General features: G+C 41.2%; 3 protein-coding genes across 5 annotated transcripts in view; 2 read left to right on the forward strand and 1 right to left on the reverse strand.

Annotated features, from left to right (window-relative positions):
• The first annotated feature begins 1,913 nt into the window (after positions 1-1,913).
• On the forward strand, positions 1,914-45,236 carry SLC22A3 (solute carrier family 22 member 3). The gene is made up of 11 exons (XM_070733805.1): positions 1,914-2,539; positions 10,163-10,266; positions 12,160-12,314; positions 13,844-14,012; positions 17,293-17,410; positions 23,572-23,669; positions 23,772-23,986; positions 37,403-37,511; positions 40,894-41,006; positions 43,097-43,196; positions 44,931-45,236. Exons 1-11 carry the CDS (start codon positions 2,135-2,137, stop codon positions 44,983-44,985), a joined length of 1,641 nt encoding a protein of 546 aa, XP_070589906.1. The 5' UTR covers positions 1,914-2,134; the 3' UTR covers positions 44,986-45,236.
• Positions 45,237-48,607: 3,371 nt separating this feature from the next.
• On the reverse strand, positions 48,608-96,636 carry PLG (plasminogen). Its single transcript, XM_070733806.1, has 19 exons — positions 96,498-96,636; positions 91,655-91,790; positions 88,289-88,395; positions 86,171-86,285; positions 83,015-83,154; positions 79,406-79,526; positions 77,375-77,493; positions 75,859-76,018; positions 75,196-75,320; positions 74,419-74,629; positions 71,621-71,760; positions 67,801-67,949; positions 66,293-66,386; positions 64,441-64,561; positions 62,389-62,466; positions 59,211-59,351; positions 56,767-56,873; positions 52,769-52,914; positions 48,608-48,887 (listed from the first exon to the last, which is right to left on the reverse strand). Exons 1-19 carry the CDS (start codon positions 96,544-96,546, stop codon positions 48,726-48,728), a joined length of 2,421 nt encoding a protein of 806 aa, XP_070589907.1. The 5' UTR covers positions 96,547-96,636; the 3' UTR covers positions 48,608-48,725.
• Positions 96,637-143,390: 46,754 nt separating this feature from the next.
• MAP3K4 (mitogen-activated protein kinase kinase kinase 4) overlaps positions 143,391-144,179 on the forward strand; it is an 84,163-nt gene continuing 83,374 nt past the window's right edge. For all 3 annotated transcript variants that reach the window (XM_070733807.1, XM_070733809.1, XM_070733808.1), the window contains exon 1: positions 143,391-143,556. In XM_070733807.1, the coding sequence (XP_070589908.1) occupies positions 143,474-143,556 (83 nt within the window). In that variant the 5' untranslated portion in view covers positions 143,391-143,473. The remainder of the gene's footprint in view (positions 143,557-144,179) is intronic.

The raw sequence follows: 144,179 nt of genomic DNA on the forward strand, positions 1-144,179 counted from the left end.
AGTGATGAACTGTAAAATAAGCAGTCACATTTTTATAATTTTACTTTTTGTTTATTAAATTTTATGCCATCGATCTCTCCTTTTTAATTTTTTTTCATAAACAATAATTACCATTGTTGTACATACTCTTGATCAGTTGGAGGATGATGAAGATATTGAGGATTCAGATTCAGATAGTGTTTATGAAGTAGTGGGGCCCCCGGGCTTACAGGTGGGAGGCCAGCCACAGGATGGGGCTATGAGTTCAGGATCTAGCGAGGGAAAATCAGACGCTCGCTGGGTTAACCCTAAATTCAGAAGGATTCAGAAACGTAGAGAGCAAAGGTCTGGAAGAAGATATTAAGGAGAGGAATGGGTTAAATATTGTAATGAGGTATTTGGCACGTCAGGGGGCTAGTGGAGAAGAAGGGTGGAGTTGCTGAAAAGAAATATGGAGGGGGGTTTTTCCGCAAATAATTTTTTTTCTAATTATTTGCTCTTGCTTGTCTTCCAAATTTAACTTTCCACAATCTGTTGTAATATTTTCTTTGGACCAGCAGATGGCATTGTAGTTTCCCAAAACAGCTCTTTTTTAAAAATAAGAAACCCTGCATTTTAAATCCACTTGTGACTAATAAAATATTTCCTTCAAATTCGTATTCTTTTTCAATCTCTTTAACTCCCACCAAATCCAATTATAAAAATATCCTCAAGTTTGGGCTTTTAAACTTGTTCCTTTGAATCTCTCTATGGTATTTCCAATTGCTAGATAGCCGTTCAGTCAATTTTGAAGCCTTTTAGTTCCTTACAAGTTTTAATTTTTTTTCTTTATTGTTAAATCGGCCAAACACTCACCCAGCTCAGTTCTTCTTCCCTCTCTCCAGTACAAATGCTTAGATGCTGTCATCCCAGCAATCCACAATCTCTCCAATCAATCTGATCATGACTGTCCCAGAGTCATTCTGTCAGCTGATAGCCAAGAGGCTGTTGATGGTTCTCTGGGGGATTTTCAAGGCCCCCAGACCCCTGACTGGTGCCTCTCTTCTCCACTGCTCCTCCAGGGCAAATCTGTACTGGTTCCAGTTTAGTTCTGGGAGTCCTAAGAGCTGAGGTTCGGGGTTCCTTGCGGAGCATGAGAGACACCTATATTGCTGGGATGTTGGCCATTCTCCTATAGTGTGACTCTGGGTGGCTTACAAGTTATGTAAGTTCATTAAGGCTATGTTTCTTAACTTTATTTGAATTCCATTTTGTTGTTACATGTTGTTTCATTATTGTTGTTAGCCGCCCCGAGTCTACGGAGAGGGGCGGCATACAAATCTAATAAATAAACAAATAAAAATAAATAAAATTGTCTATTTAAGGGGTGAACATGACAATTGATTACTGATCAATAATTCATAGCTTTATGTAGGTGTACCTGGGTAAATTAGTAGAAAAATCTAATTAATTTCCCCTCCCAAAGAAAGAATATTATTCTGGGCATCTCTCCTTCTCTTAAAACCATCACCCCTTCATTGTCTTTAAATGCAGGGAAGGAAGAAATGTTGATTTGTATAGATTTTTAATAGATTTCTATGGATTCATTTCATAATTTTTGTAGTAGCATATGACATATTGACATTGCCCTTTTGAGCATATTTACTGGATCTTCAGTTCTGCTTTAAATCCCGTTTGCTAATTGTTGGTCACTAAAGTGTTAAGGGTTTTTAATACATACTTTCTGCAGGAAAACATGTAAGAAATACGTAAACGCAGTCCTCTTTGGGGTTGTAGGTGTGCCAAATTCATCGTGCAATCCTAAATTGTGCTGTGTACACATTGTGCCAAAGTAACGTAATAGCTGCGTGTGCACATGTGTGTGAGCCTTTCAGAATGAAAGAGGAAAAAAAAAAGAGGAGGGAATGAAACTTTGATCTGTCCCAGCTTTGCTTATATTACTTCGTGACATTTGTGAGGGAGGCAGAATGAGAGGGAGGGAGGGAGAGAGGGGGAAAGCAAGAGAGAGAAAGAGAATGTATGAGTTATAGGAAATACTCATTATATAGTCACGAAGTTGGAAAAAAGTTACCACCACTATCATTTGGATTCATCCAACTTAGTGCCGGCGTTTGTGTGTGTATGTGTGTGTGTTTGTAAGCAACTAGAATTTACAATGCCGTCTTTTGATGAGGTTTTAAAACAGGCTGGAGAGTTTGGGAAATTTCAAAAGAAGATCTTCTTCCTCCTGTGTCAGACTGGCGTTACTTTCTCCTTTCTATTTGTTGGGATTGTATTTTTGGGACGAGACCCCGATCAGTATTGGTGCAGGAACCCTTATGTATCTGAACTGAAGAAGCAGTGTGAATGGACACTTGAAGAGGAATACAACATCACCATTCAAGCCTCAAGCCTGGTGAACTCTTCGCAATGTGAGAGGCATGACATAAAGTGGAATAACACCAGGCATAATTGTACGGATCCCCTGGCTCATCTTACCAACAACTTTTCTGGCGAGTCATTTACTACATGTCAGACCGGCTGGTTATTCAAAAACCCTCACTCAACTATTGCCAGTGAGGTAAGTAAAGGCAACGTTATCCAGGAAAATAGGTTTATTTGCATAAAGAAAATTAAACAAATGTTTATTATTAATGCAGGTCAATAAATTGTATACATATTTGGCATATAAGGTAACACATTGTGCAGTATAAAAATAGATTTGGTATTTGGATTAAACAGTGTTCATTTCCTATTTTCTACACAGTGTAAAAGCGTCATGGATAATATTATAGCTTTGTTTCATTGCCGTTTAGAAATAAGTTATAGCTGGAGAGAAAAAAGACAGAGAAGGATGGAGGAATGCTATTATAGATGTTGGTTTGAATATAGGAATGAGAACAACTTTGAAAATTGAACATATTTGCACGAATAGACAATACTGTCTCAGTTACAGAGTTCTGCCTTTGTCCTCCAGATGAATCAGATGTAATTTCTCATTTGAATACATTTTTTTTTTAAAAAAAATAGGTTATTAGTCAAACAGGTCAAAGGCAATAAATTATTTCCCCAACATCTCCCTTTCAGGAGGTTCGTATAACATGACAGCTGAGATCTCTTTCTTTGAGTCCTGGAAGAACTGCTATCATTTATAGAACATACTGATTGAGCTAAATGGGAAGCTAGCCTCAGCTAAAGTTAAACCATTTTGTTTCAGTTTTTAAATTCCCACCAAATTTCAGGACAGTTCAGTACCGTTTATTTTAGTGCAACCTCGGCAAAAATATGAGACTGGAAAGAAAGGAGGAAACAATAGCTAGTCTCTCAATCAACACATTTTCAAGACGTAACTAGTGTGCAAAGCATAAACTATGATACCTCTTACTAGTATCATGTTTATAAATAATGTTATATCTTTGTATACCACCAATACATACTTGACAAAACAAAGAAATAAAATAAATAAATAAAAATAAATAAATAAATATTACTTAAAACTACCTAGGCAGTTTAGACAAAATGAATTTTACAGCACCAGTTCAGTTGTTTGACATGGGCTGCAAGTCAACAAATTGCGAAACAGCTTTCAAGGGTCAGGAAATACACAATTGGATGTTAAATGGCTGGAGGGGCTGGAGGAAAAGTAAGAAAAGAGAAAAGGGGATGTACTCATGTGAGCTATGATGGAAGCTCATTTGCCGTTTATGGATGGTCATTAATTCAGGAGATTCCCAGACTACTAAAATTGCAGCCCTGAGTTCAATTAACTAGGGAAGAGCCTTCAGATTATATCGTAAGGCTGCAACCTTATGTTGGCCTTATGGGTAGGAATCACAGCCAGATAAGCTAATTCTTTTTTTATTTAAAGCTGCATTGATGAATCTTCTTGCAAGCCTGAAAGTACAATCCTCTCATTTGTCTCCTTTACAGCCTGAGTGGGAGGGACTCTTCCCCTTGCCCCAGCCACTCTACAAATGTTGGGCTAGGCTGTCTCTTATCTGACCGTTCCTTTGGCAGCATTTCTTGGCCCAGTTTTTCAAGGTCTTTCCCACATACTGTTGCACTCTGTGACCTCAAAAGTAAGTCTAACTGAATGCATTGGGGTTTACTTTTAAGTAGGCTTGTATCAGATTGCACAGAATATTGGGCTACACGTCAACCCACACAGTGATTTATTTAAAAAGAAAGCAACGACTCTCACATTTGTTTAAAGTTAGAAATTTATTTATTTATTATTTATTTATTTAGAAATAGTAGCTATTGGCCTCCCCAGTTATGACTGGTGCTTATAGGATTCTCATGAGAGGCAAGAAGAAACCACAGCAATCCATACACTATTTACTGCAATTTCCCCTTAGGCAGGGACTTCACAAAATGTCTAAAAACATAATGGACTAATAGAATAATAAAAAGAAATGACTTATAAACAACCAAAATAAACCCTATCAGCACCATACAAAACCAAAAACCAATGCAGTCATAAAAGAAATAGTAAGTAGAAAGAAAATTGCAGAAAGCTATTGTGTAAAATATGCATTTCCACCAATGCATAGTGGAAAGTTTGAAAGAAGGAACCTGGAGCATACCTTGACAATGGAACAGGCATATGTTCTTGGAAAGGCAGCCTTTCAATTACTTATGCACCCATAACTACTCACATCCTGCCTTCGGGACCTACTAAAGCTTCCAGATGGCCTTTAGGAGTAGCCCCAAGTACATGGGGCAATAATCCAGTCAGGAGATGAGAAAGTCATGACTGACCATAAACAGAGCCTCCCAGGCTCAAAATGAGCACAACTGTTACACAACAAGTAATTGGGCAAAGCCACTCCTCCCCAACCCATCATAGATGTAACCTACTCTTCAAGCATGAATCATGAATCCGGCATGAGTCCAAATTATGCATCAAACTTCAATGGAGCACTGTCCATTCAGAACCGAAAGTGAGAACACTTTAGATTCCAAATCCAGAGTATTCATAAACATTCCCTGTTGGCCAGGTTGAACCATAGCGAGAGGTGGGCTGCTAAGGTGGAACGGTGATGTGTGCTCGCCCCTGTGGCTCTGAGCGCTAGTGAAGTCCAGCGCAATTATGCTACTGCACCTGGGCAGGTAGTGAAATCACACGCAGACACACAGGTGCACCACAGGCACACCTGCGTGTCCATGCACAATTTTGCTACCTGCCTAGGTGCAGTAGCATAATTGGCTGGACTCTGCTAGCACTCAGAGCCACGGGGGCGAGCAAACGTCACCGTTCCACCTTAATAGCCCACCTCTGACCAAAGCCTCTTCTTCCCTATCCAGACTCTTACAGTCCTCAGATACTGTGACAGTGTCAGACCTGTCCCAGCCTGGTCTCTTAGGAAAGAAAAACCCTCAATTCCATTCATAGTGAAAATGTTATTTTTATTTAAAGCCAAGTGTAACCAGTAGCAAAGTCGGATCTAAAAGTTTGCAGGCAAGGCGACACTTGAGAAAACAGGAAATGAAGCAAGAGGAACCCACCGATTGGTTTTCTTAACTTGTTGCACATTAAAATGGACAGGACAGTCCTATTCAGGAGGCTTACCCCTAATAAATAATAATAATAATAATAATAATAATAATAATAATAATAATAATAATATCCCACGAATCCCAGCCACCGATTAGGTTCCACAGAGTTGGCCATCTCCCGGTCCCGTCGACCAAACAATGTCGTTTGGTGGGTCCCAGGGGAAGAGCCTTCTCTGTGGTGGCCCCGACCCTCTGGAACCAGCTGCCCCCTGAGATTAGAACAGCCCCCACCCTCCTTGCCTTTCGCAAACTCCTTAAGACCCACCTCTGTCATCAGGCATGGGGGAACTGAAATATCTTCCCCAGGCTTATACTGTTTATGTATGGTATGTTGTGTAAATGTTTTTTTAAAATTATAGGTTTTTAGCTTTCTAATTATTGAATTTGTATTTTACACTGTTTTTCTGTTGCTGTTGTGAGCTGCCCCGAGTCTGCGGAGAGGGGCGGCATACAAATTTAATAAATAAATAATAAATTAATTAATAATAATAATAATAATAATAATAATAATAATAATAATAATAATAATAATAATTTATTAGATTTGTATGCCACCCCTCTCCGAAGACTCGGGGCAGCTCACAACAACTCGGGGTGGCTCACAACCTACCTTACCCCTGAAGCACTAGTTAACTTTCCTTTCTCCATTCCAACCCCCTGTTATCTTTGCAATATCTAGTCATATTTGAAGATGTTTTGGGAACTGTCCCTGCAACGGTTAGGTAAATGGATAGGCATTGCGATCCATTCCCAGGTCTGTGGCCTTGGGATATCTCGGGACGACACAAATATCACTTTCGGTTTCCCCAGCGTTTTCCCATAGCTCCCTCCCCACATGGCAGAGGCAGATCTAGCAAAGCATACATGCAAGTGATGGATGACAGCTCTGACAGACAGAATAAGAGTAATGGAATATTAAGAGCCTCAGTGGTGCACTGGTTAGAGTTCAGTACTGCAAGCTACTTCTGCTGATCACTGGCTGCCATCAGTTTGGCAGATTGAATCTCAGTAGGCTCAAGGTTGACTCAGCTTTCCATCCTTCCAAGGTCGGTAAAATGAGGACCCAGATTGTTGGGGGCAATATGCTGACTCTGTAAACTGCTTAGAGAGGACTGTAAAGCACTGTGAAGCGGTACATAAGTCTAAATGCTAAATGCTAAAATAGTTAAACACAATTGTTTCTGAGTCAAACGCTTCTTACTTAAAAATAAATTTAACTGATCATGTATACATTCAACAGAAAGCATTCAGTACCAATCCTATCACATTACATTTGTGGCTGGTTACTGGCCTAAAGATCATTTGGAGGCTGTGATTTCAGGAAAGCTGTTCTATCAGCATTAGAAAGATCAGCCACCTTAATTTAAACCAGATCATTCGTTTATTTAGCTCTGTATTATTTTAGAAAATTGTAAGTGGGCAACTTTCTCCGCAATTCCTGGAAAACAAAAGGAACTGAACTGGTCTTTCATGCACCTGGGCTCAGGGACTTGGCTTTTGCCAGCAACTCTGACCTAAATAAACATCTCTAGTAAGGCAATGGGTCCATTGTTATCCATCAATGGGATTTCTTTTTTTTAAATAAATACTTTATTAATTTTCATAAAAATGACAAACAGACATACATACATTTAACATACAGTTGGGGTTATAATTATCCCACTTATCTTAGAAATCTATTTTAATACAGAAAAAGAATATACTAATAATTCATAAAATCAACATACTAATTTAAATGAAAAGAAGAATTTTGTTTTATATAATTCAAATGTTATAATAAAAAGAGAAAAAATAGTTCTAATATATTTACACCTTTCCATATCATTTAAATTTTATTTTTCTTTTTGTTTATCCATATATAAACTTTGTTCCAAATAATATAAAATTCTGATTCTTCTTGATTGTTCAGCCGTCTTGTCATCATATCCATTTCTGCACAATCTAAGATTTTCTTTATTACCTCGTCTTCCTTGGGAGTATCTTCTTTATGAGTCTTTTTTTTAAAAAAATCAGTTTAGCCCATGCAATCAAAGTCCATCTAAATAGTGATTTTTAAATGGCATAAACCAGTGATGGTGAACCTTTTCGGCACTGAGTGCCCAAACTGGAACACACTTGCATGTATGCGCACCAGAGTGCCAAAAACCAGCTGGCCGATGTGTTTTGCAGGCTATTTCCAGCTCTCCAGTGCCCATGATGACCAGCTGGCAAAAGGGCTCTGAGTGCCACCTCTGGCACATGTACCATAGATTTGGCACCATGGGCATAAACCCTCAGCTGGGAGGATTCAAAAACTGTCATCATAATTCCACATTGTCTCAATTTTGGTCCTTTTCTCAGTGATTTATGGCTACTGGTATTCATACTAGAGAAAAGAGGAAGAAAGCCTGCTTAAGTTTAAGAAAATCAAATTATGAAGTAAATCTAGTGATGTGGTCAATGATCAATACATTCTGCTCTTCTTCTTTTTTTTGCTACTTTATTTTAGGGAATTCTCGTTACATACACCTTACATTAAAATATAAAACACAGAGCACATTCACACCACCAGGTTCTTAATGCCGGCAATGCAGATCGTTGTAATTAATTCAATTCAATTCAATTTATTAGATTTGTATGCCGCTCCTCTCCGAAGACTTGGGGAGGCTCACAACAGCAATAAAAAACAGTATAACAATGGAACAAATCTAATAATAAAAATTATATAAAAACCCCAACAATTAAAACCATACAACACATACATACCAAACATAAAACATAAGAAAGCCTGGGGGAGATATCCTAGTTTCCCCATGCCTGGTGATATAGGTGGGTCTTGAATAACTTGCGAAAGACAAGGAGGGTGGGGGCCATTCTAATCTCCAGGGAGAGTTGATTCCAGAGGGCCGGGGCCGCCACAGAGAAGGCTCTTCCCCTGGGGCCCGCCAAACGACATTGTTTGGTCGACGGGACCCGGAGAAGGCCAACTCTGTGAGACCTTATCAGCCGCTGGGATTTGTGCGGTAGAAGGCGGTTCCAGAGGTATTCTGGTCCAATGCCATGAAGGGCTTTAAAGGTCATTACCAACACTTTAAATTTAAATTAATTTGCATTATATGCTGGACATTATTCATTTTGCTTTCCTGTCAAAATGCTATTATAAATGTTTTATGACTTCATAATGATTCATCAACACTATTCCACTACCCTATTCTATTAACATTCATTGAAAAATCAGACAGCTAGGTGACTTTATAAAATAAAACAACATAAAAATCCCGAATATTTTGTCAGGACATAACTTTCCCAGGTAGGGGTGAGTTCTATTTACCTTTGCTACTGGTTTGGGGTCACACAGGAAGTGCACATTTTGTGTGTGCGCATTCACACGCCCCTGTCGCCCCGGTCGATGGATTTCAAGATGGAGGACCAGTTTGGTTGGGTGTTCAGCTGCCATTGCTTCCAGTTTGGTTAGCGGGGGAAAATTCCCACTACCAATTCTAGAGAATTGGTCCGAATAAGCAGGAACCCACCACTGCTCCCAGGATATTGCATCAAATCCTGAGCTAAGATCCTGCCTCCTGGAATACGAGTTGTTTCCTCATTTTTCCAAATGAAAGGCAAGAAACATTCGTAGGAAAAGAGGAATTAATGCAACACATATTCTTGGCTTGTCGACTACATCATCTGTTTTCCTTAATGCAGCTTTCCTATCATTCCATATCATAAAGGTAAACAAGGTACAGCTTACAGGTGATCTTCTATCCCCACTTGTTCACCCTTGGATTGAGCTGCCCATTATTGACACTAGCAGAAATGTTGATTTTGAGCTCTCCAATTTTGTATATTTGGAGAGACCCAAATAAGCATATGATGATGGTGCACATCTTCTTTTGGTCTGCAGTACATTGATCTGGCAAAATTGTTAGTTTAATTTTAACGCAATGAAAAATTATGTCATCTCAAATGCACTGAGATTACTGCACAGAGGTTTTTTGAGTGTGAAGGTTTGTGTAGATGGACACAGATATGTGACAGCCATGAATATGCACAGCCCTTGATGTCCCTGCCCATACATCAATCATCAATGACTCTGGAATGACTTTAATAGACCAGGGAAGTTTGTGTTTTTGGGGTGGGGAGATCCTTTTTGGATGTAAATTTGAACTGGATATTATCACTGGTGGTGCATTCTTAATTATCTTTTTTAATTTACTTACTTCCCTCTCTCATATAATAATAGTACTTAGACTTATATATCGCTTCACAGTGCTTTATAGCCCTCTCTAAGTAGTTTACAGAGTCAGCATATTGCTCCCAACAATCTGGTTCCTCAGATTGTTGGGTCCTGAGCCTGGTGAGATTCGAACTGCTAAATTGCAAACAGCCGGCAGTCAGCAGAAATAGCCTGCAGTATTGCGTTCTAACCACTGCGCCACCAATATATTGGAAAATTGGAATATCACTTTATAAACCAATGCATGCATTGAAGCACAAGGGTCTAGTATGATGACTGGATGACAAGCTGCACATCTCTAAGAAAGAAGAGAGTGGAAAAAGGAAGATAGGACCATTAAAACAACAGTAACACTATTATTTTTTTCAAGGCCTAAAGCCAACTGTTCCTCTACTGAAACTTACTGTACTTTTACACTTCCTTCTGCAGTATGACCTTGTCTGTGAGAACAAGTGGATAATAGACATGACTCAGTCTATACTCAATATGGGATTTCTGGTAGGAGGGTTTGTTCTGGGATACGCTGCGGACAGGTAACCATGCCTTTTGAACACTTATTTATGGATTGCATTATCTCCCATGACAAAAAAGGCTATGTTGTGCATTATGTAGATGGAGGGGGAAATACTTTACAGGTAGTCTTCGATTTGTGACCACAACTGAGCCCTAAAATGTTTACTAAGTGGGACAGTTCTTAAGTGAGTTTTGCCCCATTTTATGACCTTTCTTGCCACAGTTGCTAAGTGAACCATGCAGTTGTTAAGTTAGTGGCATCGTTGTTATGTGAAACTGGCTTCCCCTTTGACTTTGCTTGTCAGAAGGTCATAGAAAATGATCCTGGACACTGCTGTTGTCATAAATATTACCAAACATCGAAATTTTGATTACATGTCCATGGGGATGCTGTGATTGTTGTAAGTGTGATAAAACAGCCATAATTCACTTATTTTCAGTGCCATTATAACTTTGAACACTCGCGAAATGAATGGTTGTAAATCAAGAGATATCTGTATGTACTGCACGCCCCTTTCTCACCCTGCCTCACGCTCAAATTTGAAGGAAATTTGCATTCATGTTTTGCAACAAAAATACTTTTTTAAAGTGTTCAAATATGGGGAGGTGTGATATCTCTTGTTGTAATTTGCTAACAAATCAAAGTATCAAAGTACTATATTAATCAAGGGTAGGCAACTAGGGCCCTTTAACATCTGGTTGGATATATTCAGGGTTATTCAAAGAGAATGAACCAATTTCATGATGCAATATTTTAGAGCCAGAGTGATGCAGTGGTTACAGTGCAGTACTGCGGGCTACTCCAGCTAACTGCTAGCTGTAGTTCAGCAGTTCAAATCTCACCGCCGGTTCAAGGTTGACTCAGACTTCCATCCTTCCGAGATGAGTAAAATGAAGACCCAGATTGTTGTGGACAATATGCTGAGAGAGGGCTGTAAAAGTCCTATTGCTATATGCTGTATGCTATTGCTATACAGTAACAAGAACAGTAATACAAACCTCTAGCTAAGTCACAAGTATTCTACTCACAATCATTTTTTATTTTCTGCTGTTCAATGTGGTCTTCATAACTTAGATAGCTCCTCTTTCAAATGGTCACTGATTCATTACATGACAATGCCTGAGAACTGAAGCAATGCATCATGAAATCGGTTCATTCTTTTTGAATAACCCTGTATATATAGTATGTGGAAGGAAAGAAGATGGGAAGGAAGCAGGGGTGAAATCCAGGAGGTTCTAACAGATTCGGGAGAACCGGTAGCAGAAATTTTGAGTAGTTCAGAGAACCGGCAAATACCATCTCTGGCTGGCCCCAGAGTAGGGAGGGAATGGGGATTTTGCAAGATCCTTCCTCTGCCATGCCCAAGCCATGCCTATCAACAGTGAAGGGTTACCAAAATTTTTACTATCACACTGTGAGCGGGGCTTATGCAGGACACCCTGCATTTTGTTTCAACATCTTTCAGTGCAAATTAGGTGCTCTGGGGTGGAGCTCCATTTTCACTACCCAACTGCATTCCCCATAGTCCAGGCAGTAGCCCACCCCTGCCTATTAAGCCACACCACAGAACCAATAGTAAAAAAAAAATTGTATTTCATGGAAGAAAGAAAAGAAGGAAGGAAGGAAGGAGGGAGGGAGGGTGGGAGATGGGAATGAGAAGGAGGAAGGGAGGGAAGCTGGCCATGCCATGCTAGTGACACCCATCCAACCACATCCACCGCGCCCATGCCACCCCGGCCCTTCAAAGTCAAGCAGAACCCTGATGCAGCCCTGGATGGAATCGAATCTGACACCACTGGTCTATAATCTGGGAAAAGAAGAGAAATTTCACTAGAGCTTTACAAAGTTATCTTTTCCTCCTCTTGGCTCCATTTCTTCTTTATTTATCCATTCATTTTGCTTCCCTTGACAGATTTGGCAGAATCACCATTTATCTCTTTTCTTGCTTTGGGGCAGGACTATGTGGCCTAATAGTGGCTTTCGCACCAAACATTATTGTATTTTCAATATTTCGCTTTCTACAAGGACTCTTTGGAAAGGGAACCTGGATGACAAGTTTTGTACTGGGTAAGGCATGGTGGGCTTTCAGTTCTTTCCCCATAACAGCTGGGGCAACATAGAGAAGATGAATAGTTTTATTGAAGGAGCTTTGTAGAATTAGATTTTATTGTAAAATTTGCCACGGCATCATTCTGATGAAGGATGGTTTGTTATTTTTTTCTGCTGGAAGCAGTTGACTTGTGCAAAGGGCAGGCAGGCAGCATTGGGTTCCTACCGGTACAGATAAGGATGCCACACCAGTAGCAAAACTGGAGCTGTGCATGCAGCTTCAGGTCTCTGGCATGCACATACATGAATCCCAGTGACATTTTGCTTCTGTGCATGTGCAGGAAGCAAAAATCTCATGCGGGGACATGTGCGCCTGTGAGGTTTTGGTGGTTTGTTTGCTCCTGTGCATGCAAAATATCGCTGGGATGTGCACACAATCATTCCAGACACCTGAAGCTGCACGCACAGTGCACCAGTATTAGCAGTAGTGGCAACCCTGCCTGCAGGCAGGCATATGCGGGTGAGGGCCAGCCCACCGCTTGCAGGCCAGTTCCCCCCCTCCATCCCCCTCCGGGCCAGAAAAGGTTGGGGACCACTCAGTAATGGGCAGCCCAATTTTTTACTGCCACGCTATGGGTGTGGCATATTTTGTGGGTGTGACTTGATGGTCATGTGACTGAGTAGGAGTGGCTTGCCAGCTATGTGACCAGGTGGGAGTGGCTTGAATGATCATCATCATTCAAGTGAACTGTTAAGTCCTCAACTTACAACCTCACCAGTGTCGCTCACTGGGGTGACAATTTGCTTCCTGTTTCCCGTGCTCTACTTCCTGAGTCGCCCCCTCACCTCAGGCTGGGTAGCTAGGCGAATGGGTGCTGATCACCTGTTGAGAAAAGATGAGGGACCCCTCACAACTCCTGCCGGTGCTGGTCTCCCTGCCGCTTTCCAAGGAGGAGGATAGGAAGGGGGATTTAAAAATATTGGAAAGCTGAGGGAAAGTCACAAGGTTATTATTGCTGCACGATGCCTTTTCATCTCAGCTGCGGGTGGAGTGAGGGCTTCACAAGGAGAAAAAGACTGCAGCCCAGACTGCTTTGGCGCGGCCTGGCTCGACCTTCCTTTTTCCCCCCGCTGCTGCTGCTGTGCACTCCTCGCTTTTTTCCTCTTTCCTCCTTCCTGGCCTCAGGAAGTGGCTGCGTGAGGCTGGAAGGGAGCCGGGCAGGAGAGAGGGAAGCTTGGCCGATGCCAGGAAGGAGGAAAGAGGAAAAAAGCGAGGTGCGCGCGCAGCAGCAGGAGGGGAAAAAGAGAGAGCCGAGCCGAGATTGGTAATCCAGGAAGTGACTGCCACCGGTCAGCTGGAGCTAAGCACGCTGCTTCATTTCCACCGATGGAACTTCATTCCACCCCGTCCTGCCTGGCTGTCCACCCCTGGGACCACTGGCATAAAACACTGGGAGAATGGGCTATTGCTTCAGCTAGGCTTTTTATAATGGATCTCTTGTTATCTTTCACCAAGGTTTTTTTTGTTTATCTTTTTGTCAATTCAGTAACAGAGCTGGTTGGTTCGGAACACCGACGGGTCGTTGGAATTGTAATACAGATGTTCTTCACACTCGGAGTTGTGATTCTTCCCGGAATTGCTTATGTGATTCCCACATGGCAGGGGATTCAACTGGTTACCACACTCCCCAACTTTCTTTTCCTGTTATATTACTGGTAACTCTGCCATTACTTTCCTTTTTTCCTTCTCACCCCCAAAATTACCTTCTGATGCATTCATGAATACTTTTTGCAGTATGTAGTTTCTAGAACTGTTAGGTTTATAGTCAGGGCTGTCCAGATGAGAACACATTTTATAGAACATATTGGGGTGGCATGCAAAGGAGATGAATTCACTTAAGAATATTTTATACCAGTATCTTACATTTGTTTTAATGTAAACCTTTGCATGAGTTATATTTTCATGTTTTACTACTTAATTTTAGCTTATTATACTGCATTCTAACTCATTTATTTAAATTCCCTTTATTTTATTTTATTTTATTTTAACCAGTTTACACTATTGTATAGTGTTTATGATGAGTCGCAGTTTTATGATGACCCATGTGCTCGCTATTTTTGCTTTGATATGGTCAATTGACTAATCAAATAAAATTGAATATATATTTAATACAAATAGCAGCTGTTTCTTGCCAAAGAGCCTTTCCCAAGTTTGTCTTTTCTTGAAGTTGGACTCTCGGTTTACCTTCAGAGAAGCACGTCCCAAAATTAGGAATACTATGAGTCCAACACTTAATTAATGGCACTAGATGGAGGAAAGCTAAAATGAGTTATTGTAATAAGCTGAGAATCATTCTTGTGTTTAAGACAACTTCTCTGTCTGAATCTCAGTCATTATTTAAAGCTGAACTTTGATAAGCTCTTATGACCATGATAGTGAACCTATGGCACGCGTGCCACAGGCGACACATGGAGCCCTATCTGAGGGCACGTAAGGCATTGTCCTATGTCAGTTCCAGCATACATGTGTACACTGTCCATCTGATTTTTGGCCTTCCAAAGGATGGGGGAGGGCGTTTTTGTCCTCCCCAGGCTTCAGGAAAGCCTCTGGAGCTGTGGATGGGAAAGAACAGACCCAACAGGCCTACCAGAAGTTTGGAAAGGAACTAAACACAGTCTATTTTTCATCCTACCCAGGCTTCAGGAAAGCCTCCGAGGAGGGTGAAAAACAGCCTGCATGTGGAATCAAAAAACCACGCGGAAACACGGGTGCAGTAGCAAAATTGCACTGGACTCTGCTAGCACTCAGAGCCACGGGGGCAAGCACACGTCACCGTTCCACTTTAGCAGCCCACCTCTGGTATTTGGGTACCCTCCTGAGCATAGCACAGCCAAGATCAACCAATAAATCGACCCAGGATTTCACTTAAGGCATAAATGACCAGGCTTAAATGATCAAACCTCAGACACCTTATGCAAAGACCTGACACTATAGAGAAAGTTCTAATATTGGAAAAGGTACAAAGAAAGAGAAAATTAAGATGCAGATCAGCAGCACGGAAGATGTATTCAATTACAGTGACCATAGGTGAAGTGTTGGGAGACTTGAAGGACCAGGCTAGGAACAAATTGTCCTAGAGAAACTACAGGCGGTGGACTAAAGAATGGAAACACCTTGAAAAATCATCAACATATCTTTCAATATGATGTTGCTCCACCTTTTGCGGCAAATACAGCCTCAATTCTCCAAGATATTGATTCATACAAATTGTGAATTGTTTCCAAAGGAATTTTAGCCCATTCTTCAGTTAAAACACCCTCCAGTTCTTTTAGAGACGATGGTGGTGGAAATCGACTTCTTACTTGGATCTCTAAAATCGACCACAAATGCCCAATAATGTTGAGGTCTGGTGATTGTGGTGGCCAGATGAGATGCTGAACTTCATTAGAATGTTCCTTGTGCCATTCTTTAACACTTCTTGCTCTATGAATTGGTGCATTGTCATCTTGAAAGATGGCATCCCCCTCTGGAAACAGTTCTTGAACCATATGATGAATTTGGTCGGCCAAAATTCTTAAATAGTGATGGCTGTTAATTCTTCCATGAAAGGAAATCATTGACCCAGCGGATTTCCAAGAAATAGCACCCCAGATCATCACTGAACCCCCCCTCCTCGCCATGTTTGACAGTTGGGAGAAGGCAGTCTGGATGAAATGATTCTTTTGGATGTCTCCAGACGTAAACACAGCCAGAGGTCAGAAAAAGGGTAAATGATGATTCGTCAGAGAAAATCACATTTTGCCACTGCTCGAGAGACCATTTCTGGTGGTTTCTACACCACTCTAAATGCTTTGAAACATTTGTCTTTGAGAGCAGAGGTTTTCTAATTGCAGCTCTTCCGTGCAATCCAGATTTGTGAAGCTCCCTTTGAACAGTTTTTGTGGAAACTGGGTTCTGTGTGTGTCTATTGAGCTCTGCAGTGATTTTAGGAGCTGTGGTCTTGCGATCCGCTCTAACAGTTCGCTTTATAGTCCAATGGTTTCTCTCAGACAACTTTGACTTTCGACCAGACCTGTGCTTGGCTGAGGACATTTTCCCTTCTCTTTCAAAAGCAGTCATTACTTTTGAGACATTACCCCTTGAAATGCCAAACATTCAGGCACTTTCTGTTACACTAGCCATTCGAACACCAACAATTTGGCCTCTTTGAAAGTCTGAGAGGTCTGCCATTTCTAGAAGGTTATAACCAATTTCCTTAAATTTCTGTTAAAAAAAAGGTAGTTTTAAAAAACATATCAAATAACAGAATTAAAAACAAAACAAAACATTAAAATATGTCACGTTTTGATTGATTTGAACATGTCAAGTGTTTTCCATTTTTTTGTCCACCCCCTGTATCTATATGATCACAAGGAGTTAACAACAACCTGATTGCATATAATAAAACTTATTGATTATAAAGGATTTGTCAGCCCTAGATAGAATTTCAGAGTCATCAAATTATGGGTATGAGTCACTTAATAATCAGTGTGAACTTCTAGATTACTGTTGGCATATTAGATTCATCAGTTCAAATTAGTTCATTAGTTCAAATGCGCTGGATCTCTGGTTTTCTTCACCATATATGCAATACCATTTATTGGGTCATGAAAAGAAACAGTAGCTATGTTGTTGTCTCAGGAAAGCAGGGTGGAGGAATCCACAATATAATTAACAATCTCAACCAAACTAACACGCAAAAGTATGAAAACTTTAGGAAGGATATTCCCCCCCAAAAAACAGAAGAAGGGACCAAAGGGGCCAGGTTTGTAACAGTCATTTTCACCCACAAAAGAAGTTTTCAGGAGGGAGAAAGCAACTGTGAGTGCCAGGAAAGAACTGAAAGGCTTAAGAACTCATTAAGATGCTGATGAGGTTTTGGCATTCTTGCAGGCAATACATCTAGTCTGCTGACAGCTGCTGACTCTTCCTCATTGGTCTCCCTTTTTTTGGCAGGCTGGTCCCTGAATCTCCACGGTGGCTGATCACTCGCAAAAAAGCCAAGAAGGCCCTGAAGATTATGCAGTCCGTTGCCAAGGAAAATGGACAAAGCCTTCCAGTGCATTTTTCGGAGGTACGGACTTTAATTTAATTTGTAAAGTGTAATGTTATTACATTACAACCCTAGGTGGTGTACGTTACGCTAAATTTAAAGTAAACCAACCCATGCAATAGAAAAAAAAGGGTGTCTAGAGGAAACAAGCCATCATCTCACAAACCGAGCAACCCTCCAGAGGCCCACCACCCACTCCAGCCCAAGGTCTGGGAAAAGAGCCAGAGCTTAAGGGCTCATCTAAATATGGTCAAAGTGGGAGCCAAACAGATCTCAAGGGAGCAATGTTATTCCAGAGGGCAAGTGCTATAACTGCAAACAATGGCGACATTTTTAGTGCTGTATCTTAAAGAAAGGATTCTGTAAAAATAACTCTTGCTGTTTATTTAGACAAAGTCTTCATATAAAGCCAGGGGTGGGCTGCTTGGGTTTCACAGGGGCTCAGGAGAACCACTAGCTAAGATTGTGTGCAGTTCAGAGAACCCCCAAATCCCACTCCTGGCTGGTCTTACTCATCCTACCCCACCCCTCCCAGGAGGGCTGTTTTGGATGCAGGTAAGTGCAGAGTGCATGCAGAGGCTCGGGGAGGGTGAAAAAGGTCGCCTAGGTTGGAAGGTTGGAAACAGGCCAATATCTGACCTTCCCGAACCTCTGGAGTTCAGGAAGGCTGAAAATTTTCAAACTTTCAGAACTTCTGGTAGACTCACTTTCGGGGCCATTTCCAGCCTCCAGAGGGCCTTCAGAGCCTGGTGAGGCCATTTTCATCTTCCAACAAGCTTGAGGAAAGCTTCCAGAGCCCAGGGAGGGCAAAAATGCACCCTTCTGCCATAGTGCAGGAGGCTGACTAGGCCACGCCCGCCATGGCTACACGCACCAAGCAACCGGGCAGAGAACCCATTGCTAAAACTTTTGAGGCCACCCCTTCACAGGCTAAGCCCTAAGGGGAGTGTTTTCAACAACTGCTTCTGTTTTTGCTAACGTGGATGTCATTGCCGAAAAGTTGATGGATTTATTAAACTTTTCAGCAAAACATAGACAGAGGAAATCCTTTTCCAAGGAAATGGAACCTATCCATTTTCCGAGAAGAAGGCACAGGGATTTAAAATTCTGTTGTTGCTTTTTAAGGAAAAGATTGTTTTAGACAAATTTAATGATTTTTGGATAAATCCCAGCAGACTTTAGGCCACAAAGGAGTCTTGACAGATTGTGGAGGAAGCGTTTGCCAGTAACTCCTCACCAACAATCCTTCCTCAACAATTCTTGAACAATATTTACAAAAATAATAAGCATTCTACAGGCATCACTTGTCTCCTGAGGGGGAAAAACCCTTGTAAATTATACTTAGTTAATTCTAACTATAATTTCTAACTTAGTTCTAACTTCTATAGTTAGACGTTTATAATAAAGTTTGAGCAAGCCACCATCAAAGTAAAGTTTTGGGTTTTCCCCATTCGTAATAGTTGCATGTGTACTAAATTTCAAAAGGATAGGGTTTACGAGCCCACATTGTCTCTGATTATATCTTAGTTTATCTTGTACAGAGCACTTAATTCCTTGCTTGGAAAATGTTGTTAGTAAACTAAACTATTTTTGTCTGAAAGAGAAATGGAATGGAAAAGTAGTTATTTTTCCAATCTCTTAAAACAGCAGAATTTTTCAATCTCCAGCAGAATTAAGATTCAGTGTGGGCTATCCCACATTTCCAAGAAGAATGTATTAAAACTTCATAAATCACTTACAAAAAGATTTCACAACTTTTCATAACACTTGAACATTGCTACATGAAAGAGTCCCTTCTTATAAAAGTATTGTGTATAAATAAATATATTTGTATAAGAATCAGATTAAAAATAGTGAACAAAAATTGATGCATCAATCAGTTTATACTAAATTCAATTTGTTCGACCACAATATTTTTAGAACTTTAACCTTGGCTTCCAGATTATATTACTATTCCTGCGTCATTTTAAAAAATTTAGTCTAACGTTTCTGAGCTAGTGTTCTCAGACACACTCCTAATTTATTGACAGCTGCAACTGGTTAGTTTTCAGTCATATCTACATATCTAAAGTGAACTTTGGCTCTTTCCCAAAGTCCTTTTGGATACACAAGTCCAGTCATTCTTGACTCTGTGCCCAGCAAAGAGCACAATGTTTCCGGAAATGCTAGTAGGAGAACATCAAACACATTTTACATTCTGTACTCTCAGTGGAGTTTCTCTCTAAGTTATGTAGCTCCAGTTTCCAAAAGGAAGATTGCAGTTGGGGCGGCAGTTACCTCCGAACAACTAGGTATAGCAAAAACCTTCTAGTGCCAGGCTTGTAATAGCATAACAACAGAAAAGGTTTGTGTTATTAAACACCATAGCATTGGTAGAAATAAATTGATACCATCCTTTTGAGAAAAAATGATTTGAAAATATATTGCCAAAAAGCATAACTTAGATGGAAACCCTCCTATGTAAGACTTAGAAGAACAGAGCAGTATAGGAGATGCCAAGTTTTTCACTCCTTGGTCAAAGGTTACTGTTATGTACATAGCACAGATTAGAATAATCTTGCAGTGGAAGAAATAAACTGCTGCCAGTGGCCATCTAGGCTACAGGGAGCCTATAAAAGAGGCCTCCCTGCAGCCTGCTGGCAGTTCATATTACTAACACCTCGGGGAATAATAGGTGCTGAACTATTTCTACGTCTGTCTCCTTCTTTCACACCCACACCAATGACGAAAGTGGCATTTTGAAGAAGGACAAGTAGACAAAGGCACCTTGTGGCATCCATGGCCATTTTTGAAGCAAGGACCATCTGTTCTGGCAAACTTGAAGATGGCTACTCAAACCTCCCCCACTCCAGTGATCTTTGATCCAAAGACAGTGGAAAGGCACACTTATATGAGCCGATTCCGCATCTTACTAGAAGCCAACAATTTCCGGGACCTACCTGACAAGAGGGCCCTGTTCCCCACATACCATGGCACCATGATCTACAAAATGACACAGACCGTTGTAGCACGAGCAGACATTGAGTCCATTTCACAGATGACACTGTAGACCTCCCTGGAGGACCACTACACACCAATTGCAACCCCCAGGGTAAGCCGCAATGAGTTTTACCATCACCACCAATGTGAGGACAAAACTATCAAATTATCAATTATCAATTATCAAAACTATCAAACCATGGCCTAGATGATTGAGAATCTCCATAGACAGACAATAGGTGCTGAAACTCAATAACACCTATTAATTTAGTGCCAGGAACAGTGTTCCCTCTAATTTTTTGGGGGGTGGGCGGAAAAGTATAGTGTCTGAGTGGCAGTCCCTTTGGGACTGGGCAGCACAGAAATAATAAATAAATAAATAAATAAACAAACAAACAAATAAAAAACCCACCCTGTTTTGCCTCAGAGAATTTCAAAATAAAATACTGTACTGTGTGTCTACAACAGTGAGCTCATAATAGGGCAACTCTTATCAATATCAAAATGCTACTTAAATAGTTGAGTTAGTTTCAAACTAGATTTTGATTTTCTTTCTCTCTTCCTTACTCCCATTCTTTTTCTTTCTCTTTTCCTTCCTCTCTTTTTTCTATCTGTTTCTCTCTCTTCCTCTCTTCCTCTCTCTCTCCTTCCCTCTCACTCTTTCGCTCTCGGCTTCTGGGCAGGTTTGGAAAACTCTGAGTTGATGATGATTTTTAAGTGAGCGATTGCTCACTGCTCAGCTTAGAGGGAACTATGGCCAGGAAGAAATAGTGACACAGTGGTATGATGCCTCCATGATGTCTCCAATTGAGCAGGGAGAAATGTGGAAATTGCTATTTGTTGTCTATATAAAAAAGAGATGAAATAATTCTTAAGGACAAGTGCTACTCAACTTTGTGAGTTCATTTGTTGAAATCCACACATTTTCTAGTTGGGAAACATTGCTTTGGAGTATAGCTTTTAAGTGGATCTAAGTGTTTATAAGCATCATACACTGATTGGAATATAAAGAATAGAAAGTTAGAAATTAAATATCTGTCTACTTTTTCTAAGTCACTCATTTTTAAAAAACTTCTGTAACATTAATAAAAAGTACAGTGAAGACTTAGTATTAAGACCAAAGATCAAAACTAATTCAGTGCAGCTTGCAACTGTTTATCAACGCCGTGCTTAGCATTTGCACAGTTTAAGCAATCGTGTGTTCATGACATTTTAAAAGCCACATTTAACCTTGACACAATTTTCCCCCTCTCTTCTTTAAGATTTAATTTATTGAACTCACCATGATGTTAAGAATTACTATTTGTTATTGTATAAACAATGATGTATAAAATGTAGCTGGCTAGTTTGTTTTCAGTATTTTCTGCAAAATTCATAAAGTATTAAGGAAAATTCATTCCCACCTGGTAATTGTTAGCTGTAAACTAAAAATAAGAATCACTTTGGAATGTGGGATGGGTGGGTGGCATATACATTTAAATAATAATAGAATAGTATGGAATGGGATGGGATAGAATAATGCCGTTTGGCGGGACCCAGGGGAAGAGCCTTCTCTGTGGCGGCCCCGACCCTCTGGAACCAGCTCCCCCCAGAGATTAGAACTGCCCCCACCCTCCTCGCCTTTCGTAAACTCCTTAAAACCCACCTTTGCCATCAGGCATGGGGGAATTGAAACATCTCCCCCGGGCCTATGCAGTTTATGTATGGTATGCTTGTGTATATGTTTGCTTTTAATAATGGGGCTTTTAGTGTTTCTTTTAAATTATTAGATTTGTTATCTATTGTTTATTATTGCTGTGAGCCGCCCCGAGTCTACGGAGAGGGGGCGGCACACAAATCGAATGAATGAATGAATGAATGAATGAGTGAATAAATAAATAAATAAATAAATAAATAAATAACAGAACAGAACAGAACAGAACAGAACAGAACAGAACAGAATAGATTGTAGTGGGCTGAACATTTGTGTGGGTATATCCAGCTATACTTTGTTCATATAGTTTAGGGAAGACACAAATACAGTGGAACCCCGACATAAGAGCTGCTCTACTTAAGAGCAACTCGAGATAAGAGCTGGGAGGGGAGAGATATTTTTGTTCTACTTACAAGCCCAAATTCGAGATACAAGCGCCAAGGAGCTGTCTCCTGAAGCCAAACGCTAACTTCCGCGTTCGGCTTCAGGAGACAGCTGCGAAGCGGCGCGCGTGTTTTAAAAGGTTGCAGCCGGCCTGGGGGGCTCGGGGGGTGCTTGCAGCTTTCTTTCTTGCTCTTTTTCTTTCTCTCTTTTACCTTCCCTTCCTCTATTTCTTCTTTTCTTTCTCCTTCCCACCTTCTTCCCTCCCTCCCTCCCTTCACTCATTCCTCTCTTACTCTCCCCTTTCATAAGTTTCCTTGCTTCCTTCCTCTGTTCCTGTCCCTTCCCCCTTTCTTTCTTTCTTTCTTTCTTTCTCTTTCTTTCTTTCTTTCTTGCTTTTTTTCTTTCTCTCTTTTACCTTCCCTTCCTCTATTTCTTCTTTTCTTTCTCCTTCCCACCTTCTTCCCTCCCTCCCTCCCTTCACTCATTCCTCTCTTACTCTCCCCTTTCATAAGTTTCCTTGCTTCCTTCCTCTGTTCCTGTCCCTTCCCTCTTTCCTTCCTTCCTTCCCACCCTCCGTCCATTCATTCACCCATTCCTCTCTTGATCGCTTAAAGCCGGTCCCTGGTGCAAAAAGGGTTGGGGACCTCTGTCCTACAGGATTGGGTGGCAGAGAAGTTGAACATATGTAAATTTAAAAGTTTAAGAAAGTTTACAAGTTAAGTGAAAGAAACTTCATTATTCATTTATATGTACATGTACATTTCTTCATTAAAAACATGTCTTTCTGCATAATTTAGACTAACTTTGTGAGTTTTTTGAGGGCTGGAACCAATTAAAATTATTTACATTAATTCCTATGGGGAAAAGTCGTTCGAGATAAGAGCTGCTCGACTTAAGAGCCCAGGTCCGGAACGAATTAAACTCGTATCTCGAGGTACCACTGTACCATAATCAGGAGAAAATATTAGGTTGAAATGTGTTGGCTTATTAACAATTCTTTGGTCATCCCCCTTGCCAATTTGCATTTTGTTTTTTAAAAATAAAACAAGTGCATTTCAAGACTGGAACACAAAACCGTGTCATTCCTGGTTTTGGGAGTATGAACTCTGCCTCTCTTACTCCTTAGATCACGGTCTCTGATGAAGAAGTGAGCAACCCTTCTCTGCTCGATCTGGTGAGAACTCCACAGATGAGGAAATTCACTTTTATCCTCATGTATGCCTGGTAAGTATCTCGCAGCTCAACTGCTGCTACGCCTGTCATGTTTGATATTTCCCAGCCAATCCTGGAGGCCCCACTGTTTCTTCTGTTGTCTTGCTCTCCAAGGTTCACCAGCGCAGTAGTTTACCAAGGGCTCGTGTTGCGCCTGGGACTCATAGAAGGGAACCTGTTTTTGGAGTTCTTCATCTCTGCCATAATAGAATTGCCTTCAGCTTTAGTCATCTTAGCCACCATTGACCGACTTGGTCGCCGTCCTCTCTTTGCCTCAGGAACCCTCGTGGCTGGAGCTGCTTGCTTAATCACAGCGTTTTTACCAAAAGGTAACTAGACGGCTTTGTTTTTATTTTTATTATTGATTTATTTATTTTACTTACTTACTTACTTACTTAATTGTTTATATGCCGCTCATTCCGAAACGGACTCAGAGCAGCTGACAACAGTTATAAATACAATAGTAAAAAAACAGTAAAAAATACAACAATTAAATCAGCAGTATGATAAAAGCAATAATATCATTAAAAAATCACGCATACATTACAATCACTTTGGTTCTAATTCCAGGCCTGCTGGAAGAGTCAGGTCGTAACAGATTTCTGGTCGGGAGGAGATAGTGCAGATCTCTGGGGGCAGTTGATTCCACAGGGGCGGAGCTGCCACAAAGAAGGCTCTTCCCCAAGGTCCCACCAAACGACATTGTTTGGCGGACACGACCTGGAGAAAGCTGACTCTGTGGGCCCTTACTGGCCACAGCAATGTATGATGAGGACAGAGGTGGTACCGTACATAGCCTGGCCCTGAGTTATCCCTGCGTTGTCTCACTTGTCTCTCAAAGCATCTAATTTAAGTACAAAAACTGCTTTTTAACAGCAGGTTCAAATACTTCAGCTGGGTTGAAATAAGATTGTGATACTCTTTCAAAAGAAATGCCCTCTTTTTTGGGAACATGATGGAAAATACAGGTGGTCCTCATGTTATGTCCACAATTGAGCCCAAAATGTATGTTGTTAAGTGAAAAATTTGTTGTGAGTTTTGCCCCATTTTACAACTTTTCTTGCTACATTTGTTAAGTGAATCGCTGCAGTTGTTACATGGTTGTTAAGTGAATTTGACTTCCCCGTCGACTTTGCTTGCAAGAGGTGATTTCTGCAACCATCATAAATATTAGTCAGTTTCCAAGTGCCTGAACTTTCATCATATGACCCAGGGGTGAGTTCCACTTACTTTCGCCACCGTTTCAGATCGCTATGCTTGTGCGCATCCCCTTGTGTATTCTCAGTAGCTATAATGAGCCCGAAACACAGCTGAGGAGCTGATCAGCTGTGCTTTGGGTGAAGGAATAAAGGTAAGTATAAACCTGGGGGTGGGAGTGCCCCTTTTCAAGCAGCATTAGAGGAAAAAACTTCCAAACAGTAAAAAATTAGGGGGGAAATCCCCAAAAAAGTTGGCGGTGCCCATGGATCGGCACCAACCGAACCAGATCCATTGTGACATCACCAGTGGCTTGCCATCATGATGCTATCATGGTGTCGCCAGTGGTTCACTACCGGTTCGGGCGATCCAATCCAAACCAGGAGAAACCCACTCCTGATGTGACCATGGGGATGCTGCAATAGTGTGGGAAATGATCACAAGTTCCTTTTTTCACTGCCATGGTAACTTTCAAACGGTCACTAAGCGAACTATTATAAGTTGAGGACCACCTGTAATAGAAGAGATTACAGCATTCAGCAGTAACACGTAAGGCTCCTCCACATCCAGCATGTATGCCAATCTAGCCTTGAGGCCTGTTATTTGTCCAGCTGAGTTGATTTTCCTCTAGATTGTCTGTGGCCATAAAATTCTCCTTTTGCACTTTGTGATTCATATTGAACTTACAATTAGAGTTAGAATAACTTTATTGTCACTTTGAATGGCATATATTAAAATGAAATTGGCATATATTAAAATGATTTTTGTTGCATATAGCTTTCAAATAGCACCAGATTATCTCAGGGACCACCTTCTGCTGCACGAATCCCAGCGACCGGTTAGGTCCCACAGAGTGGGTCTTCTCTGGGTTCCGTCAACTAAACAATGTCACTTGACGGGACCCAGGGGAAGAGCCTTCTCTGTGGCGGTCCCGGCCCTCTGGAACCAACTCCCCCCAGAGATTAGAATTGCCCCCAACCTCCTTGCCTTTCGTAAGCTACTTAAAACCCACCTCTGCCGCCAGGCATGGGGGAATTGAGATGCTCTTTCCCCCTGGGCCTTTACAATTTCATGTATGGTATGTCTGTATGTATGTTTGGTTTCTTATATTAATGGGTTTTTAATCATTTTTAGTATTTATTGGATTATTATTGTATATTGTTTTATTATTGCTGTTAGCCGCCCCGAGTCTCCAGAGAGGGACGGCATACAAATCCAATAAATAAATAAATAGATAGATAGATAGATAGATAGATAGATAGATAGATAGATAGATAGATAGACAGACAGACAGACAGACAGACAGACAGACAGACAGACAGACAGACAGACAGACAGACAGACAGACAGAAAGACAGGCAAACAAACAAACAAATAGCATTTAGACTTATATACCCCTTCACAGTGCTTTACAGCCCTCTCTAAGAGGTTTACAGAGAGTAAACATATTGCCCCCAAACAATCTGGGTCCTCACTTTACCAACCTTGAAAGGATGGGAGGCTGATTCAATCTCCAATATACATTACATAAACATGACAAAATAAATAAGTAAATAAATACAAAATTATGCACATACCCAATATATAATATGACACGGAGAAACAACACAGTCTAGTTCAGATGTATACATGTACATGATGAAAAAACCGAATTTTGTGAGTTTACTGATACGGTAGTTCTGCTAGAAATACTTCAACACTTCCTCCCAGAGGGGAGCAACCGAAGTAGACCGTGAAGTTGGTGTATGGAGTCTCTAACAATGCTTTGAGCTCCATAGTGTCATCCCCAAACCCCCAAAACTTTACCCTTAGATTATCTACGGTTGACCTATCCAGATTCCTAAGAGGTCAGTAAGGGGCGAGTACAAGTGCACTAGAGTGCCTTCCGTCCCCTGTCCTATTGCTCTCCTATATCTCCTATACCTTTCTTCTATTCCTATATCTCTTCTTCTATTCTTTCATTGATATGTTCTATTACTTTATCTTCTTTTCTATTATTTCTTAGATATATTTTACTATGAGTATCTCCTCTATAATCTTCATCATGTATTTTACTATGTGTATATAGATATATACCCACTAAAACCCTCATTGTGTATTGGACAAAATAAATAAATAAATAAATAAACACATGGAGCTTATAAGCACTCTTGGAAACTATGACATTTCTGCTGGTTGGCATTGGGTCGCCCTACCTCTAAGGTCATTTGAAGTTAACACATGGAGCTTATAAGCAATATCCTGAATAACAAGATAATAACGCTTCCTATAATCCTATAATTGTTGGTTAGCTGGAGAATGTATAGTGTCCTTACCACTCTCTGTATGGACTTTCTATCTGAGGCACTGCAGCCACCAAACCAAACAGTGATGCAATTTGTTAAAACACTCTCAATAACACTCTCCTTTTGCACGTTGTGATTCATATTGGAGTTATTGGGGGTTGTTTGCTGAGGTCAGCTGGTGGAAAACTAATGAAGGCTTACTTCAAAAGACCTTAGAGGTAGATAGATCCAATGCCAACAAGTAAAAATGTCATAGTTTCCACAAGGGCCTGATTGCAGGCCTTGATATTCTTATTTGTTGTATAATCAATAACAAGAGTACATGTTTTAGTGATAACAGTACTGTGAAACACTGCAACATAAAATAATGAGAAATCAATGAAGGCCACAGGACTTGTTTCCCAAGTTTCTCACAGTTTCCCAAGACTTTTGCTTCAGTCTTATCCAGAGTCAGCTTTCATTAATTCATCATTTATCTAAGCATGCATAAGCAGGGAAAGATATGATTTGCCGGTTATTTAAAGTCTGAGTTCTCAACTCAGGCTTATCAGGTGATTCATCATCAACTTGTGAGCCTGATCAAAGTTCAGGTAGCCCTGGACTTACAGCAGTTCACAGCAGTTCACTTAGTGTCTGTTCAACGTTACAACGGCACTGAAAAAAATGACATATGACCATTTTTCACACTTATGGTATCCCTATGGTCATATGATTTATATTGGGATGCTTGACAACTGATTCACATTTATGATGGTTGCAGTGTCCTGGAGTCACGTGATCCCCTTGTGCAACCTTCTGGCAAGCAAAGTCAGTGGGGAAGCTGGATTCACTTACAACCTATACAATCCTACATGGCTTAGGATCAGATTATTTACGTCTCTACCGTCTTCTGCTTCACATGGCCCAGTGACCAATTAGATCCCACAGAGTTGGCCTTCTCTGAGTCCTGTCAGTCAAGCCGGGGTGGTGCAGCATGTAGAGTGCTGTACTGCAGGCCACTGAAGCTGACTGTAGATCTGTAGGTCAGTGGTTCAAATCTCATCACCGGCTCAAGGTTGACTCAGCCTTCCATTCTTCCGAGGTGGATAAAATGAGAACCTGGACTGTGGGGGCAAAAGGCTGGCTCTGTTGAAAAGTGCTATTGCTAACATTTTGTAAGACGCCCTGAGTCTAAGGAGAAGGGTGGCATTTAAAAAAAATGAATAAATAAATAAACTCTGGACATTTTCAAGAGGAGATTGGACTGCCATCTGTCTGGGGAGGTGTAGGATTTCCTGCTTGAGCAGGGGGTTGGGCTTGATGACCTGCAAGGTCCCTTTCAACTCTAATAAAATAAAATAAAATAAAAAAAGACTAACTACATGTCCTTCTTGGTTCTTGGAGCCTGACATATCTCATTTTGGAAAAATGAGGTTTGTTGGTTAGCTGGAGAATGTATAGTGGTCTGTCCTACCAGGATTGGATGTAATTGGTGAGCTATGCAGTTGAGTGTTAGTTTACCATGTGGTTGACATATTATTTGGTTTTTGTAAGCTGCCCTGAGTCTAAGGAGAAGGGCGGCATAAAAATCGAATAAATAAAAAAAAATCAAATAAATAAATAAATAAATACTGACTGGCAGGACTACAAGGAAGCTGCGGCAGCTCTGGTGCTTTGGAATCAACTCCCCCCAGAGATTCACACAGACCCCACCCTCCCGGCCTCCCAAAAGGCTTTGAAAACACAGCTTTGCCAGCAGGCCTGGAACCATTGAGTCACAACATTCTGCTCTGGCCAGTACTAACGAATGATAGATCAGCGTTTCCCAACTGGTGTGCCGCGGCACACTAGTGTGCCGCGAGACATGGCCAGGTGTGCCGCCAATGGAGCTCTCCTTCTTCCTGCCTTCCTTCTTTGGGGCCCAGCAGGAGAGCGCCGAAAACCGCAGCATCGAGCAGGAGCCGGGGGACAGCTGCGAGCGGGAGCCCCAGGACGGAAGTACCGGCAGCGCCCCGCCCAGCTGGAGCTTCTCTGGTGTCGACGGCAAGTGTCCTTTGTGGCCCGGCGGGAGGGCACTGGTGATGGGAGTGGGGGGGGGGGTGGCCGCAGCGGCCGCAGGCAGTCGCGGGGAGATGGCGGCGAGAGGGAGCGCTCTCTCTCTCTCTCTCAGCTGACTGCAAGCGGGAGCCCTGACGGTGGCGGTTGGACATGCTGCTGGCGCTGTGGGCCTGGCATATACGGTGTCCAGCAGCACGTCCAGCTGCCGCCGTCAGGGCTCCCGCTTGCAGTCAGCTGAGAGAGAGAGAGAAAGAAAGAGAGACATATAAGAGAGGCAGAGAGAGAGAAAAAGAGAGACATAGCAAGAGAGGCAGAGAAAGAGAGACAGAGCAAGAAAGAGAGGCAGAGAAAGAGAGATAGAGAAAGAGAGAGAGAAAGAGAGACATAGCAAGAGAGGCAGAGAGAGAGAAAAAGAAAGAGAGACATATCAAGAGAAAAAGAGAGACTTAGCAAGAGAGGCACAGAGAGAGAAAGAGAGAGAAAGAAAGCGAGATAGCAAGAGAGGCAAAGAGAAAGAAAGAGACATATAGCAAGACAGTGAAAGAGAGAGAGCAAGAGAGAGAGAGAAAAGCAAGAAAGAGATAGCAAGAGAGACAGAGAGAGAGAGCAAGGGAGAGAGAAAGACATAGAGGAAGGGAAGGAGGGAGAGAGAAAGAGAGCAAAAAAGAGAGGAAGAAAGAAAGAAAGGGATGGAGAGAGAGAAAGAAGGGAAGGAAGGAAAAGAGAGAAAGAGGGAGAAATAGAGCGAAAAGGAAGAAGAGAGAGGGTTTTTTTGTCCAAACTTTTCTTTAGCCCGCCCCCCCTTCCCCCCCCCTTTCAGTGTTCCCCAGGATTTTGAAAATATGAATAATGTGCCGCGGCTCAAAAAAATGTTGGGAAACACTGTGATAGATGGATAGATGGTTTTTAAATATTGGGGTTTTATACTTTGTAATTCTGTTTTATTCTTGTACGCCATCCTGAATGCATAAGGAGATGGGCAGCCTATAAATTGAAGCAAATGATTTAGATTTGTATGCTGCCCCTCTCCGGAGATTCGGGGGATTTTGCAATATCCTTTCCTCAGGAGTGAGGAGTGAAAGGGGATTTCGCAGTATCTTATCACCTGTCATGCCCACCAATCCATGCCACCAAGTCACACCACACAACACCCACCAAGCCACGCCCATAGAATCGGTACTAAAAAAATTGATTTTACCACTGGGAAGGGAGCCTAAAAGAATAGGCCCATAGTTGTATAAATGTTCATAGATGTTTAGGTGCCTTAGACACTAGATCAGTGTTTCCCAACCTTGGCAACTTGAAGATATTTGGACTTCAACTCCCAGAATTCCCCAGCCAGCAAATGCTGGCTGGGGAATTCTGGGAATTGAAGTCCAGATATGTTCAAGTTGCCAAGGTTGGGAAACACTGCACTAGATAATGGGTGCCAAGGATACACCTTTCAAATATAATCCATCCATTGGTTATTTCTCTTCCCTTGTTCACCCAATCCCATTGCTCCCAGGTCAGGAGTCCAAGCCATGCAATCATTGCATTACTAAAGTTTGAGATCAATAATGGTAAAGGATAGACGAACTAAGAAGTTTTTTCCCCCTGGGTTTTTATTTGCTGATCTCACAATACACTAGAACTTAGGCAAGTTTTTCCATTCTGCACCTTTTAATGAGATGCTTGGGCCCAAGGGCTTTGGTAAACAGTTGGCAAATAATTCATCTTATCAGGGGGTTTTAGAGTTTAGAATTTCTCCACTGGGCAAAAAGAAGCATTGCTTTCCAATCCCGCAATCACACACGCACACCTTGTCCATGATCACACACGCTGCGGAATAATTCCCTAATTACTTATTTATTTATTAGATTTGTATGCCGCCCCTCCCCGTAGACTCGGAGACTTAATAGGAAGGATGGCCACATGATGTTATCGTGCTGCCTTATTGGCACCCAAATTAATTCAAAATGGATAGGCTGAAATATATTCACTGATATTTCTGTAATCCTCCAAGAGAGATAGTCCCAGAGGTGCTTTTTTCAAGAGACAACTGGACTTTCTAGTTTTTATTTGAAGACGTTTCGCTTCTCAGTCTTCAAAGAAAAACCAGAAAGTCCAGTTGCCTCTTGAAAAAAGCACTTTTGGGACAACCATGACCCAAATGACTGAGAATCTCCATAGACATCTAAGAGTGATCCATTATCGTTTCTACTTGAGGGAATACAGAGCAAATATCAAGGGTAGGAGTATCAAACTCAAGGCCCACAGGCCGAATCCAGGCTGCGAAGTGCTTAGATCTGGCCGGGGCTGCCCTGAAAACAGTGAGGCCTCTGCCAGCTCAATATTATTTGTGTCAGGGGCATTCCTCCCAAGCTCTGTTTTCGGCTGCAATGGCCTCCTGCCAGTGAAAACAGGGCTTGGGAGGGCCACACACAGCCTTCCCAAGCTCTGTTTCCACAGGCGGAGTTCTGCAGGAGGCTGTCTCAACTGAAAATGGAGTCAGGGAGGGATTGCCCCCGATATGAGTGATGTCAAGCTGGCCACACCAGTCCCCCTGAGGTCAAACATAATCCTGATGCGGCTCTCAATGTAATAAAATTTTATGCCCCTAGCCTAGGGCAAAATGGCCTATTTCAGTGGTTCTCAACCTTTCCAATGCCATGACCCCTTAATATAGTTACTCATGTTGTGTTGACCCCCAACCATAAGTCTAGCGCCATTCTCTCAACAGAGCTTTAAGCTGATTGACAGGAAGGTCAGTGGGACACCCCCAGAGTAAACACCTGATTGGTTGGATTGTAAAAGTATGTTCCAAGGCGCCAGAATGGAAGCTTTAGTTCCTAACAACATGGGGATTTTTCTTTTCCTATGGTCTTAGTTGACCCCTGTGAAATGGTCATTCGACCCCCAAAGGGGTCCCAACCCCCAGGTTGAGAACCACTGGTCTATTTTATTTATTTTATTTTTTATTTGTCAAGCATATACAGTATAAGGCAACAGATGTAAATATAAACACAATTATGAATACAGGAAATGGATACGGATAAATGGGGACAGTAAGACAGAGATGGTAGACACGTTGGTGTGCTTATGCACTCCCCTTACTGATCTCTTAGGAATGGGGTGAGGTCAGCACTAAACAGTCTAAGATTAAAGTTATGGGGGTTAGAGGATGGAACCACAGAGTCAGGCAATGCATTCCAAAGACATCTTTTTTCCCCCCTGCAATGACCAGAAAGATCAAAAGCAACATGAGAAAATATTATTTTACTGAGAGTAGTAGATCCTTGGAACAAACTTCAAGCAGACTTGGTTGGTAAATCCACAGTAACTGAATTTAAACAGGCCTAGGATAAATATATATCCATCCTAAGATAAAAATACAGGAAATAGTATAAGGGCAGAGTAGATGGACCATGAGGTCTTTTTCTGCCGTCAGTCTTTTATGTTTCTATGAAAGTTTCAAATACTTCCAGAGACCTGTTGATTAAATCCAAAAGCAACAGTTGCTGGGCAATGCATTCAAGTGAAGCTTAACTCCTGCTGATTGCTTTTATTCCGTTTCCTTGACAGTGTTATGGGAGTAGCTTGCTACTGTCATTTTGCAATACTGTATTTCTTTTTTCCTAATTCTCAGTCAAACCAACAGCTTGAGATCAACTGCAGGAGGCACAGTGCTGCCACCTGCTGCAATAAAGTGGCAGTCACAAATGGGAGGGATTTAGATCTGTCCCTAATGAAATCAGGAAATAAAGGGCCCTATAAAAACCTTGAAGTGAATTCCGGTAGGCTGGTCATTTTTTTGCCCTCCCCAGGCTACGGAGGCTTTCCTGAAGCCTGGGGATGGTGAAAAGGGCCTCCCACTGCCCTCCAGAAGGCCAAAAATCAGCTGGCCAGCGCACACATCATGCTGGAGCTGACACAGGGCAATGCCTCATGTGCCCTCAGATATGGCTCTTCATGTCACCTGTGGCATTCATGGCCCTATGCTTTTCCAGACATAGAGATGTCTCTTCTTAAAAACTTCCAGTGTTGGAGCATCCACAATTTCTGGAGGCAAGCTGTTCTCCTGGTTAATTGTTCTAGCTTTAGGTAACCAGACATCCTGCTTTTGGCGGGACAGTCCCAATTTTGCATAATTTGTTCCGTGTCGTTTTTAAAAAGTCCAATTTTTTTTAAAAAAAGAATGAACGACAAGCTAGGGAACTTCTCCCACCACCAGGAGAAAGGAAGCACTTTATTTGCTCTGGGCAGTCCTTTCTTTGGGCGCTGGGAGAGGGAATAAACTTCTTCCACCACCGACACCTCCCACCGCTTTATTCCCTCTGGATGGCTCAAGAATCAAGAAACCCAACCCTCACCCCCACCCCATCAATGGTGTCCCACTTTAGCAATTTTAAAATCTGGTCACCCTATTCTAGCTCTCAGGACATTTCTCTTTAGTTCTAGGATAGTTCTCTCTTTTATTAGTTTCTAGCCATTGCTTCTTGTTCTGCCCTCAGGTGCATTATACCCTAGATTGAACCCCTCTCTGTGTGGCAGAAGAGCCTTGAAAGTGGTGGGTTTTTGCTATTTTTGGGCCATGAGAGGCAGGTGGTCAGCAGGCGGCTAAAAAAGTAGCTTAATAGGTGGTTTGTAGGAAACTTCGCCTTGCCGGAGGGAAAGTTTTTTAGTAAAAATTGCGTTGTCGCCACTTGTGTCCGAAACCCAGAAATAACAAGGCGGGGCGAGGTGAGTGTCATTTAACTTGAAGCCTTTAATGATGGCTCGAATGAAGAACAGCACAACAGAAACCTAAACAAAGCCGCTCAGAACAGAATCACCTCAGCCGTGTCTGATAGCGCAATTTATATACAGCTGTCAACACGGCAGCCAATGAGAGACCAAAGTTTTCCCGCTCAGCAACTGAGTTGGTTCTAACCAATCAGCAGCTATAGCGGCAGCTAGCAACGTCTTGAAGGGGCATAATAGGTTGTACTTGTAAGTCACTTTTTTCAAGGCCATCTTTACTTCAAGCCATCATAAAACAAACAGCCGTAAGTCAAGGACCACCTGTTTACCTGTGATCTTAAGGATAAATCTAAACTTCTTAAATATTCAATGTTTCTGTTCAGAATGGCAGAATATTTTTACTATGAACACTAACCCTCATGAAAACTCTTTCTTAGTAAAACTGTCTACTTAGAAATTGTGAGGATTAAAGCAGCAGATGAATTGTAGCAATACATTAAATTAATATTAAAAAATAATTAATTACAAAAGAAATTTTGTAAATCATGATAAGAGGTTCTGCGATTGTAGCTGAGAGCTTTTTTTTTAAAGAAGCAGGCACATAATACATCGGGGGCAATAGAAAGAGATGGTTTTAGGTTGTCTAGTGTCTTTTCAACAGCATCTTCTGTAAAATCAACAGGTAAGAAGATCATTGCAATTAGTTCTGGTATGATTGGGAAATGTGGGGCATGAGCTATTGTTGTTTACAAAGACTTAACTGAAGAACGTGTTGAAGAGATTGGCCTTAATGTTTTCATCATTACAGTCTTTCCCATTTGGCCCTTTTAATAGTTGGGCGGATCTTGAATCCTTAAGTTTACAAAATTATAGAAGGCTGGAATGGATTGCATACATAGTAGGTTTTCCTCTTGTTTGCTCTGATAATTGATGCATTCTGCCTTTATTTGTCAGCATAAGGTTTGGAGCGACTTTTGAAGTTAGCTACATAGCCGGTTTTGCTTTTGTGACAAAGAGGCTTGGGGGTTTTTTTGGACTGCAACATATAGTTTGATGACTCTTTTGACTTTGCTATAATGGTCTTCAGCAAACGCCAGTGAACAGAGTTTGCCAATCAAGAGATGAAAGTCATGAGGTCATAGTTGGCTTTTCTAAAGTTATACTCTGGAATTCCGTCATTATGATCGTCTTTGTAAGGACATAAATTGAGACAAAAGTTAATCATGCTGTGGTCACTGTTGGAAAAGGGTTCATTTATTTGTAGACCATAGATTGAGTTTAAACTATTGCAGAAGATGAGATCAAGGCAGTTGTCAAGTCCAGTGTTGTTTGTTACTACCGTGTTTCCCCAAAAATAAGACAGTGTCTTACTTTCTTTTTATCCCCAAAAGCCCCACTATGTCTTACTTATATTGTCCCGGGCACCGGGGCCGGCTCGTCTTCGGGCTTCGGCCCGGGCGAGGCCTCTTCGGGCGCCGGAGACGGCGGCGACTTCCTGACGCGCTACCGGCTGGTGTCGTCTAAGCTTCACTGCGCCCAGAGCTTGGGCCACCCGGCGGGCGAGGCGGCGGCCCTGGCCGAAGCGTCGGAGCAGTTCGCGGCGCTGGCGAGGGAGCTGCGCGCCCAGGAGAGTCTCCCTTACGCAGCCTGGTGCCAGCTGGCGGTGGCGCGCTGCGCCCAGAGCTTGGGCCACCCGGCGGGTGAGGCGGTGGCCCTGGCTGAAGCGGCGGAGCAGTTTGCAGCGCTGGCGAGGGAGCTGCGCGCCCAGGAGAATCTCCTTTACGCAGCCTGGTGCCAGCGCGCCACCGCCAGCTTGGGCCACCTAGCGGGCGAGGCGGCAGCCCTGGCCGAAGCGGCGGAGCAGTTCGCGGCGCTGGCGAGGGAGCTGCGCGCCCAGGAGAATCTCCCTTACGCAGCCTGGTGCCAGCTGGCGGTGGCGCGCTGCGTAAGGGAGACTCTCCTGGGCGTGCAGCTCCCTCGCCAGCGCCGCGAACTGCTCCGCTGCTTTGGCCAGGGCCGCCGCCTCGCCCGGCGGGTGGCCCAAGCTCTGGGCGCAGCGCACCACTGCCAGCTTGGGCCACCCGGCGGGTGAGGCGGCGGCCCTGGCCGAAGCGGCGGAGCAGTTCGCGGTGCTGGTGAGGGAGCGGCGCGCCCAGGAGAATCTCCCTTACGCAGCCTGGTGCCAGCTGGCTCGCCAACCCGGAAATGCGGGGTCACTCGGAAAAACGGAAGTTCTACAACTTCGGACCAGCGCCGTCCTTCGCCTCGCATTTCCGGGTTGGCGAGCCTGGATTGTTTTTCCTGCGAGCGAGAATTCTCCATCTTCTGCTGAAGGGGTTGTGGCATTTTGGACCAGCGCCGTCCTTCGCTTTGCCAAGCCGGGGAAGAGGCGGTGGCGGCGAGGCGAAGGACGGCGCTCCCCTCCGCTCGGCTCGCTTTGGACCAGCGCCGTCCTTTGCCTCGCCGCGGCGCCACCGCCTCTTCCCCGGCTTGGCAAAGCGAAGGACGGCGCTGGTCCGAAGCGAGCCAAGCGGGTGGTGGCTTGCAGAGAAGGCGCTCGTCCCAGCAACCGACCCGCTTCCCCGACACGCGTCTGGAGGGGAGGAGCCACTCTGCGCAGTTGGGCAGCCCCACCTGCCTGCCGGAAAGGAGGCGGGCGAAGGAGGGCGCAGCTCCGGCCGCCCGCTTGGCTCGCTTTGGACCAGCGCTGTCCTTCGCTTTGCCAAGCCGGGGAAGAGGCGGTGGTGCCGCGGCGAGGCGAAGGACGGCGCTGGTCCGAAGCGAGCCTAGCGGGCGGCAGCTTGCAGCGAAGCCGCTCATCCCAGCAACCGACCCGCACCGAGGGAAATCCTTTGTGCTTTGCCGCCGAGCTCTCCCACCTGCTCGGCGGCCGCAAGCCTCTCCCTGCCACCGCGCTGCCGAGGGAACCGCCGCCAGGGCTGCTGCCACGCTGCCGAGCAGATCAGCTGCTGGGCGGCCTAAAAAACCTTCCCTAGGTCTTCCCGACATCATCGGGCTCCCCCCCCGCAATACCCCGTGTTTCCCCGAAAGTAAGACATATGTCTTACTTTCGGGGTATGGCTTATATTAGCCGACCCCCCTGAAACCCCCGATACGTCTTACAATCGGGGGTGTCTTACTATCGGGGAAACACGGTATTTGATCCAATCCCAGATTAGTAAAAAATATTATACACAATTGTATTATTGGTTCTGTTGTACATTCATTTAGTGTTCAAAAAAATGAGAGGTGGATTGCGGTCATCAAGAAAGATAAGAGGGGGTGGGCAGAAGGCTCTCCTGGTTAGTAGTGAAGTTAGTTTAAATACTTAAATGATTCTGAAATTTAAAAAAATATTTAGCTAATTAGTTTGGATGACGATTCACAAAATAACACTGGCCAGAGATCAAGATAATAAAATTGGTTAAGGAATAGGATCTTGACATCTGGGTCCCAAGTGAATTCTTTTAACATTTCCTTTCTGCCTACTGTGTATCTCAACAGATATACAATGGTTAAGTACAGCAGTAGCAATTTTGGCAAGATTGGGAATCACCATCACTTTTGAACTTGTGTATCTCGTGAATAGTGAACTCTACCCTACAGTTTTCAGGTAAGTGGAATCTACACATTGAGCAATTTTCACAAGATCACAGAAAAAAAAAATCAGCTTCTCCTCTGAAAGCATTTTAAAAGAAAGAAATAATATTTAGAACCATTTAGTGGCTCATAAAACTGCAGAGCAATCCTGACATCTACACATATTGAGAAGTAATCCCTGTTGTATTCAATATGATGTAGTTATTGTTAGTATAGGGTACATGGTTTTTAGGGATTGCCATTGTAAACTGCATATTGTACACTTGTACCAAACTTGTACTTAAAGAGTTAATGTGCACTTAAAGAGTTAACTTGTACTTGAAGAGTTAATATTGAAGGCTGTTTCGTCACTTCCTCATTGAAGCTATAAAAGCTCATTATTTTGCTCAGTCATTTCCTTTTACTTTTGCCTGAGAAGGGGGAGTTGTGTTTAAGCTTCGTGCTTGTATAAGCTTTGTGCTTATTATCTATATTGTATTTTGCTTTGTGCTTCTATCTTGTGATTGCTCAGTGCTTATTATTCTGCATTCGCTACATGCTTATTCTGGATTGTTTATATTTTGTTTATATGTAAATAATACTTATTTAACTAAGTCTGTGTCTTGGCTTTATCACACATCCACGCTCTGTTAAAATTCTCTGCTCGGTGTTGTCGAAGGTTTGATAGCCTAGCTAACCGAGACAAGCCAACAGTTATCAAGAAATGTATTAAAAAATTGGGACTCTAGAGAAGAGGACATTCACAGGTCATGAGCTATATGCAACCATTAAGCATATTCAAATACCCTATTTGAATCTGCTTAAACATTCCCTAAATCAAAACAAGGAGATAGACACATTTCTCAGCCTTTCTGTCACTATTCCAGAAGTGGAGGAAATATTTTCTTACTGTAATGTCATTATGTTTCACCAAGGCCAATCCTGTATTAATTGACTGATGATACTTAATTATTGCAATTCTAATTATTGCAAATTAAGACATTTATTGAAACTTATCTGGAAAGTGCCTGATCCCCCCACATGGGGATACCCTGGAAAAGTGTTCGGAGACCTGAGTTAGGTTCACCCACAATGGCTCGCGAGGCCACGTTCTGGGCTAACTGAAGATGTAAGGGTTTTTATTATTACTAATGTTGTAAACTGATTTTATATTGTTTTATTGTTGTAAGTTGCCCTGAGTCCATTGGGAGTGGGTGGCATACAAATTTAAACAAACAAACAAACAAATTCCCTCTGGCTCTCAATACTTGGATGCTTCCATACAAATATTTATGTTAACGTGTTTATGGTGTGTATTAAACCTGTTGGCAAAATTGGTCTTTTCTTGAAAATACTACGGCCTTCAAGAAATGCTTGGTGCCCTCTGTTTTGACATTTGTAGGAAGACTTCCCTTGTTCAGATTCAGCCTTAGGCCTTCAAGTGCTCTAGCCGCAAAATAAATTGTGATTTGATAACTTTGCATGTCCCCTCCTTCCTTCCTTCCTTCCTTCCTTCCTTCCTTCCTTCCTTCCTTCCTTCCTTCCTTCCTCCCTTCTTTCCTTCCTTCCTTCTTTCCTTCCTTCCTTCCTTCCTTCTTTCCTTCCTTCCTTCCTTCCTTCTTTCCTTCCTTCTTTCCTTCCTCCCTCCCTTCTTTCCTTCCTTCTTTCCTTCCTCCCTTCTTTCCTTCCTTCCTTCCTTCTTTCTTTCCTTCCTTCTTTCCTTCCTTCCTTCTTTCCTTCCTTCCTCCCTTCTTTCCTTCCTTCCTTTCTTCCTTCTTTCCTTCTTTCCTTCCTTCCTTCCTCCCTTCTTTCCTCCCTCCCTTCCTTCTTTCTTTCCTTCCTTCTTTCCTTCCTTCCTTCCTTCTTTCCTTCCTTCCTTCCTTCCCGCTTGCCTTGTACCATCCCTCCCTCCCCCCCTTTCTGCCTGCCTGCCTGCCTTCCACCATTCCTCCTCCCTCCCTCTCTCCCTTTTTGTTTTAATTCCATAATATTTATTTAAAAGATTTAAAAAGCTGCCTATTTTATGCAATGTAACTTTGGACATCTCACAAACACAAACACAGAATTCTTTCCCCACAAGTGGGTTCCACTTACCTTCACTACCAGTTCACATCATGTCGGAAGTTTGCATCATTTCGCTCATGCGCAAACCTACATCACATTGGGGAAATGACCTTCTGTGCATGCACAGAAGCCTTTGCACATGTGCAGAAGGTTCTTTGCCAGCTGCTTTCAATAAGCAGCAACCAAAGGACTAATTTGTGAATGTGGCCTGCCAGTCATTGCTGGAGGTTCGGCGAGCAGGGGCAAACCGGCAGCAACCCACCACTACCTCCCCTTCATTCCATTCTTCCCTCCATTCCAATGGTTAATGTACTTGAACGGTTGTTCACAAAATATTTCAAGGGGTTGCTTTGATCAAACATATCCTGAATGAAAAAATCACCTTCCTTCTTTTGCACTGAAAAGCCTTTTTGTGAGATATCAGATGGTAACATCAGCATTACCCGACTCAGTAGTATCAACCCCTAACCCCCAACATTTTCCCCTTAGACTATCCACAATTGACCTCTCCAGGTTCCTTAGAGGTCAGTAAGGGGCGTGCATAAGTGCACCAGTGTCCCTTCCATCCCCTGTCCAATTGTCTCTCCTTATCTCATTTATCTTTTCTTCCTTTCAAATATGTTCACCTATACTTTTATATCTTTTCTTCTATTCTTTTCTTTATTTATATTATTACATATCTATTCTCTTCAATGTGTATTATATATTGGACAAAATAAATAAATAAAATAAATAAAAATAATTTTTTTGCAACTGGGCACTTTTCCCAATACAGGACCTCCACCCATTCTTGCATGCCTCTATGGAGGATGGGGTGGATAGAAGGAAGACATTTTTTTTCTAAATATTGCCTACAATCAAACACTAAGAGAAGATGCTGAAGCTCTGAAAGAGGGAGGGATTAATGGTTGCCTTGGAGATGGAATAAGACAAGTGTTTATCTATTGGATAATGACTCACCAATAAGCACTCAAGAGCTTCTGTTTTGCAAATGGAGAGCTACTCTTTTCTACTCTTCTAGATAGACCATAGTAGCATCAAAGACAAGTAGTTAGCAAGCAAGGAATCACATAAGTCAAGGGTTCCCAACCGGTCCATTGCTTGCTAGCAACCAGTCCATGCAAAGAAGTGATGCAGGCAGCACACAAAACCACACCTGCTCTGGTCTGTGGGAAAAAAAATCTCTCTTCAGAACCAGTCCCTGGTTCCCAGAAAGTTGGGGGCCACTGACATATGTGATGGATACTGTGCATGCCTATAAAAAAGTTCCTTGCAAAGGAGTAAATATATTAATCTGAAACTGAAAAATATATACACCATAAATAAGATGCTTTCTTTTCTTTTTCTTATAGAAACTTTGGGGTCTCCCTCTGTTCAGGAATGTGCGATATAGGGGGTACGGTAGCCCCATTTCTGCTTTACCGATTAGCAGCCATCTGGTCAGAACTTCCTTTGATTGTCTACTGTAAGGAATTCTTTCAAAACTTTCTTTCCTTTTGCCAGTTTGGAAGAAAGCTCAAGGCTGATGCCATTTCAAAACTTAAAAAAAACAAAACACCATACAATGTGATGAGCAAATGCACAGACCATTAGTGATGGTGATGGTCAAACCAACTTTGAAAGAGGGATTTTCAACAAAAGAGGGATAGGGATTGGGAAGAGATGTTTATCATTTGTACTGTACCCTTCTCAAAAACTGCACTTGTTGGTAAAATATTGGCCATTGTTTTGACCATCAGCATTACCTCGAGCCATTTTCAATATGCATCTACAACTATTAAAAATGTTTGACCCTGGGTTGGTCCCGTGAAATCAATGTGCACTTGCGAGCAGAGTGCTTTGGGGTTCTCCCACTCATTGTAGATGCTGGTCTGGATTCCTGGCACAGTGTACATGCAGTGACCCATTCTGTTATGTCCCTATCCATATTCAGTCACCAAACATAGCTCCTGGCCAGTGCCTTTGCTTGGACAATGCCAGGCTGTGCCTCTAGCACTTGTTTCCATAGTTTATGGGGTACAACCACTCGATCCCCCCACAATAAAGACTCCTTTTGGGCTGATAACTCATGTTGTTGCATCTGAAATGGTTTTAGATCATCACACATTGGCCCTATAGGCCAACCCCTTCACACCCAGTTCAGAACTTTTGCCAAGGTTTTGACTTTGGCTGGATTTTCTGCTATTTTGGCCGCTGTGATAGAGCCAGATGCAAAATCCTCAGTGAATAGTATGGGTGAGACAGGGCAGGGTCCTCTGTGAGGTCTGGGAGTGGGCATCTGCATGACCTATAGTTTTGCCCGGCTGGTGTATTAGTCTATGTTATATCTTACTGGAATGAAGGACTGCAGTCTTAGGATAAGAACGATCCTTTATTTAACAGTATGTAACGGTTACCAGAACAGAACAAAGACGAAACATGGCCATGCCTGGCAGCTATATATATCCCGGGCTGCCAGGCTAAGCCAACCAATCAGGAGATAGTATTTTCCCGCCCAAGGAATGTGGGGAGGTTACAAATCCTCACTGTCCTCTGGACACAACAGTCTATAATTGTATGCCACCATGAAAATTGTCCATTTTGTCATTCATTGGGATAAAATGTTCAGAATAGGGTGATCCTCAGCAAGAATGCCAAGAAGTGGTTTGTGGTCTGTAATTAGTTCAAAGTCTCTCCCGTATAGGTATTTATGGAAACGCTTGACTTCCACCACTGCAGCCAGTGCCTTCTTATCCAGCTGACTGTATTTCCATTCTACTGTTGATAGGGTTTTTGAATAAAATACAGTTGTGGCCTGAATGCGGACTTGAGGCATCACTCCCTGTTAACATATTTAACATTGTCAACTGATCCTTATGTTTCAATCCAGACTAATTTATTATTCTGCACCTAAGATATTTGGGAAGATCCTCCCACAAGAACAAGAGCTGATTCTGAAATCTAATGAATCAGAAAAACTTAAAATTATAGCATTCTTGCTAAGAAGACATAATAACAAATCACATCCATACCATTGTCAGAAAATAAAATATGGCATGGTTGTACCTATGTCGTCACCAGGAGTTGAGCTCAGCTTGAGAAACCTGACTCTCTAGAATATGCTCAAGTATCACTCCCAGTAAATATGATCCTAATAAGTATATGTCAATCATAATCCATCATATCTGAGGAGCTCCAGGCTGGAAAAAAATGATTTGTGGATCACCATCTATAGGACTATGGCAGGATTCCATCTGAGGTCCACCTCTTATACGTACTTCATATTTGCTAGAACAAAGCAGTGTCAAGACATTTGGCCCAAATCTTGTTTTTTATACAATTGGATAAGTTATGCCTCAACTTTGAACCTATATTTTAAATATATAAGATGCTGCCTCAATGCAATATTTCATGATATTTTAATCAGCCCATTTAGACCTTTTCTTGCACCCTATATAACAAAACTATATAAAATGTGGCTGCATTTTTTTTCCACAGCACAAACAGTAGAATTACAAGAAAATTCCAGGACAAATGTCTAATGCCTGATATATTTTTCCCTTCACTTTTTCATAGGCATACTTTCTCTTCTCTGTGGGGTTCTGGTGCTAGTTTTACCTGAGACCAAGGGGCAGCCCTTACCAGAGACAGTAGAAGATGTGGAGAAAATGTTAAGGTACTGACTAAGCATCCTTAGAAAAGAATACAGTGGTGCCTCTACATAAGAACGTAATTTGTTCCATGACCAGGTTCTTAAGTAGAAAAGTTTGTAAGTAGAAGCAATTTTTCCCATAGGAATCAATGTAAAAGCAAATAATGTATGCAAACCCATTAGGAAAGAAATAAAAGCTTGGAGTTTGGGTGGGAGGAGGAGGAGGAAGAAGAGAAGGAGGAGGAAGAAGAGAAGGAGGAAGAAGGTGTGGTGAGGGGAATAAAAAAAAATCCAAAACTTTACAGCTTAAAAAAAAGAGGGACTCTGAGGCGGTGAGGAGGAGCACGGACCTCCCATACACCCGGCGCGAGGCTGCCTCCCATATACTGCGCCAGAGAGAGAAACCCAGGGGGAATGGCAGGAAACTGACCGGGTCTTCGTGCCGCTCTCAAATTTCCTGGGAAATTTTTCCGGGCTTGGGTTCTTAAGTAGAAAATGGTTCTTAAGAAGAGGCAAAAAAATCTTGAACACCCAGTTCTTATCTAGAAAAGTTTTTAAGTAGAGGGGTTCTTAGGTAGAGGTACTACTGTATATGTATCTTTAGATATTCTTGCATACTCTCTGGAAAATTCAGCCTTCTGAAGATAAATTCTAGACTTTTAGTTTAGTTCAATGATTTTTGAGAGACTTACCACAAATTGTACACCAAATACATATGCATCTGTGTATGTGTGTGTATTCATGCACTTTAACATCCATGTATCATATTTTTCAGATTATAAAACGCACTGGAGTATAAGATGCACCTTAGTTTTTGGGTAGGAAAATAGGGAAAAATATCCGCCTATCAGATGTTCATATTGCAAGCATCCTTAGTCTGGTCAGCTTCAGCACATTATTTTATCCCCTGGTTAGAGCTTTAAAAAAACCTTATTTGGGGGAAATAGCAATTTAAAAAACGCTGGAAAAAACTTTCTTTGGAGGGAGTATAAATGAAAAAGTCTGCAAGCTGGGAAGAGCTGGGAAGGTTATTAGTACCTCATTAGGGCTGAGGAAAAATTCTTCCAAGGGAGTAGCAATGAAAAAAAGCCTGCAAAGACATAGGGCTGGAACAAATATTCTTCGGAGCGAGTAGCAATGAAAAAGCCTGCAAGAGCTAAGAGCCGGGAAGGTCATTAGGGCCTCATTAGGGCTAGAAAAAAAAGCTTCAAGAAAGCTACATTCAGAGTACAAGATGCATCCAATTTTTCACTCTCTTAGGGGGGAAAGGGTGCATCTTATACTCTGAAAAATACAGGGTGTTTTTTTCTTTTTTAAAAAGACATTGCAAGGAACAGTTTGGACTAGAAGCCGCTTAAGAGCAGAGGAAATTCATTTTATTTCCTCTCTCCCTCTCCAGCATGAGTAAAAATGTCTTAGCACATATTTAAGTTAATTATGGCGTCTATATTTTACCTTCTTCCCAAAAAATGAAAGCAGCATTTATTTTCATCTGTTACCATTCTAATTATAACAATTAGTTCCTAATTTAGGAGAGAGTAGCATCAATGTTCATCTATTCCTTGGTACAAGAGGAAATTCATTTCTATCTTTATTTGTGAATCCAACCTAAATTGAGCCCTCTTGAGCTGCCCATTTTTAAAAAAATGCCAGTGCACCTTATGAAGTGAGATCCAGTCTCAAAAATAACTTTAAAGAAACACCATTTCTGCTAAAATCAATTGCTTATAAACTTATTTTTATTTCCTCTCTATGCAGTTTCAATGGCTTTTGTGAAAAAAAGAAGCAGCAAAATTCCAGCAAAGAAGTTTGATCTTTTGTTAATATTGCAAAGCTTCGTGAGCTACCCGGTTTTCAAACTCACAACTACTAGACACCATATTTCTGTTGGAGAAGATGAATTCAATTATGTGATAAGCCCTAAAAGAACCTTTTTATAAAATAAGCATAGAGTTTTTCTATGGGGTAAATATTTTCAAAACCTATTGTTTCCAGATAGGGAACTATTATATGCGGCTCTCATAGAAGAGTAATCACGTTCATTAAATATTTTGTTTTACTACAGGATCTTGGTTTATATATATAGATATATACAATATATGCCTGGCCTTTCTCTTTATTAATTTGCAACCCGGTTTTCCCCCGAAAGTTTATAGCTTACATGGAATCAAACAGAAGCTATTCATTTCATTCGTTGGAACAGGATCGGAATGGAATTTTTAAAACATTTTCAAAGAAACTTGTTCCTTATTTCAAAGGTACATATAAATAAAGGCATTCCTAACAGAAATGTAGGAATTAGCTCTGCTTCCTATGGATTCAGAAGAACAAGCACCTGTGTATCACCTTTATCCTCATAATAATGCTGTGGTGTGAATAAGACTACCGGTATAAATTGTTCCTTGATGCAGACTCAACAGGGACTTTCAAGTTGGCCTGGGGATTAGAAATTAACTTTCTATTAGAAACAGCTTTCCATGCTTATCCTCAGCGCATTTAGCATTACGAGCTGGTATTAAATCATAAGCAGAGATGGGCTGCTTAGGTGGAACGGTGATGTGTGCTTGCCACCAGGGCTCTGAGTGCTAGCGGAGTCCAGCGCAATTCTGCTACTGCACCTGGGCAGGTAGCAAAATCATGCACGTACATGCAGGCATTGAGATACAAATGTGATGTCTTTCCACTGGTTTAAGGACGAATGCTGTTGTTTCTCTTAAGTTCTGTCTATTCAGCAATCTATGCTTACCGCTCATTGTTAGATATTAGAGGGATAAATTAACATATTTTTCAGAGTATAAAACACACCTTTTTACTCTCCAAAAGAGGGTGAAAACCTGGGTGCGTCACTGAATGTAGCCCCACCCAGGCATCCCTAAAGAGTAATTTACCTCCCTGCAGCAATTTATCACTTTGCAGCCTGATTAGCACAAGCCACTGATTATCTGCCTCCTGACAGTCAGCTTATTGATTGAAGTTGCCGGCAAGCCCAGATGTTAAAATGAAAATGAAACTAAAAGTGCACGGAGGCAAATTGATGTACAGAGAGGCAACTGCTGAAGCTGGCTGTTTGTTTTTTGCTGCAAGGAAGTAAGTCAACAACTATAAATGCCTACAGAATGTTCAAATAATTAGACTTATTTTTAAAGACTGCTTTATTATTATTCTAGACAACTTAACAAAACGAAGAAGCTTTTTAAAATAAATGCTTGATCTGGAGAGGCCCAGCGCTATTGTATCATCTTTTAAATAGCAGAGAATTCTTCTAGAAAGCCACATCAATTTTAAAGATCTGTAAAAGTATAATCTGCAACGTCCTGTTTTTGTACTAAGTATCAGCATTACTATTAAGATAAGGCAGCTGAGTTAAACCCTGAGTTAGTCATGTTTGGAGCAGATCTATTGAAATAATTGGGGGGGAGTTGGTATGATTACATTTAAGAAAACTTTCCAGGATTAATATATTGCCATAATGTACACTTCTCCAATTCTTTGCTATTTCTATGGGTCAAGCACAGATGCATAGAAATACACAGCAAACAGTGTGTATCATCTGTGCTGTTTGATGTTTGTCAAATTGCTAGGAAGCAGAGGCCTTTTTTCCTAAGGTGCGTTTTTTTCTCCAAAAAATACGATAGATAGGAAGTGAGGTACAGGAATAAGGGTTGTGGCTTTACCATCAGTGGATGTTTTTGAGAGGCGGGACAGCTATTCTCAAGGATTTAATTGGTTTCTTGAATATTGCACTCTCTTCAGCATCACGTTCTCTGGTTGGGTCAGACAGACATCAGGCTCACCTAACAGATATGGACAGGGGTGGGGATTTATTCATTTATTCATTTATTCATTTATTCATTTATTCATTCATTCATTCATTCATTCATTCATTCATTCATTCATTTGATTTCTATGCCGCCCCTCTCCAAGGACTCGGGGAGTCTCACAACATATAATAAACAACATACAATACCTTGGATCCAATTAATTAATTAAAAATCTAAAACCCCAAAATACATAAAAAACCAATAATTCCATTCACTCAACATTCTCTCAACACATTCATTGGCCAGGGGGCAAGAAGCTAATGGTCCCAAGCCTGGTGGCATAAATAAGTCTTCAGACTCTTACGGAAGGTGAGGAGGGTGGGGGCAGTACGAATCTCCAGGGGGAGCTGATTTCAGAGGGCTGGGCCCCCCACAGAGAAGTCTCTCCCGCTAGGCCCCGCCAAACAACATTGTCAAGTTGATGGAACCTGGAGAAGGCCGACTCTGTGGGACCTGACTGGTCACTGGGATTTACTCTATACTCCTTTTTTAAAAAAAAACATCCTGCAGAAGAACTTCCTTCCTTTCATGGTTTTAGTTGCTTTAGGTAAAAGTCCCTCCTGAAGCAAAAGCCATTTCAAATTTTTCACACATACATAACTAACATTGCTTGCATTACAGCTGTGTGCCAAATATAAATCCAGATTAAATCTCCTCTCTGGTTTCTCTCTGAAGTTAGATTTGATGTTCAAAGCAGAAGAAAGTTTGCCTGTCGCTTTCTCCTCCCACACCCAACAACTGGTCAGAAATTATATGAACTGTCTTTGCCTAGAGAAAAGCAGCCGACTAAGCACTGTGTCCACAGATATAATCTTAAACTGTAAAAGAAAAAGCGAGTAAATTTTAGACTGCGATTTAAATGCTTTGGATACTTTTGAGCAAAATGAGAATGAAAGAACGTGGTTATATGGCATGTTTTAATCCTAAGGCAATGTAGAAGTTTGAGCATGTATTCCAAAGTGATCCCAGAAAATCTAGATGACCCAGACCAGGGATCTCCATACTTGACAACTTTTAGGACTTGTGGACTTCAACTCCAAGAAATTCCTCAACCACCAGAAGTCATCAGTCAAGGAATGTTGCCGATGCATATTCAGTTATAACTTGGAAAAACATTTCTTGGTGAATTTTTACTCATGGTGCTCATGAAACTGAATGAGCAATGCATATAATGCAGCATTAAAGATATAATGGCATTTGTAGAATGAGATGAAGGGTCCACCAACATAGTCATCCAACATTGCTGTATAGAAATTTTGTAGAAATCTTTCTTCACTTCGTCTTAAGAAAGAGCCTTTCTTTTTGGAACATATTGTATTATTCTGGATGATAGGTATATAGGTAGGTAGGTAGGTAGGTGACATGACATGACATGACAGACAGACAGACAGACAGACAGACAGACAGACAGACAGACAGACAGACAACCTAGATGCCATGTGTCCCAAAAGTCATGCTATAATACCAAGAAGTTTCCTCCTTTTGTGGCTATTTATCCTGCCAAAGAAAGAAAGAAAGAAAGAAAGAAAGAAAGAAAGAAAGAAAGAAAGAAACAAAGAAAGAAAGAAACAAAGAAACAAAGAAACAAAGAAACAAAGAAAGAAACAAAGTTGCTTACAGGATATTCTTAAGTTTTTATTTTACATTCATGTAAATTATGTTGTTATATTGCACTTCACTTCCACTTATTCTTCTTTCCCTTTGCTGCTTTCGGCAAGAGGTGATTGGCAGCTCAATTATCTCTCAGAGTATTTTGGATCCATGTAATAAAGTGAGACACTCGTACATAAACGCCAGGTTTCATGGGCCGGGCACAACCCAGGCCCCAGGAGGTGACTCCATGTAGCACATATTTTCCTTGATCATCACAAACCAGGGGGCCTCCGCTGTCACCCTGAAACCGAGGATTTGGAAAAAGTGAAATCAACTTGGCCCTAAGATGAGTTACACATCATTCTGACTGGATGGCTTTTATTACCTGACAATGTCTTACAAAGCAAATCGTAATAAGGATCAAACTAGACCCAAAGGGTGGATGTTATACACATAACATGAACTGGGTGGCTTCTTCGGTAAGAAGACCATTCATTTAATTTAATTAATTTAATTGGTTTACTTAATTAATTGGTTGATTTATACAGCCACCCACCTCAGCATAAGCCTCTGGGTGGCTCACAATATTAAAAACAAAAGTATATACAAAGATAAAATCAACAAAAAATAAAACAAATACTAGCCCGGAGAATCATAAAGACATCCTCAACACAGTCCAAAAACAGGCTGTGTCACACACCCACATTCAGGATATACAGGTGAAACTCGAAAAATTAGAATATCATGCAAACGTTCATTTATTTCAGTAATGTAACTTTACATTTAAGTCACCATCCCTATAAAGCTCATATGTGGATGGAATCATGGAGCGCTCCCAAATCTCCCGTTGACGGCTGCGTTGACCCTGGACTTAATGAAGCATAGTAGACGAATACCAGCAGATGACATGTCTCCCCAAATCAACAGACTGTGGAAACGTTATACTGGACCTCAAGCCTCTTGCAGTGTGTGCCTCTCCATTCTTCCTCCATACTCTGGGTCCTTGGCTTCCAAATGAGATGCAAAGGTTTCCACAGTCTGGATTTGGGAGTGCTCCATGCTTCCATCCACATACGAGCTTTATAGGGATGGTGACTTAAATTTTCCAGCAGGACTTGTCACCTGCCCACACAGCCCAAAGCACCAAAACCTGCTTCAATGACCATGGGGTTACTGTCCTTGATTGGCCAGCAAATTCGCCTGGTCTGAACCCCATAGAAAATCTATGGGGCATTGCAAAGAGAAAGATGAGATTCACAGCTATGCCACCTCTGAACTGATTTAACTGTTCATAAAATCATACATCACAATCTACTCCCTGTTAGCGACTACTTTACTTTCAACAACAACAACACAATATAATACAATATATACAAACTAAAGGTAAATCGCTTCAAACTTTACTGCAGAAAATACGATTTCAGCAATAGAGCGGTCAACGCCTGGAATTCACTACCGGACTCTGTTGTTTCTTCCCCCAATCCCAAAATCTTCAACCTTACATTATCTACAATAGACCGCTCCCCTTTTCTAAGAGGTCTGTAAGAGGCGTGCATAAGTGCACCTTTGTGTCTTTTATCTTTTCCATCTCTACTTTATACTTATATTATGTTAAACATACTACAATACAATACTATTTGTATGACAAAATAAATAAATAAATAAAATGAATAAATAAATGAGAGACACGCTCTCTACATGGGGCTACCTTTGAAGTGTTCGGAAACTTCAGATCGTGCAGAACGCAGCCGTGAGAGCCGTCGTGGGGCTTTCAAGATTCGCCCAGGTTTCTTCAACACTCCGTGGCTTGCATTGGCTGCCGATCAGTTTCCGGTCACAATTCAAAGTGTTGGTCATGACCTTTAAAGCCCTACAGGGCATTGGACCAGATTACCTCTGGAACCGCCTGCTACCGCACGAATCCCAGTGACCGATAAGGTCCCACAGAGTTGGCCTTCTCCGGGTCCTGTCGACTAAACCAGCATTTCCCAACCAGTGTGCCGCGGCACACTGGTGTGCCGCGAGACATGGCCAGGTGTGCCGCCAAGCTTCAGCTGGGTGGGGCGCTGCCGGTACTTCCGTCCTGGGGCTCCCGCTCGCAGCTGTCCCCCGCCTCCTGCTCGATGCCGCGGTTTTCGGCGCTCTCCTGCTGGGCCCCAAAGAAGGAAGGCAGGAAGAAGGAGAGCTCCATTCTTCGCACCTTTTTCCCGCCTTCCTTCTTTGGGGCCCAGCAGGAGAGCGCCGAAAACCACGGCATCGAGCAGGAGGCGGGGGACAGCTGCGAGCGGGAGCCCCAGGATGGAAGTACCGGCAGCGCCCCGCCCAGCTGGAGCTTCTCTGGCGTCGACGGCAAGTGTCCGATGGGAGTAGGGGGTTGGCCGCAGCGGCCGCAGGCAGTCGCGGGAAGATGGCGGCGGCGAGAGGGATCTCTCTCTCTCTCTCTCTCAGCTGACTGCAAGCGGGAGCCCTGACGGTGGCGGTTGGACGTGCTGCTGGACGTCGTACATGCTGGCGCTGCGGGCCTGGCATATACGGTGTCCAGCACCACGTCCAGCTGCTGCTGTCAGGGCTCCCGCTTGCAGTCAGCTGAGAGAGAGAGAGAAAGAAAGAGAGACATATAAGAGAGGCAGAGAGAGAGAGAAAGAGAGACATAGCAAGAGAGGCAGAGAAAGAGAGACAGAGCAAGAAAGAGAGACAGCAAGAGAGGCAGAGAAAGAGAGATAGAGAAAGAGAGAGAGAAAGAGAGACATAGCAAGAGAGGCAGAGAGAGAGAAAAAGAAAGAGAGACATACCAAGAGAAAAAGAGAGACTTAGCAAGAGAGGCACGGAGAGAGAGAGAAAGAGAAAGAGAGACATAGCAAGAGAGACAGAGAGAGAGAAAGAGAGAGAAAGAAAGAAAGAGAGATAGCAAGAGAGGCAAAGAGAAAGAAAGAGACATATAGCAAGACAGTGAAAGAGAGAGAGAGAGCAAGAGAGAGAGAAAAAAGCAAGAAAGAGATAGCAAGGGAGACAGAGAGAGAGAGAGCAAGGGAGAGAGAAAGACATAGAGGAAGGGAAGGAGGGAGAGAGAAAGAGAGCAAAAAAGAGAGGAAGAAAGAAAGAAAGAAAGAGGGATGGAGAGAGAGAAAGAAGGGAAGGAAGGAAAAGAGAGAAAGAGGGAGAAATAGAGCGAAAGGGAGGAAGAGAGAGGGTTTTTTTGTTCAAACTTTTCTTTAGCCCCCCCCCTTTCAGTGTTCCCCAGGATTTTGAAAATATGAATAATGTGCCGCGGCTCAAAAAAGGTTGGGAAACACTGGACTAAACAATGTCGTTTGGCGGGCCCCAGGGGAGGAGCCTTCTCTGTGGCAGCCCCGGCCCTCTGGAACCAACTCCCCCCGGAGATTAGAACTGCCCCCACCCTCCCTGTCTTTCGTAAACTACTCAAGACTCACTTATGCCGCCAGGCATGGGGGAGTTGAGATATTCCTTCCCCCTAGGCCATTACAAGTTATGCATGGTATGTTTGTGTGTATGTTTGGTTTTATAAGGATTTTAGTTGTTTTATTAATTGGATTGTTACATGCTGGTTTTTTATCATTGTTGTTAGCCGCCCCGAGTCTACGGAGAGGGGCGGCATACAAATCCAATAAATAAAAAAATAAATAAAATGCAGAAGAGCTAAAGGCCGCTATTGAAGCATCCTGGTCTTCCATAACACCTCAGCAGTGCCATAGACTAATAGTGTCCATGCCACGCCACATTGAGGCAGTAATTGTTATAAAAGGGGCCCAAACAAAGTACTGAGTACACGTGCATGCTTATACTTTTCAGAAGTCTGATATTGTTCTATAGAGAATCCTTTTTTTATTGATCACATGTAATATTCTAATTTTCTGACACTGGGGATTTGGGGTTTTCATGAGCTGTACCCCATAATCATCACAATTATGACAAATCACTATCTTGCCTTGCATGTTATGAATATCTCTCATATATTAAGTTTCACCTTTTAAGTTACATTACTGAAATACATGATTGTTTGCACGCTATTCTAATTTTTCGAGTTTCACCTGTAAAATGAATATTTTCTTCACTTGCTGTAATAATTAGAAGGAAAAATCTTCTCAAGGTAGCATTTTTACTGGGGGAGGGGGGATGAAACATCATTGGGTATATTGACAAAGCCAGCATGACATGTCTTACCTGACAGCTATCAGATATGCCATCAATATTACCAGCGCATAGTTCGTGGTTACCAACTCTGTTATTTAGAAACTCAGGCCGGTTACACACTTTATTCTCAATGACAGGGAAGCCAGTCTCTTTAAGAAAGCCTTCTCCACCAGTTCCTTTGAAAAAGCAGAGGGGAGAGAGGAAACAAATAAAAAGAAAACCCATACAGGATAATGCAGAAAAGAAGCAACAAAGATGATTGGGAGGTTGAAGGCTAAAATATACACTACTCAAAAAAATAACACAATATAACTCCAAATAAACCAAACGTCTGTGAAATCAAACTGTCCACCTAGGAAGCAACATTGATTGACAATCAAATTCACATGCTGTTGTGCACATTCAACTTTGTACAGAACAAGGTATTCAATGAGAATACAGTGGTACCTCATCTTATGAATGCCTCTTCTAATGAACTTTTCAAGATACGAACCCGGTGTTTAAGATTTTTTTGCCTCTTCCGAACTATTTTCACCTTACGAACCCAAGCAGCTGCTGCTGGGATGAAGGGGTTTCTCCCCCCCCTTTTTTGAAGAAAGAAAAGGGAGGGGCAGCTTGGAGGAGTAAAGATTTTGCATGCTTGCAAAGGCACTGAAACAGTGTCTTTTTAAGAAAGAAAAGGGAGGGGCAGCTTGGAGGAGTAAAGATTTTGCATGCTTGCAAAGGCACTGAAACGGTGTCTTTTTAAGAAAGAAAAGGGAGGGGCAGCTTGGCAGAGTAAAGATTTTGCTTGCTTGCAAAGGCACTGAAACGGTGTCTTTTTAAGAAAGAATAGGGAGGGGCGCCCCCCTTGCCTTTCTTCCTTCCCACTCACCCTTTAGCCTAGCCTTGCTTCTTCCACCCGCCCCCTTTAGCTGCTCCTCCCTGCCCTCTGTTCACCTCCCTTCTAAAGTTTGGGATTTTCCTGAAGGATTTGCACGCATTATTTGCTTTTACATTGATTCCTATGGGAAACATTGTTTCATCTTACGAACTTTTCACCTTACGAACCTCCTCCTGGAACCAATTAAGTTCGTATGACGAGGTACCACTGTATTTCATTCATTCAGATATAGGATGTGTTATTTGAGTGTTCCCTTTATTTTTTTGAGCACCATATAAAGAACAGTTGCTTGGAACTGGGCATTTCTACTTTAAAGAAGGACTAGGAGGGAACATAATCTCAGGGGTTGCCACAAAGAAGAGGGAGTCAAGATATTCTCCAAAACACCTGAGGGCAGAACAAGAAGAAGCAATGAATAGGGGCTAATCAAGGAGAAAAGCAACCTAGAACTAAGGAGGAATTTCCTGACAGAATAATTAATCAGTGGAACAATTTGCCTCCAGAAGTTGTGAAAACTCCAACACTGGGAAATGTTAAGAAGCATTTGGACAACTATTTGTCTGAAATGGTACAGGTTTTCCTAACCGAGCAGTGGGATAGACTAGAACAGTGTTTCCCAACCGGTGTGCCGCGGCACACTGGTGTGCCGCGAGACATGGTCAGGTGTGCCGCGAAGAAATAAGCTCAGCTTCTGGTCTCGCAACTTTTTGCGAAGAGAAAAAAGTTATGAGACCGGAAGCTGAGCTTGCTTCTTTGCGCCTTCCAAGTTTTCCAGCAGCTGCGGCGCCCCGCCCGGCTGGAGCTTCCCTGTCAGCAGGTGAGCTTTGGGGCTTGGTGGGAGGGCAGCGGCAGCGGGAGGGCGGCGCGCAGTGGGAGGGTGATGGCAGCGGCAGCGGCAGTGGCAGCGGCAGCGGGCAGGAGCCATGCCGTGGGGCGGTGGCAGGGTGGTCCCTCTCTCTCTCCCCCTCTCTTGCTTTCTCTTTCTCTCTCCCCTCTCTCCCTCTCTCTTTCTCCCAGTAGCCATGGGGCGACGTCAGGGAGATCAGCTGTGAGGCGGAGCTCCGGAACAGAGGAACAGAGGCACCGACGACAGCGGCTGGAAATGCTGGAATTGCGTGGCTGGCACTTGACTGATGGCTCGACCAGGATGGAGGCTCAAGCCCCATGTCCATGCCCAGCGCAACGCCAGAAATGTACGGCGTCTAGCCACTGCTGTCTGTGCCTCCGTTCTGGAGCTCTGCTTCACAGCTGATCACCCTGCCGTCGCCCCATGGCTACTGGGAGAAAGAGAGAGGGAGAGAGGGGGGAGAGAAAGATAAAGCAAGTGAGGGAGAGAGAGGAAGAGAGAGGAAGAGAGGGGGGAGAGAAAGAGAGAGAAAGATATAGCAAGAGAGGGAGAGAGAGAAAGAGAGGGAGAGAGGGGGGAGAGAAAGAGAGAGAAAGAGATAGCAAGAGAGGTAGAGAGAGAAAGAGAGAGGAAGAGAGGGGGGATAGAAAGAGAGAGAAAGAGATAGCAAGAGAGGGAGAGAGAGAAGGAGAGAGGGAGAGAGGGGGGAGAGAAAGAGATAGCAAAAGAGGGAGAGAGAGAGAGGGAGAGAGGGGGGAGAGAGAAAGAGATAGCAAGAGAGGGAGAGAGAGAAAGAGAGAGGGAGAGAGGGGGGAGAGAAAGAAGGAGAGAGAGGGGGTAGAGAAAGAGAGAAAGCAAAAGAGAGAGAGAGAAAGAGAGATAGCAAGAGAGAGGGAGAGAGAGGTGGAGAGAAAGAGAGAAAGCAAAAGAGAGAGAGAGAAAGAGAGATAGCAAGAGAGAGAAAGAGAGAGGGAGAGAGAGGGGGAAGAGAGAAAGAGAGAAAGACAGCAAGAGAGAGAAAGCAAGAGAGAGAGAGAAAGAGGGGGGAAGGAGGGTGAGGGAAAGACAGAGAGAGGGAAGGAGGGAGAGAGAAGGAGGGCAAAAAAGAGAGGAAGGAAGGGAGAAACAAAGAGAGATGGAGAGAGAGGGGAAAGAAAGAGGAGGGAAGGGAGAGAGAGAGAGAAAGAGGGAGAGAGAAAAATAGAGCGAAAGGGAGGAAGAGAGATATTTTTTGTCCAAACTTTTTTTTACACACACACCCCCACCCCCCACCCCCGCTCAATGTTCCCCAGGATTTTGTAAATGTGAATAATGTGCCGCGGCTCAAAAAAGGTTGGGAAACACTGGACTTGAAGACCTCCAAGGTTCCTTTTAACTTTGTTATCCCATATGTTTCCTAATCTGGGATCAATACATTCTTCTAACTTTTTTAAAAAATGAAAATGTTACTTAAAGCTTCAGGATGCAAGCATAATTTGTCTGTGGTATAAAATGAATCCAGTAATATTCTAATATGCTCAAGGAAATATCATCATCACCAAGTATGGAAAAAGAACTCCCTTTTAATCACCCTGTTAAACCCTAAAAATTCCATATGACTGCTTCCTTACAGGGCAGAAACTAGGAGAGTGTAACCTTTTGCTGCCATCTGGTGGTCATTTGGATCTTGCAGCCCAAATCTAGTTTAGATTTGAACTGCAAATGGACTCACAATCACAATCATATTTACCATTTAACAATCACAAGTGGGAAAACCATCACTGTGGTTACTATCTTACTTTAGATTTTGTTTGCTTTACAGACTTGTGAAGGTCATAAATATGAGGAGTTGTCACTAAACGACTTTAATCTTTTAATCTTAACCAAGCATCTTGCAAAATATTTTCCTATCTAAATGATATGGCCATCCCTGTTAAAAACAGAAATGTGTCTAATTTGTGTGGAGTTGTATGGTCTCTAATACAAGTACTGTACAACTCCTTTCCTTGTTGAATTAAAACTGATCTCTGCTTTAGCCATCACTGTGATGGAATTTATACGTACCAGAACTATCCAGAAGTTTGAAATATCCTATTGTAAAGTACTATACCCCATGAATAAAGATATTTTTTCAAATTTCCCTTAGTGACTAAATTGTGTCCAAATAATAAATATGAAAGCCTTCCTTCCTTCCTCCTTCCTTCCTTCCCTTCCTCTTTTCCCCCTCCCTCCCTTCCTCCCTCCCTCCCTCCCTTCCACCCTCCGTCTCTCCCTTCCTGGTGGGTACTTTGAATTTTTAACCACTCTGAGGTTACTCACCTTTTGTATCACCCCATCCTGTGACATAACATTCTGTTCCACCTGCTACAACAGTGTTGGCTGAAGGCAAGCAGATGGGAATGACTTCATTGGTGATCTTTACTGGGCTGGAAGAAAAACGATATTGCAGTTCTTTTTATTCTAGTCACTCTATTATATTACACTGGGTGTGTCTCCTGCCTTTATAAATTTTTTTTGCAAATAACTTATTAGAGTTTGTTGCATAAAAATCAAAACTAGAAGCACACATAGATGACTGATAAAATAAAGTAAGTAAAGTAAAAGTAAGTCACCTGGTAGAAGAACTCTGTGTTTTTACCTTTAGAGTACAGCAAGTACAAAAGAATACCATTCACTGAAAGATTTTGCCCTTATGGCTCAGGAGAGGTGGAGACTGAGGGACACATGCTCCTGAGATGCTCCTTTTATACAGACATTAGGAAAAAAACATATTTTGCCACTAATTGCAAGGTATCCTGGCCACTCAGACACTACCTATCTCCAGTGGCTGCTTAAAGATGAACATGCCATAATTACAGCACAGGTGGCCAGATTCTACGCAGCAGCAGTGGGAATTTGTCACAAATGTGTGCCTTTATCATAGCGAGATATGTACATCTTTCGTATATTTACAATGGGTCAATTTTGGTTGGTCAGCCAAAAGTCATGAATTTTGTAAGTCATTTGTCTTCACATGTCCAAGAACTTCAACACCTAGTATGTCTTTGTTGACTTGGGTGACAACCAACTTTGGATGGGCAACGAACTGCTGTAAGTCAAGGACCCAAGAATCTGCTACTAGGATCAAAGAGATACTAAAATGTCTAGATTCTAAGAATCTGAAATGGTTCTTGGATATTCTGTTTTTTGGGTTTTTTTAAATTATTATTATTATTATTATTATTATTATTATTATTATTATTATTATTATTATTACATCAATACTACACAGCAAATGAGATCACTATGCTGGATTTCGTATTTCATCACCAGTCGGGCGCTTCCCAACCACCTAAGACTGCGTGATGTAGCAGCGAATTATGTTTGCCGATCCCAGTAAAGCAGCCTTTTGGAATTGACAGATGGAGATTTTGTCAATTCCGATGGTTTTCAAATGTCCGCTGAGATCCTTTGGCACTGCGCCCAGTGTGCCAAATACCACTGGGACCACTTTCACTGGCTTATGCCAGAGTCGTTGCAGCTCGATTTTTAGATCTTCGTATTTCACTAATTTCTCTATCTGCTTCTCCTCAATTCTGCTGTCCCCTGGGATTGCGATGTCGATGATCCATATTTTCTTTTTCTCCACAATCAGGATGTCTGGTGTGTTATACTTCAGAATTCGGTCAGTCTGAAGTCAGAAGTCCCACAATAGTTTTGCTTGCTCATTTTCGACCACTTTTTCGGGCTTATGATCCCACCAGTTCTTTGCCTTTGGGAAATGGTAGTTCTGGCACAAGTTCCAGTGGATCATCTGTGCCACAGCATCATGTCTATGCTTGTAGTCAGTCTGTGCAATCTTTTTGCAGCAGCTGAGTATGTGATCGATTGTTTCATCTGTTTCTTTACAGAGTTTGCACTTTGGATCGTCTGTTGATTTTTCAATTCTGGCTTTGACAGCATTTGTTGGCCTGTTCTTGTGCCGCCAGTATTAGTCCTTCTGTCTCCTTTTTGAGTGTTCTACTTGTAAGCCATGACCAGGTCTTTTCTTTATCCACTTTGCCTTCAATCTTCTCCAAGAACTGGCCATGCAATGCTTTGTTCTGCCAACTGTCCATACCACATTGAGTTACAGTTTTTCTGTACTGGTACTTAGTTTGCTTCAGCTTGAGAAGCTTCCTATTGTTGACCTCCATCAACACTGACTCTTTGCTCTCCTTCACATAGTCAGCTAATGCATGCTGCTTCTTATTATTATTATTATTATTATTATTATTATTATTATTATTTTGATAGTCTTTGACTGTAATAAAGGTCTATTTATTTATTTACCTTTAGTGGACCTAAACTCAGGTATGGTGCAATGTCTATTAGATTTGTATGCCACCCCTCTCCGAAGACACAGGGTGGCTCACAACAACAATGTTGCTATAGATTGCTTCCTATACATTTACTGCTAAAGCCAAATTTGAACTCAAAGTTTTACCTTCTAAATAATACACAAACCAATCTGTATCAACCTTTTTTTTAAAAAGAACTATATTCTTCCATTCCAGAAACTTATCACAGTTGCAATGATTTTGTCCATAACAACAATGCAACTATCTAAAAACAGAAGCATTAATATATTTGGACACTACTTCAAATGAGCATTGTACCATAATGAAATTGGATCAATTCAAATGTCATTTTAGAAATTTTACTATATTCAAAGCAAGGAGTTTTGGAATGGGTGGTGGTGGTAAAGAGAGTATTAAAGATAAATATTGTCACCCAAAGGATACCTGCTTAATTTCAACAAAGCAATGTCTGTCCGATGTGGTTCTTTGAATATTTTCTGAACGTAGCGATGTTGTGCAGATGGTTCTGTACCTTGCTCTGTGTGCAGGCCAAGCGACACTTTGTAATAACTAGCCTGTGGTGACCTACAAAAGACAAATTTTCCAGGTGAGAATATCTTCATAGATTCACAACTTAGATAGATAAGAAGAGGGCAATTCAGTGAGAATTTCTGAAGATTGGAAACCATAGGTGGATTTATCTCAGGGGTTGCCACAAAGAAGAAGGAGTCAACCTATTCTCCAAAGCACCTGAGGGTAGAATAAGATGCAATGGATGGAAACTGAACAAGGAGATAAATTTCTCTAGAACTAAGGAAAAATTTCCTGACAGTCAGAACAGTTGATCAGTGGAACAACTTGCCTCCAGACGTTGTGAATGCCCCAACACTGGAAGTTTTAAAGCAGATGTTGGATAACCATCTGTCTGAAGTAGGGTTTCCTGCCTAAGCAGGGGGTTGGACTATAAGACCTCCAAGGTCCCTTCCAACTCTGTTTTTATTATGCCATTATCTTATGGAAGTCTGCAGGGAGGACAAAGAGGGCCAGGGTAGCTCTAAGAATTATGAAGGTGTGTCTGTGTGTGTGTGTGTGTGTGTGTGTGTGTGCTACACTTAACAAGCTAAATGACCAGAAATCACTGTTTCAATAGGAACATTTGGGGGAATAATGGAAAACCAGAATATCAAATACCAAACATCAGATGTCAATTAATTATATTCACTTTACTAATTGGTAGTAATTGCTGTTAATCTATAATCACAGCCGCCCAGAGTCCCCTGGGAGTTGGACAGCATATTAGATAGATAGATAGATAGATAGATAGATAGATAGATAGATAGATAGATAGATAGATAGATAGATAGATAGATAGGTCTATACATCATTGGTTGGAGCTATTTGTTCTTTACAGAGAAACAAAGGAAGCAGAAAACACCAAGCCAGACCACTATTCCATACTATACAGCTCACTATTACCACTGTGCCACTTAACACAGGCTTTTCAAGACTTTAGAATGCAGGTCCTGCAAACAGATTACAAACTTCTGTTCTCAGAATTGTGTTGAAGGATGGGATCAGTGGTGGGCTCCTATGGGTATGATCAGATACACAGTACCGGTAGCAAACTTTTGATTTTTTTTCCTTTTTTTGCCTTCTGGGCTCTGGGTATGTTTTTCCTATCGCACTAAATGAGGTTGAATGTGTATAATTTTAGAAGAGCTGTGCGTGCGTGTGTGTACACTTTATATAGTAGATAATCAGGGGTGGGCTACTGCATGGACCAGGGGGGGGGCTCCACCCCAGAGCACCCAATTTGCACTGAAAGATGTTGAAACAAAATGCATAAGTCACGCCCACTAGTGTAGTAGTGAAACTTTTGGTAGCCTATCACTGGATGGGATATACTGTAAATCACTCAGATAATCAAAAGTGAATTATGTTCTGTCTCACAAGGCAAATTAGCAGCAATTAACTTCCAGTTAAGGCTCAGACACAGGGTATTGAAATGAAATAGTCTATTGTACAATCAGGTTTGTTGAAAAACACAAATTAGAACAAAGGGATATCTTTCAGCTGCCAAAAGCCAAAATGAGTGGGAGAATTGATAAGCAAGGTTTTCAAAACAAGATTACTCACAGACTTAACACTACATTGTTCAGAACTGCAGAAAGATATGTTTGTACAAAAGGCAAAAAACTCTTAGTGTGCTCTTTTCCTTGAAGAATCAAACATTGATTTTCTGCAAAGGGAACCTCCCAATCTCTCCCCCCCCCCTTTTATACATCCTAAGATTATAGCCTGCGCACAGCTGAACTCAAGTCCTCCTTCTGAGTCTACATAACTGCTCTTGCCTCCCCTGCATCCTTCTCACTCTTGTGTCCAGAATAGGGTCCCTCACCTTCTTTTCCTCATCAGACCCAGTTGGGGGCTCTGTAGTCTCTGCAGAATATCTCCCTCTTTCTCACTGTCTGACTCCTCTGACAGCCACACAGGCTGACCATGCCCTGACAGACCCAGTTCATCTGGCTCGAAGTCTGTTATCAAAAAGGACCTGGCTGCAATCCAACCACAACAAATTAAACCCTGAGCATGGCTAATACAAAACTACCATAAATGGCATATTTCTCATAATGGCAAAATGGTAGATTTGCCATAATCTGACAAATACCTGCTAGGGCTAATATAAGAGGCCCAGGTTACCACAAAATGATCCCAAACTGATACATAAAGCTCTAAGTCTTTTCTGCTAGCTGACAATCATCTGAATTTCTGTAGCCCGGATACAATAGTCCAATGTTTCTCAAATAGTGGGGCGGGCCGAGTGATGCCGGGGGGGGCATGTGATGCCGGGGGGTGCAGAGTGATGCCGGGGGGGCATGTGACCCCGGAGAATGTGCTTTTTTTGTGGCAGGGAGTAGGGGGGGGTTGCACTGAACAAGTGCACACAGCACAGAGTAGGAGATATGCAGGTAACAAACTTTTAAGAGACACATGGAAAAATATTTAACAGGGATGAAAAGAAAGGAGGAGAGAGACGGAGATAATGAGACAAACATAAGTCTCCCGAAAGCTAAGATGAGGAAATATGATGAAGCGTATGTAGCGCTTGGCTTCACTGTGACTACAGTGGGAGTGGAGGAAAGACCGGTATGTTTACTGTGTCTAAAAATGTTGGTAGCGGACAGCATGAAGCCAAATAAATTAAAGCATCACTTAAACACATTACACTCCAATCACGCTGATAAGCCGCTTGAGTTTTTTCAACAAAAATGTGTTGAATATTGCAAACAATCGTCCTGGTGGAGAGTTGGGGGATGCATAAAATGTTTACTTCTTCCTAGGGGGGGGGCGTAACAGAAAATAATTGAGAAACACTGCAATAGTCTAATATTTTCTGCATCCTAGTGTTCTCTAGCTATGGCGTGACTACAACTCCCAGAATTCCCAGGGTGTGAATTTTGCCAGTTGACATTTCAACCCATTACAATAGTAATGTAGACTGTATAGTAATAGTAGATTGGGAAAATCTGGTCTTTTGCTCAAGGGAAGGTTTATTTTTATTTATCATATTTGGAAGTCCCCCACAAAGTGACTCTGGGCAGTGTACAAATAAAGGTTTTACCGGTCTAAACAGTGAGTTGCTGTCAGAACCCATTGTGGATGTATTAAGGTGCCTCCACAAAAATGTTGATTGCTGTAACTGTAAAAAAAGAAAAGAAAACAGAAGATTAGTTTTAGAGTAAATGTTTGTTTGTTGTATTTATATGCCGCCCAACTCTCTAGGACTCTGTGTGCCTGGAAGCAAACTTCAAGCAAATTTCATTGGAATGAATATATTCATATTGAGCCGGGGTGGCGCAGCAGGTAGAGTGCTGTACTGCAGGTCACTGAAGCTGACTGTAGGTCTGTAGGTCAGCATTTCAAATCTCATCACCGGCTCACGGTTGACTCAGCCTTCCATCCTTCCGAGGTGGGTAAAATGAGGACCTGGATTGTGGGGGCAATAGACTGGCTCTGTTTTTTAAAAAAGTGCTATGCTAACATGTTGTAAGCCGCCCTGAGTCCAAGGAGAAGGGCGGCATAAAAATTGAATGAATGAATGAATGAATGAATGAATAAATAAATAAATAAATAAATAAATTATGCGGAATAATGTATTCTGCCTACCCTTAGTAACCAGGGTATACAAGTAGTCCTTATGACCTTAGACCTATGACCATAATTGAGCGGCAAGTCATGGTGAGGATAAAACAGGTGACACCCTGATCTGATTTAACTTAATTTGACATTCCTGGCTTACCCAGGTGCAGTTATTAATTGGAGAAAGCAGAAGAACTGCTTGCTGAAGCTCTCCCCTCTGTGGGCAGAAGACAACTGCGGTGCAGAGCTAGAGAAAACAACCTGGATTCTTCGAACGTCTCTTCTCCAGCTCAGTGCTGCAATTCCTCTTCTTCCTGCCAGAGAACTTTGCTCCAAGTAGATTGAAATCAATCCATCACAAGGGTCTCCATCCTTGGCAACTTTAAGATTTGTGGACTTCAACTCCAGATTTCTTCAGCCAGTTTTGCTGGCTGAGGAACTCTGGGAGTTGAAGTCCACAACTCATAAAATTGCCAAGTTTGGAGATCCCTGATCCGTCAGCTGGAGCGTTTGTTCTCAATGAGGCTGAATGAGGAAGTCCCTTCATTACAGACCATTTTCACCTAACCCCTTTGAGAGCAAAACCTCTGCCTGACAATGAGACTCGGCCTCTCTGGCAAGAAGCAAATTTTGTTCTCAAGGAGACTGGCTAAAAAAGGTCTCTTCTGGAAGCCCAGGCAGAAATCCAAGCTTAGATTTCAAATGGATCATTTTCCAGGGATGGGCTACTGGGGGTTCGCAAAGGTTTGGGAGAACCTCTAGCTAAGATTATATGCCCATTACTGACTGCCACCTCATACATGTCATTCTGAATGGTTGCTGAAGAAATGGTTATTAAGCGAGGACAATCTGTACAGAGAAATTAGTTTTGGCAAGGAAAGGTGTGCTGCTATTTACTACTTTAGAAAAAAATAATCTGGTCAATAAGCAAGTCCACAGAAAAGTTTCAAATAAGGAAGGTACAAGCTCTGACCAATAAAAAGAATAACAAATGCACAGTAAAAATAGTAAATCAAATAGAATATGGGATCACAATCCAAACCCAGAATTTTTGGTTTTTGGGTAGATGAGAAATAAAGTGGTACCTTTACCTAAGAACGTCTCAACTTACGAACTTTTCTAGATAAGAAACGGGTGTTCAAGATTTTTTGCTTCTTCTCAAGAACCATTTTCCACTTACAAACCCGAGCCTCCGAAACTGTAACCGGAAAAGGTGGGGAGAAGCCTCCGTGGGGCCTCTCTAGGAATCTCCTGGGAGGAAACAGGGCCTCCACCCTTCATGTGGTTTCCCCAATCGCATACATTATTTGCTTCTTTAACAAACTTTTCTATTTAAGAACCTGGTCACAGAATGAATTAAGCTCGTAAGTAGAGGTACCACTGTATAACAAATAATCCTATTATTTATTTATTTATATCTCACCTTTATTATCTTTATAAATGGCTCAAGGTAGCAAGCCTTGAGCCTTCCTCCTCTTATTTTACCTACAACAATAGTATGTAACTTATTTATATCATATATTATATTTAATACCGAACACGGAGACTGATCTGCCAGGGCCAAGAATGAGGATTTGAAACACAGCCCCCAACAACTCTTCCAAAGCATAGAAGCGGTGAATACTTGGCTTTTCCACATCCATCATCAGAAACAGCTGAAATATGAATGGGAGAGATGTAAGACATGCACACTAGAGCAAAGTTTCAATAATCATTTCCTTTAATGAGAAACCCTGAGAATTGCCTTTGCCTGCAGAGGAATAGATCCAAAAGTTAAGCGTTATTAATTTTGTCAATAGCTGAGCCCTGAAATAGTTCAGTCAGAATACCTGAAGAGAATCCTATGCACCATGTGTTCGTGTATGATGGGACAAGGATGGGGAATTAGAGACGGCTGGTGTTATCAAAACAACCTGTTTAGCTCAGTATGGAAAACTCTTTGGAATTTTTTAGTGTAAACCACTGAAACACTTTGATTGTCACAGGCAGACAGGCAGACAGATGGATGGATGGTAGAGCAATATGTTGATAGATTAGACGATATATGCTAGCTCAGTGATGGTTAACCTTTTTTTCCTTCGGTGCCGAAAGTGTGTGCGTGCATGCTATTGCACCTGCGCAAGTGCTCACACCCATAATTCAATCCCTGTGGAGGGCGAAAACTGCTTCCCCCATCCCCTCGGAGGCCCTCTGGAGGCCGGAAAAATCCTATTTCCCAACTTCTGGTGGGCCCAGTAGGCTTGTGTTTCGCCCTCCCCAGGATCCAAAGGCTTCCCTGAAGCTGGTGGAGGGTAAAAATGCCCTTCCACATGCCCCTGGAGGTTCTTTGGAAGCCAAAAACACCCTCCCAGAGCCTCTATGTGAGCCAAAACTCAGCTGGCCAGGACACACATGCATTTTGGAGCTGAGCTAGGCTTGTGTGCCAGCAGATATGGCACAATGTGCCACTGTGGCACCTGTGCCATATGTTCACCATCACTGTGCTAGATAATAGATAGATAGGTGATAGAAATAGATAGGTAGGTAGGTAGTATGTATTTATGTAGACAGACAGACAGACAGACAGACAGACAGAAAGACAGAAAGAGAGAGAAATAGTTTAGTTTAGTTTAGTTTAGTTTAGTTTAGTTCAGTTCAGTTCAGTTCAGTTCAGTTCAGTTCAGTTCAGTTCAGTTCAGTTCAGTTTAGTTTAGTTTAGTTTAGTTTAATTGTAGTGTATTTCGCCCCTCTCTGAGGACTCGGGGTGGCTCACAGCATATATAAAAGACACAATATTACAATTGATCCAATTAATATACTTTTAAAAATCTTTTAAAAATTTAACCTTAAAACTTTCATTAACATTCACTCAATAAATCACACTAAATAGAGATTAAGATAGATGATACATACACATAGATAAATACCGATTGACAGAGAGAGAGAGAGAGGTGAGTAGGAGAATATTAAAATATTTTAAATGAAATTGAGAAGTCAGCAATGGAAACCAGCAGTCCAACTACTGGCTGCAGCCTTTATCTTCTTCAGCAAACTAATCACTAAGGAAAACATGTGTTTAGGGCATCAAGGCCGATGGGGGAGCAACAAGGCCAGTGTGGGAGTCCTTGGTGGTTGCCTAAAATAGGGGATTGCGCCTTTGCGACCTCTCTCTGACGGTGGATCCAGGAGAGCCCCTTGGTTTATGGAGGAGCTCCGGGAGATGGAGCCAGAAGAGATGTCTAGAGTGATGCTCGAGAACCAGTAACTCCAAAGCTGACCAAACACTATTAAGAGTCTTTATTAGGACTTACTTAGTCCAATCACACTTGGCCAATAAAATTGCTATTCTATTCTATTCTATTCTATTCTATTCTATTCCATTCCACATTTATTAACAGTGTACTTACCGCACTGTGGAACATCACAATATTCCCAGCCTTTAGTTTTATCCATTGTATAACACCAAGGACCATTTGAGTCACCATCAGGATTTCTGCAGTACTATAAAGAAATAAAGTAATATTCTGTTTCCTTGAAAATAAGACCCAATCAGAAAATAATCCCCAGCATGATTTTTAGGATGAACGTAATAGAAGCCATACCCCAGTAATGGGTTCTAAATCCTGTTGTGCACATGACATGATGATTCTGCCCATGTGCAAGTGGGTGCACAGAGCATCCCGGGAAAGGGGGCGGGGCATCCTGGGTGGGCAGACAGAGTGTCCCAGGTGGGTGGGCAGAGCTTCCCGGGCAGATGGGTAGAGCCTTCCACCGCCGCTACCAGTTCACCGCATTGGGAGCAACCCACCACTGCCATGCCCTGAAGACAGACACATTTTGGACCATATTGCCCTGAAAATAAGCCCTAACTGGAAAATAAGCCCAAATGTGTTTTTTGGAGCAAAAATTAATATAAAACCCAGTCTTATTTTCTGGGAAACACAGGTATTAATTAATACATTTAGTCTCACAGCCCAAGTAAATGTTGGGATAATAAAATAAATATAGTTATGGAAATATGAGGTGAAATAATAGCCATTTATTTATATATAGTATCAACATGATATTGACTTGCTCACAAATCATGATCTGCCATTCAGGAGTGAGCCTTTTTGGTACCTACCAGTTCTCCTGTCACAAGCACAAATCTTTACACTTCTTTTAGTAGCTTTAACCATAATTCAGTCACTTCAACTGTGTCCGAGTCTTGCAGTGTCTCATTTTCAATTAGGTTGTGCAAATAGCCTAAGAGACTATGAAACCAGAGGTCCAGTTTGGTCTAGTGCCATGATGGCAAACCTATGGCACACCTGCCACAAGTGGCATGCGGAGCCATATCAGTGGGCGTGCGAGTTCAGTTCCAGCATGATGACCAGCTGGTTTTCAGGCCTTCTGGGCCCACTGGGTGTTGGGAAACAGCCTGTTTTCAGCCTCCGGAGTGGATGGGGAGGGCCCATTTTTTGCTCTCCTCAAGCTCCGGAGTCTAGGAGACTGGAGACTGTGAAAATGGCCTTCCACCCCCACCCCCAGAGGTCCTCCAGAGGCCAAAAAAATGGGCCATTTCTGGCCTCTGGAGGACTTCCAAGGGCCATGGGGAAGGCTGTTTTTGCCCTCCCCAGGCTCTGGAGCCTAGGGAGAGCAAAAAACAGAACTTCCTGTTCAACCGGAAGTCAGCAAATGGAATGTGGACCTACCGGGAGTTGGGAAGGCCATTTTTGCCCTCCCTAGGCTCCTAGAAAGGCTCTGAAGCCTGGGAAGAGTGAAAAACGGGTGTGCCATCACATGCAGAAAGGGAGGGTGCCATTTTCTTCTCCTGACTCCAGGTATTACTATGTCCACTATTCAGACTTTTTTTGTCTTTCTTATTGACAATTGTTAAACCAGGGGACTGATTCTTCTGGCCAATGGTACTTACATTTTTCTCCAGTCCTGACCTTGGATGAGTCTCAGGTGTGAAAGAGGTATGCTCATGAGGGACTTGTGACTGCCATTCTTGGCAGGTTATACCACTCACTGTGGTTGCAATATGTCCACGATAGTCTTTACCACTTCCAATCCTACAGTCTTTAAAAAGAGAAAAGAATGAAATAGAACTTGCTATTATGTGGGATACAATATAACAACACAGGTTGAATAGCAATTTATGAGAAATTCTAGGAACTGCCATTGTATGTGATAAAACAGGCCTGAGGGCTAACAGTTATTAATTTTACTGGTAGTTGTGGTCTGAAATGAGAATATTTGGGATATTTATTATTATTGACATTTTCATGGGTCTTTTCCCCTTTGATTTGGAAGGTGTTGGTGTTTTTATCTTTAATTTTTAAAATTTCTTTATTTTTTTAAAAAAATCCTTTTTAATGGGAATTTACTAATAAAAAAGGTTAATAAATATATACGAAAATCAAAATGGAAGAGATGTGGATAAATTTGAAATATTACAGCCTAATTAACCTGAGGCATTTAAAATTTGAATCAGCTTAAAAGATGTTTTAGCGAATAGCATATTAATACAATATAAAAAATCTGAGCAGCTATTTATTATCCAGATGTCAAAAGTAAAGGAGGTAGCATTGGATTTGTATAACATAATTTTTAAAATTGAATTATTGATGTATTTAAACAATTTGATGTTGTTGGTACTTTACATTGTACTGTGATTGGTGAGAAAATTTAAAAAAAATTGTGAGGGGGAAAAAAAGAACATTTGGGATATTTGAAGAGAATACTGAGGGCAAATGTTTTATCTTACAAGAAGTGAAACTTAGCAGCAATGGGTTGCTCCCGGTTCGGCCCAGTTCTAAGAACCAGTAGCATTGGTGACAGGAGGCTCTGCTACCCCCACCTGGGATACTTCTGCGTATGCACAGATGCGTCGTACACAAGCGCATACCAGTAATAAAGGAGTTTAGAACCCACTACTGAAGCCCAGATTACTTCTGAAAGTTTTAATTTCTGACATTTTCTGGACTGTAGCCACAAAGGGCATTAAAACAATTCAACATACATATGGTGGATGCTGAGTTTAAGGTGAAAGGGCCCACATTTTCCAGGTCTATGTGATAGGTTTACAGGAATGAATAATCTGAAGAAAAGGGGAAATGAATAAAATCTCTGAAATAAGAATAAGAATAAAGAATATCTGAGATTTATGAGTAGAGGCAGAAGGAATAGATGAAATAAATAAAAATTTATTTATTATTTAGATTTCTATGCCTCCCTTTTCTGTAGACTCAGGGCGGCTTACAAAGTGGGAACAATATAAAAAAGACATGTGAGAAAACCAAAGTTAAAAATAATCTAAAATTTATCCCAATTATTAAAATAAACCCATCCCAACGGTCATTCATATTCATTCCATTTACTCTCGTATATATATATGGCCTGACCAGGATGCCAAAGCTCAATGGCTCCAAGCCTCCTGGCAGAGATGAGTTTTTATAGACTTACAAAAGGCCTGGAGGGGGACAGTACAAATCACTGGAGGGAGTTGATTCCAAAGAGCCAGGGCTGCCACAGAGAAGGCTCTGCCCCTAGGTCCCGCCAGGCAGCATTGCCTAGCTGACGGGACCTGGAGAAGGCCAACTCTGTGGGACCTGACCAGTCGCTGGGATTCATGAGGCTGAAGGCAGTCCCATAGGTAACCTGGTCCTAAGCCATGTAAGGCTTTATAGGTCATGACCAACTCTTTAAATTGCATCCGGAGACCAATCGGTAGCCAATGTAGCTTGTGGAGTGGTGTTGAGACATGGGTATACCTTGAAAGTCCCATGATGGCTTGCATATATCTTTTCTTTTAATATTAGATTTATTTACTGTTATATTGTTTTTATTGTTGTTGTGAGCCGCCCCAAGTCTTCGGAGAGGAGCGGCATACAAATCTAATAAATTGAATTGAATTGAGCAGTAACTGCAATCTCTGAATGTTCTTTAAAGGTAACCCCTTGTAGATTGAAATGTAATTGGAATGAAATAGATTGAAATGAAATCAGAAAGAAGGAAGACTCAGAACAATCTTAGTGAGGATTCCAAGAGTAATCAGATTGTAAGCCCAGAAAGACTTTACAGAGAAAAGATAATAGATAGATAGATAGATAGATAGATAGATAGATAGATAGATAGATAGATAGATCGATCGATCGATCGATAGATAGATAGATAGATAGATAGATAGATAGATAGATAGATAGATAGAAAGATAGAAAGATAGAAAGATAGATAGGGATGGACTGACAGACAGATGGACGATGGAGATCAGTGAGTCTCAATCTTTTGGTACTTGAAGCAAAGTGAAATTTCAAAATAGCCACAGTATGACTATCAATGTAGAAATAATCAATGAAATATTGTGCTGCACAGATGGAATAAATGACTACTATAAGGGTGGAATGCCTGTTAAAACAAATTTCCTGCTCAGAATAAATTGTATTTCTATTTTTGCTCTGGTAGCTCCACAATTCATTGACAGAATCCTTGGTGGGTTTTCAATATGAAACCTGAGCATCAATGTTATACATGATGGTTCAAAAGACTGACCACCAAGGTCAATAAAATTTTACTGTACATTCCAGTGAGTAAACATAGCAGTGAAATCTAAGTCTTCAGTCATATATCCACTTGTCTTGAAATAAATCTCTCAGTTTACATTGTAACACTGTTATTATTATTGTTGTGAGCCGCCCCGAGTCTTTGGAGAGGGGTGGCATACAAATCTAATAAATTATTATTGTTGTTATTGTTATTGTTGTTGTTATCATTATTATGAGTTTAATTATCTAATTGTGACTGAAAATTCATTAGAAATGGAATATGACTTCTATTGAAGTACAGACAAAGAATACACAAAGTTTAGGAAGAATAAAATATGGAGATAAGTATTAGTGATGATAAAATCTCCAAAGTTCAAGGTACCAAACTCCTTAAAAAGAAACAAAATTAAATGAGAGGATGGGAGAGGAAGGAAATAGCTTCCTCAGAAAAAGAACCCACTTAGAATTCTAAGTCCTAATCATCTGCTGCTCTGATCTTATGCAGGAATTTTTCAGAAATAAGTACAGTAATACCTCATGATACGAACTTCGTGGGTTCGGGGTTCGGGGGGTGCTGGCAAGCCCCCCAGGCTGGCTGCGACCTTTTAAAACACCCGCGCCGCTTCGCAGCTGTCTCCTGAAGCCGAACGCTAAAGCCGAACTTCCGCGTTCGGCTTCGGGAGACAGCTGCGAAGCGGTGCGGGTGTTTTAAAAGGTCGCAGCCGGCCTGGGGGGCTTCCCAGCAACCTCCCGAACCGAACCCGGGGTTCAGAAAAATTTTGCCTCTTCTTACGAACTTTGTTCGAGTTACGAACCGGCGTTCGGGAGGCTTCTGGGAAGCCCCGCCGCCCGGCTGTCACCTTTTAAAACAGCCGCGCGGCTTCCCAGCAGTCTCCGAACGCCGGTTCGTAACTCGAAAAAAGTTCATAAGAAGAGGCAAAATTTTTCTGAACCCCGGGTTCGTATCACAAGTTGTTCGTAAGACGAGGGGTTCGTATCTTGAGGTACCACTGTATCTAAAAAATGAATAGAACATAATACACAGAACAATGGACTTGCCTATAGATTGCTAATGGTATCTTTAAAACCACATGGCTTGAGCTGGAGTGATCTCCAGTCACCAAGTCACTCTTTTCTGCATTGAAAACAAGGTTAAGAGTGGTGTTTGCCCGGTTGCTTGTTCTAGGAGAAGAGGCAAATGCATACCAGTGGCTGGTGTCTGCGAAGTTTCTGGTCTAGGGCACTTTTGCAGGTTGCAGTATTCCCATCTTGTCTCAGGATCAGTAGTATAACACCAGGGTGCTTTGTCACCGTCTGGGTTTCGGCAATAGTTCCTTCTCAAGCCCCTATTAATAAATGCATATAGTGGATTAAATCTTATGTTATAGAGCAGAGATGGGCAGTTTGGTGATGGAGGTACAGCATGAATAAGAACATAAGAACAGCCATGCTGAATCGGGCCAAAGCCCATGGAGTCCAGCATTCTGTGTCACAAAGGGACACATCAGTTGTACATGGGGATCTTGAGCAGAAGGAGAAAGCAAAACCCTCCCTTTCCCTTGACCCCCAACAAATGGCACCCAAGGGAATCCTGCCTGCCTCAACCAACATAGAGGCAGCACATGGACATCCGTTTCAATAACCACCAATACACTTGGCATCCATGAATCTGTCTAATCCTGCCTTGAAGCTATCCAGGTTGACAGTTGTCACGACGTTTTCTGGAAGTGAATTCCATAAACCAATGACCCTCTGGGTGAAGAAATATTTCCCTTTATTTGTCCTCACTTTCGTACCTATGAGCTTTAGGGAGTGCCCCCTCATCCTAATATTGTGTGATAGATAAAAGAATTTTTCTCGATCCACATTTTCTGTCCCATGCGTGATTTTATATTCTTCGATAAAGTCACCTCTTAAACGCTGTCTTTCAAGACTGAAGAGACCAAGGCGTTGCAACCTGGTTTCATAAGGGAGGTGCTCCATTTCCTTGATCATTCTTGTTGCCCTTTTCTACACCTTTTCCAGTTCCATGAATACTTCTTGGTGAGAATATCCATAGACAAAGGATGAATTATCAAGACCATACATTTAGAAGAGCATCTCTCATTGTAGAACAAAATTCTGTGAGTTCAGGTTGTTTGCCTGAATACATATTTATATCTTTATAATAGTCATATTAAATATTTCTGTTAATTGAAGAAGCCAAAAAAACCTTGTACCCAATTTTCAGATGAAACTGCCAACAAATCTACATGTTCTGATAAATGTGCACCTTCCTCTTTGTCTCATAATGTTTACTACTTTCCTAAGTAGTTATAAAAATATATAATATTATCTCATCACTTTGCAGGTTTTATTATGCCCATGTTTATTGTTCAGTTGCTGTTCTGCTTTGGCCTATCCAGATTGGAACAAAGGGAGAATCCACATGCTGAGGTTTCAAATAACACCCTTTTATATATAAAAAGCAGGATTTATACAAGCAAATTCATGCATTTCAGGCCATTTTGACAGCTTTCCATGTTAAACCAGATAACAGATAAATGTCCGGGCAGCCGCCAAGAGTCAAAGCTAATTATCACATTCCTCAGTAAGAAAGGGGTTCTTCAGTCACCACACACACACACACACACACACACACACACACACACACACACAATTGTCCAGGTTTTGCTCACACAGCTGCATCTCTGCCTGATGGATTTAGAAGCATAATAGCAGGTTGCCAGCGTAGCATTTCTGGAACCCCAAATCTAGGACTGCCACCATTATGAACGTTACAACACCGCACCCAGAAATCCTCCTTTATATCCTGTCTGGGTATGGTTAACTGTTTCCTAAAGATATAACTGTCTAGACTTTCTTTCATAGATTCACTTTCTGAACTTTTTCCCATAAAGCTATTCCTGTCTGCTTCATGACCTTCTGACCCAGGCATCTAATAGGGTCTCCTGATCTCCCATGTCTCCCTCCTCCTCTGACTCAGACATTACTATCATTGGGGTTTCTACAGTCTCTGGAGGTTCCTCAGATTTCTCAGGCTCCAACTCTCCCTCACTCTCACTATCTGATTCAGTTGTCAAGAACACTGGCCTAGGGTACCAAGACGGGCCCAGTTCATCCTCCTGAGAATCTGTGACTAACTCGGTCGTGGACCACTCATGACAGTTGCTTAGTCATCTCCCACTCTTTGTGGCTCCATGGACCTTAACACATCAGCCACCAGCCCCTGTCCTCTACTACAGGTTTGTCCAAATTCATGTTCATTGCATCAATGGCATTATCTAATCATCCCATCCTCTCTGTCCCTTTCTTCTTTTGCCTTTAATTTTTAAACATCGGGGTCTTTTCCAATGTCCTTTCTTCTCATTTGGTGGCCAAAGTATTTGAACTTTGTGTTTGATCACACCCATTCTATCCAAAGTGAAGTAGAAGAACAATCAAGAGCAGTTCTTCCCTTTTGTAAATAGAGCTGGAGTATCTCTGATGTGCTATTTGCCCAAGTACATTGCCTATGATTGCTCATGGGAAGGGTCATTAATGGATCTGTCTCAGGGGTGAAATCCAGCAGGTTCTGACAGGTTCTGGAGAACCAGCAGCAGAAATTTCGAGTAGTTTGGAGAATCAACAAATACGACTTCTGGCTGGCCCCAGAGTGGGGTGTGAATGAAAATTTTGCAATATCCTTCCCCCAGGAAGGGGGTGGGAATGGAGATTTTGCAGTATCTGTCCACTGTCACGCCTACCAAGCCATGTCCACCAAGCCACACCACACCCACAAAGCCATGCTCACGGAACCGGTATTAAAAATATGGATTTCATCACTGATCTTTCCACGTGGAGATCAGCTATATACCAAGATCATTGTCATAATTTGAACAGAGGAAAGACTATTTACTGCTCCTATTGCGTATGATCCGAAGAAGGCTATTTTGTACCCAAGGGAATTTTGACATTTAATGGCCAACACACACAACAGATAATGAACACTACAAGGAACCTACGCAGATGGGAATGCAGTTGGTGTCTTAGAGTGACGATGGGGGCGCATAGAAACCCATGCTTGGCATTTCTTCCCTGTGGTGGTCACTGCAGCAGTACCCCGATAACTTGAACCGTCGTCAGAATAGCAATCATCAACCTGTTGAGGTACTTGTTGAGGCACCTGTGGATTTACTTGGGGAGGTATTTGGGGAGGAACAACAGGGACAGCAGCTGCATTGAAGAAAAAAAGCAGAAATAAAAACAACTTGTGGGAAATTATAGTATCTTCTTTGTTGTCAAAGGCTTTATAATCAATCTTATTAATGTCCCATTCTCACATAATTATATAGTAATAACAGTGCAACCCTTCCTATTTTTATTATAGATCGATGATTTTGCTTGTATTTATTTATTTGCTTGTTAACATAAAGTGCATTCTGTTTTACAAGTGTGCAGTAGTTCCAAACCACTGTGCAAAATATTTTAACCAGAAGAAATTTCTCACGCTTCTCTTAATAGCTAAACTCCAGACTGTATTTCTAAAATTAGAAGACTTCTATCAACATTTTGAATTGATCCTGTGAATAAGTACTAATAAGCACTAATATGAAATACAGTAGATATAATAAGCATAACAAACTCTGTATTTAAAATATGCCATACATAAATCATATTGAATTCACTCAACTTGCCAAGTCTATTTTTATTTCTCAATGTTATTTTGGTTTTGTTTTAAAGTTCAAAACATTTTATTTACTTCACCCCTTTCTCAGTTACACAAATATAAATATTCTTACCAGTAACTGTGATGATATCACAGTTGGGAATGTTGCAGTATTGCCATCGAGTACTTGGGTCAGTTGTATAGCACCAAGGCTTAGTCTCTCCATCAGGGTTTCTACAATAGTTTTGTTCTAAACCTCTGAAATAAAATGTTAAAATATTCATGATAGGGAGAGCCAATGGTAACAATAGGCATAGCAACTAAGTCAGCTAATGGAAGCTAAACGCATCTTAGTCTGTGCAGAGAATTGAAACTGAAGCTAGAAGGCTGGGTGTGCTCAATCCATTCTCTGCTGAAATGAAACTAACTGTTCTCTGCTGCTTGTGTGTTTAATTGTAACTGCTTGAAGAAAAATCTACATTGATATTGTAAATACACATCTGTTATTCTTGTATATAAAGACGTCTCTCATTTAAATGAATCCTGCTGTATCAGTCTGCCTGTGTGTGCTTTCTGGATTTAATTTTCTGCAACGAATTCTGATATAAAATGTACATAAAAGCAAGAGGGGAACAAGAGAGTGTCAAACATTACTAGAACATGAAGTCTGCGTTAATAAATTGAAAACAAAGCAAAGTTATTTTGAAGCAAAATAACCAAATCGTTGTTTGTTTCTGAGTGCCTTGCCTTTTTCTTTACTGTAGCAACAAGATGATGACATAGCTGTTTAACATACTTGCAAGGGTAGTTTTCTGGAGTTCTTCCATGGTTATGAGGTTCTTGGGATGCCCATGATTGACAGGTTTTTCCTGATTCAGTTACTCCTATATTTCCTCGATAATCTTCTCCATTTCCCACAAGACACTGGTGACCTGTAATAGCTGGTGGAGCCGTAGCTGTATCCACAAATGTAATATACAGTAAAATAAATCAGCACCATCAGAATCTGTATGCTAAAAATGGCAAAGCCTTGCAATCTACAGATGTAATAAGCCAAAGAAGCTACGGTACATGAAAAAAGTATCACGGTAGTCCTCCTTTAGTGAATGCCTCATTTAGTGACCATTTGTAGTTACAACAATAAAAGATAACCTTGTGAAAAATCACTTGTGAACAACTATCATTTATGACCTTTGCAGGTCTGTAAAGCAAAGGAAAGCTGAAGTAAGGTCATAACCACAGTCACAGTTTCACTTAGAGACCACTTCACTTACAACAGTTGTGATCACTAAATGAGGACTACCTGTACCACGCTTCATACTTTGGAAATATAGACACAGTGGTGGATTCCTGCCAGTTCGGAGCGGTTTTTTAGAACCGGTAGCGGAAATTTGCTGCCACTCAATGAAATGGCAGCAATGAACCACACTCCTAAACTAGTCCTCCAGTTACCATGGCTTGCAAAAGAAACCCTCTGCAAATGTGCAAAGGTTTTTTCGCATGCGCAGAAGGTCTTTTCTGTGTAAGGATGTATGCAGATACAAAACAGGCCCTTCCATCACAATGTAAATCGGTAGGGAAGATAAGTAGGCCCCACCCCGGTAAAGACATATAGAATATATGTGTGACATAGGCAAGTAGAATATATATGCTATTCTCTTAAAAGCTAATTTGAAAAAGTTGCTTTTGAGAGTACTGTATAACTTATATATTATATTTGTATACATGTTTCTGTTATAAAAGAGAGATAACAGAATAATAAATTGAACTTAATTGGAATGCATGGATTATGCCACAGAATAACAATGTTCAAGTTACCTGCTGTATTGTAATGCCTTAATTATAGTATAGCTATTTAATGGCCAGCTATTAAACTCATCCACAGCATGATACCATGGCCTTTCGAGACTAAAGAATGCCAATCCAATGCAATTAAACTCAATACTGAATAATTGTTTGCCTGTTATCAAAATATTTAGATTAATATTTCACTTGAACTAAGATACAATCTTGATGATTTGATGGTTATATCATTTAATACCTATTTATATTTCTGCTTGGGAGCTTATTTTTATTTTCCAATTATATATTTTCCCCCTGAGCAGTATTAATATTGCCTTTTTGAAATCTGTATGGTTGAATTTGCCAGTTTTGTGAGGCTCAGCACTAACTTTACCCATTTTAAACATCTGCTGCCAATTTCATAAAATTAAAAGCAAATTCTCTTACTTAAATTAAAACATTGGTTTCTCTACAGAATGGTTACTATATCATAACTATCACTGGTCAGTAATTACATAAATGATACTTACAGCACCGTGGAATGTTACAGAATTCCCAACGTTTTGTCAGGAGGGTCGTGAAACACCAAGGACGTGGCTCACCATCCGGATTACGGCAGTAATTTGATACCAAATTCTTTTCTGGAAATCTGAATATTGGATGGAAAAAGTAGAAATATCTGCCTACCATCTCTTGAGGCATTGAAGTCAATTGTGTTTCAATGTTGATAGAATGGTGCTCACCCAAGATAATGTGTACCTGTACTCCCCTTCCATTATACCACATTTATGATTTAAAATTTCTTCCTGTTAATCTCTTCTGGAAATTCAGAGAATACTCAGAGCAGATTTGACACGTGTGAAATAAAGACAGAGGAGCAAAAGGAAAAGTCCCTCTGATAACCAGAATTTTTTTTTTAAATGTAGCCCAATACAGGTAGTCCTCGATTTACACTTCATTTAGTGACTATTCACAGTTACAATGGGATTGAAAAAAGTGACTAATGACTGTTTTTCACACATGACCATTGCAGCATCCCCATGGTCATATGACCAAAATTCAGATGCTTGGGAACTGACTCATATTTATTTATTTTATTTATTTATTTATTAGATTTTTATGCCGCCCCCCTCCAAGGACTCGGGGCGGCTTACAACATGACGGAACCATATATAACATTCTCAATCCAATTAATTTAAATTTATAAGCTAAAAAACCCTCAAACCATAAAAAGACAGTCATTCCCATTCAATCAACTTACTCTTAACACATTTGTCGGCCATGGGGCTACAGTCTAGTGGCCCCAAGCCTGGCAGCATAGATGAGTCTTAAGACTCTTGTGGAAGGTGGGGGGGGGGCAGTGCATATCTCTGAGGGGAGCTGATTTCAGAGGGCCGGGCCCCCCACAGAGAAGGCTCTTCCCCTTGGCCCTGCCAAATGACATTGTCTAGTAATGGGACCTTGAGAAGGCCAACTCTGTGGGACTTAACCTGTTGCTGGGACTCCTGTACAGAAGGAAGTCCTGCAAGTATTCTGGCCGATACCATGTAGTCTGCAACCGCCATAATATTTATGATGGTTGCAGTGTCCTGGGGTCACATGATCACCTTCTGTGACCTTCTGACAAGCAAACTTCTCCCACCCTCCTCGCCTTTCAAAAAGCTTTAAAAACACAGCTTTGCCAGCAGGCCTGGGCCGTTGAGCAACAACATTTTGCTCCAGTCGCTACAAATGAATGAATGATGGGTGAGTGTTTTTAATCTTGGGTTTTAAAATTTGTAGTTTGTTTTATCCTTATATGCCGCCCTGAGTCCGTTAGGAGAAGGCTGGCCTATAAATTGAAATAATAAATTAAATAATAAATAAATGGGGAATCCAGATTCACTTTCTGTATCAGCCACGTTACTAACATAACAACTTTAGCGATTCACTTGACAACTGTGCCATGAAAAGTTGTAAAATGGGGCAAAACTCACTTAACAAATGTTTCACTTAACATTAGAAATGTTGGGCCCAATTGAGGTGGTAAGTTGAGGACTACCTGTATCACCACAGAAAATTATGTAAATGTGGGTATTGGGCTGTGTGTGTTTGTGTGTTCATCAAAATCCAAGATAGTAAGGCTAGTGTGATTGAATGCATTGATTGTAAGGTGTAAAAAGGGACAATTGCTTTTATTGTGCCATCAATAAAAGTCTTGACTTTGTTAACTACCTACCCTCTGAACAGATATCTCTGCATGTCAAATTACATTATTTCTGTTCAGACTACATCTTTGAGTTTAAAAAAAGAAAAAAGCAACCAAAAATATCTTTGTAAGATGCCAAAGGCTTTATTTCTCATACGGATGAAAAGTACTACCATAATGAAATTTGGACTAAAAGTCTTTCCAGTGAACCATGTGTGCTGTTTAATATATTACATTAAAAATAAGCTGTACGGTTGCTTTTATTTTCAAGGAATCAGCTACCTGAAATTATGTGTTTCCCGCGCACACTTTGACCTTCCTTCATATGTCACTAATAAGGACCCATGAGTGAAACTCAGGCTTGTAGACTTACTTGGAAGGAATGTATCCATGAGCATGAGGATCTTGAGAAGCCCATTCCTGGCAGGTGAGACCAGATTCTGTTGTGGAAACTTTGCCTCGATAGTTTTCCCCACTGCAGTGCATACACGTCTCTGTAAGGATAAATAACCATGGGTGAAGGAGCTTTAATCTATTAGACTTCCAACCCACCCCACCCCCGTCTTATGGATGGTAGGAATCATGATGCCCAAGTCTTCTGCTCTCTGAAATGTTATCTGTTATCCTAGATTGCTCAGCAATCACGTTCTTTTCCTTTTATAAGGAATCTAGGATGGTAAGGACTAGTTCTTGAAATTGCTTTGAGTTAACTCTAAACAAAAACAAACAAACAAACAAACAGATCTTTGATCTGGGACTGGGGTGGCATATAAATCCAATTAATAAAATAGCTAATAAAATGAATGCCTGGAATGCACTCCTTGACTCTGTGGTTTCTTCCCCAAACCCCAAAAACTTTAACCTTAGTCTGTCTACAATGAACCTTACCCCATTGCTAAGAGGTCTGTAAGGGGCGTGTATAAGTGCACCATTGGTTCCACCATCCCTGTCTTACTGTCATATTATGGAAATTTACCAGTACCTACTTTGTTTCTGTTTATGTTCATACTAATACCTGGTATTTTGTACATGTTTTGACAAATGAATAAATAAAATTAATTAATTAATTAATATTTTCATTTTGTCTTTATAGGTGCCTAACTTACACTCTTGTGTAAATCAGGAGTGTCTAACTCGATTTCATTGAAAGCCGTATCAGTGTTATGTTTGACCTGTGGGAGGGGGGGCATGACCAGCTTCACTTCACTTGTGTTGGAAGCCCCTGTGGTGGCCTGAGTGATTTGCCATTTTCACTGGCCGAGGCATTGTGGGCTAGTTCTTTGCTGTTCTAGAGTGGCCCTGTGAGCTGGATCTAAACACCCTGTGGGCTGGATCTGGTCCAAGGGGCCTTGAGTTTGACACCCTGATGTAAATGGTGTAATGGTGAAGGCATCAATTTAGAAACCAAGAGATTGCAAGTTCTAGTCCCGTCTTAGGTACCAAGCCAGCTGGATGAACTTGAACCAGTCTTTCACTGCAGGTCCAAATCCCGGTGAGGGTATGGCTAGCTGATAAGAGCATAATAGCTCAAAATAAATCTATACTAGTCCCCCTTCTTTTTCATTATCAGCAAAAATATGATACACATATAGATTATAATTTATTGGCTATAAAATTTTTACTCTCTTGGCTCTGATAATCTTTAGTAACTTGCAGGCATAGCATGATGATTTGCCAAATTCTTGAAAAGATATTACAATAGGACAAATGGAGAACTTTTCTCCAGTCTATTACAACATATGACATTGTTAACAGAACTTCTAACTTTGTTCAATGGTTTGCAAACTTCTGTATAGGTCTGGCATTTGTGTAGACATGGATTGGTATAAATGGACCAATGGGTGCTTAGAAGGAATTTTTTGTAATAAAGTTCATCTCCATCATATAATACTTTTGCCGTTTAAAAAAACAGAACATTTACAAATAACATCAAATTATTGACTAGTAATAGCTTAAATATAACAATAACTTTTAAATACATATAACATTTGTACCATTCTAGATTTGCAAATGTTTCAGCTTCTGTTAATTGTCAATGTTTTAAAATATTATCGTTTTCATTATTATCAAACTACGGTGATCCCTCGTTTTTCGCGGGGGATGCATTCCAAGACCACCCATGAAAAATGAATTTCCGTGAAGTAGAGGAAATATATTTTTAATGTATTTAATGAGTATTTGGACTTTAAAAACCCACCCTTTGCATTAAACAGTCATTCTACAATGTTTCTCAGCTGGAACTACGTGTGATATCCTACCATTTTCCTTAATAGAGGACAGGTAGTACTGTAGAAGAATTTTATGATTTTTTAATGGATTAATTTTTTTAATAGATTTAATGGATTTAAGCCCCCTTTGAAAACCCATGAAATAGTGAATCCGCGAAAAATGAACCATGAAGTAGCGAGGGATTACTGTATTTCTATTTATGAAATGCTATCGTTAGAGAAGTTTCACATTTCTTGAGAATAAATCCTTTGCTATTCATGAAACATACATAGATTAATTATATGTACGATAAGTAATTATCATTCCACCTTGATCACTTCAATTATATTATAATTATGTTCATGTTTTATTTTATTTTAAATAGAAAATAAATATTTTCTATTTATAAAAAATGAAATAAGCATAAAAAAGAATGCAATAACATCACGTCTAAATGGCATTTACTTGGAAAACTATTCAGTTATCAGTTGTTAAATAAATACTAGCATTATTCCATGTCCTATCTTATACAGTGGTACCTCAAGATACGAACCCCTCGTCTTACGAACAACTCGTGATACAAACCCGGGGTTCAGAAAAATTTTGCCTCTTCTTACGAACTTTTTTCGAGTTACGAACCGGGGTTCGGAGACAGCTGGGAAGCCGCGCGGCTGTTTTAAAAGGTGACAGCCGGGCGGCGGGGCTTCCCAGCAGCCTCCCGAACGCCGGTTCGTAACTCGAAAAAAGTTCGTAAGAAGAGATAAAATTTTTCTGAACCCCGGGTTTGGTTCGGGAGGTTGCTGGGAAGCCCCCCAGCCCGGCTGTCACCTTTTAAAACAGCCGCGCGGCTTCCCAGCTCTCTCCCGAAGCCGAACGGCAAAGCAGAACTTCCGCGTTCGGCATTCGGAGACAGCTGGGAAGCCGCGCGGCTGTTTTAAAAGGTCACAGCCGCGCTGGGGGGCTTCCCAGCACCCCACCCAACCCCGAACCCGGAAGTTCGGCAAAAGTTCGGGGTTCGGGGGGGTGCTGGGAAGCCCCTCAGCGCGGCTGTGACATTTTAAAACAGCCGCGCGGCTTCCCAGCCATCTCCCGAAGCCAAATGCCAAACCCAAACTTCCGCGTTTGGCATTTGGAGGCTGCTGGAAAGCCACGCGGCTGTTTTAAAAGGTGACAGCCGGGCTGGGGGGCTTTCCAGCAGCCTCCAAACGCCAAACGCGGAAGTTTGGGTTTGGCGTTTGGCTTCGGGGGACGGCTGGGAAGCCGCGCGGCCGTTTTAAAAGGTCACAGCCGGGCTGGGGGGGGGTTGCTGGGAAGCCCCCCAGCCCGGCAGTGACATTTTAAAACAGCCGCACGGCTTCCCAGCCATCTCCCGAAGCCGAACGCCAAACCCAAACTTCCGCATTTGGCGTTCAGAGGCTGCTGGAAAGCCACGCGGCTGTTTTAAAAGGTCACAGCCGGGCGGCAGCAGTTTTTTTGCGGGTTTTTTTTGGTTGCACGGATTAATTGACTTTACATTGTTTCCTATGGGAAACAATGTTTCGTCTTACGAACCTTTCGTGTTACGAACCTCCCCCTGGAACCAATTAGGTTCGTATCTTGAGGTTCCACTGTATTTGAATAAGAAAGTCCTATTCCAATATTTACTCCCCCCCCCTAAAAATTGTACAGTGCAGGTAAGAAAAATAGTTTTTTTACCTATACATCATTGAAAAGAACAATACTTTGCATTCAAAATATTCTTAAGGAAATAAAATTCCAGTGTATGCAATTGTACCTTCGCATTCATGAATGTTGCAATAATCATATCTGGTTTCAGGATTTGTTGTATAGCACCAGGGACCTTGTACATCTTCATCTGGATTTCTGCAGTAGTTTTCTTCTAATGAAGCATTAGGATAAAGAGAAGGTGTATAACTAATAAAAACAAAAGAAAAGATTATTGTTACAGAAGTCCTACCTTTTTCCCTAGAGATTCAGAAGTTTAAGCTGTAAAAGACACCTCTTTGACTCATAGTTTAAAAATAATTTAATCTTCATTCTGGTCAAAGAATGAAGTCTGCTTTGACCAGAATGAACATTAATTTATTTTTAAATGGCATTGCTATCACTTTGCTTTGGAAACTAAAGCAGAAAATATAAACTTATTAAAGATGAAAGAGCTAACCAGATAAATAGAACAATCACAGGCAAAAAAAAACCCCAATGAGAGTACAGAGGGAATTTTTGACTTCCTGCAGGCTTCCCCATTGACTTTTCTTGGGGGAAACAGTCAGGGAGCGTCATAAATCATGTTACATGATCCTGGGGATGCTACAATGGCCATCACTTTGCAAATAAAACTGATCTGAACCTGTGGAAATCTCAATTTTACTGGAGTAAATGCAGGGGCAAGTTCCAACTTGCCTTGCTGCTGGTTCGCTTCCTCCTGATTTGCATGGCTGAAGTGCAACACACACCCCCATTTTTTTAAAAAAAAAAAAATTCTCAAAACAAAATGGTGACACACGCACAGTGCTGGAAATCTGGCTTGTGAGCATGCACAGAAATTTTTTTTTTTAAAGAAATTCGGAAAACGTTTTGAAAAAAATAAAAAAAATCCAAAAAATGGCAGCACCCGCAGACTGGCACCAACCGATCCAGTTTGGTGATGTCACTATGACATCAACAGCAGTCATTACTGGTTTGGGTGAACTGGTTCAAACCAGGAGGAACAGTAGCGGGTTGCAGCCGTATGGCCCAATATGGCTTCCTGGTGCGGAAATGGAGCTGTGCACGAGATTTTGCTTCCTGTGCATACACAGAAGCCAAATCTCACGCTGACATGCATGTGCCCACCCACTGGAGGTGCACGCGTAGGTCAATGGGAGCATACCGGGAGCACCGGCGACAGGGAACCCTTGCCTGGGGAGGAACCCACCCCTGAGTAAATGGATCCTAGACATTTTACATATTTGAATGACACCAGGTTTGGATAAAAAGTGTTCACAGGCCATAGTCAATAAGAGTTTAACCTGTCAAAAGAAGACATTTAGAACTGCTGGAGGCTTCCAGTACTTTAAACAAGAGAGGAAGCTAGAGTTGAAGTTGCTCACCTTTTCCCCCATCCCCACCCCAGGGGAAAAGGGGGAAGGTTTTAAGGGAAAGACAGTGCTTCTCTGTAGAAAGTTCATATGGGTAAAATCATTTCTTTCTTGCTTATACCATTGCTTTTCCTGATATTCTACTTACATAATTGTAGCATGCTACCTGGGGAATTTTAGGAGTTGAAGTCTGCTCATCATAAATTTGCCAACTTTGAAAAGCACTAAATTATACCATATATAACATATTTTTGCTGATAATGAAAAGGAAGGGAGACTAATATAGATATATTTTGAGCGTATTTGCTCTCATCAGGCAGCCATACCCTTACTGAGTTTTGAACCTGGGCTTATGGCAGTGGCCTTAACCTCTAGGCTACTGGTTCGGCTCCTTTCAGCTTGTACCAGGGAAGGGTTATGTGATTTTTTGTTGAGTCACCCTGAGTGTGTGTGTGTGTGTGTGTGTGTATACATACATACATACATACATACATACATACATACATACATACATACATACACATTATTGATATATCTCCCAAATTGTCCTCCAAGTCAAACCTTAGTAAATACAGTCTTGCAACTTTTAACAAGTGTCACAAGTGAACAATGCTACTTAACAACAACAGCTGCAGCAACAACAATGTCATGTGCACCCACAGTAAGAGGTTTTCCTGACAATGATTGAGAAATGGTTTTACTTTTTTTCAAAAACAGAAAAAATTGGCCAGAAGCTGTAACTCATTATGATAATTTTTTAATAAGTGAAGGTGAGAATGATAGTAAAAAAGTTTTTTAAAATATATTGTACATGTATTAATTCAAACCTTTGGGGAATAGCTTTAAAAAATCCCAGCAACAGCTATCTCATACAGCTGGAGTACAGATATATTAGCATTTAATCGTATTTGCTGTAACATGTTGGAATAGAGAGAAGCCAATGAAAATTCTAGTCGAAGCTCACTAATATGCTTCACTGTACTTTGTGCACTTTCAGAAAACTGTTCAGTAAACTTGCTCTTATTATTTTCATTTCATTTCATTTTATTGGATTTGTATGCCGCCCCTCTCCGTACACTCGGGGCGGCTAACAACAGTAATAAAAACAATGTGCGACAATCCAATACTAAAAACTAAAAACCCTTATTTTAAAACCAATCATACATGCAAACGTACCATACATAAATTGTGGAAGCCGAGGGGGAAAGAATATCTTAATTCCCCCATGCCTGACGACACAGGTGGGTTTTAAGAAGCTTTCGAAAGGCAAGAAGGGTGGGAGCTATTCTAATCTCTGGGGGGAGTTGATTCCAGAGGGCCGGGGCTGCCACAGAGAAGGCTCTTCCCCTGGGACCTGCCAAACGACATTGTTTAGTCGACAGGACCCGGAGAAGGCCAACTCTGTGGGACCTAATTGGTCGCTGGGATTCGTGTGGCAGAAGGCGGTCCCGGAGATAACCTGGTCCGATGCCATGAAGGGCTTTATAGGTCATAACCAACACTAGTAATTGGACAAGAAAGCAGATCCTGGGGAATTTTAGGAGTTGAAGTCCGCTCATCATAAATTTGCCAACTTTGAAAAGCACTAAATTATACTTCAATGAGGTGGAAGGCTTCGAAGTTTAATTACAAAATAATTTTTAAAAATCTCTATTCGGAAGACCCTGTTGAATTCAATGCAGCTAGTTCCTTTCAGGTACGCAAGCAGAAGATTGCAGCCTTAGTCATGGCTAACATTTGTGGAACTGTGCTACATACAGTTCCTACAAAAATTCAGGTCAAATAATTCTAAATTCATATGGCTATAGAAAAATGAAGGCTTTTTTTGCTGAGATGGGAAAAGGCCATACTTGGGTTTATGAGGACGGTTCACATTCCATTTCTGGCATACTACACCATTCTGTGTTTTTGATTCTGTTCCTCTGTAGTCCACTCCATTTCCAATTTGGCATTCCAGGAGATACACTGAAAAAAAAAATATGGTTATTAAAAATTGCTATTGTTATCACAGAACACCCTTCCAGATGGAACTCCACCTCAATGTGATCAAGTTGAACATTTTAAACCAGTTTAAATATTAATTCAACACAAATGTAAATCAAACCAAATTTTTATTTTTAATACTTTGATTTCCTGATGCTCATTCCCTGAACACAGAATATAAATTTCAGCTGGACGACAAATGAGTTATTTATCCAAATGCAATTAAGGGCTATTTTAATTACAGCATTGGTGACTACCTCAGGTTCTTTTTCCAATTGCAAGTACAGTAAGGGACATATAGTATGCCATGCCAAAGATAAAGAGCAGTAATGGCCAACCTATGGCACGAGTGGCACGCAGAGCCATATCTGCTGACATGTAAGCTGTTGATCTAGGTGAGCTCAAGCATGCATGTGTATGCCGGCCAGCTGATTTTTGGCTTGCACAGAGGCTCTGGGAGGGCGTTTTTGGCTTCCAGAGAACTTCTGGGGGGGTGTGGGAGGACATTTTTACCCTCCCCCAGCTCAGGGAAGCCTTTGGAGCCTGGAGAGGGCAAAATACGAGCCTACTGGGCCCACCAGAAGTTGGGAAGCAGGCCGTTTCCGGCCTCCAGAAGGCCTCCCGGGGTGGGGGGAGGCAGGGAAACTGTTTTTGCCCTCCCCAGGCATTGAATTATGGGTGTGGGCACTCACACATGAGTGATAGTGTGTGCTTATTCTCTTTCATCCCCTGAGGAAAAGAAGGTTCGCCATCACTGATATAGATTTTGATATAGATTGATATAGATTGATATAGATTGATATAGATTGATATGGATCAATTTTGATCAAGGGGACCATTTCCTGCTCTTTTGTAGCCTCCTACGCTCCTTAAAACTACTTCATGGAGTATCCCATATTCACGAAATATTATTGAACTCAGGGGGAGACAGGGGCAAACACTGAAAAAGAGGGAGCAACCAACACCATTTTATTGGTAGTCAGACATCACTGAACAAACTACAGGTAGTCCTCAACTTACAACCACAATTGAGCCCAGGATGTATGTTGTTAAGCGAGAAATTTGCCAAGTGAGAAATTTGTAAGAAATGACTTTTGCCCCATTTTATGACTTTTCTTCTTCACTTGCTAAGTGAATCACTGCAGTTGTTACAGTGAATTTGGCTTCCCCATTAAATTTACTTATCAGAAGGGATCACATGACTCTGGGCTATTGCAACTGTCATAAATATGAACCAGATGTCAAGCATCCAAATGTAAATCATGTGACCATGGAGATCCTGCAATGATCATCAGTGTGAAAAATGGTCATAAGTCACTTTTTTCAGTGCCGTTGTGACTTCGAATGGTCACTAAATGAATTGTTGCAAGTTGAGAACTATCAGTACATGTGGATCAGTCGGAAATCCCATCAACCTGTTGCATTCACCAACCACTACCTTGTAATGTTTTCTGCATTTGTTGACTTACACGAGCTCCTGATTGGTAAATCTTACAGGATTCTTGATTGGTTTATATTTAGCAATAGCATTTAGACTAATATACCGCTTCACAGTGCTCTTACAGCCCTCTCTAAGCAGTTTACAGAATCAGCATATTGCCCCCAACAATCTGGGTCCTCATTTGACCCACCTTGGAAGGATAGAATGCTGAGTCAACCTTGAGCCATTGGTGAGATTTGAACTGCTGAACTACAGCTAGCATTTAGCTGAAGTAGCCTGCAGTGCTGCCCTCTAACCATTGTGCTACCCCGGCTCTTTAGCTGAGCTTTGAAACAACTGCAGATAAACAGTTTCTTGCCTACTTCCATGTTTTACCATATCACAACCAATACCTTGAATTAAATGACCTTATGAGATCAAAATTCCCATAACAAAAAGAAAACATCAGCTGCAAAATTCATACTACCCCAACTTCCAAATTTCACGAATCATCATGTTGCCTAAGGAACTGCAAAAGGCATAATATCCAAAAGTGTACACTTACTTCGTTTTTCAAAGAGAATGGCCCCTGCTTTTCTTAACACAGCCGCTGTTTTAGTATTGTCACGCGATGTAATGCATTGCTGCTCTTTCGCTGTAAATAGAAACGCCCTGTGGAAAAGGAAGAGAAGAGAGACGCTTTCTTAGACTTAGAATAACTTCATTGTCACTTTGAATGTACATTAATCGGCATATATTAAAATGAAATTTCATTGTGTACGTCTGTCAAAGATTCACCACCTCCAATATGCATGACATATACATAGAATAGAATAGAATAGAATAGAATAGAATAGAATAGAATTTTATTGGCCACACAAGGAATTTGTCTTGGTGCATATGCTCTCAGCGTACATAAAATAAAATATACATTTGTCAAGAATCATGTGGTACGACACTTAATGATTGTCTTAGGGGTCAAATAAGCAATGAAGAAGCAATATTAATAAAATACATACATACATACATACATACATACATACATACATACTGTATTTTTCAGAGTATAAGGCACACCTTTTTCCTCACTAAAAGAGGCTGAAAATTCAGGTGTGTCTTATACCCTGAATGCATTTTTTTTGGGAAGCTTTTTTTCTCCAGCCCTAACTAGTACTAATGATCTTCCCACTTCTTACCTTGCAGGTTCTTTCATTGTTACTGTCTGCAAAGAATGTTTTCCAAACCCTATCTTTGTAGGGTTTTTTATTGTTCTATTTTCTCCTAATGTTTCTTTCCAACCCTAACCAGGTACTAACAATGTTCCCATCTCTTACCAATTTGCAAGAGCTTTCATTGTTAATCTTTGCAAATAATGTTTTCCAAGCCCTAAGTCTTTGAAGGTTTTTTTTTTCATTGCTCTAACTTGCTCCAATTGTTTCCTTCCAGCCCCAACCAGGTACTAACAATGTTCCCAGCTCTTACCAATTTGCAAGATCTTTCATTGTTACTCTTTCCAAGCCCTAAGTCTTTGATGTTTTTTCTTCATTGCTCTACTTGCTCCAAATGTTTCTTTCCAGCCTAACCAGGTTCTAACAATGTTCCCAGCTCTTACTAGTTTGCAAGCTCTTTCATTGTTACTCTCTCCAAATAAGTTTTTTTAAAGCCCTAACCAGGGGATAAAATAATGTGCTGAAACTGACCAGACTAAGGACGCTGGCCAGGTGAATATCTAGTAAGCAAATTATTTTCCCTATTTTCCTGCCCCAAAACTAAGGTGCATCTTATATTCCGGTGTGTCTTATACTCTGAAAAATACGGTGCATACAATATTATGTACATATCCACATACAGAGGCGAAATGCTACTGGTTCGGCCCAGTCTGCACATACCAGTAGTGGCAATGGCCAGTGATTCAGAAAACTGGTAGTAGTGGCAGTGCCAGGCTTCGCCCACCTGCCCGGACGTTGCCGTTTTCTTTTTTTTAACCCTCTATGCATGTGCAAAGCATTTTGCACATACACTGGGGATGAAAAACTGTGCATGTGATTGGAGGGTGAGCCAAACAGCATGCAAAGCGCACAAAGCATGCATTGCCGAACCAGTAGGAAAGTTAAGTAGATTTCACCCCTGCCCACATATATTATATGACACAGAGAAACAACACAGTCTAGTTTGGATGCATACATGTACATGGCAAGAAACTTTGTTGGTTTGCATTTTATTTAGAAGTATAGTTTGCCCAATTTGGAGGTACCTCCCAACTTATCATACAATTACAGGAACAAAATACAGTGGTACATCTATTTACGAACTTAATTTGTTCCATGACCAGGTTCCTAAGTAGAAAAGTTTGTAAGTAGAAGCAATTTTTCCCATTGGAATCAATGTAAAAGCAAATAATATGAGCAAACCCATTAGGAAAGAAATAAAAGCTCAGAATTTGGAGTGGGAGGAGGAGGAGGAAAAAGAGGAGGAGGAGGAGAGTTGCTGCCGAAGGAAGAAGGTGAGGTGAGGGGGGTCAAAAAATCCAAAACTTTAAAGCTTAAAAAAAAAAGACGGACTCTGAGGCGGTGAGGAGGAGCACGCGCCTCCCGTATACCCAGCACGAGGCTGCCTCACATACACTGTGCCAAAGAGAGAAACCCAGGGGGAATGGCAGGAAACTGGCCGAGCCTTCGTACCACTCTCAAATTTCCTGGGAAATTTTTCCAGGTTCAGGTTCTTAAGTAGAAAATGGTTCTTAAGGAAAGGCAAAAAAATCTTGAACACCCAGTTCTTATCTAGAAAATTCTTAAGTAGAGGCGTTCTTAAGTAGAGGTACCACTGTACATAAAAAAGCAAAAGAAGGCAGATAATCATAAAATAGCAGCATTAAATCCAGAATAAACGACCAGATAATCTGAACTTTTTATAAAGAGCTAAGGGCTCTCCTCTTCTTCTGCAACCCTTTATACCTTCACAAAATCTACTTCACTCAATCTAGATTTAGAGCGGAGGAAGAATTGCTAAGGAACAAAAGATTTTGCCAGTTCAAGCTGTGAGGGAGGAGGTCATTGGATCCAATTCTAATTCCAGATTAAATGTCAATACTTAATGCATAATTCTGGGAATTCTTTTACTAATTTTATATAGCAGGAATGCGGTACTTTAAAATACTTAATGATTGTCTTAGGCAGTAATGGACTGCTGCCCCCAGGGCAAGGAATGCAGTGGGGGTAGTACGTTTATGCACTATTTATTGAATACTTAATAGTTTTTTAAAATTGTCCTTCCTTCTCTAGTACCTCAATATGATCCTTAATTACTTTTAAAATAGGAAATAATTAAATAGTACGTTTTTACCCATAAATGCTTTAATCATTTTAATCATTATCTAGAACTGAACTTTTATAACAATTAAAGAAAATTGAGCTACTTGCCTAAACTGTTATCATACTGAACCTTGTGGGTTCAGTGCCAAACCTTAAAATGTTACTGTGCTCCTCAACAAATAATGCTGTCTATCATTTGTCCTTTTTATGGCTATTAAAATAATGAATTTGAATAGCCATGAACTGAAAAAGAGTCCAACCACCTATTTAAAAACTTATCTTGGTCAGTAAGCCATTCCCACCCAGTCACATGATCTTTAAGCCACCCCCAGTCACATGATTGTGAAGCCACTCCCACCTGGTCATACCGATGGCAAACCACTCCTACCCGGTCACATGACCGTCAAGCCACACCCACAAAATAAGCAACATCCACAGTGTGGCCGTAACATTTTTGACAGCCCATCACTGGTCATAGAGTACAAATAAGCAATCAGGAAACAATCAATATTAATATAAATTGTAAGGATACAAGCAACAAGTTTCAGTCACTGTACAGTTTTTGACGACAATCAAAACATTTGAACAACTTTCATAAAGTGCAATAATCATATGATTACCTGCAGGTAAATGCTGTTTCAGTTTCACATTTGATAGCACAAGCTCCTTTAGTTAAAGTTCTATATGTGGTGGATTGTTGAAAAAGGATCCATGCACCATCCGTCCTTACATAATTGTCCAGAATATCTCCTTGAACTAAGAGTGGGGGCAAAAATGAGAAGAGTTTAGAAAGTAAAAACACCAAATACATACTTTTCACCAAATGAGAAGTTTCCTTATTCTGCATGCAGGGAAGTATGTATACCAGAACGTAAAGTCTGCAGATTGCCTGAATATATAATTGTAAGATTACTAATTCTTACTAAGAATTACATTAGTACCCAGGGTTAAATTAACACTTGGGGTAGGGACTTTAATTATTCCAGTGGCAGGTGGGAAAGTCATTAGACGTTTTAGTTTTAGACAATGTTAGACTTCTTTTTATCGCTTTGTATCTATTTATCATTCTGTCGGGTTCTCTGGCAGAATCCTCCCGAAAATTCACAGGCAGTGTTCCCTCTAATTTTTTGGGGGGGTGGGCGGAAAAGTATAGTGTCTGAGCGGGAGTCCCTTCGGGACTGGGCGGCACAGAAATAATAAATGAATGAATGAATGAATGAATGAATGAATGAATGAATGAATGAATGAATAAACAAGCAAGCAAGCAAGCAAACAAACAAACAAACAAACAAACAAACAAACAAACAAATAAAAAACCCACCCTGTTTTGCCTCAGAGAATTTCAAAATAAAATACTGTACTGTGTGTCTATAACAGTGAGCTCATTATAGGGCAACTCTATCAATATCAAAATGCCACTTAAATAGTTGAGCTAGTTTCAAACTAGATTTTGATTTTCTTTCTCTCTTCCTTACTCCCATTCTTTTTCTTTCTCTTTTCCTTCCTCTCTTTTTTCTATCTGTTTCTCTCTCTTCCTCTCTTCCTCTCTCTCTCCTTCCCTCTCACTCTTTCCCTCTCGGCTTCTGGGCAAGTTTGGAAAACTCTGAGTTGATGATGATTTTTAAGTGAGCGATTGCTCACTGCTCAGCTTAGAGGGAACTATGTTCACAGGTACAAATTTCAGACACACACACGTTTGAAAATTCAAAACAATGTTCTTTATAATGAAAATTCACTTAACCTAAGCCCTCTTTTTGTATAGCAAAGAGCACTTGTCTCCAAACAAACTGGTAATTTGTACAAGTCCCTTATCAGTTCTGTGATACTTAGCTTGCAGCTGTGAGGTAATTCACAGTCCTTCTTCTTTCACAAAGTGAAACACACTTTGCTCTGGTTTAGTTTCAAAGAGGGGGGAAATTAGCACACAAAAGGCCAAAGTCAGCAAAGTAGGCACAAAACACAACGATCAGATAATCCTCCACAATGGCCAAACCCACAGGCTGCTATTTATAGTAGCCTCACTAATTACCACAGCCCCACCCAACCACAGGTGGCCTCATTTTCTTTGATAATAATCTCTCAGTTGTTGCTGCCAATACATCACTCTCCGCATGCGTGGCTGTATCATTTACTCTTGTTCTGAATCCAAGGAGGAGCTAGATAATTGATCTCCTTCTGAGCTGTCTGCCACACTCTCCTCCTCCCTGTCACTCATGTCTTCTTGGTCAGAGGAGCCTTCATCAGCAGATTCCACCGGGGGCAAAACAGCCCTGCAGCATGTGGATGTCTCCCCCACATCCACAGTCCTTGGGGCAGGAGCTGGGCCAGAGCTAACCACAACATTTATATTGTATTTTTATTATTGTTGTAAGCCGCCCTGAGTCCTTCAGGATTGGGCGGCATAGAAGTCGAATAAATACATTTCACCCAAGATTATTGTATGGTGATCTGAATGAGGGGGTGACATTCCTGGAACTGGAATTATGGCTCCAGAACTAGAATAATTGGCCTGCAGATTAAAGTTTGATTCCCTCGAGCAAGGGATGATAAACCTGCAAATGGAATAATAATTCCTTAATTTCTTATTAAAAAGAGAGAGTAGGGCTACAGCGAAAATCACCAGCAAGGAAGCATTGAGTTAGATAAAAAATAATTGCCTTGGGTACCAAATGGAATTATTAGAGCAAAGGAAGGTCCTGACATTCTGCACAATTTTTTTCTGGTATGGAATCCTTCTAAACAGTTCTGCTGATTTTATAAGTGTCTCTATTGAGATAAACTCTCCAGCAAGGAAGCACTGAGTTAGATAAAAATAATTGCCTTGGGTCCCAAATAAGGGCAGCAGTGGGTTGCTCCCAGTTCGGCCCGATTCTAAGAATTGGTAGTGCCAGTAGCAGGAGGCTCTGCCCACCCACCTGGGACACTTCTGCACATGTGCATAACCATCGTGCATTGCGCACGCATGCAAGTGCTCATGTGAACTGGTACCCAAGGGTTTTAGAACCCACTACTGAATAAAGGTATGTATATTTGCGAGATAAATAATGCCAACACACCCTTTCTTTCTCTTTCCTTCTTTCTTTCTTTCCTTCTTTCTTTCCTTCTTTCTTTCTTTCCTTCTTTCTTTCTTTCTTTCTTTCCTTCTTTCTTTCTTTTTTGTTTAAATTTTGTTTAACTCACCTTTATTATTTTTATAAATATCTCAAGGTGGTGAACATACCTATACTCCTCCCTCCTTTTATTTCCCCTTACAACACATTACAAGATGACTTGGGCTGAGTATGAGTGACGGGCCCAAATATCCCCCAGCCACTTTCATGCCTAAGTTAGGACTACAACTTCCAGTGTGTTGTTTTCAAGTATGATGCATTCACCATTAAACCAACTGGCTTTCTTCTTGTATCCTAAGATTTGTATTAATATTGATTGTTTCTTCATTGCTTATTTGACCCCTATGACAATCATTAAGTGTTGTACCACATGATTCTCGACAAATGTATATTTTTCTTTTATGTACACTGAGAGCATATGCACCAAGACAAATTCCTTGTGTGTCAAATCACACTTGGCCAATAAAATTCTATTCTATTCTATTCTATTCTATTCTGCTCTGCTCTGCTCTGCTCTGCTCTGCTCTGCTCTGCTCTGCTCTGCTCTGCTCTGCTCTGCTCTGCTCTGCTCTGCTCTGCTCTGCTCTGCTCTGCTCTGCTCTGCTCTGCTCTGCTCTGCTCTATTCTTACATTTCCTTGCAGTTCCTTATACAGTTATCATTGTCTTTGGAAGAAGCAACAGTGTTTGGAAGAAGCAACAAACTTTTAAAAAGTTTTTAAAATTATTATTAATTGGATCAAATTGTTTTATTGTATATTCCTTGTTTGTTGTGAGCCGCCCCGAGTCCACGGAGAGGGGGCGGCATACAAATCCAATCAATCAATCAATCAACAGTGTTTAAATGCAGTCTCTTCTGAAAACCTGCCTCAGGTGAAATGGGGGTGTCATTTTAACTCTTTACAAGAGTCTTGATAATCTTCAGTTTCCAGGCCAGTAGATAAAATGGGGAAGAGACCACAAATCAACTTTTCAAGGGAGTGCCTCAAAGTTGTCCCATCATTGAGTTCGTTGCTAACTTTTTGTTCCAAAAGCATTTTCATAATTTATCCATGGGAAAAGTAGAGATTGTGAGATAGTGAGTCCCAGAATGCTGTTGTTTATTTCACAATTAATGATGTTTTGCAAAATCACATCCACTGGCTGGATTTTTGGCTACGTTTTAAGAAATGTCTCCAGTAAACCTTGTGCAATGGCAAACCATTGAAGCAAAAGAAAGGTCACCTTTGGGAAATTATTATTTGTTTTGTTTCTACCTTTCTTTTCTGGTTGAGCTCAGAATGGTATGAATAATATGCCTTAGGCATTTTCTATTTAAGCAGGAAAAGGCCTAGGTCTTAATACGCTTAAAAGAGTAAAACTCTTGTTTATCTCCAACCTTAACCATTCCTGTTGCTAATGGACTTGAGAACTCTGCTCAATTTATTGAGCAGATATCTGACACTATAGTGAGTTGGTGATTGGAAGATACAGATAAGTGACAGAAACCTTTCTCCATCTGGAATATCTAACGATATGCTAAATAAAGTCAAAACACAACTAGGGTATGTTGACAATTATTCTATAGAAGTTTTGTCTTCTTTCTAGTTTTGCATAAAGAATGGCTCTAATGGCCATTAAGATGGCTGCTGAATTACTGAATTACACGAATTGCTCCTGCTGTCAGCTTTGTTGCATTCAGAAGCATTTAACCCCCCTTTTAAGAAAGTACTATCTAGCTAGAAAACCTACCTAGACTTGTTTGTAATATGAAACATATTTAGCTTGTGCCTCTTCTGCAATAATTTCTGATGTTTTCTGGCAAAAGATGGAGTTATCTCACCACTAATTAAATCTAGCTCTGTAACCTGCCTGCCCAGTAACATTATTTTTAAACAATCCTGAGACATCTAGAGGAAAAGAAGAGGAATATAATACAACGGTAATAAACATTATTAGAAGAAGCAGTGTCATATACAATATTGATGTTTCGTAGACAATATGCTTGCTTTATATGAGTGGTTCCTAGATTATTGAACATTACATAGCATATAGGACACAATTTGCAAAATTTTAGGTACAGAAACTCTTTCATTTACAATACATTGGGCAGAGTTCTTCAGCCAGTTTCTTTTAGCATTATTAGTTCCTAGGACTGTACAACATTTAGAAAAATCAGATCTCATTGTAATGTAAGGTTTTAGAAACAGAAATGTAATTATTTAGTATTTTATATATAAAGTTAGTAACATCAAGCATTTATCCAATATGTGCCCATTCAACCTTCCAAGATTAAATCCAACACTCATTAAATATGATACTTCTGAGGCATCTATTAGGTCAATTCTTCTGAAAAGCTGCAGAAAAGAAACGTACCTGTGCAGAGAAAGAAAACTAATCCAAATATATATTTGCAGCACTCCATTTTGTGACAGTCAAGTTGTGTGCTGAAAACTCTGTGTGTCTGTGGACAAAGTTTTATTGACTTAGCTTAGTTAGGCAAGCCTCAAGCAAAGGAGATTAACCAAATTGGGTTAAATATTCTCTCAGTACTTTGGGCCTCTGTTCTCTGGCTGAAATGTTCAAACATTACCTTGAATTCGCAATCTTACAAAATAACATTTTCAATGTTTGAATTGATGAAACAGAAAGGTAGAAGACCTCTCTTTAGATTTTTTTATTCTGAAGTTCTGAAAATGAAGTATCATTAAGACTGACAGGTGAATAGACAGGCAGACTGACTGAAAAGAAAAATGGGATAAGATGGGATGTGATAGGATAAGACATGATAGGGTAGAGTAAGTGTAAGTTAGGGGAGGGGAGGAGAGGAATAGATTTTTAATGGTTGATTAGCTAAATTCATATACAGTTTCTTGCAACCTTTTTCAAGATATGACACTGATGGGAAATCTGATGTCAGACTGATTTCTAGATATTATAAGATATATTTGTTAGTTTTGTACATCTGAAGTTATGCACTGGATTTAGTTAGCGGATACATGAACAACAACTCTTCTAGTGTGGCACAACCCAATCCACCATATGGCAGCAAATGAGTAAATGTCATCACAAGGAAAAATGGTTAGAAATCTGCTGGGGGAAGCCTTTCAAGTGACAGAGCTTTAACATATTAACTTTGGCTCCATTTATGAATATGCATTTCTTGCTCCAGCCACAGTCAAGCCAATTGTCATCTGGTAAAACATAAAAAAGGAATCAAGTATTTGTAGTCAGTTCCTAGTACAGAAAAGATTAAATCAAGACTGTTAGCCATTGTTGAAATTCCCCCTTTAGGAAACCATATGTCTTCTCATATAATCTTTTCAGCTAAACATATATTTATCCTTTCTTAACAATCAAAATTGATTTCCAATCTGCAATGTAATTCTGGACATTCCATTAGAGCAGTGTTTCCCAACCTTGGCAACTTGAAGATATCTGGACTTCAACTCCCAGAATTCCCCAGCCAGCATTTGCTGGCTGGAGAAATCTGGGAGTTGAAGTCCAAAAACCTTCAAGTTGCCACAGTTGGGAAACACTGCATTAGAGAGAGGTTCCCTGAATATGGGTTTCAGCCAGAAAGGAAGAAAGAGAAAGTGTATGTGTGTATGAGAGAGAGCGGGAGGGAAGAAAAGAGAAAGGAAGGAAAGAAGGAAGGAAGGAAGGTGAGAGAGAGAGAGAGAGAGAGAGGAAGGGAGAAGATACGGACAAGAAAGGAAGAAAGGAAGAAAAAAGAAAAAGAAAGAAAGAAAGAAAGAAAGAGAGAGAGTGGAAGGGAGATAGGGAAAGAAGAAAGGAAGGAAGGCAGGAAGGAAGGAAGGAAGGAAGAAGAGATAGATGAGAAAGAAAGAAAGAAAGAAAAAAGAAGGGAGAGAGAGAGAGATAAAGGGAAAAAACCCTCTATACTATTATTTTTAATTGTTCCATTATTTAGCATGTGTTAATATTTTATACTATTTTACACCTAGAGTGATTTTACTGCCTTTCTTTTGCCTAGGGCTACCACATATTTTTCAGGGATTTACATGCATTCAATGTCTATAGTCCAGAGCATAAATAAGTGTGTGTTTATTTTGTACATCAGATTGCATAAATCCAGCTTAGTATGCTACTCTTGGTATGTGATATTTTGTATACAGAGAAAGAAGCACTCTTACGATCTTTGACTTTTAGGTTTGCTATCAAACATCAGCCATAATACTAATTACTGTTTTGAACAATATGCATGTTGTATTGCACCGATATCTGAAATTATGACCGACCCATTTCTGCACCTATATTGGTTCTCACTGTCTAGAAGTTTCTCCTTTGTTTTAGGTTGCTTCTCACTTTGTTCAATTTCAGCTTCTTATTTTGCCTTTGATGCTTTGGAAAATACATTGTTCTCCCCTTTCATTCTGGCAGCCCCTTAAAAACCTGGTGCCTATCACACTCTTGGGCAAAACATGGGAGCCATTTCCTCCTTTCAGTGGTCCATCAGTGGTACATCTATAGTATGTAGAAAATATAGTTGAAAAAAGATGAATATTTTTATAGAATTATAGATTCTGTGAAAAGGAATGGCTGGGAGGGGAGGGGCCAGGCGAGGCATTCCTTGATGTGAGTGACATTGAGTTGGCCACGTTCACCCAGTTACATGACCACCAAGCCATGCCTGCCAAGTCACATGACCATGAAGCCGCACCCACCCAGTCACATGACCATGAAGCCACACCTACAAAACAAGCCACTGCCACAGAACCGGTTGTAAACAAATTTAGAACCCACCCCTGAACAATACGTCAATTTTCATCTGAAGGCTGGAACTAGTAAGATGCTAACAATGCACTGTGCCAGTGGTGGGTTCTAAATTAGATCACCACCGTTTTGCGTATGTATTCACGCATGCGTGCACCACTTCCGCGTATGCGCAGAAACATTCCTGGGAAGGTGGGCAGAATTTTCCGCCACCACCGCTATCAATTCTAAGAACCAGTCCGAACTGGGAGCAACCCACCGCTGCATTGCACATTAAGGATGCTTTGGCTTGTAAATAGGAAGGAGCTCCTGATTATGCTGCTTCTTCTTTATTAGATATTTTGACTCATCGCCTTTGTGGTCCTGTTGATTTGGTCATGTTTGCCCTGTGATACACTCAGAAGTTTACCTAGAGGAGTGTGTTTGCTGGAGATAGCTCAGGTCTGGCCCTTTAGTTAGCATAGTGGTTAAATTGTAATCAGCCACAGAACACATTTAAGCAGCAGTGCACCACTGAAGTTTTCCTAGCATAGAAATCATTTTTGCTAATGCTTTTGTCTATAAATTTTGATCATTCTTGAAAGTTGGGGGAAGTCCCAAAATTACAACTTTGAAATCATTGACATAATTGTTGACAAAACTCAGAGAAACACTCAGAAGGGAAGAAGTATTATAGAAAGGATTGGACAAAGGCCAAACTACAGGAGGCTTACCAAACTGATGGCAAAATACTGACATGCAAATTTTTAAATGCCAGGTCAGTGTTGAACAAGCCACCTGATAATTCCTGTTTCTTTTTCTGAACCTGTTCCCACTTGAATCCATTTTGTCACTGGAGAAAAAAGTGGACGAATTGCTTGAATCTGATCACAGTAGACTAAAATGGAATAATTCCTTTCTGCAATTTAAAGCTGTATTTCTTATAATGGATCGATTATCCCAAAGGTTGAAATTCTTTGCTGCCACAATATCCTGATGGCTCACGTCCAGCTTGCAATCAGTTATTAATCCAAGGTTTGGTTTATGAATGTTATTGCTGAGCCAAAAATGCCCCAATGATTTCAGCATCCTAAGTGAATAATTTTGCATTTGCCTGGTACAATTTAGTCTGTAAATTGTAGCTTGTAAATGTAATTTAGGTCGGGTTTCCTGCCTAAGCAGGGATTTGGACTAGAAGACCTCTAAGGTCCTTTCCAACTCTGTTGTTGTTGTTACAAGTTGAAATAGTGATTTTGGTCCAGTTACAACTTTTTTCAGCTCAAGCTACCTTAAAACCTTGATGCTGTGAGGAAAAGTAGTAGGACACATGCTGTCTTGAGCTCCTGTGCAGCAGTTGGAATATAAATCAAATATATAACAAACACAGCAATATGCTTGAAGAATCATACAAATTTTCATGTGTATATTTTCTTTGCTGGCTTTGTAAATTAACAAAGGAAAGACGTAAAACATAAATGGATTCACCCATCCATAACGAGAACCATTTGAGTAATTACAGTATATTATTGTGATTCAAAACAAGTGACATGCAGAGAAAGATTTAAGAGCATATCTATTTGTGAGTCACACTAGTTCCTTGAGAATTTTAGAATGGAGTTTGTCAGTCTGCATGGGAGGAATCAAGTATTACATGAGCTGAAAATAGCACTATTGTACATATATAATCCATTTTTCCCTTTTAAAAATATTTTTATTAAACATTTTTAAGTTAAAAGCAAACACAGAAAATTATACAATTTCATTCTTTTCAACTATTTCGCATTGCTAAACATTTTAAATTTTAAATTTTTCCCTCTTCTATTTTTCATTTCATTTTATACATATATTTCACAATTCTATTTGTATACATCATATAATAGTGTACTCAATTTCTACTTTATTCTCTATTTCCCTTTTACTTATTTATATTTAATAACACCTATTATCTCCATTATTTTCTTTCATGAATTATTCTCTTATCCTTTGACCCCCTTCTCTAACCACTGATACCATTCTCCCTATACTTTGTAATATTCTATTTCTTCTTCTTCTTGTAATTCATCTTGTAATTCCTTTGTAAATGTACTGGGGTGAACCTGTAGCAACCCACTACTGCTCACCAGTCATTTACAAGTTTTCAAAGTTTTCCAACAGTTGTTCTGTAATATGCTAGGTGGTTAAATTCCCTTGGATATAGCTTATTTGCCCCTATATATCCCAGTTGGCATTTTAATTCTGAAATATGCTGTTTGCTATTAACAGTCTCCTGAAAAAGCTTAAAAGAACTGGGATAAATGACCATGCCCAAATAGCAAACCTATTCTTTCTTGGGGAGAACAACTCTATCCAAAATAGTTACCACACTATTTGTGAATTTTATTTCTGTATTCTCCCCAACCCAGTGCTTAATAAGTTTAATCTGTGTTTAAAGATATTGAGTACTTTCTTGGCATTAGCTAGCAAGTAGCAGCAGAACTGGGGAACATCTGCATATTCCAAAGGAACAAACAGTACCCAACAGTTCTATATAAATGGTAAACAACAAGACAACATAGCTCCATAATCTAGGTGGCTAACAATAGTTCACAGCATTACCTTCAGCATCCACAATAACAAGAAGGACTAAAACCATAGTAAAAACCATATGTCCAAAGGACTTCCTGGCACAAAAGGATACCATGATTGACTGCACTTAAAAAAATAGCAAATTGCATTACCCTAACCCATAGTGGCTGGACTGTTTGTCTTCTACAGTATGTACAATATATACTTGGCCCCATCTGGCAGAATTGGGGTGCTCCAGATTCCATTTCTTTAAAAATGCCACCTATAGGACCCTATCTATAGCAGCTCCTCTTGTCTGAAATGACATCTCCCAAAACTGAAATATGTCGCATCATATAGATAAGAGCTCTAAAACCTGGTTTTGGTGAGGACAGCTGATGTCTTGTACTTTGTTCCCTTGTTCCCTCTCTAGATTTATTTTCTGTTCCACCATTGTTCTTTTATCTTCTGTTGTTTTCATGTTCTTAACCACTTGGGCAAGTCTGTGCAGTTTCTTGGCAACAATATAGAAGTGACCTGCCACTTCGTTTTTCCATAACTTTTCTTTTTTAAATTTTTCCACAATCTTGGGATCTTTAGTTATCTCTCAAGTGGTAATGCTTTTTCAGGATTATATAGGGCTAAATAGCATTACTTATTGACCTATGCTTTTGCATTTGTTCTGGCTAGTAATTTTTAGATTCTACTGCCTGGCATTGTACTTTGTTGTACTTTGTTGCACAAAAATGTGACTTTTTGAAGCAACGTGCTATTGGAGGCTGTGTTGATTTTTAGATCTATTTCAGGAGTTTTTATAGCAATATTATGATGTTTATGGAATCTGAAACATTAGAATATTTGTTTTATAATGCATCTATTATAATAATTAAAGAAATTTCAAGATAACACAATTCCAGTATCATATATCTACTAGTATCCATGTATATAATGAAAGAAGCAAAAAAACCTGGTGGGTGTATTCTTAATTACCTTCTAATATTTTGGATTCGGATTTGATCAAAGGAAATAAGGCTAACAAGTTTCAAAACATATACAAAAAAATCTAGTGACTAAACTAAAATGGCATCGTAGCAGTGAATTTTTGAAGCAACATGCCAATTGTCTCATCTTCATACATGTTCCTAACATTCATACATGTTCCATTGATGATGCCATTGCCAAAACGTCAATTATAAGTTCCACCTTTTGGTACTTGCATTATGGCTCTGCACATAAATATTTAAGAGTTTGTCACAATTCATGTATTGTGACTTGCCCCACCAGAGTAAATCTGCAGACATAGTGAATTTACATGAACAATTTGTCTCATTTCCATGCAAATGTGCAGAGGCAAGAGTACATTGGTTACATACTGTTCCACTCTGGATTCTGAAAGATACCCCCCCCCCCCCAAAAAAAAAAAGTGCTCAGCATTCTCCAGTAAAACTGCAATTCTCTATGGAAGGACAGCTTTATTTTATGTATGTATGTATGTATGTATGTATTTTATTTATTTATTATTTATTACTTGGATTTGTATGCCGCCCCTCTCCGAAGACTCGGGGCGGCTCACAACATGTAGAAACAAATCATAAGTAATCAAACAATTTAAAATTTTAAAGATTTAAAAAACCCCATATACTAACAGACACACACACAAACATACCATATATAAATTAAACGTGCCCAGGGGGAGATGTATGTATGTATGTATGTATGTATGTATGTATGTATGTATGTATGTATGTATGTAGTTATCAATCATACAAATACAGTACTGTATTGTAGTATGTTTAACATAATATAAGTATAAAGTAGAGATAGAAAACATAAAAAGACATTAAGACAGGGATGGTAGGCATGTCCTAATGAATGAAATGTGTGGCTGACAGGTAACAAAAGACTCTGAAATACCAGCAGGTGGAAACCTGTTCTTAACTGTAGTCATTTTTATGTGAAATCCAGACTGTAATCCACAAGTATACAAATAGTAGGTTTGCAACCAGAAAATAGAAGTTGGTCATATTAAGTGAATGTTCACTTAGCCGGAGGAAAATTATTGGTATAACTGCTTTATCATTTTACAAGACATGATGTTTCCCAGAGGCCTCCTGAAAGTCAATCCTCAGTTGATCTTACTTTAAATTAGAGCTAGTGCTTAAATAAGAAAACCCAAAAAAATTTAACAACTCCAATGGTAAATGGCAAATAAACACATAACCCAGATCAAATTGTACAATCTCAGATTACAGCATTCTATCAAAAAGCAATTCCAAGAAAGTGTTGATGTTTTCCATAAATTCTCTAGGGATTCGAAGCATTCTTGAAGAGTAAAAGAAAATTATTCCACATTCACTGAAACATTTGATTGCAGCAAGTTATTTTCCCATTGTGCCCAAATGTTGCAGAGTGAGCTATATCAGTGTCCCATGAAAAAAGAGTGACTTTTTAAAAAACCATACCCTGTGGGTGGCTCTGATTAATAGAAAAACAAGGAACAAAGTGGTCACCAAATATTAAAGTAAGCAGATGAAAGCTGTATATGGTCTCTCTAGACTGAGTGGGTCTAAAATCCAAGGAACCATTTTTAATTATATTCCTGTCTGTTGAAGGTGTTTTAATGGAAAGGATCTGACTTAGTATTGGTTCTTGCAATGAGTCATAAAACAAAATAAGTCTACAGGCCATTCTACTGAAGTTACGATATCCTCAGCCATTATTTCTATGGCTCCCTTTTCCCCTTCAGGCTAATAATGTTGCCACTATTAATAACTAATAAGTACCAGTAATGAATGATGATTTATAATCCTTAAATGGCTGGTTCATGCAATAGACCAGTGATGACAAACCTTTTTTGGCTCAGGTGCCTAAAGGTTGTGCATGTGAGTAATAGTGTGAGCACGTGTGCAATGCCCTCCCCCTCACACATGTGCACAAGGCCCGGAGTGCCCCCCTGCGCATGTGCCCAGGCCTCACTGAAACCTCTAGACCTCTAGTAGGCCCATTGGGCCATTTTTCGCTGTCCCCAGGATCAGATCCAGCTGGATCCAGTTGTGTGTTTTTGTTTGTTTGTTTGTTTGTTTGTTTGTTTGTTTGTTTCTTCCTTCCTTCCTTCCTTCCTTCCTTCCTTCCTTCCTTCCTTCCTTCATTCATTTATTCATTTATTTATTTATTGGATTTGTATGCCGCCCCTCTCCGGAGACTCGGGGCGGCTAACATCAATAATAAAACAGCATATAATAATAATCCAATACTAAAAACAGTTAAAAACCCATTATTGTAAAAAACAAACATACATACAGACATACCATGCATAAAATTGTAAAGGCCTAGGGGGAAAGAGTATCTCAATTCCCCCATGCCTGGCGGCAGAGGTGGGTTTTAAGCATCTTACGAAAGGCAAGGAGGGTGGGGGCAATTCTAATCTCTGGGGGGAATTGGTTCCAGAGGGCCGGGGCCGCCACAGAGAAGGCTCTTCCCCTGGGTCCTGCCAAGCGACATTGTTTAGTTGACGGGACCTGGAAGAGATCCACTCTGTGGGACCTAACTGGTCGCTGGGATTCGTGCAGCACAAGGCGGTCCCCGAGATGTTGCTACTGGTACGCCCCAGAGCTCCATTTCCAGTAGTGGCCACCAGATTGCGCAATTTGCCGGTGCTGTCTTTGCTGGTCTGTCAGGCACCGCCAATCTTTCCCCCCAAATTTTTGGTCCTCTTTTTGCTTCCTGCGCATGTGCAGAAGCAAAATTTCACGAGGGAACGCTCGTGTGAGATATTGGCAATAGCCAAAATCGTGTGCATAAAAGAATCCCCTTGTGAGATTTTGGCATGATTTTACTTCCTACGCATGTGCACCTGAATCAGCAGGATGCGCACACCAGTGGAACCCGCCGCTGTTGTGATCACAATTGAGGCCGAAATTTATGTTGTTCTGTAAAAAAATTGCTAAGTGAATGTGTCCCCTCTTACGACTTTCCTTGCCACACTTGTTAAGTGAATCCATCGTTAAATTAGCAACACGGTTGTTAAGCCAACCTGGGTCTCCCATTGATTTTGCTTGTCAGAAGGTTGCAAAATAACTCCTGGAACACTGCAATCATCATAATTAGGAATCATATAATGTAAATCACATGACTATGGAGATGCTGCAATGGTCATAAGCAGGAGCAGGTACTAATTACTGCAGCTATTGGTACACTGCACGCACAGCTTTGGTTGTCTTGTGTGTATATGTGTCCCAACTTGTTTTTGCTTCTGCGTATGCACAGGAAGCAAAAATGCACTGAAATCTCATGAGGGGATGCATGGGTGAGAGATGAGCCGGGGTGGCACAGCAGGTAGAGTGCTGTACTGCAAGCCACTGAAGCTGACTGTAGATCTGTAGGTCAACGGTTCAAATCTCATCACCAGCTCAAGGTTGACTCAGCCTTCCTTCCATCCTTCTGAGGTGGGTAAAATGAGGACCTGGATTGTGGGGGCAATATGCTGGCTCTGTTAAAAAGTGCTATTGCTAACATGTTGTAAGCCGCCCTGAGTCTAAGGAGAAGGGCGGCATAAAAATCGAATAAATAAATAAAAATCGAATAAATAAATAAAAATCGAATAAATAAATAAAAATTGAATAAATAAATAAAAATCGAATAAATAAATAAAAATCGAATAAATAAATAAAAATCGAATAAATAAATAAAAATCGAATAAATAAATTTCAACAATTTCTTTCTCTCTCTTGCGTCCCCTCACAAGATTTTGCTTCTGCACATGTGTGCAATGCAAAAATGCGCTGGCACACGCAAACACACATGCAAGAGAACTGAAGCTGTGTGTGCAATACACCTGGTGCTACTGGTGCACCATCCTCATTGGTGGGCAGCAGCTGGTGCGGTAAGGTGCTCCATCCTGGTAGGAAATTTTGGGATGGGCATGCAGGTGTGCATCCCATGTGCCCCACATGCCCCCATGTGCCCCACATGCCCCCATGTGCCCCACATGCCCCCATGTGCCCCACATGCCCCCATCTGAGATTTCGACATGCGCATAAGCCAAAATATCAGCAGAAATCACAGAAATTTCGCTCATATGAGATTTTGCTTGCTGGCATTTGCAGAAGCCAAATCTCGCACTGATGGAGGCAGGCGCACCAGCTGGATGTGCACCCTTTTTATTTACGTTTACATCTTGTGTTTTACTAGCTTTTGTGTATCATTTGTAATTTTCTTATTTCTATCCCTTAACTCGATCCATCTGTGCCATTGATCCCATATACCTCGTAATACCAAGCCACTCTTTTCATTCAGCGCCAGTGTAACTTCGAACGGTCCCTAAACGAACCGTTGTAAATTGAGGGCTGTATTTAGATCCGACCTCACCAATTTTTAATTTTAATACAGTACAGTATACTGTATATATATACTGTATTGGCAAGAGGGCTGCGCTTTGAAGAGCGCCCGAAAGAGGGCAGCCTTCTCCAAGCGCCTCTTTTCCCCCAAAAATAAATCACCCCATCCGCGGAGATGCTAAGACTGGGAGAAGCCTCTCCCTCAGGAGGCCGCGCCTTCTCTCCAACGCCGCCTCACGCTGGCAACCCTGTTGGCTCGGTCGCATCCTTTCCGCCAAAACAACAAGCGGAAGGAAAAAGAAAAGAACCCCAAACTGTCCGCGGCTTCTCCACCACCACCACCACCCGGCTTGGAAGACGCGTGGTAGGAGGTGCAGGATTGCGCCACCGGTCGCCTCACAGCCGGAGAAGCCCGCTGCCACCCGACCGAGAGAGGCCGCGCGGGAATAATTCGCGGGCGAACTTTTCCCTCCATTGTTCTCCGGTCTTTCCCGAACGGGTGTGTGTGTAAAAAGCCAGCGGGTTTCCAGCAGCTCTTCTGATCCTCGGTGGGAAACGGGATGATGAGCGGCTGCAAGTTACGGCGTGTTGACTTTCGTTATCCTCTGTAAAAGTGGTTTCTTGGGAAGAAGGCGGCCCACCAACGAAAGTTTTAATACTCCGAGCGGGACTCGGGTGGGGGGAATCCTCGCCGTCCCATAAACGACTCCGGGCTGTCATCCTTAAAAAACGTGTTGGACCCGCGCCGGATTTGCAACTTTCCAGGAAGGTAGGCAAAGGAGAGATCGGGCTGCTGGAAATGTAGAGCAGCAAAATCCTGTAGGCGGGGAAATCACCTCGTTGCGTCCAGTGGCACATTCCTGGGTATATATGGTTTTTTTTAATTGAGAATTTGAAACGGGAGTTAAAAACGAGTAAGAAGTCATGCAAAGTAAAAAGGAACGAGGCAAGGAAACAGTCGCATTAGAAGCCACTTTGGACTTCCTTTACAGCAAGTATAATTTACGAATACAAAACTACCTCTATCTGGTTACAAAAACAAACACTATTTATTCTGTTTATTTTTTTGTCTAATCGTCAAAACTGCAAGACCTCCATTCATGTCTTTCCCCTTGTCTACCTTTACTTCCAAGGAAGAGGGCTCCTTGGTTTGTCCATCAACAGGCATTTCAGCCATGCCATCTTTCTTGACATTACTGTTTTCCTTCCTTCCTTCCCCCTTCCTTCTTTTCCTCCCTCCCTCTCCCCTCCCTCCCTCCTCCCCTCCCTCCCTCCTCCCCTCCCTCCCTCCTTCCTTCCTTGAGAAATTCTTGTGTTAGGGCATAGGGAAGAGTTCACAGGTGAAAGGGAGTATCCCTCAGTCAAATTGCCAGGTGAAAGCTTTTCCTGGCATACCCTTGCCATCATGTACTTGTCACTTTGTGCCATGATCTGTCAGTGTGTCCTTATGATGGCCCTTGGCAACAGGATAGTTTCTGCAGAGGCCATTGTGGGAAAATCTTTGTTTTAATAAGTCATCAATGTATCAGCCCTTAAATACAAAAAGGGTATAGCAACAGCTTCAATTTGATTTTCCATAAATGTGCTATCTGTAAAGCTGCTCATATATATTGATAGGCTTTTCCTGCCATACCTGGGATATGTTAGCATTTGAAATCGGAAGCATTTGCATGTCAAACATGGTGCTGAACTAAAACCTTTCCAATAAGCTAATTATGAACTATTTTGAGTAAGCATGCTAAGAATTTAGCCCAAATTTAGGTGTCTTTTTTCTAGAAGTTCCTGAGGTTTGTTTTAACCTCCAGTTGTAAAGTTGACCCCTCCCCTCAATATTTGCACTTTAAAGATAAATTGTCTTAGATTTACTGAAGATTTGGTGCTATTTTCTTCGGCTGGTGAGCATCTTAAAATCAAGTTTGACTTTTTTGTATGTAAATATAACACGCACAAGCAGTATTGTAGGTGTAGAGCAAGGGTGTCAAACTCACATTGTCACAGTTGTGTCACGTGACGTATCAGGACTCCCCCCCTTTGCTGAACTGGACGGGAGTGTGGCCAACATGTGACTCATCTGGGCGGTGAGTTTGACAGCCCTGGTGTAAAACCTGGTCTTCTATCCCCCCCCCCCCTAAAGTTAATTGAATAGAGTTTAGTTTCTAAGTATGTGCAGCAGTGTTCCCTCTAATTTTTTGGGGGGGTGGGCGGAAAAGTATAGTGTCTGAGCGGCAGTCCCTTCGGGACTGGGCAGCACTCTTTCCCTCTCACTCTTTCCCTCTCGGCTTCTGGGCAGGTTTGAAAAACTCTGAGTTGATGATGATTTTTAAGTGAGCCATTGCTCACTGCTCAGCTTAGAGGGAACTATGATGTGCAGGATTATAGTCTGTCCCATCAATACTTTTTTCAGTAGAGTTCCACTTTTTTCACTAAAACTTGCTTCTTGGTAAATGGAAATGTCTATAGCAGTGATGGCGAACCTATGGCACAGGTGCCACAGGTGGCACGCGGAGCCATATATGCTGGCACATGAGCTGTTGCCCTCGCTCAGCTCCAACATGCATGTGTGCTGATCAGCTGATTTTTGGCTTGCTCAGACACTCAGGGAGGGCATTTTTGGCTTCCAAAGAGCCTCCAGGGGGATGGGGGAGAGTGTTTTTACCCTCCCCCCCCAGTTCCAGGGAAAGCTTTGAAGCCTGGGGAGGGTGAAACACGAGCCTTCTGGGCCCACCAGAAGTTGGGAAACAGGCTGTTTCGGGACTCCAGAGGGCCTCCGGGGGGCAGGGGAAGTTGTTTTCATCCTTCACAGGCATTGAATTATGGGAAGTCACTTGCGCATGCACATTAGTGCATGCCCATGCTCTTTCGGCACCCGTGGGGAAAAAGGTTCACCATCACTGGTCCATAGGATTGAAATCGTCCTGTGCACAAATAGTTTAGATGTTGCAGAATTTATATCTTATTTTAAACACAGAGAGAGTTGGTTAAGGATATGAATTTACTACTAGCTAATTCTAGAATACAGATATTATCAGCAAAGTTAAATAATCTTTACATAAACATATAGTTACATGTCCAGATTAGTTTGCTAGGTGCCTGAATTACTTTGAGAACAAAGGAAGGCTGGGCTGTGATTTGGTATTAAATCTTGTTGGGCACTTAGAAGAAGTAATAGGTAATTGTTAAGGCTGTATGACTAATGAGTTTGGACCATTATGTGTTTTATATCTTGGCTTGCTACATTTAATTCTATTTACCACATTTGTAACCATCCAACTACTGAGTTTGTAGAAGATGCACATTTTGAATTGGATTTCTTTTAATCCGTATGTCATTCTTGCTACTCTGTCTTTACATTGCAAAGATAATTTGCTGTGGCTGGCTATGCTCATTTGCTGTGGCTAATATGCTCTCATATATCACTCAAGGGTTCTTAGGAAAAGGTCCAAAAGTCATCTGCAGATGGCAGGAGGCCTTGAAGATTGATCTCCTGGCATACTCAAAAGCCTACCGTTCATGTTTGTTACTCCAGCATCATAGGGTTTACCCTAATTGGACAACATCTGTGTATATATGCTGGATTCAAAGATAATGCTAAGCTGTGGTTTGTTTTAAACATGGTTTGATTATTTATTTATTTATTAGATTTGTATGCCGCCCCTCTCCGCAGACTCGGGGCGGTGAACAACAACAATAAAACAACATGAAACAAATCTAATATTAAAAATTACTAAAAAACCTTTATTAAAACCAAACATACATACAAACATACCATGCATAAATTGTATAGGCCTGAGAGGGTGAAGGAATATCTCAGTTTCCCCATGCCTGACAACAAAGGTGGGTTTTAAGGAGTTTGCGAAAGGCAAGGAGGGTGGGGGCAATTCTAATCTCTGGGGGGAGCTGATTCCAGAGGGTCGGGGCCACCATAGAGAAGGCTCTTCCCCTGGGTCCCGCCAACCGACATTGTTTGGTCGACGGGACCTGGAGAAGGCCAACTCTGTGGGACCTAATCAGTCACTGGGATTCGTGTGGCAGAAGGCGGTCCTGGAGATATTCTGGTCCGATGCCATGAAGGGCTTTATAGGTCATAACCAACACTTTGAATTGTGTACAGAAACTGATCGGCAACCAATGCAGACTGATTGAAAAAGTCCAGTTTAGATATACTGCTCCATGATAAATTATGGTTCACAAGTCATGCTGAGTCCAAGCTAACAGTCCACATAACAGTTCAGCATAAAACCAGCTACTGCTGCAACCATGGAGGAACTGTGTTCATATATTCAGGAACTATACTTTTGTAATAACACATCCAAATTTGTTGAAAATTTGTGGTTAGGTATCCTGGAACACCACATTAAGTGGAGCAATGTTTGCTTTGGGTGGGTTGGGAGGTGTTCCTGCATTCTGCATTTACCATAACTCAGGTGTGTATGAATATTATGTAAAAGTTGTGGAATAATTTTCTAAAGCAGCCTAATTGTGGACTAGATGCAGTAGTTGGATCTGGACAATCTTTTAAGTCAACTCATACTTTAGTATGATTTAGTATGATGGCTTCTTCAACAAACCATAGTTAGCAAATAAATATTAAATTCCTGGTGACCAGGTTCTCATCCTATGAGGAAAAGTTGAAAATGTTAAATGAAATTAGCTAGAAGAAGCAAACCATTTGATAAGCTTGTTACACTGAAGATAACACAACATTTATTTTTCCTATGTTTAGTGGCCAAACCAATTTGGTGAGAGAAAGCTTGATCAGTTGAGTTTCTGTCTTATTTTGGCACAAATATAGTGATAGCTATGGATGCAGAGTTCTGTAGAATTAGCTTTTACAGATAATTTGCTATGTAACTTAGGGGGTTGAGATTGATGAGTAAATTAACATACCTTGTACTATATAGTATGTAAAAAAAATAAGATATGGCAATGAAATAGAATTGATGTTAAACAAAACCCCACCCAACTAGCTAGAACATAATGGTTAAAAGGAAAATAAAAATCTATATGTAGGCTTTTGTCCCATGAAATAATGAAGCAATCACTGGATGTGTAAAAGTGCAGTCTTCCACATATTTGCTCCGAATCAAGTTCAGTATGTTAGATCAGGAGTAAATGAATAAAGGCTTTCTTGAACTGAGCTGAATTCCTGGTGACATTCATGTTGGTTTCTCAGCTACAGTAGGGAAAATGTTCCATTCATTAGATATCCTTCATCACATGAACTTAAAACTATTTCCCATTCTTTCCCCAAATAGCTGACATTTTATTCTGCTCAGTGGAAAGAACCCTGGGTTCTTTGTAGAAGGTGGAAAAATGCAAAGGGAAACCAGAGAAATTGAGCTTTAAGACCACAAAATTGACTTCTCGTTTGCAGGAACCCATATGTAATGTTTTTGAAAAGGTTAAAATTTTAAAATATCATCCCCTCTCCTCTATGCCTGTTTTCAAGCATCATAATTATTGCTAAACAATATAATATTGACCCTTTTGAAGATTATCAGATACTTCTCAAAGAGGGATAAACCACAAAGAAGTCACTCTTTTATTCTTGCAGATTTCCAAATTGCCGCCTCACTTAATCTCTTTGTGGATGTATACTCTGTTAAATACAAGAACAGAACATGATAAAGGATTTGTGTCTATAATTAAGTTTATGGTACAAGCTCATGCCTGTTATGAAACTGCTAGTCCTTGGTTTTTTAGTCTTCATCCTATTTTTGACTACAGCACTTTGTCTCCTGTAACTCCTTCCCCTTTCTCTATTTCTCCCAACATCTGGAACTACTTTTTTCTCCATGTTGTTCAGTTCTCGTGTTGTTTAGTTCTTTTTTATTTTTATAAAAGCTGTGTTAGTACCCTCAGACTCAATAATTGAGCAAAGGCTCACAGATAGAAGCAGCCTAAAATTCCACATCTTAACACAAATAAGTCCAGTAGGATATCTTGAGAAACAAAGAATAAATGAAATATTAATATATACACAGGCTGTTTTTATGGGGTCCAATTTTATCAACACTTCTACAGGATTTGTAGATTAATTACAGGGAAAAACAAGCCTCTTCTTCAATTTGGATGTCATTTTGTAGCAGCCTAATTTAAAATCCTGATTGCTGTTTACAGCCCTGTTCCCTGGATATGAAGTTGGTAATGAGGAGCAGCTCCTTGCCTGCGTTTGTTATTATTAAAATTTCTGCTTGTGTTTTTACGACAGGACCAAGGTGCTGCTGAAATTAAACTTGTGCTTTGTTTCTGTTCAATTTCTTCCCTTATATCCAACTATTGTACTCTATGATTTCTGAAGTTTCAGGATACTGATTTAAATCTTCCAAGAATTTCCCCCCCTCACTATTTTAGCATGCTTGACCTGCCGCCATAGTTCCCTCTAAGCTGAGCAGTGAGCAATCGCTCACTTAAAAATCATCATCAACTCAGAGTTTTTCAAACCTGCCCAGAAGCCGAGATGGAAAGAGTGAGAGGGAAGGAGAGAGAGAGGAAGAGAGAGAAACAGATAGAAAAAAGAGAGGAAGGAAAAGAGAAAGAAAAAGAATGGGAGTAAGGAAGAAAGAAAGAAAATCAAAATCTAGTTTGAAACTAGCTCAACTATTTAAGTGGCATTTTGATATTGATAGAGTTGCCCTATTATGAGCTCACTGTTATAGACACACAGTACAGTATTTTATTTTGAAATTATCTGAGGCAAAACAGGGTGGGTTTTTTATTTGTTTGTTTGTTTGTTAGTTTATTTATTTATTTATTATTTCTGTGCCGCCCAGTCCCGAAGGGCTGCCGCTCAGACACTATACTTTTCCGCTCACCCCCCAAAAAAAATTAGAGGGAACACTGCCTGCCGCTATTCTTTATCTTCCTTATTTCTCCCCCTTGTATTTTTGGGGTTGTTTTTAAAAGAAAACTGTCTTTTTCTTTCTCAGGTTGCAAATGACTCACTTTTCCTCCTGCCCAGTCTTGTTAATTCTGGCTTTCCTTCGGCTTCATGGCAGCCATGTTTGCTGCCACAGCTGCACACTACTGGCTAGGAGCTTGCCAGCTTGGGAAAGGGAGATGCGACTACCCTCTACCCTCCTGGCGGTACCACTTCGCTTTGCCCCCTCTACAGGGGTGGGTGGGTGTCTTGGGTTTGAATTCAGGCCCTCAGGTGTGTTTGGAGCAGGGCGCAGAGGTCCCGGTCCCTGCTTCTGATCTCACCGAAAGAGCCATTTCCATTCCATGTTGAGTGAGAAATTTTCAGTGAGATAGCTAGACCTGCAGCATAGGATTTCATTCAACATTAGTCTTCAATCATACAATGGAATATCTTGTTACTTAGACCCAGGAGAGAAACCTACTTGTTATGGAGCTAGCATTTGTGTGTCATCATGTCAGTGGTACCCTTGAAACAAATGCTCTTTAAATTACTTTTTTAAGCTGCCTAGAGTCGCTGAGAGTGAGATGGGCATCCGTACAAATGCTCTTAAACTGTGGACAGTTATTCCTGAGTCCTGTTCCACCTCTTATGTGGCGCAGTGGTTAAAATGCATTTTGGCAGGCTACCTCTGCTGATTGCTGGTGGCCTGCAGTTCACCAGTTCGATTCTTACTGGCTCAAGGGTATCTCAGCCTTCCATCCTTCCAAGGTCGGTAGAATGAGGACCCATATTGTTTGGGGCAACATGCTGATTCTGTAAACTGCTTAGAGAGGGCTGTAAAGCACTGCGAAGCTGTATATAATTGCTATTGCTACGTACCCACTCCAGGTCAGGAACAGATGAATCTGTCTTTTTGGACAATTTAGCTCAGGTTCCCCCTGACCCCCTGACCCCCCCCCCTCATATTAATGTTCTCTGTCAGAGATCAGATTGGGTATTGTTGACAGGAGCTATAGAGTCCATGGTGGTCTCTTGAGTTTATTTGGTTGCTTGTCGACACTTCATTACCCTAATGAAATGCACTAGTGTGTGTGCATTTTCTAAGAAAAGGAAAAAAAAGTCTAAGCCTTAAGAACTGAACTGAAAAGTAGTGCTTTGAAACTAAAAGAAAAAATTTCCAACCAATTCACACAATGTAGTAAAGCTATTCGTGAAACAATGTGAAGTTTAGACGATTTCTTTCCTTTAAGACAGTGGTTCTCAACCTTTCTAATGTTGGGACTCCTTAATACAGTTCCTCATATTGTGGTGACCCTGAACCATAAGTCTAGCGCCAATTCTCCCAACAGAGCTTTAAGCTGATTGGCAGAAAGGTAAACGCTTGATTGGTTGGATTGTAAAAATATGTCCCAAGGCGCCAGAATAGAAGCTTTAGTTCCTAACACCATGGGAAATTTGTCTTTTCCCATGGTCTTAGGCCAGTGTTTCCCAACCTTTTTGGAGCCGCGGCACATTTTTCATATTTTCAAAATCCTGGGGAACATGGGGGGGGGGGGGCGCTAAAAAAAGTTTGGACAAAAAAAATCTCTCTTCCTCCCTTTCGCTCTATTTCTCTCTCCCTCCCTCTTTCTCTCTCTTCCTTCCTTTCTCTCTCCATCCCTCTTTCTTTCTCTCTTCCTTCCTTCCTCTCTTTCTGTCTCCTCCTTCCTCTCTCATCTCTTTCCTTCCTCTCCCTCCCTTTCTCTCTTTCCTTTCTCTCCCTTTCTGTCTATCCTTTCTATCTCTCACCCCTTCTCCCTCTTTCATTCCCTTTCTCTCCCTCCCTTTCTCTCTCATTCCTTTCTCTCCCTCTTTCCTTCCTATCTCTCTTTCTTTTTCTCCCTCCTTCATATCTTCTTTCTCTCCCCCTTCCTCCCTCTTTCCTTTCTCCCCCTCCCTTTCTCTTCCTTTTTCTCTATCCTTTCTACTTCTTACTCTTTCTTTCTCTCCCTCCTTCATTCAATTTTCTCTCCCTCCCTTTCTCTCCCTCCCTCTCTTCCTTTTTCTCTATCCTTTCTACTTCTTACTCTTTCTTTCTCTCCCTCCTGCATTCAATTTTCTCTCCCCCCTTCCTCCCTCTTTCCTTTCTCCCCCTCCCTTTCTCTTCCTTTTTCTCTATCCTTTCTGCTTCTTACTCTTTCTTTCTCTCCCTCCTTCATTCAATTTTCTCTCCCTCCCTTACTCTCTCTTTCCTTTCTCTCCCTCCCTTGTTCTCCCCTGGGGCTGCCTGTGCCTGCCCTGCACCACCCAACACGGACGGACAGCCCCCGGTCGTCGGTTCGTCGCCCCCCACCCCCCCCCACGGAGGGAGATCAGGCTGGCGAGGGCGGTAGAACTACGTCACCAGCCACTGGAGGGAGATCGGGCTGGCGGGGGCGGCGAATCCACCTCCCCAGCCGCGCGGAGGGAAATCCGGTAGGCGGGTGGGTGGCCGCGGCTCCCTGCGCGCCCCTGGAAAAGCCTACAGGGAACGGTGCCCGGGACCGCTTTAGCCGCCCCCCGCTCCCCCCGCCATCTCCCCGCGACTGCCTGTGCCGCTGCAGCCGCGCCCCCCCCCCCGCCGCTCCCACCGCCAGTGCCCTCCCGCCGGGCCCCAAAGGACACTTGCCGATGACGACAGGGAACCTTCAGCTGGGCGGGCGCTGCCGTGCCGGTGCCTCCGACCTCCCGGTTCCTGCTCGATGCCGCGGTTTCTGGCGCTCTCCTGCTGGGCCCCAAAGAAGGAAGGCGGGAAAAAGGCGCGAAGAATGGAGCTCTCCTTCCTGCCTTCCTTCTTTGGGACCCAGCAGGAGAGCGCCAGAAACCGCGGCATCGGGCAGGAGCGGAGAGGTCAGAGGCACCGCAGCGCCCTGCCCAGGCGGCACACCTGGCGGTGTGTCGCGGCACACCGGTTGGGAAACGCTGTCTTAGGCGACCCCTGTGATACAGTCATTCGATGCCCCAAAGGGGTCCTGACGCCCAGGTTGAAAACCATTGCTTTAAGACATTGTATTGTATTGTTACAGTCCTTTTGATGTTTACATTTTAGAAAGGAGAAAAATGTTTAAAATATAGAGGATACTTACAGTTATTTTCTGGTGGCTCAAACAATAACACATTGATCACTCAAATTTGCTTTTACTTGTCATTATTTGTACAGGTAGTCCCTGACTTATGACCACAGTTGAGCTCAAACTTCTGTTGCTAAGTGAAATAGTTGTTAAATGCATTTTGCCTCATTTTACCATCTTTCTTGCCACAGTTGTTAAGTGAATCACTGCCGTTGTTCAGTTAGTAAACATGTTTGTTAAGGTTTGCCAGAAGTTCACAACATGTGATCCCGTGATCCCGGGACACTGGAACCATCATATAATTGAGTCAGTTGCCAAGGGTCCAAATTTTGATCATGTGACCATGAGAGTATAAAAATGATCATAAGACACTTTTTTTCAGTATGAAAATGATCATAAGTCACTTTTTTCAGTATCAAAACTATCATAAGTCACTTTTTTCAGTATCATTGTAACTTTGAACCATCACTAAATGAATGCTTATCAGTCAAGAACTACTTGTATATCAGCATTGGGTTGCTTCCTGCTCAAACCAGTTCTTAGAACCAATAGCGCCTGTGGACCACCCGCCCTGGATGCTTTTGCGCATATGCAGAAGTGTCACGCACAGAAAGGTGGCAAAATATTATACAAACCACCACTGTTGTAAACAGTTACGTATTACAGTAGTCCCTCACCTATCGCTGGTGTTACGTTCCAGACCTGGCCGCGATAGGTGAAATCCGCAATGGGGAATTTATTGACTGATAGTACTTTAGGGGGGACGCTCCCTGCTCCCTTTCTCCTCCTTCCCACCAGCTCCGGATGCCTGGAGGCGAGCAACGGCCGGCTAACCTTTCCCCCCCACTACTACTTACTCTGCGCCTGAGGAAAAGAAGGGGAGGGGGGCAAAAGAATCGCCGCCCCCGAGCATTCCCGACCCACTGCTATTCTTTGCAGCAGTTCGGCCAAACGTTGTGTTTTTTGCCTTGCCCCGGCTGGAAAGTCCCTGGTGAGCTGCCCCGGCTGGTTCTTTTCTTCTCTCTCTCTCTTTTCTTTTCTTTTTTTTCCCCCTCCACCCGCCCAGCACTTCCTCTCCCACCCTCGAGCCCAGTCTGGAAATCCCCGCCGCGTCACGTTCCTTTCTTTGCTCTCGTTCGCGAGCTGCCGGGAGCTCTTTCTACAACCCCAAGCACACCGCCGCCGCCGCCAACCACTAAGCGCGCCTCCAAAGACTGCCTTCTCAGCACTGGTGAGACGGGTTGAACGAGGGGACGGGCCTCCGCCAGAGCTCAGTCCCCGCCCCGCTCATCATTCGCCCAGCCGCGGGCTGGTTGGCTTCTCCTGCCCTTCCAAACTTCTAAGCGCCGTATCTGTGCCAACGCTGACTTCAAAACCCGCGATGAAGTGAAGCTGTGGTGGGTGAAGCGCGATATAGCGAGGGACTACTGTAACACATAACAATACTTTTCCTACCATTTTTTCCCTTTGGGGTGCCAATGATTGAAGCCTTCTCTGCCCTAAGATTCTTCAGGTATATTGCTATTGTTACACCAAGAACTCCCAACCAGCATGACTATCTGTTACAGTCCAAAACAACCTGAAAATACCAGATAGGTGCAGGCTAAGCTAGAAATATGGGAAATCTGTCAGGGAGGGAAGAGGATACATCAGTTGTTAATGTTATGGCAATACAACTGCATGAGCTGTTCTTTTCTGATGTAGATTGCCTCTTTGGTGTTTGCATGAGTCATTACACTAGACTTGCCTTCTTCCAGTCAGGAGGCATGCCCAGATCAGTGATTCATCCTTACATGTTGGAGGTAAGAACATGGGAAGCTGAACTGGAGTTGTTTAGACAAACTGTCTATATTTAATCCACAATTTGTTTTCTCTGTCTGACAGAAACTTTTTGCATTAACTGTCAACTGTTCAGAGAAAAAGTAAAGAGTAGGTGTATCTCCGCAAATTTCACCATTGTTGAGGGTCTTGGGTTGCTTGCTTGAGGTTCCTAAAGCAATAAATAGAAATATGCATATGTTCTTCTTGCCTATATTGCTTGCATACAGATTGAGTACTAGATTATTTTTGTTTGGTTTATATTTTGCACAGGGAAGAGAACTTCTAAGAAATTTGATGTACAGTGGTACCTCTACCTACAAACGCCTCTACTTACGAACTTTTCTAGATTTTTTGCATCTTATCAAGAACCATTTTCCACTTATAAACTCGAGCCTCCGAAACTGTAACCGGAAAAGCTGGGGAGAAGCCTCTGTGGGGCCTCTCTAGGAATCTCCTGGGAGGAAACAGGGCCAACACCCTCCCTGTGGTTTCCCCAATTGCACGCATTATTTGCTTTTACATTGATTCCTATGGGAAAAATTGCTTCTTCTTACAAACTTTTCTACTTAAGAACCTGGTCATGGAACGAATTAAGTGTGCAAGTAGATGTACCACTGTACTATTACAGATTTCTATCTGTGATTATTTAATCCCACATAATTTCTTTTGAGAAAGAGAGAGGTACGGATTACCTAAAGTCAAGGTTTGCTAAGTTAACTGAGATTGGCTGTAGTCTCCTATTATGTTAAAATATAAGATTTGGTTAACAGAGCACAAAATGGCTGAGTTCACTAAAACCAGCAAACTACAGTCTCTCTTTCCCCAACCCTTCTCTCATACAGCCAGCCACCCGAAGGCCAACTCCAGGCAGCACACAACAAAATAGTTTACAGTAGAATAAAGTATCAGTGGCTTATGGTTGACCTAGGGTTGAATTCTTAGTGCTCTCTGAGTTTGATTATTGGCTTGCAGACCTTACATTGCCCAACTAGATAATATCATCAGTGCTAGTGAGTGTGGAGTTTGCTCCCTCGTCAGCGTTGATGGAAGTGTGGTTTTTCTCCTTGGGAGTTCCTTGATTTGAGTACTGTCTCCTGCTGGATGGTCTAAGCCAGTGTTTCCCAACCTTGGCAACTTGAAGATATTTGGACTTCAACTCCCAGAATTCCTCAGCCAGCAAATGCTGGCTGGGGAACTCTGGGAGTTGAAGTCCAGATATTTTCAAGTTGCCAAGGTTGGGAAACACTGGACTAAGCTACAATATAGCTTAATATGTGAATCCAGTTGTGGCTATTTTTTATTTAATATAAATCATAGGGGCTGAAGTATTTAGAAAGTATTGTCTTCATTTTATTTGTTTTCCTTTCTTTAATAAAGATACAAGGAACATATACTGAAAGAAGAGCTTGATCTTCAAGTTGGTATCTATTTAACCTAACCCTTAACTCTCAGTTGGTGGCTTTTTAGAAATGAAATAAACTTGCCCTGCATGTGATGCCTTTTGTCCAGAAAAGGATTAAAGCAAAGCAAAAACTGAGGGAACAAAATGTATGTCTGGATGTGACTCTAGCTGATCAATCCGTGTTTTGTATCTATGACAGCCATTTTATGAATGGGCAGATTTCCTTCCATATGCTATTTTATAAAAGCACAAAAACTTGATCCCATAATATCAAATATTTCCATCAGCTGAGAAAGGTCTGGAGCCTTAGTGGAAGCTTGAACTGCTCCAGATTTTTCTTATTTATAAACACATTTCCTTCAGCTTTTTAAAAACTTGTTCAAAAAAAAAAAAGTACTGTTATGATAAGTTCTACTGCTTCTAGAGTTGGACTAGAAAGATACAATCATATTAGCGTCCTGGGAAATAGAGTTGAACAGAGGTGAAGGGAAGGTCTGCAAAGCAGGAAGACCAAGTTTAAATCCCATCCTAATTCACGTGGAAGGTTTGATAGCTTCTGCCTTTAAGTTGGAAAGATCAAAAAAGGAGGCAGATTCAGACCCCTTCTTGTAGTCCCCAAACATCTGCTTAACTAGTTACAAGTTGAGGGAAATTCTACATGAAACCAAAGACAGAACAAGCCTCTCCCACCTTCTGTTTCAGCAGTACAAGCCCAATAAGACTCTGAATGTGGTGGCACCTCTGTTTTTCAGCTGCCAACCGAATCACAAGTCCAGGTGAAGTTGGTGGTATTTCAGTAGCAAAATTGTGATCTGGGCTTCAGCCTTTGGGTGGAATTGGGTTCCTCGAAGTCCACATTTCTTGGAAGAAAAGTTAGAATACTTATATCCTACATAAACTATGGAATTTTAGACTTTGTATAATCTTTTCAATTTATAAAGATTTTAATCAGATTTTAAGGAATTTGGGGGAAAATAATTATGTTCTCCTGTTTAGAGCTGAGCAGTTTCTCATAAAGCGGTTGATCCAAAGGTTAGAACAGCTAAACTTAGACTGACTCTATCTTAAAGTCCCTAATTAGGGAGTTGGATGATAAATAGTTGCATGACCTCATGCAGCCATGAAATAGTTATGTAACTTTGGCACAGAACTTTGCAACCAATCATATCTAATGCCTATTATAGACAGGTTTGTCAGCAATCTTTTTCTCACTGCTAGAAGGATAACACTGGTCCTCTTTAAAATGGTTGTTGAAGCCAAGTGAGTATGAATGATGAGTGAGTGATGAATGTACATGGAGACTCCTCAAGAGTTTGGTGAGATTTTCCAGAATAATTAGGCAAGCTTCTTTTAAATTGGGGTTTCTGTCACTACCATTCTCTCAACTAATTTAATTTTATTGCTCATTTACATACGTGTAGATTATTATTACTGATGTTATTTGCCTTTCCATTAAATGTCCATGATGATTTATAAAACTATTAAAACATATTCTTTTTTTTTAAAAGGGGAAATTAATATAAGATGAGTTTATCTTTCTCAGACTCTGAAATCAGTTTTATTTGTTTTTGAGGGATAATGAGTGGTTTAGATAGTTTACTCGTGCTACGTGTCATTCTGGGATCTTAGTTGGAGAAGTTTGAAGGTTTGTTTCAAGAACTTCAGCTTTTCTGAATTGGATTCTTCATTGTAGTGATTGCAGTTTTGAAATCAGCTTTGATGGCCTGAGGTATAGAAAGAACAGTAGTTTTATGAAGTCAGTCTTCAGGTGAAAGAAATTAGTGCCGTCTGTTCACTGACTTTTATGACTGAGATCCACAAGCTCCATTTTAGCTCCAATCTTGCTTAACAGATGATTGCCTAGATTTGAACTTCAATGATGTAAGGATGCTGGCAATAAAAGGCGAGAGAGGCATGCTTAGGTACCATACAATGGGACATTTCAATTATCCTGTCGTCTGGTGAAAATCTAATTCTGACAAGACTTACAGGTCCAACAAATTCCTGTCCTCTCTTGTCAGAAAAGGCAAGAAAAAACAGATACTATCTTCTTTTAGTAAGTTCGGTAATAGTTAATGACAAAAAGACAGAACTTCTTTATTTTTATTATGTATCTCTCTTGTTTTAGTAAGGAAATGGTGCCTGGTTCACTGCTGTGTCCATGAGGAAAGGAAGGATATTGATCTTAAACTAAACAAGGAGAGGGTAAGAGAGATTTTTGATAATTTAAGCCAACTTGATTCTCTGGGCCGGAGAGATTTCAACCCAGTGTGTTGAATGAATTAGCAGATGTGATTATAGAATTGCTGTCAGGAATTGTTGAGAATGTGTTAGATTGGCAAGGTCCCAGAAGGTTGGGAAAGAGCAAGCATTGTCCCCATTTTCAAAAAAGGACCCACAGTTTGATATCTACACTGGGAAAGCTCCTCGAACAGATTATTAAAAAGCATGTGTGTGAGATCTTGTGTAGGCATGCTGCAATTAACAGAAGACAGTCTGGGTTTCTCATAAACAAATCTTGCCAGACTAACTTCACCTCTTTATTTGCTAAGTACAGTAATTTAATAGAGCATGAAATCCGTGGACACAATGCACCTAGATCTCAGTAAAGCCTTTGACAGCCTTTCGCAAAATTCTTTGTTAATAAAACGAGAACAGAAGAGCTAGAGAGAAGATTCAGAACGACCCAAACTGTTTGGAACAGTGTGCTGAAATGAAAAGGAGACCTTGTTGACCACAAATTAAACATGAGCCAATGTTGTAAAGCAGCTGCCAGGAAGGCAAGTACTGTTGCAGGATATATTGATAGCATAATGCCCAGATTGTGGAAGAAATTGCTCAATTCAATTGCTCAGTTTCATTCTGCCCTTATCAGACCCTATTTGAAATATATTGCCCAGTTCTGGGCACCACAATTTTATAAATAACCATGGAAAATTAGAAGAAGTTCAGAAAAGGACAGTCAAAATGAAAGGATCTTAAAAATAAATCTTAGGAGAAATAGTGAAAGAATCTGAGGATGTTTAACTTGCAGAAACGACTAAGGGTCAATATGATAATAGTCTTCAGATACTTGAAGGATTACCACACAGACGAGGTAGTGGATTTATTCTCTATTGCCCTATAGAGCTGAACCAGAGACCACAAGGAAGGAGTTTCACGCTACATATCAGGAGGAACTTCATGCCTCTATAAGTGGTTAATCAATTGGACACACTGACACATGAAGTGGTGAGTTCTCCTTCATTGGAGGTTTTCAGTCTATTAATAGTTTTATATTATTTTAGTCTTATATTAAATATATTGTAAGCAGGGGTGGGTTCAAACTTACCTCGCTTCCTCCTGTGCTGCGTGGCTGAAAATATTGTTTTTAAAAGCGCCAAAAACAAAATGGTAGTGCATGCGCAGTACCGGAAACGTGGCTTCAGTGCATGCGCAGATGGGAAGAAAACTGGGGGGAAAATAATTTTTCAAAAAAATAAATTTTAAAAAATTCCAAAAAAAGATGGCAGCGTCCATGGACCAACACCGACTGAACTGGTTTTGTGATGTCATCGTAACATCACCAGCGGGTTGGTAGCAGTTTAGGCGAACCGAGAGGAACCCACTTCTGATTGTAAGCCACCTAGCGTCCAGTTAGAATGAGGTGGTATATTCATTGCAAATAAATGAATAAAGATGTTGTAGTGCAGGGGTGGAGACCTATGGCTCTTTTATGACTGGTGGACTTCAATTCCCATAATGGCTCAGGAATTCTGGACGTTGAAGTCCACAAGTTATAAAGGGGCCGCCGTTTCCCACCCCTGCTCTATTGGATCCTACATAGAGCAGAAGGTAATCACCAAGGTTCTGACTCTATGATTCCAGAGTACTCATATTACTTACTCTCAAATGTTTGAGTCTAGACATTGGGTGGACATCCTACGTTAGTTTAACAGGATCATTGGAGAGACTAAAAACCTCCAACTTAAACTTAATTCAACTTACTGAATGTTCTCTTGGAATTTATAGCCAAGCTGGAAATGAATTTTCAGTTTGTTGTGGCTTCAATTTGCACTTCTCCCTAAATAAAAGGTTTACAGCGTGGAAATGTGCCAGTGTCTAGCTTTGCACTTGCATAACCATGTAGCAGCAATTTCCCATTACTTTTGCATAAATTCAGTTACTGTGTTGACTATTTTCCCGGTAAAACAGAGGTTGCCTTGGTAACTTCTGGCTTAAATGACTTAAATATATTCTCTGTAAAGATGCATTGGGAAAAAAGCTGATATTCTGGGTGGGAATTTCAGTTGATGAAAAATGAAGATTTGTATCTTCACAGCACTAAATCTTTTTGAATGACCTTTTGAATTCAGGCAGTTTTCTCATTGTGATTTTGTGCCAATAGCAGGAAACTCTTCTGTCCCAGAAGTTGTGTCCTTTCACAATTTTTCATAGAAAATCTGTCAAGGCAGAAGAGTTTGCTCCATCTTTTTGCTCTCACTGAAAACTTCTTACTTCTCTTTTAATCATCTTCAGTGCTATGAAACAGCGCATTGCAATTAGTAATAAGGTAGACAGACTCCCTATCACAGATTTTAGCATGGTTGCTGACTACCAACACCCACTAATGCCTTGAGCTGACAGTGGAATTAATCTGTGATTTAAGACAGTGCTACAGAGCTGAATAATTTTATAACTGTACTGCATAGCCTGCTTATCATGATTTATAACATTCAAATCAAAGACAAAATATTTTGGTAGTTTCTTATGTTTTCCCCCCTAGACATTTATTGCCTGTTTATTCTTCCTTACAATTTGTCAAGGGATCTAGAGTTCCTAATCTTACACATAAAATCTTTCCAACTTTTTTCATGCCTGGGAGTGGAAAATGGGGGATGCCAAACAGAAAAATGAAAGTATTTGTTCCAGAACAGATTTTACGAATGGTTAGCAAAAAGCAAAATAGTAGGAAGGTGATTATAATGAATTTTTAAAAATTATTATCTAATAGATACACAATTAAATATGTGTACAGGAATATAAATATAAGGATTTGATATTAAGGAATTCGAAAAAGTATAATGTATAAATGTGAAGAAAGTTATGGAATTAGGATTAGGAATAGAACTTAGCAAAACATTTGTTGTTCAAAATTTTATTGTTGATATTTATTTATTGTCGATGTTTAGCACTGCAAGATTGACTTAAAAATTAATGGAAATAAGCGATCACCACTTAGCTTATCACTATAGACAGAATTTGTGGGGGGGTTTAATGTGCTTTTTGTGCTTTTTTTCTGTTTTCATTTTTTTTGGTGTGTGTGTGATGTTAGTTGCACTGTTTGTATGGTGTTTCATTTTCTTTTTCAATGTTGTTTTTAATTGTAAATAAATCTAATTAAAAAATTTTTTTTTGAAAAAGAAAGTACTGTATTTGTTCTGTAAGTTTGGACAGTCTTCTTCTGAAAACACTCCTTATAGCTCTTCCTGTTACTCCCTTGTGCTGGTTTTGACCTTAATAAGCTCACAATGGTTATCAAATCAGTATGTCAAGGTTGGACGAAGGGCACAGGTCAGCAAACAGACACCAAACTACTGTAGAGAAATAAAAGGAAACTATACTGTTATAGATGAACATGCAGGTCCTTTTAATATAAAGAAACCTTAGTCACTTTCAGCAGTTCATACATACAGTGTTCCCTTGACTTTTGTGGGTCCGACATTCGCGAAAAGTCTATACCAGAGTTTTTCAAAAAATATTAATTAAAAAATACTTCATGGGTTTTTTCCTATACCATGGTTTTTCCCACCCAATGACGTCATACGTCATCGCCAAACTTTTGTGTGTCCCCCCCCCCGGAGATTAGAACTGTCCCCACCCTTCCTGTCTTTCGTAAACTACTTAAGACTCACTTATACCGCCAGGCATGGGGGAGTTGAGACACCTTTCCCCCAGGCTTTTTTATACTTTGTTTTATGTTTGGTATGAATGTTGCTGTTTGGTTTTTTAAATAATGATAGGGTTTTATATGTTTTTAAAATTAGATTTGTTCCACTGTTATATTGTTTTTAATTGCTGTTGTGAGCCGCCCCGAGTCTTCGGAGAGGGGCAGCATACAAATCTAATAGATAGATAGATAGATAGATAGATAGATAGATAGATAGATAGATAGATAGATAGATAGATAGCATGTGCATGTGCATGTGCCAGCACCCATAATGCAATGCGCCTCCTGTGCATGCATGACTCACACACCTGCCGCAAATTCCTCCATCTCCCATTTTGGGCCTAGCACATCTCCTGGGACCAAAAATGGGCTGTGGGGGGACGCATCCACCACACCCCATTTTGGGCCTAGCAGGCCTCCCTATTGTTACAGGTGTTATGCAGCTTTATTCCTCCATAGCATTCGTCTTCATTGTGTTGTGATGCAGTCCCAGCCTCTTTAGGATTTACCTCTATTTGCTCCTGTGAGGCACTTCCTGTTCCTGTTGTATGTACTATGTATGCATATTCTCGGTGGCTTGTATAGCATTTTAACTGTACTTTGATTAAAACTACTATTTTGCTCGGGATTTTGACAATATGAGGATTTATCTGTTGCATTAATTTCATTCTTTTGTTCTACATGGTAAATCCTTCATCCTTTAAACTTTGTCAATCAAATGTGAAATTAACATAAAAAAACTAAATGATTTTCAACTCAAAGTCTTTACTCATAATCAGTTGTTTCACTCTCTTATGCTAGCTGGCAATGTAAAATTCTGACATAATATCCTGAATTTGGGGTTTGTTTATGTAGGTAACTTTTAGAAACACCTGTAGCCTCCTTGGACCAAAATCACAGTTCCCCCTGTCCCCCCTGTGCAGGTGTCTCCCATGTATGCAATCGCTCCCCATCTCAAAACTCAGCTGGCTGGTGGGAAGCATGAGCGAGCACGTGCGCAATAGAGCTGAGCTGGGCGGGTGGCTTATGTGCCCACAGAAAGGGCTGTGGCATGTGTGCCATAAGTTTGCCATCAGGGTTATAGAGGATCTAGGACCAATTACAGGTAGCCCGTGACTTACCATCACAATTGAGTTTTCTGTTGCTAACCAAAGTGAATCAGGGCATATTGCTATATTAGTAGCACAGTTGTTAAGTAAATCTACCTTCCCCATTGACTTGGCTTGTGAGAAAGTCACATGATTCCAGGACACTGCAATTATCATAAATACACGCCAGTTGCCAAGCAATCCAATTTTGATCACTTGACCATGGAGGTGCTGCTATTTGTGTGTTTGTTTATTTATTTGTTTGTTCATTTATTTGTTTGTTTGTTTGTTTGTTTGGATTTATATGCTGCCCCTCTTCGAGGATTCGGGGTGGCTTACAACATGTAAAAAACAATGTAACATCACCATCCAATTAATTTAAAAGAGTTGATCTAAAACCCCAGTAGTATTAAAATCAGTCATTTCCATTCACACAACACACACATGCTACATTTGTTTGGCCAGGGGCTCATACATACTGGCAAATGCTGTGATAAGTAACTCTTGTTAAATGAGTTAGTCACACTAGAATTTAATGGCCCCAAGCCTGGCGACATAAATAAGTCTTGAGACTCTTGCAGAAGGTGAGGAGGGTGGGGGCAGTGCAGATTTCTGGGGGGAGCTGATTCCAGAGGGCCGGGCCCCCCACAGAGAAGGCTCTTCCCCTAGGCCCTGCCAAGCAACATTGTCTAGTAGCTGATGGGACCTGGAGAAGGCTGACTCTGTGGGATCTCACCAGTCGCTGGGACTCATGCGGCAGGAGGCGGTCCCGCAAGTAATATAATTATTAAGTGTAAAAAACAGTCATAAGTTACTTTCTTCAATGCCATGGTAACTTTGAATGGTCACTAAATGAATGTAAGTGAAGAACTTACCTGTAATGCTAAACATATGTGACACATTTGATAAGCATTATGAATATAAGTCATGTGTAGAAAAAAATGACTTGGCATCTCAAACTACTTTAAAGTCTTGCCCTTCTCCTATGTTACTTATATTTAAATGTTACCCTCAGAATTATATTTTTTATATATATACATACTACCACATGTAATTCTCCTGGAATAAGTGACACTATACAAAAAAAAAACCCCATAGAAAGAAAGTGAGCAAAATAAATTAAAGGGAGGAGAGACCAGAAAAGGTTTTGTTTACATTTAGTTTACACTAAAATCTTTCCATATTTTATTTCCCCTTTGCCATCTTTTGTTCTTTAAAATTGTAACGTTTTTGTGGATCTTGTCAATATTTGTCTGTCTACCTCGCTCCCTCCCTCCTTTTCTCCAGGGAACCATCTATTTTTTTTCTTCCCCCTTCTCCTAATTCATTTAAACTACAGAGAGAGAGAGAGAGAGAGAGATTTTCAATCCTAAAAACTTTAAGGTCTTGTCAGGAAAGCTTTGGAATCAGATCTTTGTTATCTATAGCATAACATTTACATGACCTCATCTGCCAATAAAAATTAGAAACAGCTATTATATAAGAAGGCAAGATGTACTGTAATTTATAATAGCTTTTCAAGACAGGAAGTAGAGACAAATTCTTCAGCTGGCAGAAGCAAGAGAGGATGAAGCTCAATAATTCTCTGACGTTATGGTACCATGTATCAAAGTCTCCCAGAATAGCAGTGACTTAATAGCACCCAGATTTGATATGGGGAGAGAGTAAGGTGAAGGTGTTAAGACAAAAATATCCTTTCTGTCAAAGGTTTTTCTTGGTGCCTAATGTCGGCTCAGAGTTAAAATTGAGCCTTGGTGGCACAGTGGTTAGAGTGCAGTACTGCAAGCTGCTTCTGCTGACAGCTGGCTGTAGTTCACCAGTTCAAATCTCACCAGGTTCAAGGTTGACTCAGCCTTCCATCCTTCCGAGGTGGGTAAAATGAGGACCCAGATTGTTGGGGGCAATATGCTGGCTCTGTAAATTGCCTAGTGAAGGCTGTAAAGCACTGTGAAGCAGTATATAAGTCTAAGTTCTATTGCTAAATGCTAATGTTATAAATTTTGCAGATATGGCAACAGTAGCTTTCAGGAAAGCAGAAATGCCTAATTGAAGAAAGATGTATTTATTCATTTAGAACATTTTTGTTTGTATGTATGTATTTGTGTTGGGGTGGAGGTGAATATATATTTGCACAGCTTAAACAAATAACTGCACATGACTAATAAATAGTATACAAGGGAAGACCACATTGTACAATATAGGAAGGACTATTAAAAATAATAATATAGGTTATCCTTGACTTAACCATTCGTTTGTGTTACAACAGCATTGAAAAAAGTGACTTATGACCAATTCTTGCATTTACGACTGTTGTAACATCCCCATAGTCATATGATCAAATTTTGGGTACTTGGCAATTTACAATGGATGCAGAGTCCTGGATCATGTCATCTCTATTTGCCACCTTCTCAGCAGGCTTCCAACAAGCAAAAGTCAATGGGGGAAAGCTGGATTCGTTTAATGACCATGTGATTCATATAACAACTGCAGTATTTTGCTTAATCACTGTGGCAAAAGAGTAATAAAATCAGGTACGACTCTCTAAGTCGCAACAATTGTAAAACGATTTTATGACTTTGCAGTGGCCATTAAGCAAACCCATTGTTTGTAGTGCAGTTTTGCCGGAAATCGGAAGTTAATGCTGGTTTTTGATGAGACCAGTCATGTGACTGGGGTGACATTGCAGACAGCCATAATTGCAGCCATGTTGTTGAATGTCCGAAGTGGGGTCATGTGACTGTGATGGGGGCATGGCTATTGGAACTTTGGATCTGGGTCATAAGTCTGCTCTAACTTTGAGTGGTCATAAATTGAAGACTACTTGCATGATATTGTTTTATAGACTGGACCTGCAGAATGTCTATCTTGCTGGATATGCTAGGATGGACAAGAGGACAGTTAGTCCTTAACTTGCATCCATTCGTGTAGTGACCATTCCAAGTTACAATGGCAAGGAAAAAAGTGACTTATGACTGGTTTTCACACTTCAAGACTGTTGCACCCTCCTTATGGTCACATGATCAAAATTCAGATGCTTTGCAACTGGTCCATATTTTATGATGGATGCAGTGTCCCAAGGTCATGTTTTGCGAACCTGGCAAGCAAAGTCCATGAAGAAGGCAGATTCACTTAACAACTACACTGCTCAAAAAAAATAAAGGGAACACTTAAACAACACAATATAACTCCAAGTAAATCAAACTTCTGTGAAATCAAACCATCCACTTAGGAAGCAACACTGATTGATTCAATTTCACATGCTGTTGGGCACATTCAACTTAGAACAAAGTATTCAATAAGAATATTTCATTCATTCAGATCTAGGATGTGTTATTTGAGTGTTCCCTTTATTTTCTTGAGCAGTATACATTACTAACTTAACAACTGCAATGATTCACTGAACAACTGTGGCAACAAAGTTCATAAAATGAGGCAAAATTCACTTAACTGTCACACTTAACAACGTAAATTCTGGGCTCAATTGTGGCTGTTAAACTGAGGACTACCTGCTTGCATTGGCTGCCGATCAGTTTCCGGTCACAATTCAAAGTGTTGGTCATGACCTTTAAAGCCCTACATGGCATTGGACCAGATTACCTCCGGAACCGCCTGCTACTGCACTAATCCCAGCGACCGATAAGGTCCCACAGAGTTGGCCTTCTCCGGGTCCCGTCGACTAAACAATGTTGTTTGGCGGGCCCCAGGGGAAGAGCCTTCTCTGTGGTGGCCCCGGTCCTCTGGAACCAACTCCCCCCGGACATTAGAATTGCCCCCACCCTCCCTGTCTTTCGTAAACTACTCAAGACTCATTTATACCGCCAGGCATGGGGGAGTTGAGATATTCCTTCCCCCTAGGCCATTACAAGTTATGCATGGTATGTTTGTGTGTATGTTTGGTTTTTATAAATAAGGGTTTTTAGCTGTTTTATTATTGGATTGTCACATGCTGTTTTTATCATTGTTGTTAGCCGCCCCGAGTCTACAGATCCAATAAATTATTATTATTATCATTATCATTATTATTATTATTGAGAAGAGAAGGTAATCTGGCCGTGTGCCATGTGGTAATAACAAGCACGCAGAATCATACCTGGAAAGCTACTGGAAATCAGTGTAGCTGGATGGTGGTGTCATATGGGTGAACCTTGCCCAATGGTGTGTGTGCCACTGCATTCTGGACTAGCTGAAGAAGCTACTGAATGTTTTTAGGGCATTGCCACGCAGAGTCCCTTACTGAAGGCCAAATGGGAAGTGACTAAGGCATCACTTATTCTTAAATGATTTTAATGATAGGTTAATTTATTTTAATTGTATTAGGTTTTATGTCATATTCTGCAGTTTGCGTTTTGTTTTATCGTTGTAAAATGCTTGATAGGTTTGGAAAAAAACAGAAAAGTGGGGTATCTATTTAATAATAAATAAACACATTGAGGGGGCAGTTTGTTTATTTATTTATTTATTTATTTATTTATTTATTTATTTATTTATTTATTTATTTATTTATTTATTTATTTATTTATTTATTTATTTATTTATTTATTTATTTATTTATTTATTTATTTATTTATTTATTTATCTATTTATCTATTTATCTATCTATTTATTTATCTATCTATCTATCTATCTATCTATCTATCTATCTATCTATCTATCTATCTATCTATCTATCTATCTATCTATCTATCTATCTATCTATCTATCTATCATCTATCTATCTATCTATCTATCTATCTATCTATCTATCTATCTATCTATCTATCTATCTATTTATTTATTTATTTATTGGATTTGTATGCCGCCCCTCTCCAGAGACTCGGGGCGGCTAACAGCGACAATAAAACAGTGTACAATAGTAATTTGGTATTGATGATTAAAAATCAATTAATATAAAAACCAAACATACATACATACCATGCATAGAATTGTAAAGGCCTAGGGGGAAAGAGGATCTCAATTCCCCCATGCCTGGCGGCAGAGGTGGGTTTTAAGTTGTTTACGAAAGGCAAGGAGGGTGGGGGCAGTTCTAATCTCTGGGGGTATGGTATACCGGATATTTCTGGACTGCAGTTTCCATACTTCTTAACCCAGTTGCCATGCGGATTGAACTTTAGAGGAGTCAAAGGCCAACAGTACCCTGAGGGCAACTCATTAGCTGTCCTTGATGATTACATACATACACACAGGGCCTGCCACCAAAACTAATGTGAACTGTTGCTATCTGGTCAGAGAACATTGTGTGACACTGAGCATAGTTGGGTCCTTGTGCTTGCTTGCCTTTAAAAAAAAAGGACAGTGCCATATGAACTGTTTTAAAACATTCATTGGGTGTATTATCTTACTATTCCACCAAGAAGTCAAAATAATACATTTATTTCAAAAATGGAAACGACACATCAGTCACTATCTGTTGTGGGTTCCTCCTTGTTTGGACTGGATTACCCAAACCGGTAACAACCCACTGGTCATGTCACAGTTGGTGCTGAAATTTTTAGCATTTAAAAAAAAATAAAATAGTTTATTAAGTTTCAAATGTTAAAAAGGGAAAGGGGAAAGGAGAAAGGGGGGTCCATAAAGTCAAAAGGATATAGGAACATACAAATATAATTACATATTAATGCATATTAATTCCGTATGTGTTAAACTGTAGAAAAAGTTGTCTTTGCCATTGAAATAGTTATCTTATAGTCAGGTTTACATTTCACAACAAATAGGATAATATATATATATATACTGCCTGGGAGTAGGTAAGTAAGATTGGTTTGTACGAAACAGAGGAATGGTGAGAAAATTGAAGAATAGAAGGGGAAATATTGCAGGAGAGGAAGTATAAATAGAGAGAAGTTAGGTAAGTAAGGGGATAGGAAAATCGCAGACATTTTCAGGAGATAGGACAAAGTAGTGTAGTACAATAGTGGGTGTATATGCTGAGAAAATACAGAAGAATATAAAAAATATAGAAGTTAAATGTGAGGTTAAATAAGTAGTAAATAGTTATATTAGAATATTATAGTATCAGTAGTTATTTCAAGTAGATTTAAAGGCGAATAAAAGAAATATGTCACAAAATTTGTCTTTGAAAACAGGTTAGTTGTTGTCGGTATTTGGAATTGTATCAGTAAATAATATTTTCATTTACAACGGTCAAAGATGAGGTAAATTTATTACTTTTAAGAAATGAAAGATAGGTATTTTTTTGCTGTACAGTGGTCCCCCGAGTTTTGCGATCTCGATCATTGTGAAACGCTATATCGCGATTTTTCAACCCGGAAGTAAAAACACCATCTGCGCATGCGTGCCCTTTTTTCTATGGCCACGCATGCGTAGATGGCGCCGGGCAGATCAGCTGCTGGGCGGCTTCCCTGGGTCTTCCCCCTCTTGCTGGCGGGAGGACGAGCGGCATCAGCGAGGAGTTTGCGTGGGCGGCGGGGAAACCCCAGCGCCGCTTCCCAGCTGAGTCCTGAAGCCAAACGCGGAAGTTCGCTTCAGGACTCAGCTGGGAAGCGGCGCGAGCGAACGGCGTGGGCGGGCGAAGGGCGGGCGCGCGGGCAGGCAGGCGGCAGACAAGCGGCGGGCGGACAAGCGGCGGGCGCGGCAGCAGCGAGGAGTTTGCGTGGGCGGCGGGGAAACCCCAGCGCCGCTTCCCAGCTGAGTCCTGAAGCCAAACGCGGAAGTTCGCTTCAGGACTCAGCTGGGAAGCGGTGCGAGCGAACGGCGTGGGCGGGCGAAGGGCGGGCGCACGGGCAGGCAGGCGGCGGACAAGCGGTGGGCGGACTAGCGGCGGGCGTGGCAGCAGCGAGGAGTTTGCGTGGGCGGCGGGGAAACCCCAGCGCCGCTTCCCAGCTGAGTCCTGAAGCCAAACGCGGAAGTTCGCTTCAGGACTCAGCTGGGAAGCGGCGCGAGCGAACGGCGTGGGCGGGCGAAGGGCGGGCGCGCGGGCAGGCAGGCGGCGGACAAGCGGCGGGCGGACAAGCGGCGGGCGCGGCAGCAGCGAAGAGTTTGCGTAGGCGGCGGGGAAACCCCAATCTTCGGCTCCTCGCTGCTGCGGCGGAAGTAAAAACACCATCTGCGCATGCGCAGATGGTGTTTTTACTTCCGCACCGCTACTTCGCGAAAAACCGATCATTGCGAGGGGTCCTGGAACGGAACCCTCGCGATAATCGGGGGACCACTGTAGTCCATTTGTACCAATTGTCCCATATTTTATAGTAATCTGACCCTTTTTTATTTTGAATCTCCATTGTAATTTTGGACATCTCCACACATTCCATAATTTTAGTAATGATTGTTAATATCGGGGGAGTTTTTTCTTGTTTTCATGCTTGGGCGTATGAAATTCTAGCAGTTCCTAAGGTCTGTAAAATAAGATATTTTTCTTGTCGGGTGAGTTTCTGTCTAAATATGCCTAACAGGTAAGCTTCTGGTTTAAGTGATAGGTTGATCGATATTACTTGGTCTATTAAACTTTTAAGAAGAATAGAAAATAGAAAGAAGAATAGAAAATTTTAGGGCATAGGTGGAAGTCCACCATCAGTGATAATATGTTCCTGGTTTTGTTTAACATTTCCAGCATTTAGGGGATAAGTTCAGGAACGCTCTGGATAATCTAGCTGGAGGGAGGTGCCATCGATAGAACATTTTCAATTGATTTTCTTTATAAGACATTGCTAGAGTCATCTTTACGTGTACGGATGACTTCGCCTCTTCCGTTGCTTGAAAAAGGGCCTTCCGGCCTGCCCCTGGGTTGATACTGACCTTTACTTCTTTGCCTGAAGCACAGCTGATCAGCTCCTCAGCTGTGTTTTGGGCTGAATCCTATACTAAGTATGTGCGGCGGCAAAGATTTCATGAGGGGATATATATGTGCATGAGTGTATCAAGTGGGTACGTGTTTGTGAAATGTCACCATGCAAAACGGTGGTGAAGGTAAGTGGAACGCACCCATGGTCACTAGTGTCTTTGGAGATTCTCAGTTATCCAGGTCATGGTTGTCCTTAAAGAGCTTTTCAAGCAAGTAGAATGCTTGGCTGCATAGCTAGAGGTATAACAAGCAGGAAGAGGGAGATTGTGATCCCGCTGTGCAGAGCGCTGGTGAGACCACATTTGGAATACTGTGTTCAGTTCTGGAGACCTCACCTAAAAAACATATTGATAAAATTAAACGGCTCCAAAGACGGGCTACAAAAATGGTGGAAGGTCTTTAGCATAAAACGTATCAGGAAAGACTTAATGAACTCAATCTGTATAGTCTGAAGGACAGAAGGGAAAGTGGGACATGATTGAAACATTTAAATATGTTAAAAGGTTAAATAAGGTTCAGGAGGGAAGTGTTTTTAATAGGAAAGTGAACACAAGAACAAGGGGGCACAATCTGAGGTTAATTGGGGGAAAGATCAGAAACAACTTGAGAAAATATTATTTTACTGAAAGAGTAGTAGATCCTTGGAACAAACTTCCAGCAGATGTGGTTGGTAAATCCACAGTAACTGAATTTAAACATACCTGGGACAAACTTATATCCATCCTAAGATAAAATACAGGAAATGGTATAAGAGCAGACTAGATGGACCATGAGGTCTTTTTCTGCTGTCAATCTTCTATGTTTCTATGTTTCAAAAGGCAACTGGACTTTGTGGATTTTTTTTTAGCTTTGAAGACATTTCACTCTTCATCCAAGAAATTTCTTCAGTTCTTGACTAAATGGTGGAGGATGGAAGGATTTATATTCCTTGCAGTCATCTGGTAAACAAGGTTTATCTGTGCCCTCAGGGTCACCTGAATAGTTCAAATGGATGTGGAATCTTCTTGGAACTGCAGAAAGGGATGTGTTGCAAACAGGAGATAGGAGGGGTCCTATTCCTCCCCCTCTATTGAGAGAGGGTTGTTAGTGCTACTCATGTGTGTTGAGATAATTGGGGGAAAAAACCCAAAGGGTTCCACTCACAAGTCTGCAGGTGATGTTTGTGGTATTCCTAGATCAGTCCCATTTCTTCGAGGTCTCCCAATATAGTCTCTGCTAGGCAGGGAAGCCCCTTTAGTTCTGGTTGAGGTACAGTTCAAGATGAAGGAAACTCAAGGAGGACAGAGGAAACTCACTTTTGATGTCTTCAGAGTTTAAGGACAGGCCTATTTTCTACTGCTGGGAAACACTGTCTTACTGCCCCCAGTGGTTAAGTCACTGTTGCATTGTTTTTTCCCCTCTTCTGCTATTTTAATACTGTACTCTGAGCAGACATACAGTATATGGTGCTTAGACTGCATTGCGGTTAACCGTGATGACAAAATACTGTGAAATGGCTCAATGCCATTATCAACCTTATTTTATTTTATTTTATTTATCTTATTTTATTTTATTTATTTATTTTTATTTTTTATTTGTCTGTCTGTCTGTCTGTCTGTCTGTCTGTCTGTCTGTCTGTCTGTCTGTCTGTCTGTCTGTCTGTCTGTCTGTCTGTCTATCTATCTATCTATCTATCTATCTATCTATCTATCTATCTATCTATCTATCTATCTATCTTCTATGCCGCTCAATCCCTAAGGACTCAGTATGGTGGCAGATGAGAGTGCCTGTGTACCATTTCGGGGTTGCCACACATGGGGAGCGGGGGAAATGCCCTCTCACTAAAGAGGGCTTGTCATATTTACTGACCCCTCACATTCTGGACACAAACTTGTTTCAACTCCTACCCTCAAAACATTGCTACAGAGCACTGCACACCAAGACAACTAGACACAAGAACAGTTTTTTCCCCGAACACCATCACTCTACTAAACAAATAATTCCCTCAACACTGTCAGACTTTTTACTAAGTCTGCACTTCTATTCTACTAGTTTTTTTCCCTCATCATTCCAATCATCCTTTTCCTCCCACTTAGGACTGTATGACTGTAACTTGTTGCTTGTATCCTAAGATTTTTATTAAGATTGATTGTTTCTTCATTGCTTATTTGACCCCTATGACAATCCTTAAGTGTCGTACCACATGATTCTTGGCAAATGTATCTTTTTCTTTTATGTACGTTGAGAGCATATGCACCAAGACAAATTCCTTGTGTGTCTAATCACACTTGGCCAATAAAGAATTCTATTCTATTCTAAAAGGGATGGTGATGAGGGACTCATAGAGAGAGAATACACAGTGGAGCAACAAGACCAGTAGCAGGTTGCTAATGGTGCGGTAAGGGATTGCACAGCGGTAGCGGCTACCAAATTGTGCAATTTGCATGCAACCTCTCCAGTGACATTTCTATTGGAGGCTGCCATCTTTTTTCTTCAATTTTTAAATATTTTTTACTTTTTGCACACACGCAGAAGCAAAATCTCGTGAGGGGAATCGCACATGTGTGAGATTCCAGTGGGGGTTTTTGTTTTCACGCATGTGTGGAAGCGTGGAAGCCAAAAGTTGCCAAAATATCTCTCGTGTGCATGTCCCCTGACAAGATTTCAGAGTGTTTTTGCTTCCTGTGCATGCGCAGAAGAAAAAAAGGTTTGGGATGTGCCCACACGAGTGCGCATAGTGTGCGCATGTGCACAGCACAACCGAAGCTGCGCACACAGCACAATGGTAGTGGTCAGTAATAGCAATCCACCCCTGAACGGGAACCGAATCCAATGTGAGACATTGGAGCACCAATGGCTAAGGTGTGAACGCTGAAGTGCTGTACTGCAGGCCACTAAAGCCGACTGTAGATCTGTAGGTCAGCGGTTCAAATCTCATCACCGGCTCAAGGTTGACTCAGCCTTCCATCCTTCCGAGGTGGGTAAAATGAGGACCCGGATTGTGGGGGCAATAGGCTGGCTGTCAGGCCCAAAGTCATTATGTGAAGTCCAAGGTGGGCCTGACACAGTTTGGGAGTGAGAGAGAGATATGCCACCACACGTTCCTTTCTGCAGATGCCATAGTAACAAACACAGGAAGGAATCAGGAATCCTGCATAGGATTGGTCCTCATGACTGTACTTGTGGGTGTGGGGATGTGAGATGGGGTTTTGACCCGGATGTAATCTAAAACAGTGTTTCCCAACCTTGGGAACTTGAAGATATTTGGACTTCAATTCCCAGAATTCCCAAGCCACCAAATGCTGGCTGGGGAATTCTGGGAGTTGAAGTCCAGATATCTTCAAGTTGCCATGGTTGGGAAACACTGATCTAAGGGACTCAGAGTTGGAATGATTCCAGTCAAATCCAGACATGGCTGTTAATAGATCCTACCCGGTGAGAAGCACAGGCGTGGAATTGATTTATTTCTCAGTATGCTATTTGGTTCGCTAACATTGGCTCTGTTAAAAAGTGCTATTGCTACCATGTTGTAAGCCGCCCTGAGTCTAAGGAGAAGGGCGGCATAAAAATTGAATTAATAAAATAAATAAAAGAGTGGCTGGAAGCTCCTGCCCATAATAATCAGCTGGGAGGCAGAGGCTCGTAGCACTGATATAGACTCACTTCGTGCAGAGATTCTGTGCGTCTTCACCCCACAAAGGGGTGTGACTTTGCTTAATTACTGTGTGGTGTCCTAATTCCGTGAGGCTCAGAGCTCGGGACTGTGACAGCCATTTGTTTGCCAGTGTCTTTAGGCATCTGGAGACTGCATTAATTGTCCCATCTGTTTTTGAGGCCAGCTGTGGGGAACATGACAGGCTTGAAACTGTTTCTCAGAATGGTGGCAAGAATGGATGAGACCAAAAAGCAGGATTTTTTTCTTCTTCAAGTAGTTCTCAGCTTATGGCCACAATTAAGCCCAAATTTTATCTTGCCACATGAAACATTTGTTTCTTGCCACAGTTGTTAAGAGCAGTGTTTCCCAACCTTGGCAACCTGAAGATATTTGGACTTTAACTCCCAGAATTCCCCAGCATGCCAATTCAGTCACATGACCCCCACCAAGCCACACCCACAGAACCGGCAGAAAAGGCAGCTCCTGCAGCCAGTACCTTTATGGTCCTCCCTTAAGTACCTTAAAGCAGTGTTTCCCAACCTTGGCAACTTGAAGATATTTGGACTTCAACTCCCAGAATTCTCCAGCCAGCAAATGCTGGCTGGGGAATTCTCGGAGTTGAAGTCCAGATATCTTCGTTGGGAAACACTGATTAAGGGAATCATTTCAGTTGTTAAGTTAGTAATAACATTAAGTGTCAGACGGTCGGAAAACCGGATCACCTGACACTCCAATGGTCTTAAATAGGAGTTGGTTGCCAAGCATTTGAATTTTGATCATGTGACCAAGGGGGTCCCTGCAATGCTCATAATTTTTCAATGGTGAAAAATTGTCACAAGTTACTTTTTTTTCAGTGCCCTTGTAACTTTTAATGGTCACTAAATGAACTGTTTAAGTTGAAGACTGTATTTTTGTTGTCTCCAGCTCTGGCCAGAGTCGATGACTATTGCATTCAATTGTGTCCAATTCTCAGGGATTTTCTAGAGAAGTCCCTGCAGTTTTCTTGGTGCGATTTTTTCAGAAGTAGTTTGCTATTTCCTCCTCCTTAAGGCTGAGAGAAAGTGATTGGCCCAATCACTCTTGGCTTAGTGCCTGAGGCAAAACTAGACCTCACGTTCTCCCAGATTCTAGTCCGATGCCTTAACCACTACATCAAATTCAAATATAGGAATGTCTACTCTTAAATCTAATGTTAAAAAAGATGAGAATTTTAGAAATAAAAGGACAGCTTTGCAAATTAAAAGAGCATGTCCGTTATCTCTTTTCTATTCTCTCGATACACAATCGGCATGTTATGTTGATTCATCAGGTTTATTCACTATTGTTGGTCCTCTGGGGATTCCCCACAACCACCCTTTTACTTTTTTCTGACATATTTTCGTACTTCTGCAAGCAGTGGGTGATTCTCCTACTCCACCCTATTTTGCTGCTTTGCATTGCTTCTCTAAAGCTTCCTGTGAAATCCTACCTCAAGTGATTTTGGGTCAGTCATTTTGCTTCTGGGCTTGTAGCTGTAGGGAAAAGTAAAAGGAGGAAGAGAACTTATACTACCTTGAGCTTATGACAGAAAGACAAGATATTCTTCTTAAAAAAATCATTGAAATGAAATAGAATAATCTGTGAATTGATATAGTGATCATAAATCATGGTTCGCTTAGTTGAAATCCATGTTTATCTTTAATGTTTTTGAATAACCCAGCTACTATTTATTTTCCCTAAATTTAATTTGCACAAACCCATTTTGCTCATTTGTCTAAACCTGTAGTTTTTTCTAAGAAAGTTTGATGGCATTTAAAATGTCAGCACTGCTTTAAAATGTTTGTGTACAGCAGTAATTGTTTTCCAATTTGTTTTTAGATACCAAACTGCTAGAATAAGGCACAACATAGATTTTTTCCAAAATAACAATTGTGTTGACCTATAACAACATTACACTTTATTTTAAAATTAACTGCTGGCACAGAGAAGTACATTGAAGCTGACTCCACAACTGTTTCATAATGACACATTAGGAAGGCATGAAATGTTGGTGGCTGATACAGTGTTTGAACCTTGGCAGAAAACAGGCATACCATCAGATAATCCCTGGATAAAACTTCTGATCAATGGTTTTACTAGCAACGAATAACTTTAGTCTTTAGAGTCTTTTTAATTTTACAACTTTGTATCTACCTTTCACTTTCAGTGTGTTTAATGGCATCTTGTCCTCAGCTGAACTTTCTGTATTTTAGAGTAACTCACCTATGAATATTTGGCATTTCCTCTCCAGGACTGAGAAGCTAAGAGGTCTCTTCTTGGGAGTGATAGTAAATCCTAATCCTTTGATTTTTAGCATCACCTGGAAACAGCTTCTGATCTAATAATTCATTTAATGAGCCCATTACCCTGGTAGGCTATTCAAAATGTTATAGTGAGTTACTATAACAGGAACTTCTTTCTCTGCCTTTTGAAATGTCTGCAGCTACCCTACAGGAAAATGGGAAGCTCTTTAGATCAATGGATTTTAGTAAACCATAATGTGGCTTGGTAGTTATAGCTAAGCATGTTGCATTATCCCATCTATTGTGATTTGCTTAATGGCTTAGCTATGAACTAAGCTATTGTCTTGTTCAATAAATTATGATTAAAACAATATCTTTGTATGCTGTATGATGTAATGATGTAATTCAGTATACCAACATGAACAATCATAATTTGCAGCAATGCTGGCTAAAGTTGCTCTTATTTTCCCCAATCCTTCTTACAAGTAATATATTTGAGAATCTAATTATAATAGTAGATATTTATTATTATTATTTATTATTTTTATCTCTAGACCGCCCTTCTCTGTAGACTCAGGGCTTGTATAACCTTAGACAGAAAGTATACATCCACATTGTTTGTTTCAGGTTTATTTTTATTTATATAAACATTCAATCCGTGCTCTGCAATAAGGATGAAAGACTGAAAGCTTCCACTAGTTTTACATTTGTGATTTAAAATGAAAGTAATAAAAATAATCATAATCACATTGATGTAAATAGAGGCAGTCATGCTTTTTTTATAAAAGGTTTGTGAATTACTTTATTCTACTGCCTGTAAAAAGGGACACTTTTTTCATTTGAAAGTTCATCTATGATCTACTTAATGGATTTCACATTAAACCAAATTTTAATCTAAACTAATAAAAACATGCCACAAGTACAGTAAGTTTTTTAAAGCCCAAACTTGTAGAAGTCAAGAGTATAAGGCAATATCCTTAAAGGTATTATCCAATCAAATGCAAAAAGTCATTTGATTGGATCATATTAGAGAGCCAATTAAGTATAGTGTTTTGGCATTGGATTAGAAATAGAAGCTCAATTTCTAGTTTAACCTTGGTTACAGGCGCTCATTGGGTGACTTTTGGCCAATTGTCTAGCTTATCTCATAAGATTGCAGTAGTGGAATAAAACAGACACAGCCTTTCCCTACCTTGACTTAATATATAAAAAATAAGAGTGGTGGGATAAAAAGTGTTTTTAAAAAAATGTATCAGTAACGGTTACTAAGAAGTATTCCTTTGCATAAAAACAAAAATCTCTCATTTCACTGTTTCAGGGTTATATCAAATAAGTTAATCATATTTGCATCTCACTTTTGGTTAGTTTACACTTCCGTTTACAGAAAAAGGCTTTTTAAAGAAGAAAGGATAAAAAAACCTGATTGCACACTCATTCTAAGGATTGCATGATTTCATTAGTGTACCTTCTTGAGGCCAATACTTTTGTGTTATTGTGCTTAACTAGATTTTTAATACCTGTTGAACTATATATGCACTTTTCCTTTTTTCTTAGTCTGGTTAAGTTTGGTGTCTGCAATATTTTGATTTTCAAATCCAGGGCCAAGATTGGGTTTACAGTTCCAATACATTTGAAGGACATCAGGTTGGGAAAGTGCAATAACTCCTGTAGTTAACAGGATAGTTTTTCATGCTCACAAGAGATAACTTAGGGGCTGTTTTGCTTGTTCAATATAAATGTTATACTTGTACAGCCTTAAATTTGCATTTCTAAAAACAGCAAACAGGGGAGATTTGATGGTGCTTTAGACCCCATAACCGAATGGGATAAGTCATAAGACATAGATTATGTGCATTGCATAACAAATGTGCATTGCATAACAAATGTTGCTTGTATTCTAAGATTTTTATTAATATTGTTTCTTCATTGCTTATTTGACCCCTATGACAATCATTAAGTGTTGTACCACATGATTCTTGATAAATGTATCTTTTTCTTTTAATGTAGGCTGAGAGCATATGCACCAAGACAAATTCCTTGTGTGTCCAATCACACTTGGCCAATAAAGAATTCTATTCTTCTATGTAATATTGAGCGGCGCTTTTCTTAGTGCTCACATTAAAAACAAAAACGAAAAGTCCACTGCGTCCAAGCAGGTAACTATCCAGCGGTATCAATGAGTAAGCCTTGTTGAGGTCAGTGACGCTGCCTCGGAGTAAATGAGGCAAGCATTGATTTGCAAGGCTATGACGCTCACCTGGTGTTTTTTTTCTCCCCCACTGCTGCCTTCCAAAAAATAAATAAGTAAAATCCACGTCTCCCGCCTATGCTATTTAGTCTACTTTTAGCCTCACCTAGCTCTCCTTATCCCTGAGATAAAGAAAGCCTTCCCGCACAGGAGCCCAGTCACAAGCTGAGTAGGCATTTGCGCTCGGCGGCGAGGCTGCAACCGGGGATTTGCAAAAGGGAAGGGATTGCGAGAGAGGTCCGGTCCTCCTCCTCCTCTGCACGCACCGCCTCGTCTCCGCTCCTGCATGGGACGCTCCCTTCCTCTTCCTTCCGGGCGGCGTCCCGTTCCACTTGCCGTTCCGAGGGAGCGAACGAGAGCGCCTTGTGGAGGGCTTTGTCCCTAGACGCTCTCCGTACGAGCGATGCTCCCGGCTTCGCTCCCCTTGGAGCCTCTTTCCAAGATGGCGGCTGCACGGCCAGCTCGGCGCGGCTGGAGCTCCCTGCAGCCGGGTCGCGAGTGAGCGTGCGAGTGACATCGCTGCTTTTTTTTGTCGGTCGGCTGCTCCCCCCGCCCCGCTCTCCTTCGCTCTGGCCGGGCTGCGGAAGAGGAGCTGCGGGTTGCCATGCCTGCCCTGGTGCACGCATGAAAGACGCCGCCGCCGCCGCCTCCTCCTCCGTCGGAGCCATGGAGGAGCCAAAGCCGGAGTGCAGCTGCTCGGCAAGCAGGTCAGACTCCAACGGGGCTGCCAAAAAAATTAATGCATTAGCAAAAGAGAATGTTGCTCGTGTTTTTCCACCCCTCCCTCCTCCCTTTCCTACAGCTGCCTCGCCTGCCTTTTCAGTAACTTTTTCTTTCTTGCAGCTTCCGCCTGTCTTGTTGTTTCTGCAAGAGCGGTTGGCTTTTTTTAGATGCCCTTTTTGGTAAAGTAAGACTAACCCTTTTATCAACCCGAAAAGCACCCTGTTACCATTGCTCTGCGGTCAGCCAAACAGGGTTGCGAGTCGGTTTTTGTAGAAGGCGAAATCTTATTTTTGCCTTTGCAGAACAGGAATTCCCGAAATAGGCAGTTACTTATTATTATTATTACCCTCTTGCAACAAATGTTGGCTGTTATGCACTGAAATGCATCGAAACCTGTTCTTTTACGTCCCCCGGAAGATCTTTTCCAGGGTCGTTTTTTGTAGCATTCATATGGTAAATAACATTTCAACATGCCACAGGTCCATCCTGTGTGAGCTTATTCAGAAATTCATTGGGTCATAGTCTAAAGGCGGTGTGCAACAGATCAGGGGTGTAGTTCTTGTGTTCTTTTAGCATGAATATCCCTCAATCTATCTACTACTTTTTC

Source organism: Erythrolamprus reginae, chromosome 1 (assembly GCF_031021105.1).
Source record: "Erythrolamprus reginae isolate rEryReg1 chromosome 1, rEryReg1.hap1, whole genome shotgun sequence".
Taxonomy (NCBI): domain Eukaryota; kingdom Metazoa; phylum Chordata; class Lepidosauria; order Squamata; family Dipsadidae; genus Erythrolamprus; species Erythrolamprus reginae.

Excerpts from the sequence above, each read along its gene's own strand:
- SLC22A3 (XM_070733805.1), top strand. The coding sequence starts at position 2,135 with ATGCCGTCTTTTGATGAGGTTTTAAAACAGGCTGGAGAGTTTGGGAAA. Across the intron at positions 14,013-17,292 it reads CTTTTCCTGTTATATTACTG|GCTGGTCCCTGAATCTCCAC; the intron begins GTAACTCTGCCA and ends TTTTTTTGGCAG. Across the intron at positions 43,197-44,930 it reads GATGTGGAGAAAATGTTAAG|TTTCAATGGCTTTTGTGAAA; the intron begins GTACTGACTAAG and ends CTCTCTATGCAG.
- PLG (XM_070733806.1), bottom strand. The coding sequence starts at position 96,546 with ATGGAGTGCTGCAAATATATATTTGGATTAGTTTTCTTTCTCTGCACA. Across the intron at positions 75,321-75,858 it reads CCAGAAAACTACCCTTGCAA|AGGTTTAGAACAAAACTATT; the intron begins GTATGTTAAACA and ends ATTTTATTTCAG. Across the intron at positions 59,352-62,388 it reads GCAACTCACTGTTTAGACCG|GTCACCACAGGCTAGTTATT; the intron begins GTAAAACCTTTA and ends TGTCTTTTGTAG.